At 37.7% G+C, this 105,190-nt stretch overlaps 12 protein-coding genes, 1 long non-coding RNA gene and 1 other non-coding gene across 15 annotated transcripts; 7 read left to right on the top strand and 7 right to left on the bottom strand.

Moving 5' to 3' along the window:
* Positions 1-29,822: 29,822 nt before the first annotated feature.
* On the bottom strand, positions 29,823-32,996 carry LOC110853263. The gene has a single exon (XM_022101516.1). It carries the CDS (start codon positions 32,994-32,996, stop codon positions 29,823-29,825), a length of 3,174 nt encoding a protein of 1,057 aa, XP_021957208.1.
* Positions 32,997-37,654: 4,658 nt separating this feature from the next.
* On the bottom strand, positions 37,655-41,746 carry LOC110852919 (protein artemis). The gene is made up of 7 exons (XM_022101092.2): positions 41,431-41,746; positions 41,162-41,360; positions 40,814-41,093; positions 40,440-40,741; positions 40,206-40,372; positions 39,766-40,098; positions 37,655-39,556 (listed from the first exon to the last, which is right to left on the bottom strand). The coding sequence occupies exons 2-7, from the start codon at positions 41,337-41,339 to the stop codon at positions 37,787-37,789; spliced, it is 3,030 nt and encodes a 1,009-aa protein (XP_021956784.1). The 5' UTR covers positions 41,340-41,360; positions 41,431-41,746; the 3' UTR covers positions 37,655-37,786.
* A 331-nt stretch (positions 41,747-42,077) lies between these two features.
* Positions 42,078-45,629, bottom strand: LOC110852920 (protein KRI1 homolog). Its single transcript, XM_022101093.2, has 8 exons — positions 45,249-45,629; positions 44,643-45,177; positions 44,261-44,564; positions 43,838-44,183; positions 43,626-43,747; positions 43,261-43,551; positions 42,903-43,072; positions 42,078-42,797 (listed from the first exon to the last, which is right to left on the bottom strand). The coding sequence occupies exons 1-8, from the start codon at positions 45,484-45,486 to the stop codon at positions 42,152-42,154; spliced, it is 2,652 nt and encodes an 883-aa protein (XP_021956785.1). The 5' UTR covers positions 45,487-45,629; the 3' UTR covers positions 42,078-42,151.
* A 29-nt stretch (positions 45,630-45,658) lies between these two features.
* LOC110853341 (isochorismatase domain-containing protein 2) lies at positions 45,659-46,734 on the top strand. The gene is made up of 4 exons (XM_022101605.2): positions 45,659-46,002; positions 46,078-46,184; positions 46,245-46,387; positions 46,460-46,734. The coding sequence occupies exons 1-4, from the start codon at positions 45,807-45,809 to the stop codon at positions 46,623-46,625; spliced, it is 612 nt and encodes a 203-aa protein (XP_021957297.1). The 5' UTR covers positions 45,659-45,806; the 3' UTR covers positions 46,626-46,734.
* Positions 46,735-46,816: 82 nt separating this feature from the next.
* On the bottom strand, positions 46,817-51,772 carry LOC118436391 (jouberin-like). The gene is made up of 11 exons (XM_035854393.1): positions 51,658-51,772; positions 51,101-51,585; positions 49,823-51,017; positions 49,609-49,757; positions 49,284-49,496; positions 48,891-49,112; positions 48,637-48,825; positions 48,364-48,576; positions 48,135-48,283; positions 47,913-48,074; positions 46,817-47,790 (listed from the first exon to the last, which is right to left on the bottom strand). Exons 1-11 carry the CDS (start codon positions 51,695-51,697, stop codon positions 46,842-46,844), a joined length of 3,966 nt encoding a protein of 1,321 aa, XP_035710286.1. The 5' UTR covers positions 51,698-51,772; the 3' UTR covers positions 46,817-46,841.
* A 2,292-nt stretch (positions 51,773-54,064) lies between these two features.
* Trnas-aga lies at positions 54,065-54,146 on the top strand. The gene has a single exon. It is a non-coding gene; the product is annotated as a tRNA-Ser (tRNA).
* A 348-nt stretch (positions 54,147-54,494) lies between these two features.
* LOC110853194 (peroxisome assembly protein 12) lies at positions 54,495-57,707 on the bottom strand. The gene is made up of 7 exons (XM_022101442.2): positions 57,570-57,707; positions 56,076-56,302; positions 55,893-56,007; positions 55,627-55,805; positions 55,153-55,403; positions 54,736-54,999; positions 54,495-54,660 (listed from the first exon to the last, which is right to left on the bottom strand). Exons 2-7 carry the CDS (start codon positions 56,202-56,204, stop codon positions 54,552-54,554), a joined length of 1,047 nt encoding a protein of 348 aa, XP_021957134.1. The 5' UTR covers positions 56,205-56,302; positions 57,570-57,707; the 3' UTR covers positions 54,495-54,551.
* A 784-nt stretch (positions 57,708-58,491) lies between these two features.
* Positions 58,492-59,450, top strand: LOC110853197 (HIG1 domain family member 1A, mitochondrial). Of its 2 annotated transcripts, none has more exons than XM_022101444.2 (4): positions 58,492-58,633; positions 58,734-58,827; positions 58,907-59,013; positions 59,088-59,450. In XM_022101444.2, the coding sequence occupies exons 1-4, from the start codon at positions 58,622-58,624 to the stop codon at positions 59,163-59,165; spliced, it is 291 nt and encodes a 96-aa protein (XP_021957136.1). In that variant the 5' UTR covers positions 58,492-58,621; the 3' UTR covers positions 59,166-59,450. The 2 variants fall into 2 exon arrangements, with proteins under 2 accessions (XP_021957136.1, XP_021957135.1); XM_022101443.2 differs by having other exon boundaries at positions 58,515-58,654.
* Positions 59,451-59,928: 478 nt separating this feature from the next.
* LOC110852837 (collagen alpha-1(IV) chain) lies at positions 59,929-86,743 on the bottom strand. Its single transcript, XM_022100961.2, has 62 exons — positions 86,221-86,743; positions 85,858-86,147; positions 84,542-84,650; positions 83,182-83,216; positions 83,050-83,103; positions 82,844-82,889; positions 82,663-82,708; positions 82,348-82,454; positions 80,983-81,113; positions 80,767-80,844; positions 80,326-80,389; positions 80,161-80,204; positions 79,932-80,004; positions 75,159-75,212; positions 74,785-74,873; positions 74,688-74,724; positions 74,363-74,464; positions 74,165-74,213; positions 74,009-74,082; positions 73,681-73,803; positions 73,453-73,516; positions 73,161-73,240; positions 73,019-73,081; positions 72,729-72,820; positions 72,519-72,593; positions 71,893-72,052; positions 71,672-71,716; positions 71,537-71,599; positions 71,308-71,392; positions 70,953-71,061; positions 70,743-70,823; positions 70,606-70,666; positions 70,208-70,279; positions 69,623-69,712; positions 69,470-69,531; positions 69,343-69,378; positions 69,167-69,191; positions 69,058-69,098; positions 68,865-68,907; positions 68,576-68,644; positions 68,352-68,405; positions 68,206-68,277; positions 67,891-67,988; positions 65,628-65,718; positions 65,368-65,421; positions 65,095-65,234; positions 64,906-65,011; positions 64,296-64,351; positions 63,733-63,896; positions 63,489-63,580; positions 63,268-63,378; positions 63,062-63,201; positions 62,952-62,986; positions 62,739-62,799; positions 62,332-62,386; positions 62,038-62,090; positions 61,898-61,967; positions 61,716-61,831; positions 61,549-61,621; positions 61,311-61,478; positions 60,857-61,164; positions 59,929-60,728 (listed from the first exon to the last, which is right to left on the bottom strand). The coding sequence occupies exons 2-62, from the start codon at positions 85,939-85,941 to the stop codon at positions 60,420-60,422; spliced, it is 5,241 nt and encodes a 1,746-aa protein (XP_021956653.1). The 5' UTR covers positions 85,942-86,147; positions 86,221-86,743; the 3' UTR covers positions 59,929-60,419.
* LOC110852838 (keratin-associated protein 21-1) lies at positions 66,678-67,293 on the top strand. The gene is made up of 2 exons (XM_022100962.2): positions 66,678-66,830; positions 66,900-67,293. Exons 1-2 carry the CDS (start codon positions 66,816-66,818, stop codon positions 67,188-67,190), a joined length of 306 nt encoding a protein of 101 aa, XP_021956654.1. The 5' UTR covers positions 66,678-66,815; the 3' UTR covers positions 67,191-67,293.
* Positions 76,844-80,721, top strand: LOC118436486. The gene is made up of 5 exons (XM_035854667.1): positions 76,844-77,291; positions 77,363-77,467; positions 77,553-77,734; positions 77,799-78,218; positions 78,314-80,721. Exons 2-5 carry the CDS (start codon positions 77,371-77,373, stop codon positions 79,451-79,453), a joined length of 1,839 nt encoding a protein of 612 aa, XP_035710560.1. The 5' UTR covers positions 76,844-77,291; positions 77,363-77,370; the 3' UTR covers positions 79,454-80,721.
* On the bottom strand, positions 81,440-81,925 carry LOC110852839. The gene is made up of 2 exons (XR_002548168.2): positions 81,765-81,925; positions 81,440-81,693 (listed from the first exon to the last, which is right to left on the bottom strand). It is a non-coding gene; the product is annotated as an uncharacterized LOC110852839 (long non-coding RNA).
* A 2,140-nt stretch (positions 86,744-88,883) lies between the features above and the next one.
* LOC118436349 lies at positions 88,884-92,190 on the top strand. The gene is made up of 8 exons (XM_035854185.1): positions 88,884-89,954; positions 90,135-90,161; positions 90,246-90,385; positions 90,530-90,571; positions 90,653-90,901; positions 91,210-91,360; positions 91,617-91,805; positions 91,868-92,190. The coding sequence occupies exons 1-8, from the start codon at positions 89,643-89,645 to the stop codon at positions 91,955-91,957; spliced, it is 1,200 nt and encodes a 399-aa protein (XP_035710078.1). The 5' UTR covers positions 88,884-89,642; the 3' UTR covers positions 91,958-92,190.
* A 1,269-nt stretch (positions 92,191-93,459) lies between these two features.
* On the top strand, positions 93,460-95,433 carry LOC118436498. The gene is made up of 3 exons (XM_035854709.1): positions 93,460-93,754; positions 93,845-93,951; positions 94,025-95,433. The coding sequence occupies exons 1-3, from the start codon at positions 93,642-93,644 to the stop codon at positions 94,516-94,518; spliced, it is 714 nt and encodes a 237-aa protein (XP_035710602.1). The 5' UTR covers positions 93,460-93,641; the 3' UTR covers positions 94,519-95,433.
* Positions 95,434-105,190: the final 9,757 nt, after the last annotated feature.

The raw sequence follows: 105,190 nt of genomic DNA on the forward strand, positions 1-105,190 counted from the left end.
ATTTAATCTATTTGCATTCGCTAATCCGCGATTATCTCGCAAATACAGTGAAAATTTGTACTCCCGTGCTCGTTTACATTCCATCATCCATGGTTATTAATCTGAATTTCAAATACGCCTGACATGATAAGAGAATATGGTAGGAAAATCTCGACTCATAATTCAGCTAGGCAAATATAATCTAACTGATTAAATTGATCCTGATAAATAATTACATATGTATCTACATAATTAAAATAAATGCGTTATATTTGTGAAATTGTGTTGATTTTCATGCATTTTTTTGTATCCTTCAATCTAATGAATGGGCATAATCACCTATGGTGTTCATAAAATATGATGTACAAAATTAGGCTACTGTTTTTTGCACTTTGAACATATTTTTTACAGTATGAAAGCAATTAGAAGACTTGTATTGTCTCATTCTAAAGCCCTTACATAAAACCTCCAGAGTGACGTCACGTCACTGACGTGTACATTTATCACTTCAGTCATGAACAGTGTCGGTTTCTAAATTTTTGTCCAACTCGACTGGAGAACAATTTCCTTCATTTTTATTTCAATATCACAATAACACTAGAAAAATATTCATATTACAGAAAAATCATTATTCGCAATTTTGCATATCTAGAGCTTGAATTGCTAATTTATGCTGCCAATTTTTCTAGCTCCACTTACTTGCAATGTGCCATTCTTAACAATTGTTCATAACAATTGTTTCATAATTTTGCATACCTTAAAAAATTCTACAGTTTCATACGCTTGATTTCTGGAAGGGCTTGTTTCACCCCTTTTCCATTGTTACGCGGTGTGAAATGCCACACAATGGAATGCATTACAGCATATAATATGCTATAAGTATGTTTACATGCAAAGTGCAATGTTGAAATGAAAACACCTTTTCTTCATAAAGTGAAGTTAGCCTATCCTATAGGATAGGATGATGGTTGAAAAAGCCTCCTAAATGGATGAAGTTACCCCAATCGCCGATTTTGTGCTATTTTGTGCTATACGCGTTAAAAATACATCGAAAACATGGGAATTCGTTTAAACTTGTTAAAATACAAGAATTAACATAAAAAAATCAATTTTTCGACCAATAAATACAAAAAAACACCAAAAATTTAATATATCTATCTCATCTTTTTGCCAGCATAATTAGGTACTTTTATGTTAAATTTTAAATTTATTAGTCTCACTCAGCACTATTATACTACATTAACATCAACATACGTGCTAAGCCATATTCTTGACGCTAAATTTCGACATTTCAATTTTTATAATTTGGCCGATCTTTAAGTCGATTTCCACGAAAACTAGTCCCGTTACCTGTCAAGTTAGTAATTTATATTCATTCTATTCTGACCTTAGAAGGTCACGGCACCACCCGTTAAGCATGCGCCAACAGAACAAGAAAGTATTTGGACTTTGAAACTTGCTAATCTGACTTGAAAATTTTCATTTTGGCCAATTTTGGAGTCGATTTGCTCGAAAACTAGTCCCGTTACCTGTCAAGTTAGTAATTTATATTCATTCTATTCTGACCTTAGAAGGTCACGGCACCACCCGTTAAGCATGCGCCAACAGAATAAGAAAGTATTTGGACTTTGAAACTTGCTAATCTGACTCGACAATTTTCATTTTCGCCGATTTTGGAGTCGATTTGCTCGAAAACTAGTCCCGTTACCTGTCAAGTTAGTAATTTATATTCATTCTATTCTGACCTTAGAAGGTCACGGCACCACCCGTTAAGCATGCGCCAACAGAACAAGAAAGTATTTGGACTTTGAAACTTGCTAATCTGACTTGAAAATTTTCATTTTGGCCAATTTTGGAGTCGATTTGCTCGAAAACTAGTCCCGTTACCTGTCAAGTTAGTAATTTATATTCATTCTATTCTGACCTTAGAAGGTCACGGCACCACCCGTTAAGCATGCGCCAACAGAATAAGAAAGTATTTGGACTTTGAAACTTGCTAATCTGACTCGACAATTTTCATTTTCGGCCAATTTTGGAGTCGATTTGCTCGAAAACTAGTCCCGTTACCTGTCAAGTTAGTAATTTATATTCATTCTATTCTGACCTTAGAAGGTCACGGCACCACCCGTTAAGCATGCGCCAACAGAACAAGAAAGTATTTGGACTTTGAAACTTGCTAATCTGACTTGAAAATTTTCATTTTGGCCAATTTTGGAGTCGATTTGCTCGAAAACTAGTCCCGTTACCTGTCAAGTTAGTAATTTATATTCATTCTATTCTGACCTTAGAAGGTCACGGCACCACCCGTTAAGCATGCGCCAACAGAACAAGAAAGTATTTGGACTTTGAAACTTGCTAATCTGACTTGAAAATTTTCATTTTGGCCAATTTTGGAGTCGATTTGCTCGAAAACTAGTCCCGTTACCTGTCAAGTTAGTAATTTATATTCATTCTATTCTGACCTTAGAAGGTCACGGCACCACCCGTTAAGCATGCGCCAACAGAACAAGAAAGTATTTGGACTTTGAAACTTGCTAATCTGACTCGAAAATTTTCATTTTGGCCAATTTTGGAGTCGATTTGCTCGAAAACTAGTCCCGTTACCTGTCAAGTTAGTAATTTATATTCATTCTATTCTGACCTTAGAAGGTCACGGCACCACCCGTTAAGCATGCGCCAACAGAACAAGAAAGTATTTGGACTTTGAAACTTGCTAATCTGACTTGAAAATTTTCATTTTGGCCAATTTTGGAGTCGATTTGCTCGAAAACTAGTCCCGTTACCTGTCAAGTTAGTAATTTATATTCATTCTATTCTGACCTTAGAAGGTCACGGCACCACCCGTTAAGCATGCGCCAACAGAACAAGAAAGTATTTGGACTTTGAAACTTGCTAATCTGACTTGACAATTTTCATTTTGGCCAATTTTGGAGTCGATTTGCTCGAAAACTAGTCCCGTTACCTGTCAAGTTAGTAATTTATATTCATTCTATTCTGACCTTAGAAGGTCACGGCACCACCCGTTAAGCATGCGCCAACAGAACAAGAAAGTATTTGGACTTTGAAACTTGCTAATCTGACTTGAAAATTTTCATTTTGGCCAATTTTGGAGTCGATTTGCTCGAAAACTAGTCCCGTTACCTGTCAAGTTAGTAATTTATATTCATTCTATTCTGACCTTAGAAGGTCACGGCACCACCCGTTAAGCATGCGCCAACAGAAAAGAAAGTATTTGGACTTTGAAACTTGCTAATCTGACTTGAAAATTTTCATTTTGGCCAATTTTGGAGTCGATTTGCTCGAAAACTAGTCCCGTTACCTGTCAAGTTAGTAATTTATATTCATTCTATTCTGACCTTAGAAGGTCACGGCACCACCCGTTAAGCATGCGCCAACAGAACAAGAAAGTATTTGGACTTTGAAACTTGCTAATCTGACTTGAAAATTTTCATTTTGGCCAATTTTGGAGTCGATTTGCTCGAAAACTAGTCCCGTTACCTGTCAAGTTAGTAATTTATATTCATTCTATTCTGACCTTAGAAGGTCACGGCACCACCCGTTAAGCATGCGCCAACAGAACAAGAAAGTATTTGGACTTTGAAACTTGCTAATCTGACTTGAAAATTTTCATTTTGGCCAATTTTGGAGTCGATTTGCTCGAAAACTAGTCCCGTTACCTGTCAAGTTAGTAATTTATATTCATTCTATTCTGACCTTAGAAGGTCACGGCACCACCCGTTAAGCATGCGCCAACAGAACAAGAAAGTATTTGGACTTTGAAACTTGCTAATCTGACTTGAAAATTTTCATTTTGGCCAATTTTGGAGTCGATTTGCTCGAAAACTAGTCCCGTTACCTGTCAAGTTAGTAATTTATATTCATTCTATTCTGACCTTAGAAGGTCACGGCACCACCCGTTAAGCATGCGCCAACAGAACAAGAAAGTATTTGGACTTTGAAACTTGCTAATCTGACTTGAAAATTTTCATTTTGGCCAATTTTGGAGTCGATTTGCTCGAAAACTAGTCCCGTTACCTGTCAAGTTAGTAATTTATATTCATTCTATTCTGACCTTAGAAGGTCACGGCACCACCCGTTAAGCATGCGCCAACAGAACAAGAAAGTATTTGGACTTTGAAACTTGCTAATCTGACTTGAAAATTTTCATTTTGGCCAATTTTGGAGTCGATTTGCTCGAAAACTAGTCCCGTTACCTGTCAAGTTAGTAATTTATATTCATTCTATTCTGACCTTAGAAGGTCACGGCACCACCCGTTAAGCATGCGCCAACAGAAAAGAAAGTATTTGGACTTTGAAACTTGCTAATCTGACTTGAAAATTTTCATTTTGGCCAATTTTGGAGTCGATTTGCTCGAAAACTAGTCCCGTTACCTGTCAAGTTAGTAATTTATATTCATTCTATTCTGACCTTAGAAGGTCACGGCACCACCCGTTAAGCATGCGCCAACAGAACAAGAAAGTATTTGGACTTTGAAACTTGCTAATCTGACTTGAAAATTTTCATTTTGGCCAATTTTGGAGTCGATTTGCTCGAAAACTAGTCCCGTTACCTGTCAAGTTAGTAATTTATATTCATTCTATTCTGACCTTAGAAGGTCACGGCACCACCCGTTAAGCATGCGCCAACAGAACAAGAAAGTATTTGGACTTTGAAACTTGCTAATCTGACTTGAAAATTTTCATTTTGGCCAATTTTGGAGTCGATTTGCTCGAAAACTAGTCCCGTTACCTGTCAAGTTAGTAATTTATATTCATTCTATTCTGACCTTAGAAGGTCACGGCACCACCCGTTAAGCATGCGCCAACAGAACAAGAAAGTATTTGGACTTTGAAACTTGCTAATCTGACTTGAAAATTTTCATTTTGGCCAATTTTGGAGTCGATTTGCTCGAAAACTAGTCCCGTTACCTGTCAAGTTAGTAATTTATATTCATTCTATTCTGACCTTAGAAGGTCACGGCACCACCCGTTAAGCATGCGCCAACAGAACAAGAAAGTATTTGGACTTTGAAACTTGCTAATCTGACTTGAAAATTTTCATTTTGGCCAATTTTGGAGTCGATTTGCTCGAAAACTAGTCCCGTTACCTGTCAAGTTAGTAATTTATATTCATTCTATTCTGACCTTAGAAGGTCACGGCACCACCCGTTAAGCATGCGCCAACAGAACAAGAAAGTATTTGGACTTTGAAACTTGCTAATCTGACTTGAAAATTTTCATTTTGGCCAATTTTGGAGTCGATTTGCTCGAAAACTAGTCCCGTTACCTGTCAAGTTAGTAATTTATATTCATTCTATTCTGACCTTAGAAGGTCACGGCACCACCCGTTAAGCATGCGCCAACAGAACAAGAAAGTATTTGGACTTTGAAACTTGCTAATCTGACTTGAAAATTTTCATTTTGGCCAATTTTGGAGTCGATTTGCTCGAAAACTAGTCCCGTTACCTGTCAAGTTAGTAATTTATATTCATTCTATTCTGACCTTAGAAGGTCACGGCACCACCCGTTAAGCATGCGCCAACAGAACAAGAAAGTATTTGGACTTTGAAACTTGCTAATCTGACTTGAAAATTTTCATTTTGGCCAATTTTGGAGTCGATTTGCTCGAAAACTAGTCCCGTTACCTGTCAAGTTAGTAATTTATATTCATTCTATTCTGACCTTAGAAGGTCACGGCACCACCCGTTAAGCATGCGCCAACAGAACAAGAAAGTATTTGGACTTTGAAACTTGCTAATCTGACTTGAAAATTTTCATTTTGGCCAATTTTGGAGTCGATTTGCTCGAAAACTAGTCCCGTTACCTGTCAAGTTAGTAATTTATATTCATTCTATTCTGACCTTAGAAGGTCACGGCACCACCCGTTAAGCATGCGCCAACAGAACAAGAAAGTATTTGGACTTTGAAACTTGCTAATCTGACTGAAAATTTTCATTTTGGCCAATTTTGGAGTCGATTTGCTCGAAAACTAGTCCCGTTACCTGTCAAGTTAGTAATTTATATTCATTCTATTCTGACCTTAGAAGGTCACGGCACCACCCGTTAAGCATGCGCCAACAGAACAAGAAAGTATTTGGACTTTGAAACTTGCTAATCTGACTTGAAAATTTTCATTTTGGCCAATTTTGGAGTCGATTTGCTCGAAAACTAGTCCCGTTACCTGTCAAGTTAGTAATTTATATTCATTCTATTCTGACCTTAGAAGGTCACGGCACCACCCGTTAAGCATGCGCCAACAGAACAAGAAAGTATTTGGACTTTGAAACTTGCTAATCTGACTTGAAAATTTTCATTTTGGCCAATTTTGGAGTCGATTTGCTCGAAAACTAGTCCCGTTACCTGTCAAGTTAGTAATTTATATTCATTCTATTCTGACCTTAGAAGGTCACGGCACCACCCGTTAAGCATGCGCCAACAGAACAAGAAAGTATTTGGACTTTGAAACTTGCTAATCTGACTCGAAATTTTCATTTTGGCCAATTTTGGAGTCGATTTGCTCGAAAACTAGTCCCGTTACCTGTCAAGTTAGTAATTTATATTCATTCTATTCTGACCTTAGAAGGTCACGGCACCACCCGTTAAGCATGCGCCAACAGAACAAGAAAGTATTTGGACTTTGAAACTTGCTAATCTGACTTGAAAATTTTCATTTTGGCCAATTTTGGAGTCGATTTGCTCGAAAACTAGTCCCGTTACCTGTCAAGTTAGTAATTTATATTCATTCTATTCTGACCTTAGAAGGTCACGGCACCACCCGTTAAGCATGCGCCAACAGAACAAGAAAGTATTTGGACTTTGAAACTTGCTAATCTGACTTGAAAATTTTCATTTTGGCCAATTTTGGAGTCGATTTGCTCGAAAACTAGTCCCGTTACCTGTCAAGTTAGTAATTTATATTCATTCTATTCTGACCTTAGAAGGTCACGGCACCACCCGTTAAGCATGCGCCAACAGAACAAGAAAGTATTTGGACTTTGAAACTTGCTAATCTGACTTGAAAATTTTCATTTTGGCCAATTTTGGAGTCGATTTGCTCGAAAACTAGTCCCGTTACCTGTCAAGTTAGTAATTTATATTCATTCTATTCTGACCTTAGAAGGTCACGGCACCACCCGTTAAGCATGCGCCAACAGAACAAGAAAGTATTTGGACTTTGAAACTTGCTAATCTGACTTGAAAATTTTCATTTTGGCCAATTTTGGAGTCGATTTGCTCGAAAACTAGTCCCGTTACCTGTCAAGTTAGTAATTTATATTCATTCTATTCTGACCTTAGAAGGTCACGGCACCACCCGTTAAGCATGCGCCAACAGAACAAGAAAGTATTTGGACTTTGAAACTTGCTAATCTGACTTGAAAATTTTCATTTTGGCCAATTTTGGAGTCGATTTGCTCGAAAACTAGTCCCGTTACCTGTCAAGTTAGTAATTTATATTCATTCTATTCTGACCTTAGAAGGTCACGGCACCACCCGTTAAGCATGCGCCAACAGAACAAGAAAGTATTTGGACTTTGAAACTTGCTAATCTGACTCGAAAATTTTCATTTTGGCCAATTTTGGAGTCGATTTGCTCGAAAACTAGTCCCGTTACCTGTCAAGTTAGTAATTTATATTCATTCTATTCTGACCTTAGAAGGTCACGGCACCACCCGTTAAGCATGCGCCAACAGAACAAGAAAGTATTTGGACTTTGAAACTTGCTAATCTGACTTGAAAATTTTCATTTTGGCCAATTTTGGAGTCGATTTGCTCGAAAACTAGTCCCGTTACCTGTCAAGTTAGTAATTTATATTCATTCTATTCTGACCTTAGAAGGTCACGGCACCACCCGTTAAGCATGCGCCAACAGAACAAGAAAGTATTTGGACTTTGAAACTTGCTAATCTGACTCGACAATTTTCATTTCGGCAGATTTTGGAGTCGATTTGCTCGAAAACTAGTCCCGTTACCTGTCAATTAGTAATTTATATTCATTCTATTCTGACCTTAGAAGGTCACGGCACCACCCGTTAAGCATGCGCCAACAGGACAAGAAAGTATTTGGACTTTGAAACTTGCTAATCTGACTTGAAAATTTTCATTTTGGCCAATTTTGGAGTCGATTTGCTCGAAAACTAGTCCCGTTACCTGTCAAGTTAGTAATTTATATTCATTCTATTCTGACCTTAGAAGGTCACGGCACCACCCGTTAAGCATGCGCCAACAGAACAAGAAAGTATTTGGACTTTGAAACTTGCTAATCTGACTTGAAAATTTTCATTTTGGCCAATTTTGGAGTCGATTTGCTCGAAAACTAGTCCCGTTACCTGTCAAGTTAGTAATTTATATTCATTCTATTCTGACCTTAGAAGGTCACGGCACCACCCGTTAAGCATGCGCCAACAGAACAAGAAAGTATTTGGACTTTGAAACTTGCTAATCTGACTTGAAAATTTTCATTTTGGCCAATTTTGGAGTCGATTTGCTCGAAAACTAGTCCCGTTACCTGTCAAGTTAGTAATTTATATTCATTCTATTCTGACCTTAGAAGGTCACGGCACCACCCGTTAAGCATGCGCCAACAGAACAAGAAAGTATTTGGACTTTGAAACTTGCTAATCTGACTTGAAAATTTTCATTTTGGCCAATTTTGGAGTCGATTTGCTCGAAAACTAGTCCCGTTACCTGTCAAGTTAGTAATTTATATTCATTCTATTCTGACCTTAGAAGGTCACGGCACCACCCGTTAAGCATGCGCCAACAGAACAAGAAAGTATTTGGACTTTGAAACTTGCTAATCTGACTTGAAAATTTTCATTTTGGCCAATTTTGGAGTCGATTTGCTCGAAAACTAGTCCCGTTACCTGTCAAGTTAGTAATTTATATTCATTCTATTCTGACCTTAGAAGGTCACGGCACCACCCGTTAAGCATGCGCCAACAGAACAAGAAAGTATTTGGACTTTGAAACTTGCTAATCTGACTTGAAAATTTTCATTTTGGCCAATTTTGGAGTCGATTTGCTCGAAAACTAGTCCCGTTACCTGTCAAGTTAGTAATTTATATTCATTCTATTCTGACCTTAGAAGGTCACGGCACCACCCGTTAAGCATGCGCCAACAGAACAAGAAAGTATTTGGACTTTGAAACTTGCTAATCTGACTTGAAAATTTTCATTTTGGCCAATTTTGGAGTCGATTTGCTCGAAAACTAGTCCCGTTACCTGTCAAGTTAGTAATTTATATTCATTCTATTCTGACCTTAGAAGGTCACGGCACCACCCGTTAAGCATGCGCCAACAGAACAAGAAAGTATTTGGACTTTGAAACTTGCTAATCTGACTTGAAAATTTTCATTTTGGCCAATTTTGGAGTCGATTTGCTCGAAAACTAGTCCCGTTACCTGTCAAGTTAGTAATTTATATTCATTCTATTCTGACCTTAGAAGGTCACGGCACCACCCGTTAAGCATGCGCCAACAGAACAAGAAAGTATTTGGACTTTGAAACTTGCTAATCTGACTTGAAATTTTCATTTTGGCCAATTTTGGAGTCGATTTGCTCGAAAACTAGTCCCGTTACCTGTCAAGTTAGTAATTTATATTCATTCTATTCTGACCTTAGAAGGTCACGGCACCACCCGTTAAGCATGCGCCAACAGAACAAGAAAGTATTTGGACTTTGAAACTTGCTAATCTGACTTGAAAATTTTCATTTTGGCCAATTTTGGAGTCGATTTGCTCGAAAACTAGTCCCGTTACCTGTCAATTAGTAATTTATATTCATTCTATTCTGACCTTAGAAGGTCACGGCACCACCCGTTAAGCATGCGCCAACAGACAAGAAAGTATTTGGACTTTGAAACTTGCTAATCTGACTTGAAATTTTCATTTTGGCCAATTTTGGAGTCGATTTGCTCGAAAACTAGTCCCGTTACCTGTCAAGTTAGTAATTTATATTCATTCTATTCTGACCTTAGAAGGTCACGGCACCACCCGTTAAGCATGCGCCAACAGAACAAGAAAGTATTTGGACTTTGAAACTTGCTAATCTGACTTGAAAATTTTCATTTTGGCCAATTTTGGAGTCGATTTGCTCGAAAACTAGTCCCGTTACCTGTCAAGTTAGTAATTTATATTCATTCTATTCTGACCTTAGAAGGTCACGGCACCACCCGTTAAGCATGCGCCAACAGAACAAGAAAGTATTTGGACTTTGAAACTTGCTAATCTGACTTGAAAATTTTCATTTTGGCCAATTTTGGAGTCGATTTGCTCGAAAACTAGTCCCGTTACCTGTCAAGTTAGTAATTTATATTCATTCTATTCTGACCTTAGAAGGTCACGGCACCACCCGTTAAGCATGCGCCAACAGAATAAGAAAGTATTTGGACTTTGAAACTTGCTAATCTGACTTGAAATTTTCATTTTGGCCAATTTTGGAGTCGATTTGCTCGAAAACTAGTCCCGTTACCTGTCAAGTTAGTAATTTATATTCATTCTATTCTGACCTTAGAAGGTCACGGCACCACCCGTTAAGCATGCGCCAACAGAACAAGAAAGTATTTGGACTTTGAAACTTGCTAATCTGACTTGAAAATTTTCATTTTGGCCAATTTTGGAGTCGATTTGCTCGAAAACTAGTCCCGTTACCTGTCAAGTTAGTAATTTATATTCATTCTATTCTGACCTTAGAAGGTCACGGCACCACCCGTTAAGCATGCGCCAACAGAACAAGAAAGTATTTGGACTTTGAAACTTGCTAATCTGACTTGAAAATTTTCATTTTGGCCAATTTTGGAGTCGATTTGCTCGAAAACTAGTCCCGTTACCTGTCAAGTTAGTAATTTATATTCATTCTATTCTGACCTTAGAAGGTCACGGCACCACCCGTTAAGCATGCGCCAACAGAACAAGAAAGTATTTGGACTTTGAAACTTGCTAATCTGACTTGAAAATTTTCATTTTGGCCAATTTTGGAGTCGATTTGCTCGAAAACTAGTCCCGTTACCTGTCAAGTTAGTAATTTATATTCATTCTATTCTGACCTTAGAAGGTCATGGCACCACCCGTTAAGCATGCGCCGTCCAAATAACAAAGTATTTTGAATTTAAAGTTGGTCAATCTGAGTCAAAAACATGCAGATTTTGACTTCCCCAGCGCGGCATTTGACTTACGGCATTTTTTGTAATCGAATTTAAACAAACCGTAGTAACGTTAGAAGTAGCTCACCCTGTCATAATTATTTAGACAGAAGTTAGCACTGAAGGTGCAAAATAAGCCGACAAAATAGATCATGACTCTTATACATTCTTGCACCGATGGTGCAATACAAACGGGAAAATATATAAAATGTCGGAATTACTTTCATTTAACTTTAGACCAAATGTTCTGAATAACCGCAAGTATAAAATTTATATATTTTAGCGTCAATGGTACAGAATAATGGAGCGAATAGATTAGAATAGAATTTTCAAATAATTTTGCATTAATGGTGCAGGATAATCGAACAAATAGAACAGAATTCTGACATGATTTTTGGGGGGAAATAGATGGCCCACTTGTTACGCATCATTGATTTTTGGGGGGAAACAGATGGCCCAATTGTTACGCATCATTTTTAATAACCAATTGCTCGGTACTAACGGTGCTACTTATTCCAAAATTATAGTCCTATCTCGATCTATTTGCTGAATTAACTTGCACCATTTGCGCTCGGATTGTTCAATATCAATGGTGGGACCAAACAAGTCTATAATGGACAAGGGGATTTTTAATCAGCATCAATTGATGCAAAAAACTCGTCAACGGACGGACAAGAGGAATTCAATAGCTCCCGTGCTATGCAGGGTGAGCTAATAATCATGGGTACAAAATTGTATCCAAATCGGTCAGAAATGGCCGGGATAACGAATTATGTAACTTTTTGGGGCGGAAAATGCGACGACACCAAAGTTCTCGCTCCGATTTTGACGAAACCACAACTATCGTGATTTCGTCGAAATCGGACCGCTAGCCTCATCGCATTGTTACTAAACTCTTATCGTTGTTAGGTATGGTTAGGTATCGTTGTTAGGTTGTTGGGTCGGCTGAGCATGTAATTGTAATTGTGCATTATTAGCTCACCCTGCGTAGCATGAGAGCTATTGAATTCCTCTTGTCCGTCTGTCCGTTGACGAGTTTTTTGCATCAATTGATGCTGATTAAAAATCCCCTTGTCCATTATAGACTTGTTTGGTCCCACCATTGATATTGAACAATCCGAGCGCAAATGGTGCAAGTTAATTCAGCAAATAGATCGAGATAGGACTATAATTTTGGAATAAGTAGCACCGTTAGTACCGAGCAATTGGTTATTAAAAATGATGCGTAACAATTGGGCCATCTGTTTCCCCCCAAAAATCAATGATGCGTAACAAGTGGGCCATCTATTTCCCCCCAAAAATCATGTCAGAATTCTGTTCTATTTGTTCGATTATCCTGCACCATTAATGCAAAATTATTTGAAAATTCTATTCTAATCTATTCGCTCCATTATTCTGTACCATTGACGCTAAAATATATAAATTTTATACTTGCGGTTATTCAGAACATTTGGTCTAAAGTTAAATGAAAGTAATTCCGACATTTTATATATTTTCCCGTTTGTATTGCACCATCGGTGCAAGAATGTATAAGAGTCATGATCTATTTTGTCGGCTTATTTTGCAACTTCAGTGCTAACTTCTGTCTAAATAATTATGACAGGGTGAGCTACTTCTAACGTTACTACGGTTTATTGCGGGATTTAATAAACTAATTCTTGAAAAAAAAACTTAGGCGAGGCTTGCTGAAAAGGATAAAACAAGGTGTTATCATCATGTACTAAAACAATGTGCTAAATCAATGTTCATCTCACGATTTCTAATTTTCAGTAAATAGCCCAGCATATGCGTCTGAGACCATTTGCCTCGCCGTGGGCCGTGTGGCGATTCATTAAATTAAAATAATTTCAGAATTTATTAATCCTCAGCAGGCATGTATTGTTGGTCGGGCAGAGCCATAGGCTTGCATAGACTCAGCATGGCTCTGCCCGACCAAGAATACATGCCTGATCCTCAGTACATTTGATACACATATGGAGTAATAATTCTGATGGAATGATAGCGCTGAGTTACTTGCCTGCATACACTGTACGGGGTATTGATAAATCTACACAGGGTAAAGTGACCAACCCTTCACCGAGTTTGCCCAAACTTTACTCTGTTTAGGCCACTTTACTTGCGTTTACCCCAGAAAGAGTTGGCAATGCATATCTTACCCGTGGCAGAGTTATCGAGTTGGGCGGGGAGATTGGCTGAAGCCACAAAGTAGCTCAGTTCCCACTCAACCGCCTTCCGCATACGCTGCGAGGGTAATTTTGGCAGTGGAATTTTATTTATTTTCTGACCCCCGTTTAATCCTAACCACCCCCACTTGAAAATTGCAACACAAGTAGTGCAAGGACTTCTACAGCAATTTGGATTACAGGAATACGTAAAAAATTGAGGGTAAATAAATAATTAAGAAATTCTTTCAAATCATACAATAAATTGTATTCTCATAAATTTGATTCAAATTTCCGTCTTATTTTCAGATCACTATATTGCAGATGACGAATTACTAGAGCCATCGAAAGGGGGGGGATGAAATTTTAAAATTGATAATTAATTAATAAAATCTTGTATTGAAATTATGTAAGGACAATTAAGTAGATTTCAAATTATTTGCATATACCGCTCTCACAGAAAGAACCCGGTACCGAGTAAGCAGTACCCCTATGAGGGTTACCAATGCGCAGTGCCCTGGCTGGAAGCGTTACTCCGCTGGTAGTAACGCTGTATTCAACCGGAGTAAAATGCGTAACTCTTTTGCTTTTAAGCTCCCACGTACACCATAGAGAGTGCATACACTATTAACTCTGGCATGGATAGAATTTTACTCCGTGTGGGGTTATTTATTCTTATAGTGTACCTTTGATGGCCTGTATGAATATATGTCAAGGGTATGATATAAGTTTTTAAAATTCAGTGTACTGAAATATATTTCATATTAAAAATTGGTACATTCGATCATCAATCCATTGTGGATAATGAAGTTATCTAACTAAATCCCGTATCATTCCATCAGAATTATTACTCCATATGTGTATCAAATGTACTGAGGATCAGGCATGTATTCTTGGTCGGGCAGAGCCATGCTGAGTCTATGCAAGCCTATGGCTCTGCCCGACCAACAATACATGCCTGCTGAGGATTAATAAATTCTGAAATTATTTTAATTTAATGAATCGCCACACGGCCCACGGCGAGGCAAATGGTCCCAGACGCATATGCTGGGCTATTTACTGAAAATTAGAAATCGTGAGATGAACATTGATTTAGCACATTGTTTTAGTACATGATGATAACACCTTGTTTTATCCTTTTCAGCAAGCCTCGCCTAAGTTTTTTTTTCAAGAATTAGTTTATTTTTATGTTTTAGGTTACAAGATATTAAGAATTAATGCATAAATGAGATGAGAAATGCTTTCAAATTAAAATCCATTACAAGTTCACATATTGCATCCAAGTACTAAAATTTTATTTAACAGTTAATAAGATAGAAATATGTAATACTAATTATATATAATTATGAATTACGCTGAATTAGATACTTAAAAAGCATTAAAATTGGAACAAAACGAATGAATTGCCAACGTAATTAACGAGACCCATTTAACTTGCTACTGCACTTTTCGTTAATTCCCGTTGCAAGTACCAACTTCCATTCAAATTACAATCACATTTTTTGGCTGGGTTTGAGATGGTTATTTATGCAGTATAAGGTGTTGGGTGCAATTGACCAAAAACTGTGACTGTATTATTAGTGGGTAAGGATGCATTATTATTTATAGCATTTGAGAGTTGTATTTTTTAAAGAACTCAATTTTCAAGTGTTGCCCTTAATCTTTCCAACTCATCCAGGGCGTCAGTATCTGCAGGGTTAAATTTCCCTGTCGTCAATAACTTTCTAGGATCTAACGTGATAATGCCTAACCCGGCAAGTGTAACCCTGGATATTGCGACATACGCTAATCCCTTGGTTTTGCATTTGCTGCCTAAATATACCACCGCCTGATTTAATGTGGAACCTTGGGTTTTATGCGTTGTAATTGCCCAGCACAAAATCAGAGGCAGCGTTCGACGAGTAACTCTTTCCTGCCCTCTTGCGAAGAATTCCACAGTTGTAGGTTCAATCCAGGTTTCTACAGACTCGTGATCAAAAAGAATAGAAACTCTTTTTGGCATGTCACCCTCAGAAATCTGTCGGTCTTTATCAATGGTCCATTCGATTTTACGAACCACCCCGGTGGTGCCATTACTTTTCCCACTCATAACATCAATATTTTTACGAAGCATGACTCTACTACCGACACCCAATTCTATCCCATTTGGAAATCCACCAGTTCTATCAATCTTTGTAGGCAAAGATTGTTCAGGGTATGGTCGCCCTTGCTTAGTTCCGTCCGCATACGTGTCTTGCGCCTTAATTTTAAAAATGCGCTGGGTTCGTCTGAGTTGTATAGTCCGTTTTTTATTATATTCGTCGCACATTTGGTTCTCTGGAAAAATTCGTACAGCATTCTCAAATTCTGTCTGGTCAAAATTCAGTCTGTCTTGCAGTAAACGTAAACTATCTTCTGACAAATTACCCACTCTAAGCTCAGAGCATATTTTAGATAGTGGGTCGGTCCCTTGGCGCATGTTAATTGTCAGCTCCGAAAATTGGAACTGGCGCCACAAATTAACTTCAGCAGAGAATGCAGAAGGTTGCATAAATATTCTTGTCGCTTTCGGAGGTGGAAGCTGAAGTAAGTCTCCCCAAACGACAACATTTTTATTAGCAAATGGGTCAACCCCTTCAGTGTTGAAAATTTCACATAAGCGCAAATGAATCGCGCGAAAATTTTCATACGAGACCATACTAATTTCGTCAATAAAAATCCACTTCACACTAGAATAAATTCTCCTAAATTCAGCCAGTTTTCGAGCGTTGAGTTTTTGATAGGTTTTTATGCAATCCAAAAATTCGATGGCAAGTGCCCCCACGAATTGGAAATGCAGCTTTACCAGTGGGGGCCGCAATAATGAGTCAATTCCCCGGCCAGTAGTTCCTAATTAATAGCGTGAGTGTCTTTAGACAATGGGTTTTACCAGTTCCACCTTCGGCTTGCACTAATAAGCGGAAGGTGTTGGTAGAAGATAGAGCAGCGTGAACTTTATGAAATATACTCTTTTGCTGCACGTTTAGTCCTCGATATAATTCATTAACAGTCTCCGTAATATTAATATTAGGAGCAACTTCTGGGAACACCTCTTGTTGTGAAGGTATGTCAAGAAGATTATCCTCGAATGGCGGATCGAAAGGACACTCAATATTAGCATCGTCGTTCTCATTTTCGGTTAATTCAGCTATTCGTAACATTGCCCTATCAATTTCTTCGCACAAATCACGCCTAATTACAGGACTGTGCACACTTGTTCTAAACTCAGGGTGCTTTTGCTGGAAAACGACGCTGGGCGCGCTTTCATCGCAGAAATCCTCCTTCCGAAATGGCAAATACATTAAGATGAGAGAGTAATAATAGGCATCTCGATCTGTCACTGGATGAAAATTAGGATACTTAACAACGGCTGGCATGCGGCGCCGAAAAATTTTTCCGAGAAACCTGTTTTCGCTGTCAATGCACTTATGTAAGAATCCACTTGTCTCGAGATGGAGGAGCTTCTGAGGAAATTCGATTAAATCCTCATCATCATTTCCCTCATTTTTTGATGCCGGCGCCAGAGCCCAAATAGATGCAAATTCATACAGACAAATTGGATCCAAGAACGGTGGCCGAGCCATATAACGATCTATAATATTCGTTCGAAATTTTGGAACAACTTCTTGCGCAAGATATTCTCTATCAACCATCCGTACCCGTTTGTCCTTCATGAACGTAGGAAGAAAGACGGCAGCTCGCGAAGAGTACCGAAGAAACAGATGACAGTTCCGAAAAGCCGCTTCTTGAGCCCCAACTTCACGATGTCGCATGATAGTCATAGCAACTCGAAACATTTTTTGCGCAGCAGGTAAATTTGAAGAATGAATTCTACTGATTGCTGCCTTCACATCTAGGCGAATCTCCAGTGGCTCCGCCTTTGACATGTATTTCGCAATATAGTATGCAATGGCCATAGCGTTTGTCACAGGTTGCAAATCCATATTACAACGCAGAATTGGAAAAAGAACAGGGTGATAATATCCTATCATTTCTTCCCCTTCCACACGTTTCAGAGCGAAAAATCTGCCTCGATTTCTAGCAATTTCGTCATCATTAAGAATTTTAGTTTCCGAAGAAGCCACCCTCGGAAATGCAAACCTACAAGAAGAGTTTCTATTTTTGAAGCACGTGCTCTTGTGACAATGCTTTTGGTACCGTAATACCAAATCCGAATATTGTCCAGAAACGCTGCATGAAATATTCCTTTCAAACAATGCAATTCCTTCTGAAGTATTCCAATCAGGTGCATTTTCGAGCCAAAATAAGCAGTGGGCATGCGGGCTTCCACGGGCTTGAAACTCAACTCGAATTGAATAATCCACCAAAGGGAGTCCAAAAATAGACGTGCCATTGGCCTTTATTAAGGCAATAAATTTTGTGAGACGCATAGAAAAATGCCGGGCGGCAGTCACTGGATCATCATTAAGCATCTGTTTCCTTTCGTCGTATGGAATGGAGGAAGGATCACATTCAGGTGTTTCTGCCCCGTTTTTCGCTTTCAGGAGAGCATTGACACTATCAAAAGAATTAAGGTCATCGTAACTAAATGTGAAGAAAAACGTAGGTACACCGAGTGACTTGACCATTGCAATCAAATCACCCGAGTGTCTTCTCCAGAACGAGCTCGTTCCTCTAATTGCGCTCATGTAAACATGAGGGTCACGAGCTGCAAGATTATCTTCTAGCTGTCCGTTCGGGTCGCCTTGCAATTTCTGGCGGCAGCATATAGCAATTTTTTGACGAGCCCGATATTTATCGGTTTCAGACAAAGCGTAGAACAGAAAATCTGTATTCCTCGAAAACCGTTTTTCGGAAGACATAATTCTTTGTTGGAAGTAATCCAAGTACGTTATTGGGATTTTCCTAAAGGCATGTAACCCGTTTACACCATGAGGGAATAATTTTGGGAATGCAAGTAGATCGAGGTTCTGCTAGTGATGTTCGTTGAGAGGACTTCCATAAATACGATTGAGCTCGTATCTACCGTCAATGACGGCATCCAAATCGGGCTCAATTATATCGTCCCTTTCAATGACGCAATCCATGTCTAAAACTCTACCAAACTCGGCGCTGGGAAAAGCAAGACCTTCTTGGTCTTCATCCTCGCTTTCGCTAACTTCCTCATCGGAATCTGGAGCGAAAATCTCAGGTCTCAGAATTTTGCGTGGTGGTGAATTTGTGGGAGACGGAATAGGAGTAGATAGATTGGAAGAAATTTGCTTCTCGCGTACCACATTAAAAACAGTTATGAGGAAGCGAAGATTAGCAAGATCAGTGCGAGGGATCGAAGTGGAGACGCAATTTCTATTAGCCAAGTTGGATATCTTAGCTGGGGCTAAGTCATTATCGATTTTTAGCACACAAGCTGCTCCCGCATCTTCCCCTCTTGTGGCTCCCCCTGCCTTTCCTCGACTATGGCTGTCAAAATAGTATGTGAAGTTTCCTTCTACATACATCGCCATGTCAGAATCGCCATGTCAGGCCGATAGTCAGAATCCCAAACTGACACCCTCGAGTGAGGAATTGTCGGATTTGGTAATCCAGTCGAGGTAGGTCAGCACTTCGCGCCCGGTTAACATAACCGTCGAATTGGACAGCATTTGACAAATCCCCAATACCAAGACTAACCTGACACCCACCAAAGACAATAATGTCCCCAGTAACTTCATCAGCTGTTAAGTAGTCGTGCTGCACATCCTCCTGTTTGAGGGAGTAGTACTCGTTTCCTGTCAGTAAAACTCCGTCCAGAGTTTCACGTGTCCAGGTTAAAGGGGATTCTATAGCAGCGTAAGCTGGCAGCCATTGCCGTGCATTGCTTGCCAGCATTATTGAGAAATATGTTATGGCTCTGACAAAATGAGCCCCTAAGTATAAACATTTGTCCTACTTGTATGTAGGTAATGTTTGCATTATTGTAGTTTATTATTGGGGAATGAGTTAAAGTTTCGTCCCTAGTAATGGATGGGAAATCATTAAATGTAACCTAATCATTAATAGTTACATTTGTATATAAAGGGTTGTTATCCTTTAACCATCTAAGTGCTTCGTACACTTTTTTCGGACGAAGTTGTTTTGTCAGGTCAGTCTTGTCATTTGTTTCATTAACAACTATGAAGTCAGAATTCTCAGTCGTCATGGGTAATTGGTTCACCACCTACTTAACCTGTTGTGGGAAATGAACCACCAACCCCTTCATGGCTCTTTGGCCTTGTCCTCTACAAGTATGAAATACTTTCATGTGGGGCTTGACTTGGCTTATAAGTCGTATTTCAGCCATGGATAAGCATTCAAGTTCTTTGGGAATGGGTAGCAATGCCATCCCATTAATTTTGGATTTCGGAGGAATTTTGAATTTTTGCAAGTTGTTCTTACAACGCTGACACACTTTCATTTGAGATGGACGTTGGTACTGTACATCAATCTCACTAAATAATGTGATAGGTTGTGGTGTTATGCTAATATTACGAGCTTGTGATTGATACATTAACAACATACAATTGTCACATGGTTGTGTAGCATATTGTTGGATGCTCTTTTTATATAATTTGTCTAATAATTCAATTAATGCTACTTGAGTAGTTTGTGATGGAACGATGAGATTATCCTCAATGGGCTGTGGTGGTGGTGAAATGGTCAGGTTATGTTGGTACCGATTCTGATCGTATATTTGCTTCTCTTTCCTCTTGTTCCTAATGCGTACCGTTTTGTGCAAAAGTACATCCAATGACTCGCCTTCGATTTTGTCCACCTATAATATAGCAATTGCATAGTTATAAAATTAGATAAAGATACGTCAGACTAAAGTTATCTGAGTTTGAATTCTTACTTCGTTTCCAATTGCCCATAATTGTGAAAGAAACCGACGGTCATCCAGGGTATTTGTTGTATAAATATTGGTTGATAAAAGTCCCCACGATGAGGAAGGTTGTGTATGGTTATTATTCAGCTGCGATTTTGATGCGAGATCCATCATAAATATTCTAATCATATTTACGCTAGTGTCATAGTATTTTTCCTGTATTAATAAGTACAATAAGCATACGTATGCAACACTCTTAATGAAATATGAAAATGAAATGCACTCACGGCATTTTGTAATGGAATGCATTTCTCAAAATTGTAGAGAAATTGTCTAACATTGGGGTCACTCGTGCCGATTAAAGATGATTCGACGAATCTCCAGATTGAGTTCTTGTGGGCTAGATTATTGTACCTCTTGTTCTTGCATCTCGTTTTGGTATTTTTGATCATAGAATAGGTTATGTCAGCAAAGTTGAACAGCTAATAATTACAATTACAATTGTATGGATAATTCTTTAACACCCGTATTTATTATGATTTTGCCATAAATATATGTACCTCTTGGCTGGGATTATCCATCTTGGGCCAAAATTTTGAACAGCACTGTTATGGCGACTTAATTATGTTAAAATAAATTTATAACGATTAAAAATATGTGGTGCGAAAATTATGAGCAGAAGTTAAATACGTGAGAAATGCATTCCATGAGTTTGTGTCGTGTTTTTGTATTCATTCCATGAATTGGCTAATTCATAACAATAAACATAAAATTCTTACATCGAATGCTTAAAAATTTGTTTGCACAAAAAGTGAAATATGATGCATATCTCTAATTCCATACATAATAACACCACAAGCATTGTATGTAATAAGACTTTGATTGGTGCTAGGGAACATGCATTAAGTATTTAACAAGTTGAAAGTGGTGTAGAGTCAATGCCACTTTCAGCATACGGTAGGGCAAAATCAATAAGTTAGTTCAACGGCACATGTACATACGTCAAAATTCAAAGAGAATTGATCACATTCTTTTCGTACGGACCGTTTACTATAACCATTGACTTATACATTTACATTGGTTGCTAATAGCAACCCCATAATCAATACATACTCCATCATTATATGTATCATGACTACTTGTAGATGCCACCAAGAAAAGTTTTTTATTTCTTATCCAATTTTACTCGGGTTTGTTTTAAATGACGCGTTATAGATTTGCGCACAATAAAGCATAGGTACGACACAACCGTTGCATGGTAAAACTTAATTTGCCAGTCGTTTGAAAGTTTAAAATCGATTTTCAATAGGTTAAAATAAGATTGTCATGTCTCTAGACCTGACGGGCATCATCTACCCAGCAAGGTCTGCACGATTGCCTTTTACACAATTTTGATACGATTAGCCGTTTTGCCACAAACTTGAGTGGAACTTTGGGAGGGGGGGTCTGTTCGCATACTTAGGCTTCGCCGTAACCATGCATTTTTCAAGAGGTCATGGTTACTATGCCTCACCTAAGAAAAACGATGCGCAAGTCAACTTGGCGAATTTTTGTTTTTTACCCGAGTTGTTATGCACGAAAGGCTTCAAAAATTGTCGCTTAAAAACTAATTTCTTTCCATACGTCGTTGGCAGTGAACTAAGCATGGAGCACATTTTAGGGAAAATCATTTCGAACATTTCAAGCGCAAATGACCTACATCGGTTCAGAAATGACGAGAGTCCTTCAGTTTGTGAAATCAAAAATTTGATAAAAATATTTAAAACGACATGTACCAGCGGTTTTGTAGTGCATATAATGTCATTAACAGCCAATTATAAGCTTTAAATAAAATACGTCTTAAAAAATTGGAGAACTTACAATGCGATAGTGTGAGGTGGTTATCGCCGATATCCATCGGGGTAATTTTAAATTGTTCACGCTCAGAAATAAGTGGACCCGTATTTTTACTTTTCCTGAATGGGCATGTTTTCGCCCGTGGAGGAATTTTCAAAAACAAATTCAGCCAATATTCTGATTTTTAAAAACGCTGTAACTTTTCGAATTTTAACCCGATTTCAAAAATTAAACCCAATTTGTGTTCAGAATTACAACTCTGAAAATATAAAAATTTATTTTTAAAAAACTTTTAATTTTCAATAAATTATCGTTTTATGGGTTTCTAAAAATTCAGAAATAGCATGAAAATATCAAATTTTTGAAATTTTAAAAAATTAATTTTTATATTTTCAGGAATGTAATTCTGAACACAAATTGCGTTTAATTTTTGAAATCAGGTTAAGGTTACGGCGTTATTAAAAATCAGAATTTTGGCTGAAATTTTTTTTGAAAATTCCTCCACGGGCGTAAACATGCCCATTCAGGAAAACGAAAAAATACGGGTCCACTTATTTCTGAGCATGAACAATATAAAATTAGTCCGGTGGATATCGGCGATAACCACCTCACACCTCCTCATTGTTAGTGAGGCGATGCAATCACAACTAATAAATGAAATTAGATTGCAGCATTCTTTTCACCGGACTGGGTACTGTTTCTGGGTACCATTATGAATTTTTCTTGGCATTCAGGTGCATTCTTAATTTTATTGAACACATTGAGAATTAAAGAAGATGAGAAGAAGTTTCACTAGTGATCAAGAAGTGTACTAATCAAATATATAGGTTTAGTAATTGTGAACTACATATTTGTTTTAAAAAGTTGCAAATCTACGGGATATTAATTTAAATAACAAATTGTTTACTCAAGATTAATAATAATTGCATCCGTTCATTATTTTGTTATACTCTTGTCTCCGTATTAAGTCACGTAGTTGCAGCTCCGAATAACAAAGTGAATCACTTATGTAATTTTGGCAAATTTTGAAATTGATTAAATTAAAAAATGATGTACAGCGAGGTGTCGGAATGGGAAGCAGAGGGAGAAAGTGCTTCTGAAACCGAGAGTGTGACTCATTCTGACGCCGAACAACTCGTTGACAATTCAGATAAAGTGACGGACCTGACGCAGGAGTTACTAAATGAATCTGAAGAGTAACATGCCAAAGAATCACGTGAACAAAGTCACGAAAGACAGGCAGAAGAAATTCCTGAGCAAATACGGTAAGTTATTCGTGATTTCAACTCGTAGTTTGTGGGCAAAATTTTAGCTTCATACATATATATTCATGCATGGCATCAATTTCTGTGTGGCGAAAGAGAGAGAGGGAGAGAAAAAAGATCATCGCGTAAACTTTACTAATAAATCGAGCAGGTTTGAGTTTTTCCCCTGGTCCAATGTACACCGCATATGCAAAACCATAGATCTATACATTCAAAGATGCCGTCCAATTTAGTGATTCCTATTTATTTGTCCATGATACAGCGTTCCCTTTTGTGTATTTCACAACTTATTCGTTGAGCTCCAACCCATTGGTAAAAACCCTTCTCTTTCGACTTTTATGCATAAGTCTCAAACTGCCTCTGACTTTATTATGCAACCATGTTTGCATGTACATACGTGTGCTTGCAGTCTCTAAACAATATTTTATTAAATCTTACAATGGAGGCGCAAACCATGTTCAGCCCAGATTATTTTTTGACCATGTTAGTTTGGAAGAGCAAGTCTTTACAAACAACATTTGGTTCACCACTTGCGCAGATGCGCAAAATTCAGCACGTTATGGGCGCCACAAGTTCGCAAAAACGCATGATTTTTGATGCAAGGTCCAGCGCGACACTCACTCACTCACTCTCGACCACTTTTTGCGAACTTGTGGCGCCCATAACTTGCTGAATTTTGCATCTGCGCAAGTGGTGAACCAAATGTTGTTTGTACAGACTTGCTCTTCCAAACTAACATGGTCAAAAAATAATCTGGGCTGAACATGGTTTGCGCCTCCATTGTTAGTTTAATTTAATTTTGGTACCCAAATTGGATTAGACAAATTCTTATAATTAATGAAAAACGTATTATACAGGAATGAACAGCTTCCACATTGTGCGGAATTTGACTACGATAAGGATGTGGAGAAGATCAGAAAGGCGGAGAGTGAAAAAATAACGAAAGAACAAGAAATGCGAAAAAAACAGCGAGGAACTAATTCAACGCTGCTTCCATTTCCGAGTGGCGAAATGGGACAGCTTGTATGTAGATTTTAAATTGTTTGACCAATAAAACGTTGGTATTATGTTCGCTTAACCGATGGAAATTAATCTTACAGCACTTCCAGGGGGCTGGACAGTGTCTAACCCACTCTTGCAAACCTCAAAGCCATTAAAACAACCATTTGCCGAATACAATGCAAATTATGCTCCGCATTCGAAACCCAACAAATCAAGGCTAAAGGCCACTAATCCGAAATCGGATGATAATTCTTTCAGCGGACCTTCTCTGTACCATTAAACACCAATGCCTAAGCCAAAAATTACGCATGACCTGTTCCATTAATTGGGGAAGGTTCTTCACGATAAGTTGATCGCCTGTAATACAGAAGAGAAGAATGCAGCGCTTTTCTCAATACTTGAAACCAGTGGGTTCGCGCAAATATTTGGAGAAACGGATCAGCAAAAATCTGCAAAGAAGAAAATTACGAAGACAGAGAAAAATTCAGCGCAATCTAAATATGTATCGTTCGATAACAAGCATTATTGGGCGAGTTTCGTCAAAGATGAGGACTTCAGTCAAGAAGTCCGCAAGTCATTTTTTTGTAAAATGGCGGAATTCCAACAGAAGAAAAATGCACCTCATCGGCGTCGCAACCCCGAGGAAATTGTATTATCAGAGCATCCAAATTTGATGAAACCGGAAGGTGCTGCTTCCCAAAGCGCGCCTTCCTCAGAGAAAGCGTCTCGTAAAAATACTCACATACAACGTGAACCAACGACTAGCACCAGGGAACTTACGAGACGGTATCCAGCGAAGGATTTCTACCTACTTCCAAAAAGCAAGAAGAAAAATGAAACTTGGTGCAACTGGGGCGTCACTGGTGATGACCACTTACCAGCCGTTCAGTGCGACGGCTGCGGTACGTGGTACCATTACGAGAAGAATGGGGAGGGAATGCAGCATTGTGACTACACAGAAGGAGAAGAAACCGAAGAATGGTACTGCGTGACATGTCGTGAAGAACATCAAATATTTGGCGAATTTGACTCCACTCAACTTGACGATGGTCACGACAAAGACAAGCACCATCATCCGGACAATGTGCATGATAATGCTGACGGCGGATTTGAAAATTTAACACACACCGGGTACGATGATCCCAGTTTGGCACAAATAGGATCATCAGATAATTTGGAGGCCAATTTTACGACAACGGTCGGTTCATCCTGTTTACTTGAAATGACTGAACCGGAAATTGATCATAAATCCGATTGAGAGACTGTCTCATTACCCCTATGAGAACGAGAGAAAAGGAGACTCGTATTTTGGAAAACGTCCAACTTGGATGCAATTGGTTCAGTCCTAAATGTCACCGAGGAGGAACTGAATTATATCCCCCCCAAACAAAGCGATGTTACCTTCTCGGCTGAAAGCATTTCGAAGATTTACAATTATGACACAGAAAAATTTGTTCAAGAGAAAAAAGCTCGTGGTGATGAGTTGGCACAACGGCTTCGCGAATCTGGAATTCTGTGCGCATTTAAAAACTGCCGAGCGCCTTATTACTACGCCACGAAAAAGCAAGACCAATCATTCGCCAAGAAAGAAGGTTACTGTAGCTGCGGAATGAAATTCAACCTAATTTTTCTTTCTAAACCCGTACAAGGCTTTCCAGTTAAAGCAAAATGTGAGTCGTATGGCGTATTCAATTTGGTGCAATCCAAGCGGACATCACGCCCTATCATTTGAGATCAGAGGGAGAAAGTGGCCAAAACCTTAGCCACCACATCAACCGTTAAAGTATTTTTAACTGAAATGAATCCCGTTGCTGGATTATGTAGGTGTGACGGGAGCACCCGCACCATCTTAGTAACGAGACGAGAGTTACATGCGCAACTTCGCATCCTATGGAGCACGGTGTGCTCACACACATATAAATTGTATTCTAGTTGAGTCTTCGATATCAGTGTGAATAAAGCCTCCTGGAACAACACATCTTGACCTTGTCCCCAGAACTCATTTATGTGAATCCAGTTCTCCTCCAGCAGCATTATCACGGTCACATCAGCATTATCACGGTCACATCAGCATTACAGTCCCATCAGCATCTCGGTCAGCATCCAGGTCTCATCATCACTTGGGGAGTGAACTGCTGCACAGAAATGTACCACCGACCAATGACGTATTACGAACTGCACGAGCTGAAGAAAAGCTAAGGAACGATTCGACTGCAACGGGTTTGAAGATTTGAAACAACTCGACCAACACAACAAAATCACACACAATCCCAATGGAGTTATAAAAGGGTATATACAAGATTATAACCTTGACCCAAAACTATTTCGGGTTGATCTGTTTGACCAGCAGTCTCTGAAGCTTTTGGCCGACAAGATTGCCAAAGAACACGTGACACTCGGAATTGATGCAACTGGTGGAATTCTTAAACCACTATCAAACGCAGGAAGATCTGCCGAATCATCAAGTCAACAAAATTCAAAAAATCAACCGAGATCAGCAAGACCGCGGAATTCGCTACTACTGTACAGTTTCGTGGCTCAAACTGGGAGTGGTAATTTCGTTGTTGCTGACAGTATCCTAATGAGAGGACAATATGGATTTTGGGTGCTAATTTTTATGTCAGCTATGATGGCCATTAATCTATTGATTGTAATTATGATAAATGTGAAAGGTGGAGATAACAACCGTCAAAATGTAAATATTAATAGGGTAAATGGGTAGTTATTGTGGGCTGCCCAGAGAAATTAGATTATCGTTATTGGATATAATTAATGTAGTAGATATATCGGGTCAAGTGTACTGTACTGTACTTTAGTTTAATTTAATAATTTAGGGTTATGAAAGAGAAAGTATAATTTAGTCTATTTTTCGAACAACATATTGTTTCCACGTAAAATTTAATCACTACTGAGTTATACAAACACCACTGATTTATCTATATACACATATTAGTTTATTTAAATAAGATTTAAAAATTCTTGTACTCTATGGGCCGGAGGCCTAAAAGGGTGGTCAAATAAATAAATCTATCTATCTATCTATCTAATGAGAGGACAATCGAATGATATTGGGGGACCTCTGACCAGTGTAAAACGAGGATTAAAAAAATTACGCCCATACCAGCCTAAAAGTGCAGCTGATATGATCTGCACTGACTTGAACTTTGCAATGCTACATGCTGTGTCAGAGTCATTGAACGTCATGAAACTTGAAGAATATTTGAGAAGAAGCTATGACGCACTCCAAGATAAAGCAACCTTTTTGGGAGATATTGCATGTATTCAACTATGTGCGTCTCATCTGACAAAGTCGTTTCTGGATAATGTAAGAAGGGAAACAGCAACAAGCAAATATGCAAAGAAAATAGTTGATGCGAGTGTTAGAGGCTTGGCGAAGCTTCAAGAGCGTACATGCCTTGATGAAGTAAACCTAGCTATGCAAGATGTTTGTACGTTGTTTGGAATGGAAAGAATGACGTCCGAGGAAATACAATACAGTCGGACAATACAGTCTGAACGATTAGCTCCATAGCTCTTGATGGTTACGTTGAGCCAGATGACGGAAATTCCCCAGATTTTGACGAGGAGGATGTGGTCGCCACCAAGCTTCTACGTGAAAAGTCGCCCTACTACCATCTATTTCGTAAAATACGTAAGAACTTGGTGCAAGATGTGGAAGTCGAGGCCGGAACCAATCCATATTACTCGCCATCCGTGCTGAACATTTATGAAGATACAGACGCTCCATTTATCGGAATTTTTGCTCGAGGAGTGGTGCAGAAAACAAAGTACCCAAGCTTTGTGCGAGTTACAAATAGGGGCACCGAGTTTGAGTTTAGATTGATCAAGAATAATCTAATTGCAAATTCAGAGAACGTGGCCGATTTTATCCGTAATAGATTTATTATTACAAATGGAAAAATAAAACATTCGTCCTAGATAACCTACCGAAGTCCAAAACAAGAAAGCACCCCCCAACTTCTTCAGAAAATCTTCAAAATGATGTTACCTGTTATGCAGAAGAGAGGAATGCTGAATTTTCACAACATGTTGAAGAATGTTGTGAGACTTAGAGTAAGAGGGGGAAGCGTGTGCGAACTAACAAGTACATGCATAACAGAAGAGATATTCGCCTGAAAGATCTTAAAAGGGGGAAGAGTGACGCAGAGGAAAGTAGGTCGCAACCTGCCCAAACAATTTCACCAATTGGAACAAGTGAGATAACTCAAATTCCAGACACTACAGTGTTCCGGACGCAAAGCATTCCTCGAAGTACAATTTATCCAGAGATCATATTTTGTGCAACTTTGGATTTATTTTATGTTGAAAATAGTTTTTAGGATAAAAAATGCTTTGTCTAATTTTATGACATTCTAAAAAGTTCTATTTAGGTCATGGAAATTTGTTAAGTCTTAACGATTTTCCAGCAATAACTTTTCTTTGAATTTGATGTTTTGAATTTTGACTGGACAAGATTTTATTACTTAAATTGAGGCGATTTCCTGCTCATGCGTTTTTCCAGGTAGGTTGCCCAGACATTAGTTTTCAGGTAGAAACCTTTAGCACTAAGTACATGTATGTATAAAAGCAAAAACCTCTGCGTAATAAATTGACACTCTTATTTTTACTCTGTAACAAAGTCGTCGTCACTCTGTCTTTCCTTACAACGATCCGTAAATACTGACATTTTATCCAACCGTTAGACTCAGTATGTAACTTATTTAATGCTAAGCTTTTTAATTCAAAATTCAAATTCAATTTTCCCAACGACCGGTAGATATTTTTAAATTATTTGTATACCAATTATTAACACTATATCGGACTACAAGGCATTGAGATAAAAATTTTTAATCCACAACCATTTTAATATTAAAGTATGGCTAACTGCATGTTACATAATTCATGCTACGGGGATTTCAAGCCCGATACACAACCTTTACTTTGTTGCCCGCGAGTCATTCTAAAACAGGTTTTGCAATATTTGTAATATAGTTCCCGCTATATAGGAAGATAACTCCCAGACCAAAGTCCGCTTTTGTTCCTAATTGACCAAGATTAATTTTTAACAAATCGAGATTGGCCATGATGCCATCGACTGCCATACGTCAGTTCTACTACCCTGATGCAATATATTTTGCTACAAAATATTACCTCCATGCAGAATTTTGAAAGCTTTACACTATTGTGACACATAGCCCCAAAAAATTTGTGGATTCAACAGTTCTATCATAATTCCTTTGAAAATTGGTTACAATGCAGTCTGATATATTGTCACTAAATGCCATGAAATCAATTTTGGAATACCTATTGTATTGGGCGACGACTTATGTCTCCCAAGATATACTTACTTTTGAACAACGACTTAACGATGTTGATCAACTTAGAATGTGAACTTTATTTATGCAATGACGATTACTTTGACATTACATACAATTGACCATGATAACTCTACTTATCGATCGTGAACTAGAGAGACGGAGACACAAGGACACTAAATACTCTGATATTCTGACACTAATCTTGATAATACTTTTCAGACATGTCTCACTTTCGAGCACGATTACTAATTATATTGATATAACAACACTTAAATTTAATATGTAATTATTTGAGCACTTTCATCCCACGACATTCTTCCCCTCGATGATCGCAGATTCATCCACATCGAGTACTGCCAACTTGGAAACTGGGCGACGATACAACCCCTTCGATGTTCTTATGTCGGCGACACGAACTTTATGATCTTTTCCAGGGTAGACAGCTTCAACTCGTACTCGTTCCCACGTGTTTCTTTTGGCTTGGTCGTCCACGATGAGCACTAGGTCCCCAACTTTGATAGGTTTAGCAGGTTGATGCCATTTCTCACGTCTTGTTAATGTTGGGAGATATGACCTGACCCACTTCTTCCAAAACTCGTCAGCTAATCTCTGAGCAGTTCTCCAATTGTGTCGCCCAATCTTATCGGCATTCTCGAACTCTCCACATGTATCATCTTGTGGTACGAATTTGTGACTTGACCCCGAACTCCATCCCATCAGAAAGTGATTTGGTGTGAGTGGCGTTGGATCTTGTGGGTCCAATGATAACTCCACCAAAGGTCGCTTATTCAGAATTGCTTCTGCTTCAAGTAGAAAGGTGTGGAGTGTGTCGTCGTTATACACTTCACTTTCCACTATTCCAGAAAGCACTTTCTTGACGCATCCAATGAGTCGCTCCCAGACTCCACCCATATGTTTTGCTGCTGGTGGTTGGAAATGCCACTGGATGTTATTACTTGATAACTGTTGTTCGATGTCAACTTGTTTTATTTCTGATAATGCTTTTTTCAATTCTGTACTTGCTCCATGGAAGTTGGTTCCATTGTCACTGAAGATGTGACACGGTTGACCACGACGGCTGGTAAATCTTCTGATTGCGTTGATTGCTGAAGTTGTGTCCAAATTCCGTGCGACTTCCAAATGGACTGCTCGTGTTGAGAGACAAGTAAATATGACTCCCCATCTTTTCTCGTGTCGACGGCCAACTACTACTTCAATTGGTCCGAAATAGTCCATTCCGGTGTTGGTGAAAGGTCGCACATGACTTTGAAGTCGAAAGTCTGGTAGATTTCCTATCTCAGGAACTTGGGGCTGAATTTTTCTATTCTTGCAAAACTGGCACTTTGCAAATGCTTCCTTTACAGCAGCTGTTAATCCGATAATCCAAAACTGCTGACGAAGATCACTTGCCACTGTAGCTCGACCTTGATGACCATTTTGCTGGTGATACTTTTTAACAATTAACTTTACCACGGGATGCTTCCAGTTAAAAATGATTGGATTTCTTGTCTCGAATGGTAAATAACTTGCATAACTTAATCTTCCTCTCATCCGAATAATTCCATTATGCAATTCGGGACTCAGTTTATATAGTACACTTCTTTTGGTTAACTGCTTCCCCTCATTTAACGACTTTATCTCCTCTGGGAAGGATTCTTGCTGGATAACTTTAATCCAGTATAACTCGGCCTTATTCAGCTCCACCACTGTCAAATCACTTCCGGTGAACGTCTTCTTCTTTAATTTATTAATGAAACGTGAAATCCATGCTGTAACTCTGATTAACTTGCAGAAACTACTGTATTTTTCTGGTGAGAGTAAATTCTTGTGTAGTTCACGAGTCACATTCACTACTGCACACTTCAGTTCCATTGAATCATCTGCTTCTTGTTTACTTCTAAAGTCCTCCTTCGGCCACATTTCTTCACTCTTGTACAGGAAACTAGCTCCTTTGAACCAACGACTCGATTGACCCAGATCGCTCTCCAAGTTGTCTCTCGTGGCGTCGTCAGCAACGTTTAACTTGGTGGGGATCCAATTCCAATCCTCAACATCGGTTGACTCCAAGATTTCGCCAATTCGGTGCGAAACAAACTGCTTATAGTTTCTTGCGTCGCTACGTATCCACTTCAGCACCGTGGATGAATCACTCCAGAATACAGTGTTAGTGATTTTTATTTCCAGTTCTTCTTTCATCATATTTGCGGCTCGAACTCCCATAACTGCTGCTTGCAACTCCAACCTCGGAATGGGAAGTACTTTCAGTGGCGCAACTCTTGTTTTTGAGATGATGATGTTGACATCGACTTGTTCCTCATCTTCGACTCGGAGAAAGGCTACACATGCGAAAGCCTTCTCGCTGGCATCGCAGAACACGTGGAGTTGAACTGCTGCACTCTTCGGGATGCGGTACGAGTAACATCTTGGAATGATTACCCCAGTGATTCCTTTCAACTCCTGCAACCAACTTGACCATTTGAGATCCAGGGTGGTGGGCAACTCATCATCCCAGGTGATATCACTCCTCCATATATCCTGCATCAATATCTTCGCTTTTACAATCAAATGTCCTAAGATTCCCAATGGGTCGAATACAGATATGACAACTTTGAGAACTTGTCTTTTAGTGGGTCGCTTTGTCCCTTCAGTAATTTCTTGTGGTACTTTGTTGAAGTTAAACTTGAATCGGAATGTATCGTCATCTTGGTTCCACCACATTCCCAAAATTCTTCCCTCCGGTAAACAATCTTTAATGTTCAATTGTTTTGACTCTGGTGCTCTCAGTTCCTCAGGAATAGAATTCAATATCTCTTGAGAGTTAGCAACCCAATTACAAACTTGAAAACCGGCCCTGGCTTGAACTTCGATAACTTCTCGCACCAACTTAACTGCTTGTTCCAAACTGGGCGTCGAATCCAAGTAGTCATCCACGTAATGTTTCTTGGTGATGGCGTGACATGCTTCAGGATACTGGTCAATATGAAGGTTCGCATTCTTATTTTTTGTGAATTGAGCCGATGTTGGAGAGGAGGCAGCTCCAAAAATCATGACCTTCATTTCATACACTTCAGGTTCGCTCCATCGATCCCTTCCCCTCCAAAGGAATCTTTGCGAAATTCTATCTTGTTCTTGAATGTACACACGATGAAACATTTCTTTTATGTCTCCAGCAAACGCGTACTTGTACTGCCGGAACTTCATCAACACGCTAACCAGAGAATTGTTGAGATCTGGACTTTGACACAAGTTATCATTCAAACTTGTCCCGTGTGATTTTGCAGCTGCATCAAACACGAGGCGTAGTTTTCCAGGCTTGTTGGGGTTGAAGACGCCAAAATGTGGTAAGTACCACAGTCGTGGATGATGATAATGATTTATAACTTCTTCTTTTGACACTTTTACAATGTAATCTTTGTCCAGATATTCTTGGATTTTGCTGCAGTATGCATCTGCAAATCCGGGATCTCTGTCCATTTTTCTTTCTTGGCACCGTAGACGATGGAACGCCATTATCTTGCTCTCGGGAAGCTTCACTTCGTCGTGTTTCTAAAGAAGACCTGTCTGGAAACAGATGCCATCTTCTGATTTCACGGTCGTCGCTTCCATGATGTCGAGTGCTCGAACATCCTCTTTCGACCGCAAATTTTCCCCCACGATTTTGACTCCAAAATCTTCCGTGGAGAAACTGTTCTTGATCATCTGGTGCAAGTTTTCATCTCGTTCTCTACTGCACAAATGATACGATGAGTGGCTGTGACTTCTTCTCATCTCCTCCTCTCCCATGATGACTGCCCATCCAAGTCTTGATTTGACCGCTATCGGCTCACCAGGTCCTCCTTTGACCACTCTGAGGTGCTGGATAAGGTCGAAGTGTGAACTCCCAATCAGCAATTTTGGTTTCACATTTTGGAATTGTGTCAACGGGATATTTTTCAGGTATGGAAATACTTCCTTCAACATCTTGACATCAAGACTGACTGCTTGCAAATTCAAATTTGAAATTGTTTTAACATTACTTGAGATTCCGGGTGGTGCTTCTCGCCGCTCATTGTCGAGATGCAGAATGAACTTTTCTGTCCGGTTACTCCTATTCTCCTTCTGACGTCATCATCAAGAATGGTGACGTTGGATCCATCATCTTGTAAGGCGTAGATTAGATGACTTCACTCCCTCCTGGTCCAGAAACTTCAACAGGAACGTATCGAAGTGAAGTAGCGTTGATCACGTGGACTTGTGATTCGCTGCGGTGCTGATCTGCCTGACGATAAGCTGCTTGGACTGGCTGCGCCCCATGGAGAAGTCTGTTATGGAAGAAATTGCATCCGTCAATGCCACACTTCAATTTCCTTTTGCATTGCTTAGATGAGTGTCCAGGGGTTAAGCAGGAAAAGCACAATTTCTTAGCAGCAATCATTTGCATGCCGTCATTTGGTGCTGCATCTCGAACGACTTGACAACTGTGGGTTGGATGGTTCTTGTCACAAAAGTTACATTTTCTATCTGGCTTCTCACTAGCTGTGTGAACTTGACTCTTCTTTCGCCAGTCATTGTTGGTCTTATCTTGCTGATTTCTATCTTTAGTTGAGGGTGGTACATGTTCGCATGCACAATCCATCATCATTTCCATCCAAACTGCAAAGTCTTCTAAATTTCCCTGCTTCCCATTTTGTCATTTCGTCCATAGAGAGAACTGCATCTTGTACGCCGCAGGAAGTTTGTTTCTCAGCTCCAGCAGAAGAGTAGGATTTTGTAAGTGGTGGTCACAATTCAAAGACTTAACTGTTGCGATTAAGTTTACCACTGCTGTTCCCATCTCGATCACAGTCTCCAGCTTGTCCTCTCGGATTGGCGGCGTAGACCTCACTGCGTCAATCATCGAAGTGATAATGTGTTCCTCATTACCAAATCTCCGCTTCAAAGTTTCCATAATCTTTGGCAAGTTTTCCGGTGTCAACATCAAGCACTGTACCGCTTTGGCTGCTTCCCCCCGTAAGCACTTTCGAAGGCGCTGGAGATTCTCGTCCGGTGAGAACTCGCATAACTGAGTGGTCCTCGAGTAGTCCGCTATGAAGATGGGCCACTCATCAGGCGCTCCAGAAAATGTGGGTAAGTCTTTTCCTGTGGTTTGTCTTGCAAAAAATTTTCCATAATCTTGAGACTTCTGATTGTTGGACAGGTTGATGGCTGCCCCCAAAGCTGATCCAAGTACTTGTGCAAACTCGGTAGAGAGAGTTGGATTGACTGGTGGTGTGACGCTGACGTGATCATCCTTATTGACATCGTCCTGATGAGAATAGAATTCGAAAGCCCCATCATCTTTGACCCCATCAAGGTCGCCATCCAATTCATGATGTCGACAGGACTCCATCTCAGCTTCTTCGTCAATGATGTGAAGATTGGTATAGAATCTTGCTCTGAGAAGATCCACTTGTCTCTCGAGCTCCTTCACTTTGCAGTCTTTCTACAGTCTGAGAATAGTCAGATCCCTCTTTTTCTTTTTTAGTTGGTCAATTGCTGACTGTTTTTCTTGAATTTCTTGAAGTTGTTGTGCTGGATCAAGTTTCGATAAGATTTCCTTATTCTTTTCCAATTCTTCTTTCACGTCAGATAGATCCTCACCAGCCAAATTGATGTCACGGACAGCGTCATCAATTTTCCTTTGCAACTTCGACAATTCGATGAGAAAATTTTCCTTCTCCTTCCCCTTGGCGACAGCGACGGAACTTGCTGACGAACAGGAAGAGACGCTTCCAGCAACGCTGCATGGCGCACCGACTGCTGTTGTCCTCGATTCATGATCAACTCCGGCTCCGCTCCTTGTGTTGACCATCTTGACTTGATGTCCTTAGGTCTAGTTCACTTGCTTCGCGAGACCAATGTATTGGGCGACGACTTATGTCTCCCAAGATATACTTACTTTTGAACAACGACTTAACGATGTTGATCAACTTAGAATGTGAACTTTATTTATGCAATGACGATTACTTTGACATTACATACAATTGACCATGATAACTCTACTTATCGATCGTGAACTAGAGAGACGGAGACACAAGGACACTAAATACTCTGATATTCTGACACTAATCTTGATAATACTTTTCAGACATGTCTCACTTTCGAGCACGATTACTAATTATATTGATATAACAACACTTAAATTTAATATGTAATTATTTGAGCACTTTCATCCCACGACACCTATCTACCTTTCCTATGAAAATTGAATTTGAATTTGAAATTAAAAATCGTAGCATTAAATAAGTTACATACTGTAACATTTATTTAATTGTTGTGCCATCCTCTCATTTACTCATTACTCAGTCGTACCTCGCTCTAATTTAATTAGAAGGTTGTCCGACAACATAATAAATGGACGACTCCACAAACTGATGGACGACGCCGAAGGAGAACAGAAAACAAAAGTCATTCCGGCACCATCTACCACCATCCCGAACTATTCTTTGTGGCCGAAGCGTGGAGGCAGCATGATGGCAGTCCACAATGGCCACATTCCAATTGTGATATAACTTCACTAGAGATTGACAAGTGCGGGGCGGGAAATTTTTTGTCAGGATGCTGGTCGGCGAAGTCTTATGAAGCATGTAATTGTGCATTATTTATTTTCGATTACAAAGAATGCCGATAGAATGAAGAAAAATTACTACCTTGGGGGATATCGGAGTTCATTTTCGAGCAAATCGACTCCAAAATCGGTCAAAACGCAAGTTTTTGACTCAGATTGACCAACTTTAAATTCAAAATACTTTGTTATTTGGACGGTGCATGCTTAACGGGTGGTGCCATGACCTTCTAAGGTCAGTGTAGATTGAAGAAAAATTACTACCCTGGGGGGTATCGGAGTTCATTTTCGAGCAAATCGACTCCAAAATTGGCCAAAATGAAAATTTTCGAGTCAGATTAGCAAGTTTCAAAGTCCAAATACTTTCTTATTCTGTTGGCGCATGCTTAACGGGTGGTGCCGTGACCTTCTAAGGTCAGAATAGAATGAATAAAAATTACTACCTTGACAGGTATCGGGACTAGTTTTCGAGCAAATCGACTCCAAAATTGGCCAAAATGAAAATTTTCAAGTCAGATTAGCCAGTTTCAAAGTCCAAATACTTTCTTATTCTGTTGGCGCATGCTTAACGGGTGGTGCCATGACCTTCTAAGGTCAGAATAGAATGAATATAAATTACTAACTTGACAGGTATCGGGACTAGTTTTCGTGGAAATCGACTTAAAAGTCGGCCAAATTATAAAAATTGAAATGTCGAAATTTGGCGTCAAGAATATGGCTTAGCACGTATGTTGATGTTAATGTAGTATAATGGTGCTGAGTGAGACTAATAAATTTAAAATTTAACATAAAAGTACCTAATTATGCTGGCAAAAAGATGAGATAGATATATTAAATTTTTGGTGTTTTTTTGTATTTATTGGTCGTTGATTTTTTATGTTAATTCTTGTATTTTAACAAGTTTAAACGAATTCCCATGTTTTCGATGTATTTTTAACGCGTATAGCACAAAATAGCACAAAATCGGCGATTGGGGTAACTTCATCCATTTAGGAGGCTTTTTCAACCATCATCCTATCCTATAGGATAGGCTAACTTCACACTAATTTTTAGCAGGTGTTTGTTTTGCCTGATTCTTTAACTGTCAACCTTCTTTATCGGATTAATTATTCATAAAATTTTGAGATTAATACAGAAGGAAAAAATTGTACTTGAATATGGGTATTGCATCCGATTTATCTAAGGACAGGTAAGTATGCTAATTAAACTTACTAACAAATAGTTGGTTAATTAATTCTACTATAAATATTTCCAGTTTTTTATACTTCATGGGAATATGTAATTGAATAGAGAGTTCCTTGACCGAATTTGTAATGTGGAGAAGCGTTTACAAATTGTGGAACAAATGGCCAGATCGCAATCAAAAACTATCCGACAGGGAAGCATGATGCTTTTAATTATGGTAAATAATTTGCATTAGTAATTAATTTAAGATGACTTTTGTATAATTCGTATCTCTTAATTAAAGGTGATCCTGCTGGCAATTGTGATCGCGTTGTTCTTATCAATCAGACAAGACATTCAAAAACACATTCCGGACGAGTTGTAATTATTTTATAAATATTTTTATTTTTATTTTCTTTCGAAAACATGCATTCCAAAAATAAATAAAGTTTTTATAACATGATATATATATCTGAATGATTCTGTCATGATAAAATGTGAACAATTCTTAATATTGCTATTCTATAACCTGGGTTTGCGAATTAGAAGAGTTTGACTCGACTTCAAAGTCAGTTTCACTTCCAGGATCGTCATCGTCAATCGTGATAAGTTCAAAGTTTTTAGAGGATGACTTAGCAAGCGTAGTTTTTGTGGGTGATGTCGTCGGCGAGGTCAGAGGTGACTGTGATGATGAGAAGAGAATGTCTAGTCTTGATCGAGTTGTGTTCCGTGTGGAAGTTGAAGGTAGATTTTCGATGGGTCTTTTATTGGGTGAAGTCGTAGGACAAGTGAAAACTGACTTTTCTGGACTTTCGAAGAGAAAGTCGAGTTTTTTGCAGGCCGAGGGAGAAGCTGGTTTTGTGCTTGTGGGAGTTTCTGAGACGGTTTTTGTGGGGGAAGGACTCATAGTTGAACAGGTCGAGGTAGACAGACCGGGAAGAGGAGGAGGAGTTTGGGAGGATGAAAGATCAATCACATCCAAAACTTTTGTTTCCGCAACGGTCACAGTGGGTGAGACGGTTTTTATGGGGGGAGAATCAGGCGAGGCCGTAGTGGACGGAGAAGGGGCTTCCGGAGGAGTCTGGGATAATACGTTGATTACAACATCTGCTCCTACTTTTGGCGTGGATGCAGGTTTTTCAGACGGGACGACGACAACTTGGGTGGGTAGCGAAGAGATCAGGGCAGCGTCAGGTTCAGTTTGGGAGAAGAGTACGTCGAGTCTTGTACAAGGTGGTGTTTTTTCACCAGGAGTTTGGCACCATACCGATTTAGACTTGGTCGGCGAGACGAGAGGAGTAGTTTTGATGGGTGAGGTGGTCGGAGAGGACAAAGGCGACTGGGAGAATAGCACGTCGAGTCTTGCAAAGGGTGAAGATGTCGAAGTTGTTTTTGCAGGAAGAGGAGTTTTAGTTGTAGGAGTAGTGGATGGAGTGGGAGTCAGAATTGACGGCCCGCTCGGACTTTGAAATGATGTCACGACAGTTTTACTGGTGGAAGAAATTGAAGTTGATGGTTCAGGGGTGAGAATTTTGGTAGTTGGTGTTGTTGGTGGGGTCACAGGTGTTACAGTTGTCTCTTGTGGTGGTCGTGCATGTGACCGTGACGATGGTCCAGGGAGGGGAATCCCTTCAAATTCCAGTTTTCTTACTACACTCGAACTAATACATCTTGTCCGTGGATCGCCCACTTTCATCTTCCTTCTCTTAATTTTGACTGGACTACCGTCATCATTGGATGACTGACTGCTAAAATTGTTTTTATTCCGTTTGGTCTCCTTTCGCTTCCTTCTTCTCAACCTCCTCTCTGCCATGGTCTCATTTTTTTTCCTCGGCGTTGGTGAGGGCGACGAAAGTGACGATGACGAGGAATCCATCAGGATTAGTTTACGTTGCTGCAAGCCAGTCCCACTCGTGCTTGGTTTTTCCTCTTCTGGAGAAGAAGAGTCATCGTCTTTAGCAAAAGTTTCGAATTTGTAGGCGGGGTCTATCTTGTCGCTGTCTTCAATAGGGTCACGATTAAATTGGATGACGATCGTCTTTTTAGGAGTGTGTCCTGGAACTTGGATTTCTTGTTCGTCACCGGAAGACTCGGAGGCGTCGGGGTCAATATCTTCTGCCCACTTTTTGATCGGGACCATCCCCAAAAGGGCAGGGTTGAGTCGGGCTTTTAAATGGGGAGATTTTTTGGTGAGTCGATTAGCCGGATCATTAATCTGTTCACTTGATGTTCGATAGTCTTCGTAGAGGAAGGAGTGGCAACAGTGAGCTCGGAAGGCCTCTTTTATCTGATGATATAAGATAAAGTAATTTAGTTAATTTTGTGCTTAACTTATTTGTTGATCTAGATTAACTTATAAAATTTGAAGATTTGTTTTTTTTTTAATTTTTGCAGTTGAAAAAATTAAAATTACGGCATTGTTGCCTCGTTTCGTCTCGCAAAACTCTTGAAATCTATGTATTATATGAAAACTGTTCGAAAAACATGTGCATTCACCTCGTGCAACGTCGAAGCGAATGGCATCACTAATGGTGTGACAATCTTCGGCTTCAGATATTCTATGACATGGACAATTTCTTCCAACGATGGGTGCATCGCATAACAGACACTTAATCGTTTCGGCGTTCGAATCACTGTAGCCATCTTTTTTTCCATGAGCAAATTTCCCTCTGGGCCAACGCCACGACTTCTCCCACGGCCACGACCCCGACCACGGAGAGCGCGTAAAACAGCAAGCGGAGAGACAGCGGTAACGTTAGTAATCTGTGGACGGATGGAGTACCACATCGAGGACAACTTCATTTCCAGACGATTCCCACCAATGCAGGCCTGCAATTAAAGATAATTAATTAATCGCATCACTTGTAGAATTGGTGACAATCGAATCGGCTTCTGATTTCAATTTTTAAAAATGAGATTCTTGATGTATTTCTTACACGATCGTCACAAAAGTGTAGTAATGTGCTGTATCTGTCCAATGTGACCGCGTTAAGCAGTGTGTGATGTATATACTTGTAAACATCGTAACGTTTCTGTGTCACGTGGATTTTCATATTTAAATGTTTGTGCATTTCAATCAGCGTGAATTCGTGGGCGAATTTGGCTACAAACAAAAATACACATAATTAATTCACAAAAATTTGGACATTTTTCTTGTAAAAGCAAAATACCAGCAAACTTGATAAAAATCCAATTCTCATTGGACTGCTTGGACTCTTTAAAATACTTTGTGATTTCATCGACAGCAGTTTTGATAACCTCTCTCCGACAGGGGAACATCTTGGCGTAGTCGGTGGTACAAAAGGTGGTGTCGATGTAGAGGTGGTCGATTGGTTTAAGGGGGCCCAATTCGGTCGGTTTGGCAGCGTTTAATGGTGGCAGGTGTAACGCTGGCAATGCCATTAACGAGCTGACGGGTGTACGAAAATCACCAGTGTGAAGGATTCGAAGATTTTCCGTTTCAAATAAGAACCTGAAAAAGGTGAGAGGTTATAACCTTCGACGGGTTTATTTAGTGTTATGGAAAATCTACGAATTAACTTACATGACGGAACCTGGACAATGTTCTGCGGGAAGAAGGGTGACCTGTACGGTGACATAGACATCTTTATCGGCGATGGATGGAATCCGGATAATTTTAGGGGTGTGTGTACCCATTGGGATGATTTTATGCGCCCTGATAAGCCCAGCTTGACCTTCTTTGCCGCCCAGGTAGTTGTCAAACGAGGTTAGCAAAATAGGCGTGATTGAGTTTGTATAAAGGGTAACGTTAGGCTCGCGGAGGCGGGTGAGGAAGTCGATCCCTTCCAGGCCAACCATGTGATCTGAAAAAGGATAAATAATAAATTTACAATATTATAAATATTTAATAAATCAGTAATTAGTTAATCACCCGTGTGAGCATGGGACAGGAAGAAGGCCGTGGATTTTAACGAATTTCCGTGAAAGTGGTCGACACAAACTTCCGGGAGTTCTTTAAGAGGGCCGGCGTTGATGTTGTTTTCGCCATAATGGGTTCTCACCGTGATCGGGGGTGTAACCGTGGCGGTGGGTTTTGACAACGTAGTCATTTTGTGTAATATCTACTATTGCTGAAATTTTACCAATTTTATAATTTCGTTCGTAATAATTAATAGTTTTATGTTTTAGTGTTTTACTTACCAAGTCAGGTCATATCAATCTCAACATGGTCACGATTTGGGGGTCGTCGTTAGTTATCTTTAAATAATAATCTACCTATGGTTCTACTCAAATTGTAATTTGTAATTTATCTACATACTAAAGTCCTAAAACTATAAAAATACAGTGAAATGATTCATGATAAGTTTAAAATTTATTTTTAGATCATGATAAGGAATAATTTGTCACGATTACAAACTAATTACTACATGCTAAAAAATTAACTAATTAAGTTTAGAAAGACTTTGATTGACATGATAAATTTCCTCTTCCCAATCCCAAGTGGAAGAAGAGCAAGACAAGACTGGACACGTTTTGTAGAAAAATATCATCTGACTGGTACGATTTAAGTCACGTGGGGCAGGTAAAAGAAATCTTTGTTCATGAAATGCAAATATTGCATGCGTATCATGACCATAATTTTAAACTTTAATGTAAGCAAAAGGGCGAGATTTTAATATAATGTCATGATTGCGAGAAGCCGGGATTTTGTATTTATGCTTCGTAATTACTTAGTTAAATAATTTTGAAAAGTCTCATTGCAACGGTGATTTAGGTTATTTTGGAGATGACAACTTTGGCATAACTTTATGATAAACTGAATAATTTCAAGATAAAAGTGTATCTGCTAGAGTTTAAGAATTTTGAATTGTTTTTTATTTCATAAATTTGTAATAGTTGTTATAAAGCGACTTATTTAGTTCTATTTTCCTCCGGAAGTACCATATTTCACCCACTTTTTATGCTTCTTGGGATTTATTCCGTACGCTTTTAACCTCTCGTCTTCCAAACCCTGGTCCGCTTTTCGCTTCAAAGACTTACTAGATTGTTGATGGGACTCAGAATTTGGACCCTTTTTGGAGTTGGCGTGCTTCTTTTTATTTGTGGGAGCATGACCATTTGGTGGCGTCACTTTTTTCGGAGAAGTGGATGAATCTACAGTAGAGGGCTGTTTTTGTCCGTTGTTCTGTTTGTTTCGATTCTTTCTCTGCCGTTTAGACAGTTTTGGTGGATCAGCAGATTGTTGTTCCTCTTCTTTGGTAGGTGATAGTGAAGATTCGTCATTATGCTCATCGTCATTCTCGAGTTTTGTGGGAGGAGGTACAGATAATTTTTTAGATTTAGTCTTTTTGCTGGATTTGGCTTCAACTAAAGAATCTGGAATGAGTTGGGATGAGTCTGCTTCAATTTTAATTGGAATTTCTGTTTCTGTTTGTGAAACTTCCGCTTTAGGTTTCGACTTGTTATTTTTCTTCTTCTTTTTAGATTTAGACTTTTTAGTGGTATCAGCGTTGTTCTCGCCGTCGTCATTATTACCAATTTCTTGTTCGTCCTCTTCCTCATCAGGGCTAAAGAGATAAAATTATAATGTCAAAATTGGCACAAAATATTTTAGGTTATTACGAGAAAAAATTAACAATAATCTTGCAAATTCATAACGAGGTTCTGCATACCCGATTATTGGTTGATAAACCGAAAGAAGTACCCTCTTTTTTAACGCGTCATTCTCCCCTTTTTTCTTGTAAGCCTGCGCCTCGTAAGTCTCCTCTGTGTCGGGACGATACTGATAAGTTTTCTTTAAGGAAGCCCACTGATTGAGTTCGCGATCTTCTGCTTTCAAAATCTAGCAAAACATACATGAAAATAAGAACATAAGTACATTTAATTTTAGTAAACTGGTAATGTAAAAATTGAAATGGTTTTTGAAACGGTATGCCAAATACATATTTCACTTTGTAAAGTTACAAAGTAGACAAAGATTGGCCTGAATTGTATTAATATTTCTGAAATAACTATTCACTGCGGATTTACCTCGTCCGTCGACAAGCCAAAGTCATTTGGGCGCACATTCCTATATTTGAAACGACAGGGTAGATCACCAATTAAGTCTTCAAAATCGAGAGCGTAATATTCCTTGAAATATTGGTCGAATGACTTGTGCTGGGCGGGGTTGAATTTTGGCTTCTTCTTTTCCAACGCGTTGAGAAAAAGGGAGGTTGATTTTTTTTCGGAAGCGGATTTTCTCCCACGAGATGAATCGATAAGTTCTTGTTGTCTTGCAGACTTTGTAGAAGTCGTAGGTTTTGTGACAACCTTATCATCCTGTGGTCAAAATAGTTACGGGTCAAGTTAATATCTTCAAAATCAAAATGATAAGAAAGTTTTGAAAATAGAACCTCGTCGTCGTGAGCCAGCTTATTTTTCGGTTTCTTAACTGGCGATGGCCCAGGTACTTCATCATCATTGTCGTCATTGTCATCGTCATCCTCCCTAGTGGGAACCCATTCTTCAAAGTTGGCTAGTTCAAAATAAAGAATAAAGAACATTCGCAATCATTCTTAATGTTCATCAATATCAGCAAGATCTAATAACTTATGTATCTGCTCACCTTCATCATCAATTTCGGGGTCATAAGGAAATTCTGGTTTCTTGGCGTCATCGTCACCCTCCGTGTAATATTCCTCGTTGAAAGCAATCCTCATTTTTTCGTCATACTCGGCTGGATCAAAATCGCCGTCAAGGTCAATATCGAGGTCAGGATTGCCACTTATTTCCTGCAGTTGGGCCAACTTGTCGAGAATCTCTTTCCTCTTGTAGGCCTTCAGTCGCTGGACTTGTTCTCGTTTGCGGTCCTTTGCCTCAGTTTTGCGATCTTTAGCAGTGTCACGTTGTTTTTTTCGACGTTCGTCTTCACGCCTGAGGGAGTCATCGATCGTACGGGGAAAGCGTTTGATCTAGAAATATTAAATAGCTTGTTTGAAATGAAAGTGTTGTATTTTTTGCTGTCTAAAATAGTTTTGGTTTCACTCACAAATTCGGGATCGGGTTCCTCAAACCGGAAATTATATTTATGTTCAAACTCTTCTCGTTGTTCCTCAAATTGTTCGTCATTTGATAATCCTCCCTCGTCAGAATCATGCGCGATTTGGTTGTAATTTCTAGTTTCGTCGTCGTCGTCATTCTTGGTATTGGAATCTTTGCCCTCAACATACTTTCGGTTGAGGATGTAATCCCTTAAAAACTGTTCGCCCTCATCGAGTTTCTCATCCGTCCAATACGAGCGGAGGAATGACAATTCTTTGACTTCGTCCTTGGACAATTTTCCGCCATCAAGTCTGCAAAAAATAAAGATAAATCAAGTTGCTGAAATTGCAACCATTATCATGAAACTAAATTGTTCAAATTGCTTTCACCTTTTCAACTCCCCTTTCAACCAGAGGCGATAATCTTCATCTTCCTGTTTCGACTCCTGCTCTGTTTTAGGTTTCCCCTTCTTTAACAAGACATTATCATCGTCGTTATCATCATCCGACTCAATTGAATTTAAAGCCGCATTAAAACCCTTTTTGATGGAGTCGAGTTCCTGATAGTAAGAAAGGGTAGATTTTTGCTTGCTTTTATCTTCTTCTTGGTCATCATCGTCCGAGTCTGAGATGAGGGCACCCTTTTCGAGAATCATGGTACGTTCGTGGTCCTTGAGCAGGAATGGTTTATCAGTCTTTTTCTTGACCTTGTCCTTATTCTTTGAAGCGGATAATGAAGGTGTGACTTCCGGTGTGAAAAAATTAACGGTTGGATCATAAATTTTGGGATCTTTTTTCTTTAGATTGGATAACGTTTTAAAGAATGCTTTCTCCTTGTCGTCTGTCCATTCTTCCTCTTCCTCCGAGGAGGACGACGAATTAGAGTCGATGTCGTCAATGTTGTCCGTGCCGTAGCGGGCTTTCACTATAACAGTAGATGATGAATAGTTAAAAATGTTAATTATTAAATCCACAAAAATTAATTACTGCACGTACTTTTCATCAACTCTTCCTTATTTCTCCACGAGTCGTATCGTTCAGCATAATTTTTATTAATTTGGAACCCACTACTGTCTCCCTGTACACGATTTCCGGATAAGGGCCTATCCTCGTCGCCATCACCACTCCCACCGCTTTTTGGAAATGATTTATCCCCAACAAAATTTGATTCGTCCTCATCTGACGAAGAATCGGGGAATAAATTTCCACACTTTTTCTTCTTCAAGGCAGCCATACTAATTTGTAATTCCAAGAGTTTTTAACAAATATTGAAGAATTATTCACTTTTTGATGGAATTTTTAACACAATTTTTAGTTTATATTAAAATGTTGACAAAAACAGCATGCCTTTTCGCTGCTTGCTTTCAACTCAGCGGCCACGAGAATTGCACGTGTGGGAAACCGAGAATGTTTTTGATGAGACGAGTTTATTACATAACAAGTGTGAAAGATTAGTAATTGTTTTCTGGTCAACAAATTTTCCGGATAAATAAACTTTAAACTATTGACATTAAATTGTTTGTTAAAGTTTAGTTGTTGTAACCCTTATTAATTATGGCTGCCGGAATGGTGGGTCGCCTGAGTGGGAAATTAATCCCAAAAAATAGCTCTCTTTTCCTTTGCGATATGCAGGACAAATTTCGACCTTCAATAAAATATTTTGACGCAATTGTTTCAAATTCGGGGCGATTGTTGAGGGCAGCCTCAATTCTGGATATGCCAGTCGTTTGTACGGAACAGTATCCGCAAGGTAAAGTTAATTGTAGAACAATTATAATTTTGTAGAAACGCTTACATGTTCTGTTTTTTTTTAAATTGTCCATAGGACTTGGGAAAACCGTTCCAGAGCTGGGAATTGAAGCTTACGGGATCAAGGCGCTGGATAAGACGCTATTTTCCATGTGTCTTTCCCCCGTTGTTGAACAATTAAAGGTATTTTTATAATAGTCAAAGAAGATAAGGAAACTTTAGTTATGATATCTTTGCTTTCAGAAAACGCCGGACGTCAACTCCATCATTTTGTGTGGGATCGAAGCGCATGTGTGTATCCAGCAGACCGCTCTGGACCTAAAGAATTTGGGTTATGAGGTTTTCGTCGTGGCGGATGCGTGCAGTTCTCGAGGTCACGTGGAAAGGTGAATAATTAAGGATAATTGATAATCGACAGTTGAAAATAAATTATTAAATTGGTGATTTGTGTATTATAGAAAGTACGCTTTCAGCCTTTTGAAACAAGCCGGATGTTGGTTGACGACGACGGAGAGTGCAATCCTCGCCTTGGCTGGGGGCTCGGCACATCCACGATTTAAAGAGTTGCAAGCCCTAATTAAACAAGAGGGACCAGATACGGGCTTGATGGACTTGAACATTTAATTTACATAATTTATGATTATAATTATGTAATATTAAGACAAAAGTTATATTTTTTGTGATTTAAAACGAAAAACCAAAGATTATAATTTTATTTAGTAATAATTCCAAATTTTGAGAGATCTCGTCATTTTTTTGGTTAAATTGCACAAAATGTATTCATTCTAACAAAAACGGTAATATTATACGTCAAAAATTATTGAAAATGTTTAGACATTTTTAGTCTGATTTTGAAATCGTGTTATTCTGAAGTTCTTTTAAAAAACGTGTGTCATCGGGATTCATATGTCCTCTTGTGCGACTTGAGGGGGAGGACGGTACCGAATTTGAGGTTTGACTCCGTTCTTCAGACGACCTTACGCGTGTCGGAATCTTGGAACTTTGTTCGACAGGTGTTTTTGGTAGTTTTTTAGGCGATAAGAAATCTTGGTCATGGTCAATTTGTATGATTTTGGTTGGAACCTTTTCCGTGTCATCATCTTGTTGACCACCATTTTCGGAATGAATGTCAACCGTTGTTGTGGTGGATTTTTGACTTGGTAGAATCAGTTCCTCTAAACGATCTTCAATATACGTTCGTGGCGATTTGGTCGGTTTTTCATGCCCTGAATTTGTCCCACTATTTACGCGTGACCTTAATGAAATCGTATGTGGACTCTTTTCCCTTGGTCTTTTGGCTTGTAGTTGGTCAGTCGCCTTCAAATCGTCCACGCTACTTGACCTTATTGTCTTCCTCATTTTTTGACTGTCCTTTAACGCAGAGTCTAATTTATCAATGATGCTGGCAAATTTTTCTGAACTGTCGCCACGTTTCGCGCCCTTGGCGAATGTTACACTGTGACCTGGCTTGACATCTCTCCTATGCTGCAAATTTGACTTGAACTTTGCCACTCCGGCCTGAACCATTGCGATTTGGGAGAACTTTGGCGAGTCGTAACCGTACAAGAGGACAGGGCTGGGTTCACTTATCGCGGATGATAAGCCCACCGCCACATAAAAGTCGCGTGGGTGGTAATCGACACAGGTGATGACGGAAGAGGGGTGACCTTTTGGTGTTATAAAATCGGCAATCGTGTACGTATCAGCATCCCAAATACAAAAAGAAGTGGACTCGTTTCCTGAAAGGATGAGATTTCCACAGGGAGAGAAAGTACTCCGGATTTGTAGGCTGCAAAATTATTTCATAAAAAAATATTAAAAGAAGTTTACGCAAGAATGATAACTTTTTCTTGTGACTTATTTTTGATATGAAATTTTTGCATTTTTGCAGCATTGAAAATTTATACGTACCGATCATTGCTCAATCCTCGAACCGTCTTTAACACAATTAAACTATTTGCATCCAATATTTTGAGACAGTTATCTCTCAAATGGACCAAGAGTCGGATACCATTTGGATGCAGGGATAGCGAATTGATGGGAATTTTTCCCGTTTCGGTCAGTTTCACTTCTCTGCAATTTCCACATTCCGTTTTAATCACTTGAAATCTTGAGGTGGTGTAACCTGACTACCTGTCAATCGTCCAGGATTTTCGTCTCGTCAAAGACTTTTCAGATTTTATACTCCACTTGAAGAGGAGGCTGTCCCCATCACCGGAAAAGAGGTAAGATCCCGTGGGGTCAAAGGTCAAGCAGTTTACAAAACTAGAGTGGCGATCCAACTGAGGGATATATTTTTAAATTTCGATTTTGTAACTTTTTTATTAAAATTAAAAAATTGTATTTAATTTTTTCTTCTTACAATAAATAGTGGCGACGCTGTTTGTACGCTCCATCGATCCCTTGTCGTGTTATTGCGACGACTATTAATCTTATCGCCGGTAGGGACAACACTTTCCGTGGGACGGGCAATGTCCCAAATTCTAATGATAAAATCGAAACAGCCCGTGACGACGAGAGAGTCGTGGGTAGGATGGAATTGGACCGTGTACACGAAAGAGGGATGATGTAGGGTCTAGGGGAAGATGTAGATCAGGAATAATTTGACCTTGACCAAATACTAAAATTCACTTACTTTCACCATGCGTAAAGTGGTCTCGTTATTGTTCTTCATGCTCCAAATGCAAACGGTCGAATCGGCCGACGCAGAAGCCAAATACTGATAATACGACGACCCCTCGACACCACTGACTTCTTTCCAGGCCAAGTCATAAATCAGGCCGTGATGATTTTTCAAGCTCTTGAGCAGATTTCCGGTCGGGATCTTTAAATAAGAGGGTAGGATTAATAAATATGATTCAATGTCTATGATTTTAGTGACACACATACATCAAAGAGCAAGACGGCGTGGAGGTCTTCGGTGTCCAGCCCAACGGCGAGTTTCAACCCGCAGGGAGAGAACTTGACGGCGTGGACGTTCCCAGATATGGTTAAATTGAGGGACTCGATAGGCGACGAGGGAAGGGCGGCGACCAATTTGTTTGGCACTTTACAACTCTGACCTTCCAGACGGGTCCAGGCTGTTGATTTGCGGGGGTCGGTCTTTTTAGGCTAAAATTATAATTTAAATAGAAGTAATATTTTAGAAAGGACAAAAACACTTAATCTGTAAATCAATTTGTCAAGAAAATCACGAGTTTTTGTTACAAATTGTACGGTAGGTTGTATTAATTATTTTTCATAATTTTGTGAAAATTTGGCAAAAATCGCGTCTCGGTATACCTTTCTTCCACTGCGTTTTCGTTCCCCGTCCTTTTTGGACAACTGTGCCTCGATGATGGCGTCGGTAAGGTTTTCTTTCCGCATGGAGAGGAGTTGACGTAGAGAGGTGGCCGAGTTTGTGGTCGGGACTGGAGGGCAGATTCCCTTCACGGTCACGTAGAGCGTCGTGTTTTTCAACTTTTCTCGTCGGCCGCATTTCCACCAGGAGTAGACCTGGTCAGTAAAAAAAGCCACAATTTAAATTGCCACAGTGCAAAACTTGCGCAGATTTAAATAAAGTGAATGTCAATCCATGTGAAGGTCAAATTTTGTCCGCTATAGTTACCTCCGGTCCATCTAACACCTCCTTCTTCCTCAGTTTCGCCAACGGTTTAAACAACTGGAGTCTCAACATCTTATCCGTGTTGGATATCCCGTTTGCGCCCACCGGCTTTAGAAACCCCCACGCGACCTTGTACCATCCTACGTCATGCCCTATGTACGTACATAAATATTAGTGTAAGTTTTCAAATATTAGATAAATATATATATGATCTCACCATGCACGCCATCATGCCACGTTGGACCGGTGACCTTGCTCATGGGAAGGAAGTCCATAATTTCGAAAAAGACGATAAGGTCATGCCCAACTTGGGAGAGGAATTTATGATAAGGCTCCTCAAAAAGGAGAAGCTCTTCCCAGGCGGGAATGACCTTGGGGTCAGCAGAAGCAAAGGAAAATGGGAACGGTTGGGTCATGACGGGAAGGACGTTCTCTTCATGCACGTGACCTCTGTAGTGCTTCGGCTTTTTGGGAACGGAAACTGGAGATGACGACGACGATTTTTGGACGGTATAAGGGTCACATTTCTTTACCGGTTTACCATCCTGCGTTAACAGGGTGACCTTGACGAGTGGGTGAAGAACGTTGGCGTCAAGTGGGAGCAGGTCGGAGGAGTGGATCATGATTCCGAAAAAGAGGGCTGGGTCATACTCCGCGGGTGGTGGTGATTTATTCCGTTGAGGAGGACTAGATTCTTGGGGACGTGCTTTTGTCCTCACCACGGATTTTTTAGCGGATGACGATGTTGGTCGTGTTTTGTCGCGTATTGTCATGATTTCATCATCGTCGTCAGTGTTGGTACTGTCGGAGTCCCTTTTTACATTTATATTTGGGCTGCGTTTTAATTGAACGGGAGGAGAATGACGACTCCGTTGGGGGTGATAGTCGGAATCTGGTTTAGAAATGTTTATTTTGTCCTTGTTCTTTTGGAATAATGATTTCGGGCTCCTTGTTATTGGAGGTTTCTTACGGGATGATAAAGGCGTGGGGTTATCATCGTCTTGTTCCGATGATGATGACTCGATATCAATTTTGCTCACTTTTTCCAGCTTTTCCTTGTTCTTATTTTCGCTCTTATCCTTATCGTTGGGGTTGGTTATCGGAGGATCCGCCTCAGCGATATCAATGGATTGTTCTTGTTTCGATTGTTTTTTGGACCCTCCTCTGGACAACAATTTCTGCCAAATTCGACCCAGAGGCTTACTTTTTGTGGGAGGAGGCTCCACAACATCCGGTTGTTTATCAACCTCTTTTTCAATCTCAACCGTGACATGCCCACCTTGGCCTTGTTTCACATTTTGTGAAGAAATACTTCCTCGCCTGGAATCGGATGGGGGCTTATGTTTATTGCGTTTTCTAGATGATGGTGACGCTTTTTTCGGATTACGGTCCTTTTCTGGTTCGTCACCTTCCTGAAAATGGCCATAAAATATTTGATGTCACTCGATTTTAATTTATATACATCTGTTTAATACTTTTCGCTTTTGTTTGATACCATATTTGCTTCAGAATCCGTCGTAATTTCTTTAAATCGGTTACCACGATGGTGACCTTCATCTCTTCCCGGAGGAGTTTGAAAACTAGATTTACAGTGACCTCGATGACCTTCGTCGTCCCCCTGATCGCGATAGAATGTGGGATTGTCGTACGCCGATTTGGAGACATGTCCATCCCCACGACCTGGACTGGAGAGTGAGGCACTGGAGGAATTCTTACTTGGCAAAATAACGCGTGACCTCGTTGTGACCTCGGTATCCTCAATATCGCGATGGTGATGTGACCTCGGTTTCGGTCGTGGTTTTGCCTTTGGCGTCGTTTCATCCAAAATGGAAGCAATAGCGGAATCTGAATCTCCTTCATCATCGCCGCCGTATTTTTGTTGGCGTCGAGAAGACGTTGCAGTTTGAAGGGGGGAGGATTGAGGGATGCGTCGTGACTTTATGGGTGGCATGGGTGGGAGTCGAGTCTTCGGACGGCGGTCTATGTGGACATTAATTGGTTAATAAATACTAGTCCTACCAGTTGTAAATTGTACCTGAGATTTATGAATACCTGTAATTTCGTCCAACTCGAGCAAATTCTGACGACTCATGATTACCGTTAATTATGCAAATTAAGGAAAAAAATCAACTTTTTGCTAAAGTTTTGAACTTTCTACTAATCTCAATACTATTATGAAAGTGAGTGTGTTCGGGTATAGAATCACGATTGCTTGACATTTAGTATCTAGGTAACTCTTGTGTCTTTTAACGGTTGCGACTAATGGTGGAGTTACAAATAAAATAATTATTTTTTAAATCGTTGGTACACGTCCCATGGTCGTGTGTACCAACGACTTTGACCTTTAATAACTTTTGAATGGGCAGACATAGAGATTTAATTCGTTATTCGTTAAGATGAAATCATCGTAATTTTTAGCTTGATTTTTTAAGATCAAAATCTCGAGGGTACTATTTCGAAAATTAAATTTGAAATCCCAGTGTGCAGCGTTTGTTTAGCCCGAGTCAGGGTCAGTGTCAGCTTCTAAACTTTAGTCAGACGACCTGCACCAACTACTATTCGTAATCGGCAAAAATGTTCCCACAATCCAGCATGCAAAATTTCAGCTCCTTGACCAATTTTAAAACCAGTACGGGTCTCAGTCTTCTGGGCTGGGCCCACAAAAATATTCATATTCGATGAATATGAACATTATTCATATTCTTTAGTCTGATGTGCCCTTACCCATGATACCGAATTTTATTTTTATTCTACCAATATAAAAAGCAGCGTGGGTCACCTTGTTAAATCTCTGTGGAAAAAATCTTAATATTTAGTTCATATTTTTCAATCTGGTCTACCCCCACGGGGTCGTGCCAAATTTCAGTCTTCTACGAGTGTCTAATTTCATCTTTTTAATACAATTTTTGAAAATCGATATGGGTCACCCCCTTAAAGGTCCCTCCACATAAAAATGTTTTAATTCATATTCTTTCATCAGGGGTCATTAGCAATCTCTGCACTAATTTCAGCTCGATGGATAATTTTCAAAAATCGGTATGGTATCGGGTCCCTCCAGTCGGAAATTTTCCCAATTTAAATTCATATTCTTCAATTAGACACCATTAGCAATCTCAATGCCAGTTTACAGCTTTCAACGAGGATTTTGAAATACTCCACCCACCCAGATGACCACCACAGGTCAACCACTTAATTGATTTCGCCCATCTTCAAACTTAACTCCTCATTTGTCACATACTACATGTATACCAAATTTAAAGTCGCTAGGCCGAGTTTAACGAAAGTTATCGTAAAATGATCGGACGGACAGACAGACGGACAGACAGACGGACATGACGGTTACAAAATTACATTTCCAAAACTGTAACCAATGGCATATTTTCAACAATTTTTAGTTTTCTAAAAATGAAAATTTATTTTGTAACTCGGCCATTTGTCGTAACCTTATAGATTGATAAAGTGTCAAATAATCTTGGTATAGAATGGATGGGGAAATGTTTGGTGAAAGTTGCTGGGTTACCTTTCTCGGTGCAATTAGGAAAGCATGAAAGTGGATTGCACGCTAAAAATATGAACGAATGTGTATGGTATAGTTGAGACGGATATGGAAAAGTAAATGAAAATAGAGATTTTTTGCATCTTGATGAGATATTTAGATGCAAATGAATATTATGTTATGTTGTATGATCAATGATCGGTAGTTACATAAATATGTACAGGGTGGTTAAAATGTCACGCCACAATGGAAAATTTTTCAATGGGAAAAGTCCCTAAATCTCCATTAGTTACAAGATTTGGGATTGAGATTTTTATAAATTATTATCAAAACTGATGACAAAATTCTTAAAATGTTGCATTTTAGAGACAAAATTTCGGTAACTAATGGAAATTTATGGATTTTTCCCATCGAAAAATTTTCCATTGTGGCGTGACATTTTAACCACCCTGTACATATGAGAACTATTGAGAACTAAACTCCATTTCACATTATTTAATTATTATATTTCGCATGATTTTTACCAAAATAAAAATTATTTTGTATGATTATTACGCCAAAATAAAAATTATTTTGTAAGATTTTTACGCCAAAATAAAAATAACTGGTGTCAAATAATAAAATAATTCGGATCCTCTGGTCAATGTGAAACGGAGTTTAATACTGAAATTAAAATAAAATGCATTGTCTAATTGGCATTATAATCTTTAATTATAAAAATATTAGTACTCGAGTAATTACATTTTATGGAACACCCAAATGACACGCGTATGTCACATATTATAATGAAATACAAACATTTCCGCACAATAAAGCGATCCAACAACTTTTCCCTTTTTGGTATAAATTTAGCCCATTTAAACGCCGTTATTTACTTTAAAATGTTTAATAACCCCAATCGTCATAAAATGTAAACTCGTAGTGTGAGACTTTAAGGAGTAACAAGGATCATTTTCTCCATAAGCAGTCTTGGCCGAGTGGTTAAGGCGACAGACTAGAAATCTGTTGGGGTCTCCCCGCATAGGTTCGAATCCTGTAGACTGCGAATTATTTTTGCAACTTTTTGCTCAGGCTGATTTATTTTGGACATGGATAAGTGCAGATTGTAACATTGATCGTTTATGCGATGTGGTTAGCAGGTTAGCAGGTTTCGTTTATGCGATGAGATGGGTTGTATTATATGTTGTTGTTATGAGAAGAGTGCAAATTGCAAGTTTGAGGAAGATTGATCATTTAAGTAGGATTTTTTTCTCTAAATTGTATGTATTTAAGTTACTTATTATATGAATATTTTAAATGTATGTCTAATTTAAAAAAATAAATGTTTAGCAAATGATATTCATAGTATGTACTACATACATATCGGAAATTAGTGAAACAGTAAATGCACAAGTTTTGTTAAATTGGCAGTATTAATATCATTAGTTTATGTTTTGGTTGAGTAAATTGACTAGTTAAATATCCTAATTAAATGGTGCATATTCGATGTGATGGATGTAAGGGGACATTTTCCATGAGTCTTGAGATATGGCGTGATGCATCCGTAGCAGAAAACGAGTCTAGAAATAAGAACAATTAAGTACATAAGTAAGCATGATGATAAATGCAATCTTCATAAAATATGATAATCTCACCCGCTAGTTGATAAGGCTGTCGCATTCTTGAACCTCCTCCTGCACAAGGGACACAAGTTTTTCTCCTGTGGTGTAATAGCGACGAAATTCTGGTCCGCTTCACTTAAAGCTGGTGGGACCGGAAGTGAAGTCAGGGTAACGCGTTCTCTTCTCCGATCGTTGTACCACCAGTCGAGAAATTGGACGAAAAATGAGCCCATTTCGACCCCGAAGAGAACACTTTCGCCCAATGAGCGGAGTAGGAGGGTTGGAAATCGGGAGAAGCTGGAAAGTATAGCAAATAAATTAGGTACATTTAGCACATTTGATAATTACCACAAATAGTATTTTCTAGGTGACAATTTTTGGAAGTAATTATTTGTAGAATTAATGCAATGTTTGTTCAATTTTTTAAAAAGCTGGTTTCAAGTAATATACCTCCACGATTTAGGGGAGAAAAGTTCCGATTGTTTCTCTTGGATAAATTTCGCCCTCGATGGAGATGCATAAGTTAAGCGGAGGCCGAGACTGAGGAAAAGCAAGTGGTGTGATTTCGAATAGCCGAACGCATATCGGAGCAGACAGATAAGGTTGATAAGGTCGAGGAATGCTTTGACGAATGGATAGGCTTTGATGAAGACGAGAACAAGTTTAGGATTTCTTCCTCTACAAGATGTAGGGTCTTGTTCCTGAAAAACAAATTGCATGTAATGTCCACAGCTGTAAGATTTTTTTATATAAATCGAGGGCATTTCATACTTCAATGCAATGCTACTTGCTAATAACCGAGTAAACTTTGTAAAATCCGTCAACTTACAAATACTTACACAGTTTACAAAGACTATGATACAACAAAAAATTAACCCACAAATCTAAAAGACTGAAATGCCAAACAAAAGATTAGGTCCGTACCGAATTTGTAACTGCGCCACTGAGCTTATCACTTTCGGTTTTATGCACCTTATCCAACTTGGTCGTAAGGTAGGGAAGGATCACGGATAGGATAAATGACACTTTAACCCTGTTAGTGTTTATCTTTCCGTTTTTGGTGACTCGTTCTAAACCGTAAAACGCTTCGCTGAGAGTGGCTCCTACAAAGAAGGGACAGTCGTTCATTGGCTATTTAACTTACAATTAGTTTAATAATTAATGGAAATGTTTATGAAAATATTTAATACCTCGGGTTAACATGTAATGCCACTGCACTAAGGAGTCAAATGCGAGGTATACTTCGTCAAAGTTTCGGTACATAAATGGAGGTAGCCATCTGGCCGGGTATCCTTCGGCCAAGGTCTGCAAATAAGATGAAATTTTTATTTTTATAGATATTAGCAGGTATATTAGCGTAGTTCCGAATTTACCTTAACAATGTGGAAAAATGCGGGTCGCAATGCATGGGCGAAACCTTGTTGGGAGACAAGTTCGAAAATGGAAGGCCGTCCTTCGTCGTCGGAAACGGTACCGGTCACGTTATTTGCAGCGGCAGCCATTACTTCTTGGCTTATCGTTAAAGAATTGTGTTGTGATTCTTCATGTCATATTTTTTAGTATTGATTGACTCCGTAGAAAAATCCGTTCACATCCGACCCTGTGCAAATAAGTTAAACACGTTTATCGCAAAATCTTTGACAAATAAGGGGTGATCCATAAATTATGTCACGCTGAAGATGGGGGGGAGGGGGTCCAAGGATCCGTGACAAAGTGTGACATATGGGGAGGGGGGGTTCGGCCGATCTGTGACATAACGTTTTGGAGGCCTAACTTAATGCAAACTTTAACTCACATTTTAATTCTTCGACTACGACCAAACTACAGTTTCGCAATTATTTAGATATATACCCGAATATCAAACAGACCTTTGATCCAAAGCATCCAAACTTTCAACCAAGTTTCAGATTTTGAGATTTTAAACCAGGTTTCTACATTTTGTTCAAGCCTTCAAATAATTTGCACAATATCCAATTGTTTGCAAATTAAAAAAATTCATAATGCCATAAAATGTTAAAATGTTAAAATGTTAAAATGTGACAGTTTTACATCGTCAGGACTCAGATTTCTCTGCTTTTCAGCCTCAGATGGCGACTTCTTGCCATAATTTCGTAGCAAGTTGTCTCATCCCCACAGAGAACGGACTCTGCTAGGGGCTGTACACAGTGACATTGCCATTCCGTATGGCTGGGCTCACCCTGTCACGAGACAGCACCTACCCCGTACTAACACCGAGCCGAGTAGGATTAGCAATAGCTTCCCCGCCAGAGGAATCGAACGTGTGACTGCGTGGTGACAATCCTACCCTCGTACCTCTGAGCCATAGGGCCTTGCTTGTAAAGTTTGCATAATTTCAAAAAATCGTCATAAGTTTGCAACAATTTAAAACATTACAAAATCTCCAACAATTTGCACAATTTAAAAAATTCCTCCGAACCCTATTTTTCATGGTTTCAACAACGTAAACTGATTGAAGACAACTTTCTGCATGATTCAAAAATGTATAACAACATTTTCAGGCGTGACGTGACAAGAGGGGGGAGGGGTCACGACTAGCGTGACAAAGGCGTGACAACAGGGGTGGGGGGGTCTTAAAAAAGGGCTTTCTTGCGTGACATAATTTATGGATCTCCCCTAAATTCTAGAAAAACAATAACGTAAATGTCGCATTAAATAAATTAGGTTAGGGCAATTAATAACAAAAATCGACTACAAAAACTTTTCAATTTATTATTTGTAAAAAAACGAAACTTAAAGTGTAGCTAAAATATAGTCCTGATTCCTTCTACGTGTTTTATATTTTTTGTCATCATATTGAATAATTAATTAGTCACAGTTTTTCAGAAAACTGCAAACTGATAACTTACCCGATTTTTTGCACATTTTCCAGTTGTTATTTTGCCGGTGAGAACTGCAGCTGATTTTTGTCTGTCTGGTGTCTGGAAAGCCATGCTCTGCATGTCCAAACGCACGTCCACATAATTTTTGCAAGGAAAACATCCTCGTGCTCTATAAATTTATTTCGTCATCTTGCGAAAACTGGTCACGCAGACAAGTCATAAGTTGATTAAAAAGGTTAATTTTGTGAGAGTCTTCAAGCTTTTAAACAATTTTTGTCTAGTGAAGTAAAATATCTTGTGAAGGAAACAGGTAAAAGTCGGTGGCTTTATTTTTAACGAGAAATTGCTGCTTTAATTAAGAAGTTACGAATTGTGAGTTTTGAAGCTAATGGGTCAAGACAAAAAGACAATCTTAGCAAAATCCACTATTAAATTAATTATACAAATATTGGTAACTTCTGCATAAAAATCTGAAATGGAAATTCCATTATGGAATTAACATCTGGCAAATTTCCAGATTTTTTATGTAACTTTTTTGCATTTGAAAATTTGAAAATTATGCAAAAAGATATACTTATACTTAGTTTACATATTTATTAGCAAAACAAAACAAGAGATTATCTAACTTTAAGTTTTTAAACAAGTCGCAATTTCTCACAAATGCTTTAACTTCAGCTACTTTCCAATGCAAGTTTGCATTTACTTTAAAATTAAAGATGTATATTACATATGCTAAGTATATGTAAAGAAGATTTACCGTCAACAAAGCTTTGAACTTTTATTTTCTTTTGCCCTTCAGAATATTATACAACCAGGACAAACTCTCGGGACAAGAACAGAGTTCCCGTACAATCACCTTGGTTCGACCCTGTACCAAAGTTACGACGAAGATTGGAATCCAGTAGAACTGTGGAACTTTCTCTCACAAGTAAACAACATCCAAGGCCAATTTTGTTTTGTTGTTTTGTCCAACTTTGGAACAGGATCACATCGCAGATTCAGTTTACAAAGAGACTCGGAGAGGAAAACAGCTTTAAAATAAAAATCATAAAAAACAGTTTTAATTAAACTAGTTCGATATGAGTAAGCAGGTACTAATTGGAGCGCCACAGGTATTGTGGGTGTTGAATTTATAGTCTGTTTTGTGTGTATAAATTTTTATATTTCATTCCTGTTTCGATTTTTTTACAGGGCGACGAACGTCTCGACTTCCGTTCGAGTTACGATGACACGGAAAAGAGCAAGTTTATCTCAAAGGCGAAAGAAAATCCCTTTGTTCCTGCCGGTGAGTTTTGCAGGAATGCATGAGTTTTGATACATTTGCGAATTGTGCTAACAAGTGCTAATTGAATGTAATTGTCCAGGTATCGGTGGTGCTTTGTTCGCTTTGGCATATGCTGCATTCAAATTCAAGAACCGTGGAGATCAGAAAGTTTCCGTGTTTTTGATTCATACCCGAGTTGCTGCCCAGGTTAGAGATGCATACATTTTTTATTATTTTTTTTTACAAACATTGGTTATATTCGCTATGTAAATTTTTGTTAGGGTGCTGTGGTGGGGGCATTGACGGTGGGATGTATTTACCAAATTTTCCAAGAATTTATTTGGAACAAGAAGAAGTAGAGGGGAGACGAATACGATTAAGTAAAAAAAAGAAATACACAAATTGAGAGATCTTGTCCCATGAAACCTCCAACCAAATGTGGTAAATTTAGTGAAAAAGTAATGTATTAAAATTAGTCAAGTGTTTTTTTTTCAATAGAAATTGTATCGTGTAGATATATGTTTATTTTGTAAGAGTGACGCTTTTGTTAGACTTAAACCCGTTGTTGAATTATTATGCCGGTCAAAAAATGTCATCAAAATTAAAAATTCAAATTTCAAAATTAATAAAAACTTTATAAAATACACGACAAGGGTGTTGATTATTTGCATGTTTTACTCATAAGTATGTACCTTATGCATGCTTTTTAAAAAAAAATCTGCATTTGAATTTTCATAGATTTGTTAAATACATGGGTTAACTGGTTAACACGCTTACTTTTTAAGTTAATTCATGGCGTAACGCCATGAATTTCATTAAAAAGTAAACGTTTTACTGTTGACACAAAACATCTAAATTCTATTTTATATTGCACATAATAATTAGTTAATGTAAATGGTATGCAGATGTAACAAGATATTCAACATTTGCTGTAAATTTTGAAATTCTTTATAGAAATTAATTTCAATTTGCTCAATACGCACATTTTTCATTACAATAAAATTAGCAGCAATTTTTTTCACATTCGTAATGTAGCAGAGAGTGAAATAGTTTTAGAACTGTGACACTTTTTGTTCGAAGACGTTATGAAATGCAAGTAACGCCCTTGTAAATATATGCCGATTAAAAATGTCATCCAAATTCCAATTTTTAATTAAATATAAACTTTACTCTTTACAATATACTAATTAAAATATAGTTATTACATATAGTTAATTACTATAAGATGGCAGTGTAATTATTATTGGCAGTGTTATTACGGGTGACGGGTTACATCTCCGTGAACATAAAAAATAATTCCGTACAATTAGTTAAGTACATCAATTCCTATTCTGTTAATTAAGTATTTATAATTCTGGTAACAAAAATTCAAAATTGGTTTGAACGAAACGCACATAAATATTTTAAATTTTAAATTTTTGGCAAAATTGTATAGTTTTGGCACACGTTGTTTATGCTATCATAATTATTTGACTACACGTGCTTCTGTAATTAAGATACATCGACATTTACACAATTATGATTAGAAATTGGATTAATTTCGTGCAAAAAAATAGCACAATTCCCTTGCGAATTTCGCCCCACTATATGAAAATTACAAATCTACCCGAAATCTACCCGAAGTTGGATACCCTCCTACCCTGCTGCGATCCTGGTTGAGCTGACCCCGCAGTCAATTCATCAGGTCGCCTCCTGCCGCACACAGAACATCTCGATATCCTGTTCTCGTGGCTGCCTGATTTTGTGGTTTCGTGTTCTGGGCGCATGAACTGCTTTGACTCGGGAATAGTAGCCAACCAGTACGAGAAAGCGGACGAGAAGAGGTTGCACTTCCCTTGACCGATGCACTCGATGAAGGGCAACGGCTTGAAAAATTCAAGACATGAACCCGGCGATGCTAAAGGCTGACCACCTCCTTCCGCCTGCAGAACAAAATTTTGAAGAATTATTTTCGAAGTCAGTTTTTTTGGAAATTGTGGCGAAATTTGTAAAGAGATGTTTGTATAGAATGTTAGTACTTGATAAGCCCAAACAAACTTATAATGCTTACCCCAGCGTCTGTGTGCATGAGGAAAGAGTAGCCATTCCACATTTGGTACCACCCATTTGGACAGTCTGGAACATCCGTGGTTTGTGAGTGGACGGCAATAACGGTCGACGGTGCTTCGCAAACGGCACAACGCGACACATACTTTTTAATTTCCAGTCCAGTAATGGGCATCATCATCATGGGGAGTGGTTCGAATGACGAGAGCCAGTACGAGTAGTCATTTCTCGACGCGTAATTGCACACATTGTTCAAATTACAGAAGAGGAACGGCATCGTCGAAAATTTGGCGAGACATGAACCCGGTGCCCCTGAAAAATAAAAGAAGTCCAAAATTAATCTCATCGATCGATGACTGACATTTCACACAAAATACTTTGCAAGCCATGGATTCATTTATTACAGGGAATGTATGCATTTGTCGGTGAATTAACTTAAAGGTTAGATAAGATCTTACCCAAATCTTGCCCACGCGCTTTCCCGTCTCCGGTGAGATGTAAAAGTGAGTATCCAGCCCAGAGAAGTGTACTTCCCGTAGGGCAAATAGGGTCCCGAACTGTTTGAGAGTGTCGAGTGAAAAAATAACCTCGTGACTTTGGTGGTGGTCCGGGTGGGGCAGGGTCACCTTGAGGGGGTGGTCAAAGGTTAAGATAAATATATTGATGCACAAGTTAGTATTAAATTAATGCACTAACCTTTTGCTCCGAATTGACCGACGCGACCTTCATTTCCTTCTCTACCAGCTATCCCACCATCGCCTCTGACTCCCTTTGAGATGGAACGTTTAAATTATTCGATTAATGGTGTTTGTGTGCATGTTATGAAAATGATTATTCGAGCTTTGTTTATAATTGTAAAATACCTTAGGCCCGCTTAAGCCAGGTAAACCGGGTCGTCCATCTCGGCCGAGTTCGCCAGACGGACCGGGTAATCCAGATAAGCCCGGAGTTCCAATTGCGCCTTGTCGACCAGGGTTACCTTTAAAAAGAATCTATTAGATACACCACATAAACATAGAATTACGTTGAAGTATTTATTAATCACCTGGTCTTCCTGGTAAACCCTTCGAATAAGCTGTGACAAATCCCGGTACTCCAGCCTCTCCTTTTTCTCCCTGTGTTGAAAAAATTTTATAAGCTAATTTTTACTACGCTAAGCTAAGCTTGTGTTATGTGACACTATACCTTCTCGCCAAAGGCGCCAGGTCTTCCAGAAAATCCAGGATCGCCGTGCATTCCTACGAATTAAGTGATAATTGCTGATTAATCGATAAATATAACTGCATCACCAATTCAGCATATGCACATTATCAATTAATTGTTTACGAATGACCTTCAAATCAGCTCTTCTTTGCATACTTTTTACCATTTTTTACCCACATTAAAATCCATCTTCCAATTTCACATTAGCTATGCATTTTTTTTATATACTTCAATCGATATAAATAATCACTCCTATATGAATAATTAATTAATCACCTTTGAGACCATCCAATCCTGGTAGCCCGTCAAATCCAGAGTCACCGGGAGGGCCCTGCAAAATTTAAGTAATAATTAAATAGTAGTCAAGATTCTAGGAGGTTGGTCATAATCCAGACAAACGCAACACGCCTAATTAAAAAATGGGGCATGATAAATATATATTTATAGAAATAGCATCACACGGCTTTTTTGTAATTGCACAAAAATTGAACAATTACATAGAATCTCAGAAAGTGTGATGTCATTGGATTTGTCTAAATCTGTACTCGTACAAAATATGTAACATCAAATTAAATCTAATTTCGATATTCAGCCAAAAACTAATAACACCTTCTATCCGTGTAATGAATACAATTACTGTAAATTAAGCTCAATCGTCGCACATGTTTAACAAGTTTTAATACCTTGAACCCTCGACCTCCAGGGATTCCACTGACGCCTGGTTCGCCAGTAAATGAAGTAGCCCTAAAAATTTAGAGTATTATATATTGGTAAATATTTATAAATTGATTTAAAATGTGGTATATTTATATATTTTCAAGTTTAAACGAACTCTCAAACTAGTATGTACATAAATATATTCAACATGTGCAAATTCTTTTTCTAGCACCACTTACGGTGATCCCGCAAATCCAGGGTCGCCAATGCTTCCCTAAAATTGCGTAAAAATATTTTACAATTAAAATAAAAGTTGTTTGTCAGGAAAAAACAAGTATATTTGCTCAACCTTTCTTCCGATTAAACCCGGTCTTCCCTGCAACCCATCTTTTCCCCTGAATCCCTGACCTCCCGGTAATCCATCCTCTCCAGGCAAACCCTTTTGTCCTACTCTCACCGGTCCGACCATTCGCAATCCAGGCAGCCCATCTGATTATTCGTTGAGTAATTATTGTTAAATGTTTAATCTCCTGATTATTGTTAATGTGAACTTACTTCTCCCGTAATCTCCAGGTTTTCCTTTTTGTCCGTGAAAGCCAGGTCTGCCAACTTTTCCAGGCGATCCAGGTTCTCCTATATCCCCAGCAAGGGCGAGCGCTTCAGGGGCTAAATATTTGCATAAATACATATGTACGGAGACAGCAGAAAATAAAAATTTCAAACAATGTTTGGAAATTTATTACTTTGATTGGATTCAGTAGTTCTCCAATACTAACCTTTTAAACCGATGGGTCCAGTAGTACCCCTTTGACCTTTGGCCCCAGGAGATCCCTCCAGACCAGGGGGTCCTACTCGGCCAGGATCTCCCCTAAAGTGGAAAATGAGACATTATTTCCTACTTTCACAAGGAAAAGTTTGATATTTGAGACTATATGTGCAAATTTGGAATATGATTATGCATACCACTTGCACTATCCTTATCAATTAATTTTCGAGCGAAAACCAATACATGTTACATACCTGCGTCCCTTGACTCCAGAAAATCCGGGTGTTCCATTATCCCCACGGACACCTTTGGGTCCCCAATCTCCAGGAGGTCCTCCAAACCCAGATTGCATATAACCAGGATCTCCTACGGATCCTTTGATGCCAGCTAATCCGAAGAGACCTGATTTTCCCATTGGCTGTGTAAAAATGAAGAAAATTAGTATTACTTATATCCCTTATGACTGACCATACTTGGAATCATTGTGAAATACAACAAAAAATTCAAATTTGTTGATCGATTATTTCAAATTAAGACACAATTCGTTAGGATCTTTGTAATCAGCAAACTTGAAGTTGGATCGAAAATGGCATTGCCCTTAGTTTTAGTTGTGTATCTCTAATTTTGATATGTAATTTTAATTTAATTGTGACATGTGGAGGTCGATATTAAAATTTGAGTATTGAGTGCAATTGAATATGATATTGAAAGATAACTGAATGGTTTTCAATCATTGAATCAAGCTACTTTCCAACCGTGTAATTTTGGTAACACGAAGAGATACTTTTGATTGACCTTTGTCAACTTGATAACTTACCCCAGGATCTCCAGGAAGACCATTTCGGCCAAAAAGGCCAGGATCGCCGTCCATTCCTATTAAAAGTGAAACAATTAACGTAGTACATATACATAGCTAATAAACCGTCGCAAACGCGCATACGGAAGTAGCTTCAGACTACTTCACCCCAACCACTCCCATGACATCGCGAAAACACTCAATTTCACTCCATTTCACCTATAGATTCAATTTTTTTAAATCTCATTTTGCCCCGACCACACCCCCTGGCGCGGAGGGGGTGTGGCACAACTCGGGATCACTTCATTTCACTCTATTTCATCCATAGATCAAATTGCACTATAAATCTCATTTTGCCCCGACCACACCCCCTGGCGCCAAGGGGGGTGGTCCGGTTGCCCCCAAAAGTTGATAGAATCCTCCCCCTAGGGTCATATGTATAATGGCGAAAACCGATTTCGATTATCTCAATCCGTTCTTCCGTTATCCTGCTGACAGACGGACTGACAGACAGACAGACAGACAGACAGACAGACAAAGTCTTCGCATAAAGTAGCTGAAGCTACTTAATAATTTTTATTAAATTAACCAAGAGCGAGATAATATGTAAATATTAGTTTCAATTAGATACCTTTTAGTCCCTGTGGTCCCGGTCCTGGACTCCCTGCGAAACCCTGCGTCCCTTTGAATCCTTTTCGGCCATTTAATGCGGCAAAACCAGCTCTTCCGATGTCGCCCTGTTTTTTACACAGTTAATCCCATAAAAATCACACTTATTGATCTAAAGAATCAACCAAACCGTAATTAGTTAAAGCCTTACCGGCTCGCCAGCGGGTCCAGCAACACCAGGTAAACCAATTTCTCCCATGAAGCCCTTCATTCCCGGCCAGCCAACATCTCCTCTCGATCCCACACCTCCAATTGGGCCAGGAACTGACTCCCCGTAAGATCCACGCTCTCCTGCAATTATTATTAAACAGTTCGTAAATGCATTAGTTTACCATGTTAATTTAAGGTCAGCTATATTCCCAAAACAATATGTGGCAAACGATTGGCACATGAAAAGAAAAAAAAAACATTTTTGCTCGCTAACCTTTTAGTCCGTCATAACCGTTCCGACCAGGGTAGCCTTTTTCTCCAACGGATCCTAATTAAGTTACAGAAAAATTTAGAAAATGCACAAATGTAACTTTATAATCACCCGGTGGTGACAGTAAGTGACGCAACACGATTGGCAAAGGTCACCGCACGTATAGAAATAACTGACCACGCCAGCGCATGCTTTCACCGTCCAGTGATAATAGGTGCATATTTCTTAGAGTGTGAAATCTTAGGGATGTAATTAATTTATACCCGAATCTCCTATATCGCCAGCATTTCCGAAGGTAGCATCATCTCCAGGCTGACCTCGATACCCGGGGAAGCCTCTGTCTCCGGGAGCACCCTGCAAAAACAGATAAGTTAGTGCTTTCACGAATTTGGAGAAATTGTTACTTATTTTCCCGAATGCAAATACAACATTCATGTTTACAAAGAGTCCTTAAAAATCTGATGTCAATTTCACTAACGTGTAATTACCTACATATATCACACAGAAACTGGTCATACGTATGTACATATACACACTTCTTGACAAATAATGACAATAAGTGATCTGTCTCCGTGCCACTATTTTTCTGAACTGAAGAGTTGTATTCACACAAATAATTTTGAATTGTTGTATTAATTTTGTATTGGCCTTATTTGAATTTCTGGATAATATTCAATTCAATTAAATTCCAGTACTCAATTTCAACTTTAAATTAAGTGAAGTAATTATCTGTAATTGATTATTAATAATTAGTTCAAACATTATGCAAACTATAACATGAATCTTAATTAAGTAAATATGGCTTAATATTTCTAATTCTCATTAACGGAATTACAACATTACATGTAATTTAAGTAACAACCTGATCCCAACCTTCACAATGACAATAGCTTCGTCTAGTCATTTTGTTCTTCTAATTTTGCTTGTATTTACAATTAACTTTTAATTGTTTTGGCATGATTTGCAGAAAATCTCACTTCTGTCATAGTTCCTATTTACGTATTTAGTGTATCACTAACGCCGAGTTCATTGTTTTTGGGATATAATGCAGTTCAAACTATGCAGTAATAGTTAAATACGATTTGATTCCCTTTTATTTTCTGCCTAAAAAATCTTCTTCAACTTGAACTCCAAATTAAACCAAAATTGGTACCATGACGGGAATCGTGCCTGCCTAAAAACACGTGCATAATTTGACAATAAAATGGACCAAACAGTATGAGGAAATCAATCCCATGTGCCATTTAGTGCTAATTTTATGGCGATAACTTCATTCAAATTCAATTGTTTTTTGTGCTGAAATAACTGGAGTCGTGTCGGCAAGAATGTCACCAACTGGAGACCACGTTTTGGTATAAAATGCCACAATTTTTCCCCAAAAAGGTACAAACCGTTATTCAACCCAAGTTAATTAACAACTTCTTCGCAACTCATCTCATCTAAACAGAAAAATGGCCAGAATTGTTGTAAGATTTGACTCGAAAATTTCTGAACAAACGGTCAAAATTTTAACCTTTTCTAAATATAATTTGCAGGCAGCAGTCGCTTTCATCGTCGCCGCCTTGGTGGTCGTCGCTTGTGCGGCAGAGGAAAAGAAAAATGACCTTTCGACAGCTTCTAGCGTAGGATTTGGTTACGGAGCTGGTCTTTACGGGGCTGGGCTTTACGGTCACGGTTTGTACGGAGGGTACGGGGGACTTGGTCTGGGCTACGCCAAGGGACTCGGACTTGGATATGGTCTTGGCTACGGGTACGGAAAAGGGTTCGGATTCGGACACGGATTAGGCCTTGGATATGGCTACGGATTGGGAGGGTTCTACGGTTAAGACGAAGTTCCGAATAATCTGGGGGAAGAATTTTGTATAAATTTTGTATAAAAATGAGAATTGGAATAAAATATAATTGGAATTTTTTGAGTGGAATTTTAAATGTATAATTACATTTAAGTACATTTAATTGTGCATTTTTCGTATGCATACGAAAGAATTTTTTATGTAAAAGATATTGTTTTATTCTGATATTGATATACTCTGCATAAAAAGCTTCTTTCCATGTTCACTGGCTTAATTCAAAATATGAAGTTTAGTTTTACAAAAGAATTGCTAAATTAAGAAACCGTTCATTAAATAATTTGTATGTTTATATACCATATGCATATATCTCAGATGACATTTGGGGATGTGTAATATGATTGACATAAATAAAATCATACATTGTGCAACAATTTCAAGGTTAATGAAACTTTAGAAATTTTGGGTTTTTTTTTTACAGATTTTGTTAAGAAAATGGATAATTGAATTTTTTTGTGCGTGAAATTTTTGCAAGCATTTTTCATATGTAAGGTTCGTGCGTAAAGTACTTCAATGATGGAAATTTTTGGTTAACTCAGTTAAGCAAATGTAATAGAAAAAATTAAAATGCTCAGCTTTACATATACAGTTTCTAGATCTTTTATATAGTTTATGAATTTCATACGAAAGTAAGCTTATTGTTTTGACTTATCAAATATCAATAATATTTACTTACGGTAATTCCTTGAGCTCCCTGCAACCCATCCAACCCAACAGGTCCCCACTCTCCAATTTCACCTTTTCTTCCCAAATATCCAAGATTTCCAGGCAAACCTTTAAAAGAGTTAAATATGAAAATGTCTGATATTATTCTGTAATCAGATATCAAAGCAGACTTTCATTGTCAAAAATATATTTTTAGCTCTAGATGGACAGAATTGATCGGAAAATATTTCAAAGCAGATCAGATCAAGATTTATCAGAAATCTCATTCAAACCATAATTACTTGTGAATATGCACCAACAAATTATTATGATTTGATGACCCTACCTTTAAAGCCAACATAACCAGGTGTCCCAGTGTCGCCTTGATCTCCTTTTTCTGCGAATGGACCCGGATTTCCTGTAATCAAATTTAACTTTATATATTTTTTTAAACTGGTGTCACATCGAAATAAACTAAATATCTACAAATACCTGTCCTGCCAACTCTTCCATCTGGTCCGTCAGGTCCAACGTCTCCTTCGATACCTAGATAAAACAAAGAACAGTCATTGGTAGATGGTGATCTTTGCTGAAGAATTAACGACTCTGTTTTTTAATTTTTGACCGAGTAAAGTGGGGATCATGTAGGTCAGGTTACGATATCAATTGAGTTATGATTCCGTATCTCGTGAAAAAATGAGTTGATAATTGCTTACCTCGAACTCCAGGCCTTCCACGATCTCCCCTCGGGCCAGGAAATCCATCTTGTCCGTTTCGTCCTTGACCTTATTTTATAATACGGATTTTTGTACCGAATTTGGAATTTATTGGTAAGGTCAGTACAATAATAAACTTTAGAGGTTTTCATGAAAAATTGATATGTGACAGAGCTTTATGTATTTATAAAACTCATGAGATCATGCTACGTAATTTCCCGTCTACGTTATTTAAGATAGGCACATGAAAACCTTCATAAAAACCTGATATTATTAGTATCATTATTACCACCCATGGGTCCAGATGGACCAAAAATTCCAGGCAATCCAACCTGCAAAAGTTAATGATGATTACAGATAGGTTTGCATAATTTCGATTCGGTTGCGCTTGCAGAATCAAATATGTATATGCATACTACATAGAAGAATAAGATAAGATTTTTAATTTTCTAAAATTAATGTAGTTAATCTTTCAAACACACCGGTCCAGGTAATCCTGGTAATCCGACAAGTCCAGGAAGACCTAAAATTTATAATCAAATCAATTAGTTAACTTAAACACGCTTTTCAAATGCATTGATAATAAATTACCGGGTAAAGGTTCGCCACGTTCTCCCTAAATTAAACAATTGAATCACGTTATAGAAAGTATGCTTTTAAACCGAATTTAATGATTATCCAAATTGCATTTTATCTTAATTTTAAACATGGTGGGTAGTTGACTAGCTAAATGAGTTTTCAAGTTATCAGTTAACTTTTGCACTTACTTTAATTCCTGGGAATCCATTTTGGCCTGGGGCACCCTATAAAAATGTTTTTTAATGTCAAGCTCGGTCGGATCATAATTTATTTTTCAAGAGATGTGGTCGGAAAATTTTTCTAGCATTTACATACCTTCATTCCCTGTAACCCATCTAACCCCGTTGGACCGTCTCTTCCATCCAAGCCTGGAGGACCTGCAGAATGAAATATATAAACCGATTTAAGTTTTTAACTGAAATAATGCGCTAATTTCAATTAACCGGGTTTGTAATATATTGTAATTACCTTCCATTCCACGCTCTCCCTTTTGGCCTCGATATCCGGGTAATCCAGGATCTCCGGATAACACACCACTTCCAGGGTCACCTCTTTCACCTAAGTTATGTACGTAATATAAAACTTGTAATAATTTTACATGATGTTGTGTCTATTGATTATCTTTGGTTAATGACTGATCGACATGATTATATTTTTTATTCATCGTATTTATTAAGTTGTGCGTGCAAAATTAATAAAAGATGTGAAATTCAAAAATTTGCGATAGTTGTGTAACCACTGCAAATCACTTCAGTATAAGTAAAAAGTCTGGATGAAGCTAGCTTTTGCTTTCACTTTTATTTTATTGTAAGTTATAATTTGTAACCTTCCCAAAATAATTTTACCCATGCCGATTGTTAACCTTTATTCTGCACTATTCTGTTCGAGTTAAAATTTATCAATCTATTTACTAACGTAAATATTTAGTTCTTAACATTTACACCGTGGCGTTAAAGTTTCTCAAGTTTTTCCAATAAAGTCAAATAAAAATTTGTTGACATTTTTAACGAGTTAACTAATCTATGTACATTAGAGATTCTGCGTGATTATTACCTTTTCCACCGTGACGGCCAGGGGTTCCATCAAAGCCATCTCCTCCTGCGCGTCCTTTTAATCCACGTGGCCCTAAATGTAAAGATGTTTAAAAGTGAATTAAGGGATCACATTTTATTTAGTCATTTCAGCATTTTTTGTGAAGTGAGAACGCTCTGTTTCTTGCTTCGTATTTAGCATTGTTTGAATACTTAATACTAAATATGTCAAGTGAAAGTTGAGTGAAAAATTTTGCCTAATGTATGTATGTACATATTCCACTTAGGATTAGCTTTAGTCTCAAGGCGACAGCGAACATTGTGCTTAAATTAGGCTTTAACAAATTTGTCAACATCGGTAAAATAACCCTGATTTAGATAGACTGATGTACATTTTATAGTCTAACATATTCAGCTCACCTGCATCTCCAGGTATTCCGGCGTAACCTTTGCTTCCCATTTCTCCAAAAATACCAGGACGCTGAGATAAGTAGACATGAATGAGTTAAATAAATGGTACTACATTAATACAGTAAATGCAATTTTAAAACGCTTACCTGATCTCCAGCTTCTCCTTTGTCACCAAATTGCCCATCAAAACCTGGATTTCCATCAAGGCCACGATCTCCTTGTAGACCCTTTACACAGCATTTACCATTTTAGAATTTATTAATCTCGTTTGCTCCTCAATTCGTTTTTTACTGCTCAATATACATGTACTGTTTGGGAAATAAAGATTAATTGATTACTACATTGTATATAATTACCTTCTGACCAGGGAAGCCTGGATCTCCGTGTTCTCCCATCACGAGGAAGCCTAAACTGTCCCCAGGTTCGCCTTGAAATCCAACCTCGCCTAATTCTCCTGGTGGTCCACTGAACAAAAATTTAAGCAAATTTTATCCATCATACTTTTACTTGAGACAAAAAGAAGCAGAAGAATGTATTCTAATTTTGACACAAGTATTCCCAAATTTTAAATCATCAAAATTAGTAACAACCTGTCATCATTATTTTGGAAAATTTCTTAATCATATTTTTAATTTCATATCCTTATCACTTTTCGTGGTAGATAAGCTGAAAAAATATTTATTAACGGGAACCAAAAATTTTGTAAATTACCGTCTGCCATCATAGCCTGGATCTCCTCGTAGAACTTCTTTGTCGATAAAGAAATCAGCGGGTTCTCCTTTCTGTCCAGGTATTCCTAATGTGGATCAAAATTAGTTAAACCTTGAATTATCTTTATACAGTTTAAATAAACTTTCTCTCTTTTGCCCACGAAAACATGGATGATAAATAAGTTAGAAAATGGTTAGTATATAGAAATTATCTGTTATTTTATAAATACCCGGTATTCCTGGACGGGAATCAAATCCGGGTAGCCCAGCATCTCCCATTAAGCCTTTCGTTCCTATAAAACGGCAAAATGTGTAGTTTAATTTTGTTCAAAATGTCAAACCTGAATTTTATGTTTGTAACAAACCCTTTGTTCCAACGGGTCCCGGATCTCCTGGTCGGCCAGGGGGCCCTAGAAAGTTATTAAGAGCATTTATTAATTAGGTGAATATATACTTATGCTATGAAACAGATCTTTAAATTGAAAATTGCAATACAAATCACAGGGCTCAGGATATTTTCATATTACATATTTTTGCAAAGTCTATACAACAGCATGCAAATTCCTAGTTGAAAGGAATATTTTACCTGGCAATGCACGTACACCATCTAGGCCTGGATATCCCTTATCGCCAATTTGTCCAGGTGGTCCTATAATTAGTTCCGTCTCGGGCATTATTACTTCACCTGGGACACCTTTTTCTCCAGGAAAACCAGCTAAACCGAACGATCCAGGTCGTCCAGGTATCTGAACATGGAGAAATTAAGGTTCTTAGATTTTGAGTTTGGTCTTTGAATAGATATTTACATAAAGGCAATTACTCTGGAAAAATCAATCTTAACCACTGCAGGAAATTCACCGATTCTTGTGACACATTAAGGGGTTTAATGAAAAAAATGATTACCACCAAAACATCATATAAAAATATTACAGGAGAAAATTCGCAAATCGCAACAGGTGACGTGAGTTATGCAGTTTTGCTACTTTAGGTATAATTTAAAATAAAAATTGTTTAATTTAAACACGAAATTGGGAAACATATCCCTCTAAAATTAGCCGTATGTGTACTATACTAGTTCAAAATAAGCATTAATTTTTGAGTCGGAAATAAATATGTAAACTCGATTAAGGACTTCAGATTGGTCTCTTCCTTGCAACTTTCACTTTCATAGTTTCATGATATTGATAAATAAAATTGAAATGGTTAACTTACTCCTCTAAAGCCTGGTAGTCCGTCTTTTCCACGGGGTCCAGGAAAGCCACGTTCACCTGTTAAACCTCGAAGACCCTAACAAAATAATAGCTATTAAACAATAGATTAGATTTCTATTAATTTTGCGATATTTTCGAATGCGTGTAATTTCAGAAGTTAATTTTAATCGGGTTTCGAAATCTTGTAAATCACGTAGTATTTGGGACATACCACAGTGCCAGGAATTCCAGGAAAGCCAATTTCTCCTTTCTCTCCAGCGAGGCCCGGAAATCCATCGAAACAAGGGCCGCAATTTTCCCCACCTGAACATAAATGATCCAATCAATTATTTCCGATTTATGTATCTACTTCTCAATAAAATTAGAATGCAGTATAATCACAATGAGAAGATGTTTAAATGCTTTGACAATTTTGGAATCATTCCCGAAACTATAAGAGATCTTGCACAAAAAATCTTTCTTTGATCAGACCAATAATCTTAGGATTAGTTTTCAGCTCACCTTTTCCCTTCAAACCAGGAAAACCAGGAACTCCGTCTAAACCAGGTAACCCCACATCGCCATCTAATAATAATAATTAATGCATTCATTTAGTATATTTAAACTGATAGAAAAAATGATGTACACAAGTTACAAAAAATACCTAATCCCGGTGTCCCCATAGGTCCAGGGGGTCCAATTATGTCGAATCCTGCGCCTGGATAACCTTTGGCTCCTTGATATCTATACCATCAAAAATGGTAGAATTGATACTTACACTGAGATTTTTTACTATTAATAACAATGCTGATGTGTTATTCATTTTCATGCGAGATGAAATGCAATGCGATGCTAACGTTAAAGTTCAAGTTGCTGCTTAATTAATGACCAGCAACAGGGTTTGTCTTGCCTTTATTAGCTATAGTTTTAAATTTGGAAAAATGACGTTAGATTACCCGTTATCTCCTCTTTCTCCTGGTAAACCGTCCAATCCATCTCGCCCAGGAATTCCATCCAATCCTAAGATAGGTCATTGTAAAATTTAAAGTAGCAACCCTTTAAATCAAAGTTACAGATGTACATGATGAACCCCAAGAACTTGATCATACAAACTCATACAAATCTGGTATTCAAAAATAGACTGTCTTCCCTGATCATGTTCTTTAATCAATAAGTTTACCTACCTGGTGGGCCTATAATTGTTAATCCAGGAAAGCCTTTTGCTCCCTGAGTTCCATACACTCCAGGGACGCCATCAAATCCAGCAGGGCCCCGAAGACCTGGAAAACCTGAATCCCCAACTTCACCTACATAATAGGGGGAAAACAAAGTAGTCATTATCATTATATTTCTAATATCTATGTATGATCTGAGGGACGAACTTATTTTATTTATGTATAAAGCATGCAAGTGTTCAAATTTATTGTATTAGCCTCCATTCTACAAGTGACATGTTGCAAGGACGACCCTGCAGTTTGGTATCAAACCAATTATACAACGCTTGTATCGTACCTTTCATCGTAAAACCAGGCCTTCCTGGATTTCCAGCTATTCCCTCTGGTCCTGGGGGTCCTGCTGGGCCACGACTGCAATAGAAATTGATGGTATAAGACTTGCATGATTTATTCGGAGATACCGGTGCTTTCAGAACGCGTATAATGAACTTACTTTCCCATGAAGCCATTTTCTCCACGTCGACCAAATTCACCCTTGGGACCTATGTAAACATGTGAAAAAATGATATGCTAGCTAAGCCATTAAATTTGTAATTGATTACAAAGTTTATTTTTTACATAATAGTTTTATCTGCAAAAACTGAACTATGAATTTATTATTTTAAGGTATATACGCATTAATTGGTCTCACCTGAATAGCCAATTGGTCCCTGTGCGCCGACTGGACCTGGAGACCCGACACCATCTTCGCCTTCTTTGTACTCTCCTGGTAGACCTAGAGGGCCTTGATCACCTATGATATGACATAAAGTGTTAAATGTGTTGAAATATTAAATTATTTCAACAAAAAATTATGACGTTGCGTATTAAAATATATCACTGAATTAAATTAAGGATTAGTTAATTGAGCTCAAGGTACACTTTAATTCGTTATGAAAGATTTATATAAACGTTACACTTGCTGTGTTAGTAAATTCATATGACCATTTTAATGTGTAAAGATGATAACTTCTTACCAATCTGACCACGTCTCCCAGGATCTCCAAAATCTCCCTATGGTACAGCTTATAATGAATTGAAACCGAAATTAGGGTTTTTAAATGGTTTTCGTACCTTTCCTCCTTCGAATCCCGGAACTCCTTCGTAACCTGGAGCGCCCTTGGCTCCCTTTATACCTGCAGGGCCTTCAGGACCTTCCCGACCTTGATAACAAAATGAAAGATATAAAATTGCTCCAGAAATATTCATTGAAAATTTTAAAGAAATCTGATATGAATTAATTTTTTAACGAATCGGAAACTTTGTCGCAATTTATTTGCATATGAGTTGTTCATGTGCTTTCTAACTCTGGCCAATAACTGAATAACTTATCTTTTCTAAGTAAAAATTATTTAATAAAATGGAAGCTTTTCATTTTCTGAAAGTCAGAATCTAAAATCATATGCAATTTGTAAAAAGCAATGGGACAGCTATTAAAAATATTTTACCTTGTTTTCCTCTCGCACCATCATCACCGCGATCACCGCTGACACCATTGTCACCTACATGAAAATATGAATTAGTTAATTATTGTCATTCATTTCTATCAAATGAACGAACGTTTGAGCAAAACATGGCTTGCTGAAACTCAATATTTTGTCATACCCCCTGAGTCACAAGGTAAATTTTTAATTTTTATCGAATTAGGTTTCGATAAGAAATGCAGAGTTTTGTACCCGAACAAGAAATCTATTATACGTTTATTCGCCAAATTGACTCAATTAGTGAGAGTCCATGCGAAGTTGATCATAGTCAGAGCACGGCGGATATCATGGAAGGGCAAGATTTTGGAGGTTTTCACCCGATATCCGCCGAGCTCTGCTTCAATCACATTCTGGAAGGATACATTCAGGTAGGTTAGGTACTGTGGATGAAGTTCTAACCCTGCAGACTTATTACACCGCTTTGTAGCATTAATTTCACGACGTCACCGGTCAAAAAAATTTTTTCCTCCAAACTGGTCCAAAATAAAAGTCTAGCATGGGAATAGTATAGAAAAATTATTTTTAGCGTTCTATGACCCCTGGGTCATGAATTAAGGGCCCCTGAAGGGTCAAATAGCGTTCCCTGATAACCCCATGCAAATGGGGTATCAAATTAATCCCCTGGACCAGGGGAACCAGAAAAATATTTTTATAAATTTTTATGACCCTTGAGTCGTGAACTAGGAGCCCTTGAAGGGTTAAATATCATTCCCTCACAACTAAAGGCAAGTGGGGTATCAAATTAATCCCCTGGACAAGGGGAACCCAAAAAATATTTTTCTGGATTTTTTTGACCCTCAGGTCAAGAGTTAAGGGCCCCCGAAGGGTCAAAATAGTAACCATGGTAACCCCATGCAAGTGGGGTATCAAATTAATCCCCTGGCAAAGGGCAAGCATAAAAATATTTTCCTGATTCCCCTGGTCCAGGGGATTAATTTGATACCCCATTCACCTTAGTTACCATGGTTACTATGTTGACCCTTCAGGGACCCTTAACTCTTGACCTATAGGTCAAAAAAATTCAGGAAAATATTTTTATGCTTGCCCTTTGCCAGGGGATTAATTTGATACCCCACTTGCATGGGGTTACCATGGTTACTATTTTGACCCTTCGGGGGCCCTTAACTCTTGACCTGAGGGTCAAAAAAATCCAGAAAAATATTTTTTGGGTTCCCCTTGTCCAGGGGATTAATTTGATACCCCACTTGCCTTTAGTTGTGAGGGAATGATATTTAACCCTTCAAGGGCTCCTAGTTCACGACTCAAGGGTCATAAAAATTTATAAAAATATTTTTCTGGTTCCCCTGGTCCAGGGGATTAATTTGATACCCCATTTGCATGGGGTTATCAGGGAACGCTATTTGACCCTTCAGGGGCCCTTAATTCATGACCCAGGGGTCATAGAACGCTAAAAATAATTTTTCTATACTATTCCCATGCTAGACTTTTATTTTGGACCAGTTTGGAGGAAAAAATTTTTTTGACCGGTGACGTCGTGAAATTAATGCTACAAAGCGGTGTAATAAGTCTGCAGGGTTAGAACTTCATCCACAGTATCTAAGGATAAGTACTATAAGTACTATATTTTAGTGATAGGCATAATCCACACGGTGTCCGGTTGCACATTCCAGACATGGTGAGACCAGAATTCCATTTCTTATGCGAATGAGTCTGCATGTATCGTCCATTCAATTAGATAAATATTGTAATGGAATTTCCATGCATTTTCACCCCAGTTGTTTTTAGAGAGTTCATTCACTGCTTAATAAATAGTAACCGAATTCAATTCTTATACCAGAAGCTGCAACCATTTGCAGTTCAATGACCTGTCCCCAACCATGCATTTTCGTGATAAAAAACTTTTCCAGTTTTCTTGGGCAAATCTGAGTCTGCATCTCAATTTCTCGACAGTCGGTGACCCGAATATTTTTTGGGAGCTACATAATTATTCGAAATAGCATAAAAATTGAAGTTTCGAGTTATCCCCTGGCCCCCGCAGCTTTCACCAATCAGGAAAATACATTTGCTAAAAGTTTAGTCAAGATCGGACTTTTTTGCTGGATTTTGGACACGGATCGACTTGGTGGAAAGTCTAAGGTGAGTGATTTTTTGAAGTTTGAAATTTTCTTGAAATTGTTAATAACTTGATCAAATTACGCCATATTCAGAATTAACGATGCAACAAGAAGGTCTCAATACGGACGTGATGAGTAGTCGAAAAAGCAGGTGCTTGTCTCCGACACCCACGGTACTCGCAAAGCAAAAAAATCCCCGTAAGTTAGTCATGAATTAATTAGGTCAATATGTCAAGATTTATGCTTGGTAAAATTAAAATGGTAAATGTATATTGTGCATTAGAAAAAGTTGTGTACCGCAAGTATCAACAACCTACACTGCGCGCAGTATATTTCAAAAATGGTGAAATAGTGGATGAAGCTGCAGATGTCGTATTTTTATGTGGAGATGGAGGTCGGGTCAAAGGTCACAAAGTCATATTGGCGACGCAATATGAATTATTGGCGACGGTGTTTAACGATCAGGTAACATATTTGCAATTACAATACTCTTCTTGATTGGTATTAATTTTAATTCTTCGATTTTCAGCCCGTTGGAGAAATTAGTATGATTTCCGTTCCCGATATTACCTCCGATACGATGAAGCTCATCCTTTTTTTGGCGTACAAAAGTTATGTTCTCATCAACTCAAATCAGTTTGAAAAAATGAAGGACTTTTTCAAAATGTTTCGAGCCGATTTTGGAAATCTTATTGTCGAAAGGAATGGAATTTTGAAGAAGGGCATGCAGCCGAGACCGGTGACTGAAGATATTGTGCGAAACTGCGCTGGTGCTGAAGGAGGAAATAATTTGGTAATAAATTCATCTATTGGACATCTGGACGTGCGTGAAGATCCTGCTGATCAGGTTATGGATCCAGAAGAAAGGGACGAATCATTCTCATCGGATTCTGATGATGGGCGATCTGGTAAACTTCCAGAACATAATCCTAACTCCACTCAAAACCATGTAAGTAGATTTTGATTGTGTATGTATGTATATATATAAGGTTCATATTATGCTTAAAATTACTTAATTAAATGAATATATAACTCGATTTTCAGGAAGGTCAATATTTGGAATCAATTCCTATCCCCATAGTGGAAACGGAAATGGCTGATGGCCTAGATGATGATTTGTCAGAAATTGGAAGCCTCGTTTTGAAAGAATGGATGGATAAGGTTGGAAACCCTGCACCAGATTCAGAACCTTCGACCACTTCATCTCGACTACCGCCACCACAAGCAAGACCTGCACTAGTACAATTGAAAAAAACTAACGCTACGGGTGTCAAAGTGGATAAACTGGCACTGTCCGGTAGAAGTCTCTCGATCATCAACGTTGCAGGCTCAAACTCTAGAAACGTGGAAAAGGACGGGCGAATCAACTGTCCCCTTTGCCCACAGCGATACTTTTCAAACAGAGATTGGACCACTCATGTCGCTCAACACCACCCCAATTACAAAGCTTTATTTTCCCACATTGGAAACGAAGAGGATAAGGTGATTTGTGCCACTTGCCACCAGAAGTTTTCACTCCCTGAGGATTTCCACATTCATCTGAACAACAACGACCAAGGTTGGGAGTGCCTTATTTCTCCCGTAGATGAAGAATCAAACCCTTCTCTTGCTGGCAGCAGAAGCATATCACGCTACTCATTGTTCTCGATGTCAGGGATTGGTTACCCAAGACATAAGAAAGCTGCTAAAAAACGGGCTCCTGCTGCTAAATCGACTAACCTACAGTCTACCCATTCACGACCTGACCAAGTGAAAGTTCCAGGAAAAGCAAAATCTAGGAAGAAATCTAAAATCCTAATTCCCACAGGGGTAGGTTCTTCCCCAATTGACCAGATGCACTACACTCGGAAGGAGCTGAAGACGTTATCGGTACTCAGGAAAGAGTTGAGATGTTCCGTTTGCTTCAAGGTGGGTAAACGTGTATCCACATGTCTTAAGCGCCACGGAATATGGAGATGTCCGCTTTGTTTCAATACGTACTCTCAAGAGGAAAATCTTGAAGAACATATAAAGAAGTGCCACTACACGAGCGGAGGACGAGTAAAATGCGTCTTCTGTCAGGACAAGGCATTTGCTAATGTTGCAAGTTGTGTCGGACATCAACGCCGTTGTCACTGGGACAAAGTTCTGCATCCAAAAGTAGATGAAAGCGAGCAGTGCGGAAGCTTTAATAATTATGATTGATTATGTAATAATTACATACCAACAAGATTAATTGCCTGAAATGGTTACGATTTATGATGTTGTTTAACTAATTATTTCTGTATTTAATTTTATACAATTATTTTGAAAATGTGCCATTAACAAGCTGTGATTATTGGCTATTCTATTTTATTTTGTGTATTATACAAATTTCTAATAATTGGAATATGTTCTGCGTAAATATTTGTTTATGTGTAAAATTTTAAAATGCAATAATAATTGTTGGTGTTTGGAATATTATCATAAAAATCAAGCTTATTAACCGATTTGTGATTACGATTTGCCATGTTATCTTGAATTTCATGCTATTTCATGAATTTTAGCAACTTTTGTATATATTACTTTTGTACTTTTAAACATATGTATAACTTGTGAATGTTATATTGTGCAGATGCTATTTACCAGATAACTCATAGAAAGTATTTAACTCTTGCTACGTAATAATAAATAAATAACTCACCCGGGTTTCCTGGAACGCCACTCAATCCCATTGGTCCAAATGGTCCCCTGTGCCCACTACTTCCTTTCTCGCCCTTTCAAATAAATTTACACGTAAAATAGGATACCTACTTTCATTAACTAATGTGATTAATATCAGTCAATATTCAATTTTTTCAGATCACAGAGTTGCAAATTGTAACAACTTTAAGTATGTTATTTAAAAAATTAGATATTAATTGAAAAGTTACCTTAATCCCAACTTCTCCTTTGGGTCCTCGTAAGAAAGTGATTTCTAATCATAAATAGTAGATAAATATAAATGACTTTGTAATGAAAAATAGACAGTAAGTAGCTTATCTTCACATTCTGGAGACAAAGTAAATAAAATTTTAATTGGGTGGACTTTTTCTTACCCGGTGGGACGACAGAGCTACCAGGACCAGGCGGCCCTGGATCACCGGTATCTCCCCAGTCACCCTTGATAATTAGACAAATTAATTAATTAATACAAGATATTTTACATAAATATTGAGCCATCAGCAACATTGACCCTGATGGATTTCCGTTGTAAAGCTCATGTTTTCCTTCAAACTCGAGGAATAAACCCATAAATTTTAAATTGGAAAACTTTAACATTTTTCTAAATTCAAGAATATTCCAATTTGTAAAGCTTAAAAATGTGTAAAGAAATGAGATCTGCAGTAGTTTGACATCATTTTTAGTATTTTAATATGGGAAACAAAAGCATATGTACAAATTTGATCCGGTTAAAATAAATATGGTTTACTTTGTGCGTGATATTTCTACTAGTGAAAGTCTGAAGAATTACTTATGCTAACGTATGTAAAGCGTACCTTTGGCCCAGGTGGAATTATGTTCATCTCTCCTTTTGCTCCTTTCTGTCCAAAGTCTCCAAAATTTCCAGGAAGTCCCTGTTTCGTAAGATATCAAAAACTTAAAGACGCCATTCATACGTATTTCTTAAACATTTTAGAATTTAAAGAAGCAAAGCAACCTTGTAATTAGATAACACTTAAACATGTAAATGGCTAAAAGGTGTATGGACTCACGCTGTCACCAGGATCTCCTCGTGGTCCGATTAGTCCATGCATTCCTGGATGTCCTTGCAAGCCCGGGCTACCTGGACGACCAGACTCCCCCCAATCGCCCTTATACCCGGGAGAATTGATGCCCCCCTCGCCTAAAATTATTATGAATGACGATATTAAATACCCGTCATTTCATATTGAGAATGTATGCATACATAGATCTGTAATTAAATGTGGGATACGGAGAAAAATTTATTGGCGAGTTATTTCGATATGCAAGTCAAAAATGCAATAATTGATGTAGATGAAAAGCTACAATCGAGTAAGAAATTTTACGTTTCGTTTATGCTAAGGGTAAGTAGGGTAAAATAATTGTTTATGAAATGTGAGAATAAATTATGCAGAAAAATTCTTGTTCATACACCCTCTACTGAAGATTCATCATTTACTTCATATCAGTGAGAATAAATGAATGAACGTATGAAAACATATTGTTGTTTATTATTATTTGATAAATTTTGAATGATTCGAAATGTTCACGGATAGGCAGACAGCAAAATTTCTATTCATCCAATCAAAAATTTATTAATTTGTATTTAAACAATTTCAAGGGTCCGCCCAGGTCAGTTGAAATGTTAGATCAGCGTCCAACACATGTCCACCGTCCCCTTGACCAACGACAACTTGCTGGAGTGTTACAACCGTAACAACCGGATTGGTCACATCGGCATGCTAAATTTTACAATTGTTTGAAAATTCTGCATATTTTTTTGTTTTCAGGAATATTTAACTAATTGATTCACCTTCAGCAACCCAGACTTGTTGCACGATAAGGAAAAACAGGACAAGTAAATAGAATAAGGTTCCAATGTCGAAACGGATCAACGCCATGATTTTACTCGCTTTCGGTTCTACTTTAAAACGTTTTCTTTGATGATGTTTGAGTTAATGAAAAATAATGAAAAATTAGCCCCGATTTTTATAGAAAAGAAGAGGAAATTGGCTAACCGCTTAATTTTGTTTGATTTATTAGCGAATAAATTAATTAAATTAATGGTGGCTTTCCTGTAAACTAATTCAGCAGTAATTACATACTCATAATCGCTTCTATTTCATAATCCCTTCCGTTTAATAGGTATTTCAACTGAATGTCACAAAACAGTTCCAAAATTTAATTGTGATAATTTCGGAAATTTGGCAGGTTTATACAATTCAAAACATTTAAAACCGCTTATTGTGATTTAACAATGTATCACTCACTTATATGGTTTTGGCATAAATATGAATTATTATGAGTTATGCTATATATATCGTATTCGTATGCTGTGCAACGTGTCAATGGTACATATTCTTAAAAGTATGATGGCTTATTAAGTAAATGCTGACCTGCATCACCAGGAGGACCCCGATTACCCTGAGGTCCGATCATTCCACGCCCCCCAATTCCACCAGGTCGACCAGGGAAGCCTGACCCACCATCAGTTCCATTACACCTGTAATAACAAGCAAGTAATATGCATATCCAGTCATTTGCATAATCAGACTGCAATCATAAATTGTGCAGTATTCCATGTTCAACTATGCTGAAAATAAGTTGGTAACCGAATTGTCACCAATTTATGTTGGGTGCAGTATTTAAACCTTTTCCACTTAATATTTTGTTCTATAATTATTAAGAATGTTTCAAAATAAATTATGTACCCATCTGTTCCATCGTCCCCTGCGAGGCCATCGGTTCCAGGGAGCCCTGTAAATTATTTTAGAATTTAGGGGTACTGCCTTATTTTTATGTAATAAATAAACACTTTTGCTGATGGATAATTACGGGATTTCATGTACATTAATTCATTCAAAAACACATTTTGTGTGCAGTTTAAATTACCTGGACGTCCTGCGACTCCTACGAAGCCAGGAACGCCACCGTCGCCCTGAAGTAAGAACAACATTTAGCATATGTACATACATTCTTCAATAGGTGAAAATTGCCGGGTGCATCAATTAATTAAATTATAAGTTTGTAAAATTTGTCAAATCGGTTGGGACCAAAATAATGAAATAAGTAGTATTAAATAAAAATACTTGCATTACCCGATAACCTTTCTCCCCCATTGATCCAGAATTACCAAGGTCGCCCTTTTGTCCCTATAAAAACGCGTAACATCTTCAGTTATAATTTTATTAAGTGAATTTATTTTTCGTAAGAAAACTTGTGAAAACTACCTTGGGTCCAAAAGGTCCGTCTGGTCCTATGTCGCCTATATTAATGAGCATGCAAAAAATTGGGCTTTATTTCTCACATGAAATTTTGTAATTCATTTTTGATAATCGGCATCATGGGGTAACCGTTTTAGAACAAATTTAACAAGAACTTTCGTCATAAATATGCAGTATTCAACAGACTTTCAAAATTTAAATTCTTCTCGACTGATTTGGAAATCAAGTGGAAGGGAATCATCTACATATTTCATAAAATTTCGTTGAATTACATGGCGTATTTGGCATATATTAACTATCGAATTGTTTGAAAAATTTGAGTTGATCTATTAATAAACAAGTCCATTCACATCTTGTCACACGGATCATGATTAGATTTCAATGCCTTCATAATTTTGACCTGATCTTTGTGAGGTGGTAAATTACTTGGTCATGATGGTCACTATGTTCACGCCGACTAACGCCGGACGGACATGATAATTCAAAGTGTGTACGTTATAAATTTCTGATTTTTTTATGGCAGCGGAGTTTTACGGATCGAGTAGCCCATTGGGTTGGAAAAATTTTGTTTGAAAAATTCTAACTATTTGCAGGTTTATAAATGAAATTTTTAAATCACCCATTTCCTTTTTTGTTGCATAATTATTGTCCGCACTTAATTTATTTGCCCAGTACTTTAAGGTGCGTTTATGCTTCACGTCATCGTCACGTCCTCCTCCAAATCCAATTTTTTGATTGGCTGAGCGAAATTATTACTACGACAATTAAAAATTTTAACCAGTCAACAAATCCGGTTTGGAGGAGGACGTGACGATGACGTGAAGCATAAACACAACTTTACAATCTGAATCTTTTATGCTAGATAATATATTTTTTCAAGATTTTACCCAATGGACGTTACAATCTGCCAGTTTCTAATCAATTGGTCTCTGCTGTTGACAATTGAATAATGGATTAACAAACAAAGAAGCAGAATCTATCAGGGTCACAGAGAAAGCTTATCGAAGATTTCTTCCGTCGATTCTTGATCTAAAGAACTTGATTGTTAGCAGATTTCGCGTGTAATTAAGATATGCACATACAGAATGTATATATTTAAGACAATTCAGATATTGGTAACCTAATTTAACTCCCCAAACTTACAAACTTAACCAAAATTAATCTGATAAAAATTACAAGCTTTTCTGGGTTTGTAAATATCCGAGTGAATGAATCGTTTCATTTTAAAATATACCAAGAGTTTGGTTTTGGAACAAAAAATCAAAAAATGACTCACGAATTATCTACGTTTCTAGTAAAAATTCGCAATTTTGCTCGAAGATTGCCCCAAAAGAGATAACCTCATCCGATAAGGTTTTAAACGTACCTGGAAAACCTTCTGCTCCACTTTGACCACGAATTCCACGCTCGCCCGTAAGACCTTTTTCGCCTTCACAGAAACATGGCTGAACCGTGCAGCCGATGCAACCTCCTTGCTGTTGAACAGATAAAATTGTGCAAATTAAGATTGTTTTGCAAATAAGTATGCGCAGAATGTGCAATGTTACTTCTAAAAATTCCGATGGAATTTGTTCCTCGTAAAAATTGGTGTCTAATTATGCTCACGTAGCATTATTTATTTAGCATAACGTTAATATAAATATGTAGTAAAAGCAAAATGCGGCTAAATTTGCAAAGGTTTGTAACCGCTTGAATTTAATGGAGATTTGCTGAGAGCATAATATTCAGAGATTTATGTTCTGGTCTATAGTACGATTTTTAATGTACTCATTTGTAATAAGTTTGAAATTTTCAGAGTTTTTTCAAAATTGCAACTCATAGATTTAAACACATTGGGCAAATAATATCCTTTGAAATTTAAGAACATTTTGCATGATTTACAGATAATTTATTAGTCATTAAACTTTCCGTCAAAAGAACAAATAAATAAATTACATTGATCAAGCCAAAAACTATGAAAGTAATTTAATCTGCATTTGACAAAATTCCAGGGTTTTGTATTGCAATTTCATCATCTATAATGACGGTTACAATTGAATTGAATGTCTTTAAATTTTTCAATAAATGATAAAATAACTTATCTCGTTAAACAATGTGAGTGAATACTTTTACACACGCTTAATTAAATCTCAAACAACTTGTGAGTAAGTAAACAGATTGTCGGGCATGTAAGAAATTGAAAGTTGAATTTATCACGATTATGTTTATGTGATTTCGCGTTAGCAAAACTGCAGCAATTATTTATCAAAATACTCTTTAAAATGAACCTGATTTTGTGAACATAGTAGAAACATATCTATTTACATAAATACATTTTATTTCATGCATGTGGAAAATTGTACTGGCAAATATTTTTGAAAAAATTAAAAAAATACTTTGTCAAATTCATAGAAAACAAAAATTTGACAAACTATTTTTTAATACGTTCAACATTGACAACCTTAAAGTTCCTTAAAAACTCTGATGCCAATAAAGTCTAGACATCCCCGTCGAAAAACAATTTAAGATTAAATACCAATCAAATAAGGATGACCTATGCAATATTGAGACATTAACACAAAACAAGCAACCCTGTAATTTTGCATGCCCACATGAACATTTTACTCTGTCACGTTTTCCATTAATACTTGCTCATAATTTTCATGCAAAAAAAGAAACTTATTCCAGTAGATACATACATACCTCGTTTATTCGCGTCCATCCCGACGGTACCACAAACAAGAGGAGCAATAGAACCCTTCCACCCACCACTTTTAACCGAATCATTTCACCACAATTTCCTTAATACTTTCTCAATTTGTAGAAATAAATATCGTTATAAAATTAATTCCAGTTTATTTCTCCATTATTTAAAGTTAAGTGTAGACACGCTCATCTTCTTTTATCACAACCGGAAGCCGGCTTATTTATTTTTCATGCACCCACAGACACAAACTTTTCTTCCTCCTTACATTTTCAGAAAAACTGACACCCTAAAAATTTCCACGTTATTATTCTTCTCCTTAAAAATGAATGCAAATAATTATGCAATTATCTATTTTTCACCCTGAAATGAATAAGGTTTTGTGTGCCAGATTCGCACTCAAAATGGCAAACTCACTCACTTCCAGCAGTCGTCCAGTTTAACAAACTGATTCATTTCTTATACATACAAATTTTATTGTGGCATCGTCACACATATTTTATAACGAATGACGACTTATCAAAAACTTGCACGAATGAATGAACCAGAGGAAATACGAGACTCTTATTTTTTTAATCTGTAAGTAAAAGTCTCCGTTATAATAAGCAGAGTATGCGAATTGGTGAATTTCTTCGTCCCCTGCAGAAATAGGCGACCAGCGTCATGCGATGATAATTATTGAAGACGTTGACAGAATTAAATGGAGAGAACAGTAGTGGTGGTAAAAATATAGGAAAAATGTTACGCTATGCACTTCCACTTCCTTTCTATGAATATCTACTTATATGAGAAAGAAGTCTTCGTATCCAGAATCCAGCATGTTTTATTATTACACAAGACTCGAATGCCAGACTGGAATGGAGTTTAGTTAGGTTTAGGTTTAGGGTGAAGATTTTTATAAATAAAATATCCCATCCAAGTTGAGAAGATGAAGAGGAAGGAGAGATGATGAAGAAGACGAAGACGACGATAAGAAGGGTCTCAAGAAAGAGACGTAAAAGTCTATGGTTTAAGGATGAATACGGGATATGAAGGGAAGGGTGTCGTGTAAGTGTAAACAATGTTTGAGATTTTGTGGGGTGTTTTACGTGTTTTTTAGTGCACGTGGGAAGAATTATAATAAATAAAAATAGATGTTTAATAGGAAATATGGTGGAATATAAACATACCTAATAATATAAACAATATAAACATTGACAAATCTTTTATAATATGGTCTATTTAATATTGAAATCTATATAATTTCAAAATTGGATTTCAACTTATCATATTTAACAAAAACCTACTTCAAGCAACTTTGCGGGGCCTTTTAAGACGGCGTTATTACCTAAAAGCCAGACTATAATGAACGATTTGCATATAATTTTTAGCCCAAACCAGGGCTTATGTAATCGACCTTTTTTGACCCAAAATTTGGTACATACCTGTATCTGGGCAATCCAACGACCAAGTTCGAAGATGGGTTCTATCAGAAAAGATTTAGACCAGTGTGGGTTATATGAGTGGGTGGGGTATTATGCACCAAAATTTCAAAATTGTGATAGAAAGCTGAAATTTGACATGTAGCGTGATAATGGCTTATACAGAATGGAAGTAATGGAAGAATGTAATGGAAGAATATGAAGTGAAATTGGAAAATTTTTCAACCGAGAGGGTGACCCATACCGATTTTCAGAAATTGCCGTAAGAATCCAAATTTCGGCACGGTGATACTTAATGACTTCTCATTGTAGCATGAAATTTTATCGTAAATTAACGTAAAACAATTTAAACCTACAGGGCAGACTTGATATAGCCCAAGGCAGGCCAAGTTATGGATATTCTTCTAATTAGTATCAATTAGCAGCATATGTAGCAAATTTCAACTTGATACGACGCTTCTAAAAATCCGTATGGATCACCCAATAGGTCGTCCAGATGAAAATTGTTCGTATTTTAATTCATATTGTTCCATTAGGATCCATTACCAACTACACGAACTATCTCTACAAATTTTCGGCTTGATTTAATGAATTTCAAAAATTGGCATGGGTTACCCCATTGGGTCACTCCAGATAAAAATTTGTCAAATTTCAATTCATATTCTTCAATTTGGACCAATAAGTAACTTCCATGCCAAATTTCAGCTTTATATGACGATTTTAAAAAATAGGTATGGGTCGCCCCAGAGGGTCTGTCCAGATGAAAATGTGTCTAATTTCAATTCATACTCTTCCGTTAGTAGCCATTAGCCACCCCCAAACCAAATTTCAGCTTGATGGGGTAAGTTTTAAAAATCGGTATGGGCCACCCCCTAGGATTCCTCCAGATGAAATTTTTGAAATTTTACTTTCAATTCTTTCATTAGAAACCATTGTCAACCTCTGTACCAAATTTCAGCTTTCTACGACAATTTTGAAATTTTGGTGCACAATACCCCACGCACTCCAATGACCCCCACCGGTCAACCACTTGACCGATCATGCCCATCTCCGAACTCAACCTTACTTTTTGCCCGAAGAAGAAGTATGCAAAATTTTAAGTCAGTAGCTTTTGTTTAAAGAGAGTTATCGTGCCTACAGACGGACAGACGGACGGACAGACAGACATCTTGACAAGTCTATAAGGCCATCTTAAAAGGCCTAAAACTGTCATATATACATTTGTTTTGCTCAAATTTTCTCATCAGTCATTTCGTAATCCAATTTTATACTTCACGCGGATGTTTGTAACCCGTAAAATTCGTACAGAAACTTATTACAACAACTTGCAAACTTAATACACTTTGAACATGCTTACAAAATCCAATCAACTTACAAATCTATTATAAAAACTTAAGAACAAGCACGCTTTAATTAGTAAAAAGTGTCTAAAATCGTTTTACCAACTTTACAAACACCCGAGTGAGTAGGCGTAAAGAAAATTAATAAAATTACTGCATCTTCAGAACCCTGGGTCCCCAAGCAGCGTAATAATGGAAATGCATAACCCAACCAACCAGCCAAACTGTATAACCTTATTTGATTTCTGCATCTGCCCACGCATTAGAAAATGCATTTCATCTCAATTTCTCAATAATGCAATGCCTGTTCTTCAACTTGAGAAACGATCTCTCTCTCCAACTTCAAATCAAGTCTCAGTTTACTTTTACTCACCGGTGAATGCATGCCATTGCTTACCTTACATATAATTTTGTACGTGTGTAGTACTTTGTTTATTTAGTAAAGTCAAGAAAAGGGTGGGCTTCACATGTCAACTTAACTCGTGTACAGGTTCATTTTATGGGTTCAGATACATGTGTATATATTCACATGAAAATTTTCATGCTTGAATTTTTCATGAACAAAATCGTGGGTTGGATTTTTTATTTAAACGTGATTTTTTATAGAACAGCTCAGAAGATTTTTTTAGAACAGGTAAATTTTCTTGATAGCAAAATCCTAGTTTTATGTACAGTATCTTTTCATATGTATTTAGTTGTATTTCATATGTTTTTAATAAATTGGTAAAATCCAGTTAAAATAGACATATTTTTTTTACAAAATCATATTTTTGTGCCTACATCTGTGCGGTTTGCAGAAACAAAATGTATTTATAAAGAAAATCCATACCTATATATAATGGAAATGCAAAAAATGCATTTATTACAATGCTAGCGTGCCTAAGATACCATTGTTAACAAAATTGTTAAATCAAACAAAATAAGCAAAGTTAATAAAAAAGATACCGGAAGTAAACCAATTAAAAAAAACATTTGTGTTTTGCTACAATTTCTTTTTTGCATTAAACCAATTCGAAAATAATAATGCCTCGTCGTAAAGAGAAAGATTCCAAGATTCGTGCGACTTGGGTGGATGGGGCTGCCTCGTCGTACCGTAGTTTATTGCAACATGCCCCACCACTCCCCCCAGAACCACCTCAACTGGACGGTGAAGTCCTGCCGGGTGTGCCCCTCTTTTCACCGGTCCTTCGCCCAGGTCATTATGACCACATCGCGTCCTCACTCGTCCCACAGAGCGCGGAGAAGGACACCATTCCCCGACACGCGCTGGAAAAGAGCTCCTCTTCCTTTCTTAATGACATCGAAACCCCACCGTCAACTCCGTCGGAAGAAGAGGTGAGAATTTTTGGGAATTTTCGATGTCGAGATTTTGTTTTGAAATTAATTTTGGAAAGAAATTTTTCATTTCTGGGAAATACTCACTAATATGGAAGAATTTTGAACAATTCAAATTTTATTGACGTTAGAGTATTTCAAATTTTATAATTTTAACACGTGCTCTATTTTCTCCTTCAGGCTGGAACGCTGGGAATCCATATTTTGGTTGGTGTCACAAAATGCTATCCTTTACCATTTATACCACAAAACTGGTCACTTCAATTTATGCCACTCATTATCTGCTAATAGTGCATCGGTAAAAAGAAGCATCACGTCGACGGAAGACTGCGCCATAGAAGGCTGGCAAAAATCTTTGCAAATAAAATGCTAGTGTTGGTCATTTGGATGAATATTCCTTGTCTCGTGCTCCAGTTGATGTACGCATTTTAGTAAGTTGGTCCAAAATTCATCAAGCTACGCAAAAATTTAATACAAAATTAGTCAAACAAGCCGAAATCTAACTTTCCACACTTTCTCCGTCATTATGTCAATTCCTTTGCAAATTTAATGCCTATTTTTTGACAAAATTTCAGCCACAAATTACGAATCGCGATCCTGCTCGACTACACTGCCAGGTAATTTTATTCATTCTTCATTTTACAGAGAAAATACATATTGAATTATTGTCAAAATTTGTATACAATTTAAATTATTAGCGGCATCGTGTTCCTCTCGTTGATAGTGTTTTCCCTGATTTTGAACTATTTTACCGGCCTGGCCCGCAACACTCCGTACCACTTTTTCCTCATCCTGGTCAAGTCGGTCGTGTGGGGCTGGAACTACCTCCTCGCCGGCGCCCTCGTCGAATACCTCTACATCCAGAAAAAGATTAGCGACCACTTCGATTCGGAGCATGAACACACTGGAGAAACACCGGAACAGGAAGAACGTGTCAAGAGCCAATTGTACGTATGTTGGAAACTTGTGGATTTTCAAGCAAAAATTTGTAAAAAAAATGGTTTTTGATATATTGGAAAACTGGGCACGAAATGTTGCGACTGTGACGTTGCGACGCCAATTTTCCTTGTGGAGGGACTTAACCAAGTTGATATAATACAGATGGAAAAGTTGAAACTGAAAATTCCCGAAATTTTGAAGAATTTGAGTTCTATTATTTGCCATTATTTGCCACTTTTACGCAATTTATTCTAACAATTAATACATTTCTTTGGTTTGGTAAAGATTGATTGATTAAATGTTTTTGTTTCGCCAGATATCACGAATTCGTCACGAAAGAATTTTTTGATGATGATGGCGAAGAACATGACGAGGAACTCAAGGCCCAAAATATGTTCTTCATGTTTGGCATTGCGTATTTTATCTGTCTCATGATTTCTATCCGGATTTTAGGAAGGTTTGCGAAGGTGAATATTTGCATATGTACAAGTATACATTAATCACACTATGTAACAATTTACTCGGATATTTGCAACCCTCCCGTAAAACTTGCACACTTGAAATTTCCACAAATTTCCAAAGGAAATTCAGGCCACGAATGTATTGTAAATTTGGGAAAATCGTCTCCTCTTTATTTTGCGAAAAAACTTGCAAATTTACTGGATATTATAAGATAAGACTTTAGGCGATAAGCACTGGATAATCATTTGTTAATAACGACAGCTCAACTACTTCGGTCCCATCGTCCCCTTTATCACGTACACGACAACCTTCCTCATCATTCTGGTCGCAACGATAGCGATTTTGGCGACTGGTCGCGTGTTTGGCGAAGGTGAGGGCGAAGATGAAAATAAGCTGTGGATGGTGATTCAAGCGACATGCGGACCTTTGATAGGCTGCGTTATGGCGGAGGTGAGAAAAAAAGATGCATATTTTTACACAAGTTTCTAATTATTGCCAATTTTTGCACATAGTTATTCACCATCTATTTGCAAGCATTACTGGGAGGAAAGTTATGTCCATTGAAGAGGGAGGAATATCTGTATGCGGCGGCGCATTATTAAATTTTGAAGTGATTTTATTGTGACAGAATTTTGCAGAAATTAGGTAAATAGGATAAGAAATAAAATGTAATTTCAAACAGTTTATTGTCTTCTCTATTTGTAAACTTATGCAACAAAAAATTTGAATCTTGCAAACTAATTATCTATTATTGGATTATTTTTTGGTTTACCATCGGTGAGGTGAAGCAAGTAAATAAGTTTGCAAAAGAAATAAACGCATTTCGCTAAAATCAGACGCACCTTGAAATCTAACCAATAATTTAAATAAATATAGCAATTCTCAAATCATATTCGTACTTTAAATGCCTAAATAAAGTAGTTAATTTAGTCATCATTCTCAAGGAAATAATTTTCACAGGATGCAATTTGTCTAAAAATGTAATTAATTTTATTTTGCAAATTTTTGCGCTACTGACAAATTCATTAAATGCAAATAGAGAAGGTTGTGCACATATACAGATATTCCCAGTATCTGCACATTTAACAAAACTCACATGGTTTTGGTGACGCATTTTTACAGAAATTATAATCAATCGCGACTTTTCTACATAAAATTGCAAATTGCTCTTTCCATCGAGAGTGACGCACATGAAAATAAAGAAATGATTCTGTTGTGTTTGCCAAGTAAAAAAAAACTTGTAATTCTTGTCTCGAGTGAGTGAGTGATGGGACACTAAATTCGATAAGGTTCACCTTTATCTTCTCCTTTTACTGTGAGACCGGGCATAAAAAATGTGACCGCTTTTTTGACAATTTCTTCAGATGCCGCCCTTTTGTGACCCGTATAAGTAATCCATGATAAATTATCTAACTAATGATAGTACGCCTTGACCCCTGTGCCCCCTTAAAATCGAGCACATGATGCTCTTTGCATGGTCCCAAAATCTGTGTGATAAGCATCTCACCCAAAACAAATCAAGACCACACGACTTTTTACTACAGATTTATTTTTAGAAGATTTTCTCTCAAGCTTTGTCTTTTTGCATAGATTTCGGATCGGGTTTCTTATAGAGTTGTAAATAGTGTATATTCGTAGTAGTTATCTTTCGGGGTTGGGCTGATATGTTGATATGCGTTGGACAACTCGGGTAAAAATTATTGGAGGAAAAAATGCTAAATGTTTGTAAACGTTAAACGTAGTAGTGTTTCGTTCAGTCAGGATCAAGTGTGCAAAAGTGGGATGTATTGCAAAATTTTGGCAATAACCAACTGGATTTTGCGCATCTGTATGTACAACTTGTGGATAAGTTAGGTTTTGCATATTTTATGAAATGGGGTGCACTGTTGGTCAATTGAATGTTGAACGATCTTAAATATTTCGAAAAATTCTGAAAAAAATTGCATGAAATCCATAATTTTGCCCATTTCATGCATTTCTTTGCAACCCTTGCTAACACCGTTATAGGAGCAGTTTAACCAGTCAGTAGTAATAGTTTATCTCCTCTTTTCGACATCTTCTTCCTGCGTCACCGATGGCAATGGCAGCAGCAATGAAAATGTAATGGATTGTGGGATACGATGCGAAATCCGTAATATTATTCGCGTGGCGTGGGTTAGCCTCTGATCTGACGAGTTCGAGCTTGAATAATAATTTGAAGGTTTTACGATAACAATTTTGTACACGCAGAAAAATGAAGAATTTTATTAGTAAATCGAATAATTAAGTTCCCTGAAAGTTTCTGAAATGGTGAAAGCCGCCACAATGGCTGGAAATCGGGGAGGTCTTCACAAAAATAAGGAAGTTGACGTTGACGAAGTCGATGTCGGCGGAGATTATGGGATGCCTTTGTCCTCCAAGTAAGGAATTCTTAAATTAGGAAATTTTGAAAGGAAATTTTTCAGAAACTTTGACATATTTTTGAACTCGTACTTTTCATGTGTTTGTAGAGAAGTGATCATTCCACTAGTTGGTATCGTCCTGTTGGCCCTGATTGGGTTGCTGATTTGTTGTTGTAAAGCGTTTTGTGGGAGAAAATCTGGACGAGATGCAGATTGTGAGCACAATGTTTCCCAAAATTTTTAATTATGTACATTTTTGAAAATTTTACGAAATTTTGATTTAATTAGTGGAGCTGCAACTTGGCCGAAAAAGCAGAGCGTCATTCCGTCGAAAAAGTGAATCGTTTAAGAGTTCGTCCAGTGGGGGTGTGGGTAATGATGATGGGGTCAGAAGGTCATCATCCTACAGGGCAGGAGGTCAGGGGTCAAACAGGTTGGAGCTGGAAAATCACCACAAAGATCATCATCAACCATCTCCTCGTTCGAAACGACAGAAATCCAGTTCATTTTCGAAAACCGTGCAAAAAAATAGTCATTCCAATTCACTAAATATTAATCGAAGCAATTCGAATCCAGTAAATTCCAAGATTTTAATCTCTCTGAGCAAACCTCACCATTCTTCTGAGACAGAAGATCACGTCGTACCGGATCTTGACAATGTGGGTCAAGAGGACGATTTAAGAAATCAGAGCAGAAATTTTACGTTCTTAGTAGAAAAGAAGAAAAATATGACAAAGTCGTCCAGAGAGGATGTTGGAACAGAAACAGAAACGATCGATTAAAAATATTATGCATGATTTTAACTTATTTTTATGGTAAATTTTGAAATGCGAATTTGTTAAATTTTAATCAAACGATATGAGTATTTGTATAATAAGTCTTTTATAAATTTTGGAAAATTAGATTTTCAAACTGGTGAATGATCACGTCTTGCTCAAAATATTCAAGCCGAGATTAATCTGGGAAGAAAGTTTTATAGCCATAATTTTCAGCTTATCATAATTAATGGTTACTTAACGCAATCAAATAATCTACCACCACCACCACCGAAAACACTCCATAAAATAATCACCCTGATGATAATGATGCCAAAAAACTAAAATATAAGTTTTGTCCACCTCTAATTGTAAATATTTGTTTTTTTTTATAAAAAACTAAGAATATATTGTAATTTTTACATGAAACCCTTTTGATAAATAATTATTTGTAATAAAAGGTTAATATTGAAATTGGGGCGGTTTTGAAGTTTCCAGCTAATGTAAATATGCATGTTGAGGATGACGGCTGGAGATTTCCAGTAATGGTTTTATATTTGATAAATATAGATAAATTGGATTTAAGAGTAATTCAGTGATTCATATTTTTATGCGACTCATGAGCATTTTGAGAAATTCTGCGTTTTTGTACACAAATTTCATTTAAATCTTAATTTCCCTTCTTCTTTCCTCCCATTTGTTTTCAACCGAATTAAAATCTAATTCATTTATAATATACGTTAATCATTGGAAATTTTTACCTCCGACTTTTTGCTGTTACAGTCAGCAAAATCTCAAATTTTATGAATTTGTCCGTATCCTTTGAATGAAATCACCTTCATTACCAATAGACTGACTCAATTGGTCAAAATTCGTAAAGAAATTCTCCAGTGATGGCCAAACCTAAAATTTTATAATAAAAGCTCTTTACTTTTATACACGTCGAAACCTTGTGTGATCAACATCATTGATTTAACATGGCTTGCAAGGATTCCCATCCCCATAATAATTCTGCCATACTTGGTTTGTTGGTCACCCCATAACCTCCAAACTACATAAAATGGATCGAACAATAATACGGAATAAATGCATACATAAATCCTAATTCTTCTTCTCCCCACAAAACTGGGGTACGGGTGCGTGTAGTAAAAGCAAAAGTGTAAGCTGCAAGCTTTGCAAATGTGTAAAATCCATGTTTGGGACTGTACATGAAAAATGTGGCGGATTTTTGCGAATTTGACCCTTCACCCACTTACCCACGTTGACATAGGACGCCTTAAGGTGCCATTGTATACGGGTTTAGAATTCGAATTTTTGTGATTCAATTTTCCCTTCTTCCATGCATTAAAATGACGACTTTGAAACCTAATTAAAGGAAAATCTAAATTATAACCTCATAACTTTGTAAACCTCAGAATTTTCGATTTTTATATGCGATAAAATCTTCATTTTTATAAAACGCACGGGGATGAACATGTTTCGAAATTTAATATGAACATGAAAATGTTTTGTCAAACAAGTAAAAATTTAATATGTTTCAAAATTTAGTTTTCCATTTAAACACATTAAAGGGAAAGTTAAGACACAAAAATTCAAATCCTAACCCTCATACAATGCCACCTTAATGTCTCATAAGTCTCCCCAAATCGACCAAATTCCTCGTGCAGGGTCCCTATTAGAAGGGATAAAATGCACGATGGAATAATAACCGGCACAAATTGTCTCCGTCGGAGAGAGGGGAAAATGAAATGAAAGTGCGTCGCAATATTATTTTCCATCCATGATCACAGTTTGGTTTACTATTGAGCAGAAGAAGTGAATAGAAATGGAAAAGCGGCGACCCTTCTGCATTTTAATCAGATTGATTTGTAAGGATCCTACGCGACCCCTTTTTCATCCAGCTACCGGAATATGCGAAGGGAGGGAACCAGCATCGACGACGACGACGACCTAGTTTAGTGATGCCTTACAAAATATGCTGGTAACAAAATTGTCACCGAACAGAATGATCATGAACTACATGTTTATGAAATTCTTTTACCGCTTTGGTAACGATTTTCTACTTGATGATATGTACAACATATGATTTTCGTAGACAATTGGATAAGAAATCGTTTACGAGTAGTAGAGCCTAGTTTAGTCCCGATTTTTAGTTCTATGTATCTAAAAATAATTTTACAGCAATGTGTATGTATGTATGTGTTTAGTTAAAAATATTTTGAAATTTTTGGCTGGAAAAGTTGGAAAATTTAATGGAATTTGAGCGCTTAGATACCATATTGTGGCCTAATCCTCAAGAAACCTGAGGAAAGTTTAATTTATCAAATCTCCGAATTTATTGGAATGTAAATCGTACAATTTGTTAATAAATATATTAATTCATTGTAGTTGATCTACTAGTCTAGAGTAGTCGTTGTCGTATAATTATATAAAGGTGCAAATTTTTGTGCTAAAATTAATTAAATTGAAAAATAAAGTATTCTACTGAGATTGCTGCTACATAATAAGAATTAACAGTGTAATTTCTCTCATTCATTTCTGACTTCATTGCTTCTTATGCTAATCCAACTATCCAAGATTTTCAGGTTGTGTTGGAAAGTTGTAAATATGGATCAAATCAGTAAAATAAAAATCCAGCGGATAGAATGAACGTGTAAGAAGACTTGACATGACATGACACACGGCTAGAAATTCACTTTTACTCGGTGTAGATACATACATACAGATGTGATGTACAACATAGAGTGCCGCTGTACATGTATGTATCGTTTCCCGAATAAAATATACACTCCAAAACCTACCCCACTGTTATAGAGTAAGGCTCGATTGCTAAAAAGTGGTAGGGTTTCGTTATTTGAAATACTTTTAGCTACGAATGTAACAAAATCGAGAAAGGAAAAATGTTACGCCGCACTTTCTCCAACTCGTGGACTAAATTGGGAATGTTCTACGCCGATGTTAATGTATGAATAATTTAATTTAATTTGTTAAACTAAACTTTAGGTAAACATTCTCCGATCAGAAATCACGACGAATTTGTAAAGTTCATTATCTACTTTTCTAGTAATAACAAATTATTCACACTGAATAAAGAGGAACCTATATTTGTAAATCTATTTAATTTGTAACTTGTGAGTTAAGTACAAAATTTAAAAACTATGAAATAAATGTAGAAATCATGCAAGTAAATATAATTTCAATTGTTTTTTAGACAAAATAAAAATACAGAATTCAATATTCCGTATTACTTATTTATATTCATGCATAGCTGAAAATTACAAATCATATTTGTAATTTTTGAAAAGTTATTCACAAGTAAGCGACTATAGAAGAGTTAAGACACCTCAAAACTTTAAAATTTGATATTTGAATTATTATTAAAAAAACTGACGTCCAAGTCGTTCAAAAACCACAATTGCATAAAACTTAATTTCCTGTATATCGTGGAAACCCTGCACAAATAAATTGGTCCCCCTTCAATCTCTCTTTTATTCCTGGATGGATGGAGTGTCTGTCTCCTCGATTTAGTCTACCCACCGACCCGACAAGTCCATACATCCAGGCAGGAGAGTAGAGTGAGTAGCATGATATTTGTGCCGCTGGGGAATTTTATCGTGATTCATTCACGTACTTTCCCATCGAGAAAATGAAAATACACAACAAGCAAGTGGTTGCTCACCACCCTTCCTTCTTTCCCCGGGTGTTTTGTTCCCGGGTACTAGGGTGGATTTCGGGATGACTCACCGAAAGGAAAAAGTCGGGTAGGGGGACCAGACCAACCCCACCAAAACAAAGCGAAATGTAATGTTGGGCAAATATGGGAGTAAGTACGTGGCGAAAGTAGCTGACTGCTGTAGAATGCCCGGGTATTTCCCGTGATTCGGATATATTTACAAGTTTTGGAATGTAATTCGGTACAGTTGATGACAAGAATGGGAAATTGTTGGGACTGGAAAGGTTAAATTTTTGGAGAATTTACAAAATCAAAATTTTACTAAACGTTTTTATTTTGGATGAAAATCATAGATGGAAATAATCCGATTATGAATTCTTCGTTAGATAATTATTTGGCATTTTTGTATGTCGTTGAAATAAATTGAATAATAAATGATAATACGTAAAAAGAATTTATGCAATTATTGAAATGATGTTTGCTGTGTTTTGACTCTCTAAATGCCGTTAACGATTTTTAAAAGTGTATTTCTAATTTTGAAAGTTCATTTAAGATTGGAAGTCGAGACTGGTTAATTTGAAATTTTTTACCACTTGAATATCGTATTTCACCGAAAAAGTTTGAGCATTGATAGTTATAGAAGTTACCAGATTGCTGAATTTATGTGGAAAATTTCTGAAATTTCGTTGTATCATGTAAAATTTATGAAAATTAATTTTGGGTAAATTTTTACTTCTAAATCGACCACGGTATCCTGTAACTAATGACATGACATTCTCTACCAGACTATAAGATCATTTTTATATTTCTTAAAAAATTTTAAGTATCCGATTCATTAGAGGCCTGTTTTCAGAAGCAGCAGAAGAAGGTGCCTTATTTCACTTGTTTATTGTCCTGGAGAGTGAATATTGGCCTTGAGTTGGTTGGTGGCTGGCGAGCCCTTAAAGTTCACTTTGCTTTGGAGATCTCATCTTTACAGGCTTTTTTTCCAAGAGGACCTGAACAAATACGGAGAGGAAAATGAAATAGGAAATGTGAAGGAAGAGCAAAGTGAGGCAGGCATCCAACTTGTTTACGGATGGTGTTGGTAATATCGTGTGAGAAATATAACGAGAATAAGTGCATTTCACTCTTTAAAATGTGGTAATAAAATTTTATGATCAGTTTGCTACCAAATTGGTAATAACTATTTATGTACTTGTGATCATCAAATTAGTAAAACGAGAGCATTACCAAATTGGTAAGACTAATTGATCCCACCGTCTTAGAGAGTTATCATTCACCAGTAAAATATTACCAAATTGGTAAAAACAAAACAATTGCTAACAAAGCACATGAAAATTTAGAACAAAGTATTACCAAATTTATACCAATCTTGTATTTTTTGGTAAAATATTACCAAATCCATGGTCGTTACACAATTCCTCGGTACAAATCTATTCCAAAATTTTTAAGCGTGCAAATCTGAAAATCTCATCTTCATCCTGGAAAACCTGACCTGTTACAAAGTCCAAGATTGCCAGCTACCACATCCAAACGGACCATATTTCTTCCCTGAAGGTTCAATTTCAAGGGTTCCTACTATTCTTTCTTTATTTGCCTCCTTCTGTTTTCCTCTCCGTCTTCTTATATGAAATGCAACGCGGTGCCACGCTACTTTTGTGACTGGACTGGATTATTGGGCAGGAGGCACCGATGAAGATTTCATGACATGAAATAGCGTGCTTTTCAGCGGCGTGGTCTGGTCGGTTATTGAGAATTCTTACAGATTTCCCTCCTTTCAGGGAGCCATTCTTTCTTCGAAAAATGCACTGGTTGAAGAGAACAACAAGAGTTCAAGGTCTCGAGATTTCCATCATTTCCTGGAATTATGAACGTGAAGAGGAAACGAGAATACGAGGAATCTTATAGTTAATGATGGGTCTGTCGGATCAAGAAAAGATCAAACCGTGCTAAAATAATGATAAAACAGTGATTGACACGTGCAGACTTTTATTCACTGCTAAAATTCAATTAAAACTCAAATTCCAATAACTTTACACACATTTTTCACATTGATTTAGCAAGAATTTTATTAACTTATGCATTTCATAATCAAGAAACAAGTTTGTAATCAAACCTTACAAAAAATTGAGACATACATATGAGTCATAAAAATTAAACAGAATTTATTGCAAACTGTAATAGAGCCAGCCAACCATGCAAAAACGAAAACAGTCATTTCCGGGGAGTCAAGATTTTCAGTTCTTTTAATCCTGCAAAAAAATTCATGGAATCCAGTTCATCATTGTCAATCATACTTAAAATTCACGTACATAAATAGTTTAGTCAACCCGACAAATAAATATTGATACAAAAAAACGTAAAAAACCGTAATTGTCTAAAAAATCAGGGTGAAATGACATCATATTTTGAATCCAGTCCATGTTCATCTCGTTCCCTGAATTGAAATGAAATGCGTCGTTCGTTCGTTCGCTAGAAGTGAAATTGGATCACTTTCTTCCTTTGTTCCACACACCATGAATCGCACCAGAGAACACAGAATGTTGTTATGCTCGTTATCTGCTAAACTAACGGTTTTGTTATTTTATGAAGTGAGTGAAGTGAATGAGTCATTTTATTCCGTGTCATGTTCCCTACTTCGTACTTACTTTTGTCTGTTTGTGAATGTAAGTAATCTGGCGTAATCGTGTCTTTGATATTGGAAACGAAGTAGGTATGCAAGCTAATTATTTTATTTATGTTTAGGTAGAAGGTTGGTTGTGTAAGTTGTCGATAATTAAAATAATTTGTTACGTGAAATCGTTAAGTTTCAGTTTAATTGGTGAAAAATGAGATGGAGGAGAGAAGAAATGATAAACTAAATATTGGCGACGTGATGACGAGGAAAATATTTAATTATCAAACATTAAATAAAATTGTTACTTGGAATTTCAACTTGGGTTTTTAACGATGTGTAAATTTTCCAGGGATTTTTTATATGGGTTAAATAAATAAATAAATATTTGAAAAGGAATTGGAATTTGGAAAATGATATAGAATTCTTGACAGTGATGCAATAATTGTCTCAAGTTGCCTCGAATAAAATTATGAATGTTTGTGTACCTTTTTCAGGAATAGGACAAACAAAATTTTGAGCAGGAATTCACTGCTATCCGAATTTCTGTCTTACCCAATCAAAATTTTTAGAAAAAGTATCTTCAATCCTCACCAAAATTCCCAATTTCCTGAAACTTGCTTCTCCACCGTCGAACTTTTACTGGGCCAAGCACTGATTTCATTTGGTGCTAGACTACTTATCGTAAAAATCTACCCACACAAAGAAATCAGCGGATTGCCGCAGCGGTATCGAAAAATCTTGTTCTTCTTCACCTTATCTTGATCCTTATCTTATCCCCCTTGAGAAGAAAAAAAAACACACTTGTCTCAACTTACCTCACCTCACCTTCCTCCTGCTTGGCCTTTGTTTGCCGGAAAACTACCAAGTTCCGGGATCTCGCGAACCCTTTTATAACTCGAGATTAGTTCCAAATCTTGAAAAGTGAGAGTTTACTTGAGCCCTTTGAGAAGGGGATTTATTTATAAAAATGTATTTTGAGCCACCAGCCAAGGTCTGTCCTGTTAGTTTATAACGGGAGAGGCCTTGAAGTCGTGGTCTGATCGGGGGAAAGGTTCAAACTCGAGTGAAGCGTCGAGGGACACGAAATCCCAACCGACGCTACGACCACGACACAAAGGAGAGTGAAAGGGGTCGGTTGTTGTTTAACAGCTAAAAGTTGCTGGGTAGGTTCGCCTCGTTTCGTAATACGCAATAATATCTCTCTCATGTCATGTATTTACACTTTTGGAGGGATGAGAGACGTACAAGTTAGTAGTTGCTTAGCTGGCTGGCATTGTGTGGATGTTGGTTGGGAATGCATATGCCGGCATTTTATAGGTGTCCGTGTATGTAGTTTAAGGTTGGGTTCGGTTTAGGGGGGTTCAAATTTTTTTGGAAATTTTGAAAGAGGGTTTTGATCGCGTAGATATTTTGGGGTATGTTTGCGATGAATTTTGGTACGGGTTTTGTACCAGAAAGTAGAGCTAAATTGGAAATGTTGTCTTAAAATGTAGTAAAAGTTGGGGGATTATTTTTAGCTAGATAAATTTTTGAGGAGAAATTTGACACAAAATTTGATCGAATTTTCCATCTAAATTTTGACACGTTTAATGCACGCCGTCCTGGTGTAAAGTTCCCCTTGGAAAATGAAAACGTGGTCTTCTTTGTCTCGAATTCTACCCTCGTTACTAGTTTTCCTCTGCTGCCTGCCTTTCTTCTCCTCTCTGGCTGTACATATTTTGCTAACGTACTCGTATCCACAAAACAACAACGGTTAACGTGGTCAAGTTCTGTACGCGAGTACGTAAAAAGAGGAACCCCTGTCCAAATTGGGCCCTTATACGCCCGTCCGTATAATGCAATAGTTTGTAATGTAATGTGCAACCTACTTTTGAAAAAAAATAGAAGAACAAGGCATATTTTTCCGACGAAATAAGTACTGCTCATACGTATTTTGTGGATGGAACAGTTGGCCAAGAGCGTGAAATGGAATGGAATGAAATGAAATGTGTGCTGTGTGTGCTTTGGAAAACTTGAGGAAGGAATGGAAACGGTATTTTATTTTGTTTACTATTGCAGGAAGAGGATTACAAAAGGCGAATTATGACGCTTTAAACGAATTCCCGCTTGAATATCTCTGGTGCAAATTCGAATTTTGAGCTGATTTTCGTAGGCAAGCAAGATAATATCCTCATAAACAAGTCTGCAAAGTTTTATTTGGATAGCTTACAAAATGTCCCCTCCAGGGCCCTCAGAGTTGGGGGTGCTGTAAAATAACTTTCCAAACTGCTGTTCTAATAAAATGGTGTCGAACGAAAGATTTTTTTCTGAGGTCCTAGTGCAGAAATTATTTTTGTGACTATTACCAAACGACTTAGCATGCTTTTCACTATATAAAATCACTTTTGGCTCATGCTTATCTTTTAAGTCCGTTTAGTAGTCTAACTTCATAATTGTCCTAATGGAATGCGCTCGCTACTCGCGCACGCTACTCGTTCACTTTTAAGGCCCCCACATTTTACGACTTAGATGCTAGAAATCCCAAACGATGTTTTTGTCCAAGATACAAATTGTATGTTGCACTGTAAGTACTTTTGACAAAATTTTGATAAGTGGTTACACCCCTAGAAATCAGTTCTTACCAAATCCCGTCAGTTTTGTAAAAAGGTTCTCCTCAAAATCTAAGCGGAACTTTAATTTTTTTAACTAATCAAAATGCAGTGATTTTATTAGTTTGCCACTTGTACCTTGTAGATAAAATAGTTCTGCGACAGAGGACACAAAAAAGTTATCAAAATTTATTTTCAACAAAATTTGACCATTCATTTTCCAAACAAGTTCACGATTTTTTTCAGATTCCGCGTCAGCTGATTAGCTCGGGTCCTTCTCCAAAACTGTTTACCCAAAATGTTCACTGCTTAATTTAATATTTCTTAGGACACTTCCAGCTTTACCCTCATTCTTCATTTGACCCAGTGGGTCCGTTTTCAAGGTCAGCAGGTCAATTTTCCCAAGCAAGCTCGGATTGCTCGCTTTTGGGGGCAAAATATCAGCGATGTTGGAGGGCCCACATTATTTGATTCAGTGCAGATTCTTTCATTATTAGATACAATAATTATCTGGGGTTATAATAACAACAATTTTTCACCTCTGACCTCTTTGGTTATTATGCCACATGAATAATTAAGTTTGGAAAGTGTTTTTACAGCACCCTCCAACTCTGAGGGCCCTGGAGGGGACATTTTGTAAGCTATCCAAATAAAACTTTGCAGACTTGTTTATGAGGATATTATCTTGCTTGCCTACGAAAATCAGCTCAAAATTCGAATTTGCACCAGAGATATTCAAGCGGGAATTCGTTTAAAGCGTCATAATTCGCCTTTTGTATATGAGAACGGAGAATATGTGGGTAACGGACAACGAATTTTATGTCTTATTTGTATGCAAGGATGAGTTTATTTACGTTATTTCCTTGATGCAATGTGTCGGTGGGTGGGTGCTTAAGAAGATTTTGAAGGGTGAGAATTTTAGGATTAAGTGTGATTAGAGGAGTGTAATTAAAAATAAAATGGGGTGTGCAAGGAATGAAATGAAGGGCAAGGAAGTAAGTAATTTGATTTTTGGAAAGATGAGAATTTTCAGGGAAATTAGGAGAGAAAGCTTGAATAGAAATATTATTGCGTTAGGAGTCAAATTTATGAGGAAAAAATTGTGTAAATGAAAAATTGTAAGTTGGAGAAAGTACAGAAGATACGTAGAAAAGTTGAAGGAAGTTTTGATTTTTCTGTTTAGATTTGACGTCGATTCGTGTAAGTTCCAAAATTTGAGGTTAACTTTTACAAATAGAAATCATATATCTGTGCCAAAATTGGGGAAAATTACCAAAATGCAAATCATATAAATAAATCCGCATTACGAAAATAAAAATTGATTAAATATTCGCAAAGCAAATATGTAATATGATCCAAGTTTTTAATTTCATAATTATTTATCATGCGAGTGCTGACCAGTAGTCGGGTAGCATTTATACGGTAGCTTCATGCTTCCGAATAAAATCCTATCTACCTGTAAAAAAATATACTAATATTTACCAATATTTACGTACATATAACAATCTTTCCTGCAAGATTTTCATATCCATTTCATCCTCCATCCCGAGCGAGATGCGACAAGTTAACAAATAATATTTGTTTCGAGAGATGAGATGAAAAATGGATTTGAAAGGTTTCCAATTGTGCCAGGAGTTGATCAGCTCGACTGAAATGTAAAATCTCATCCCTCATCAGGAAAGAACCCTTGAAGGCTTCTTCTTCTCCGTTTTTTTGTGTCATCGTCAAACACGAGGAAGGAAACTAAGCCATCGTTAAGTTATATGTACACATGGATGGTTGATAAAGTGAAGAATATTGTGTTGTTGAGCTGCTGGA

The sequence above is a fragment of the Folsomia candida genome, unplaced genomic scaffold (genome assembly GCF_002217175.1).
Source record: "Folsomia candida strain VU population unplaced genomic scaffold, ASM221717v1 Fcan01_Sc008, whole genome shotgun sequence".
Taxonomy (NCBI): Eukaryota; Metazoa; Arthropoda; class Collembola; order Entomobryomorpha; family Isotomidae; genus Folsomia; species Folsomia candida.

What these genes read in the sequence shown, in the direction of transcription:
- LOC110853263 (XM_022101516.1), bottom strand. Translation starts at nt 32,996, where the DNA reads ATGGACAGAGATCCCGGATTTGCAGATGCATACTGCAGCAAAATCCAA.
- LOC110852919 (XM_022101092.2), bottom strand. Translation starts at nt 41,339, where the DNA reads ATGACTACGTTGTCAAAACCCACCGCCACGGTTACACCCCCGATCACG. An exon ending in CCTGTCCCATGCTCACACGG is followed by an intron (nt 41,094 to 41,161) that starts GTGATTAACTAA and finishes ATCCTTTTTCAG; the next exon opens with ATCACATGGTTGGCCTGGAA. An exon ending in TACACTTTTGTGACGATCGT is followed by an intron (nt 40,099 to 40,205) that starts GTAAGAAATACA and finishes CTTTAATTGCAG; the next exon opens with GCCTGCATTGGTGGGAATCG.
- LOC110852920 (XM_022101093.2), bottom strand. Translation starts at nt 45,486, where the DNA reads ATGGCTGCCTTGAAGAAGAAAAAGTGTGGAAATTTATTCCCCGATTCT. An exon ending in TAAGGAAGAGTTGATGAAAA is followed by an intron (nt 45,178 to 45,248) that starts GTACGTGCAGTA and finishes CTACTGTTATAG; the next exon opens with TGAAAGCCCGCTACGGCACG. An exon ending in TTGAAAGGGGAGTTGAAAAG is followed by an intron (nt 44,565 to 44,642) that starts GTGAAAGCAATT and finishes TATTTTTTGCAG; the next exon opens with ACTTGATGGCGGAAAATTGT.
- LOC110853341 (XM_022101605.2), top strand. Translation starts at nt 45,807, where the DNA reads ATGGCTGCCGGAATGGTGGGTCGCCTGAGTGGGAAATTAATCCCAAAA. An exon ending in TACGGAACAGTATCCGCAAG is followed by an intron (nt 46,003 to 46,077) that starts GTAAAGTTAATT and finishes AATTGTCCATAG; the next exon opens with GACTTGGGAAAACCGTTCCA. An exon ending in CCGTTGTTGAACAATTAAAG is followed by an intron (nt 46,185 to 46,244) that starts GTATTTTTATAA and finishes CTTTGCTTTCAG; the next exon opens with AAAACGCCGGACGTCAACTC.
- LOC118436391 (XM_035854393.1), bottom strand. Translation starts at nt 51,697, where the DNA reads ATGAGTCGTCAGAATTTGCTCGAGTTGGACGAAATTACAG. An exon ending in CAGCGTCGCCACTATTTATT is followed by an intron (nt 48,284 to 48,363) that starts GTAAGAAGAAAA and finishes TATATCCCTCAG; the next exon opens with TTGGATCGCCACTCTAGTTT. An exon ending in CGAGGATTGAGCAATGATCG is followed by an intron (nt 47,791 to 47,912) that starts GTACGTATAAAT and finishes ATAATTTTGCAG; the next exon opens with CCTACAAATCCGGAGTACTT.
- LOC110853194 (XM_022101442.2), bottom strand. Translation starts at nt 56,204, where the DNA reads ATGGCTGCCGCTGCAAATAACGTGACCGGTACCGTTTCCGACGACGAA. An exon ending in TTCTCCCCTAAATCGTGGAG is followed by an intron (nt 55,000 to 55,152) that starts GTATATTACTTG and finishes TATACTTTCCAG; the next exon opens with CTTCTCCCGATTTCCAACCC. An exon ending in ACAGCCTTATCAACTAGCGG is followed by an intron (nt 54,661 to 54,735) that starts GTGAGATTATCA and finishes TCTTATTTCTAG; the next exon opens with ACTCGTTTTCTGCTACGGAT.
- LOC110853197 (XM_022101443.2), top strand. Translation starts at nt 58,622, where the DNA reads ATGAGTAAGCAGGTACTAATTGGAGCGCCACAG. An exon ending in AAATCCCTTTGTTCCTGCCG is followed by an intron (nt 58,828 to 58,906) that starts GTGAGTTTTGCA and finishes GTAATTGTCCAG; the next exon opens with GTATCGGTGGTGCTTTGTTC. An exon ending in ATACCCGAGTTGCTGCCCAG is followed by an intron (nt 59,014 to 59,087) that starts GTTAGAGATGCA and finishes AATTTTTGTTAG; the next exon opens with GGTGCTGTGGTGGGGGCATT.
- LOC118436486 (XM_035854667.1), top strand. Translation starts at nt 77,371, where the DNA reads ATGCAACAAGAAGGTCTCAATACGGACGTGATGAGTAGTCGAAAAAGC. An exon ending in CGACGGTGTTTAACGATCAG is followed by an intron (nt 77,735 to 77,798) that starts GTAACATATTTG and finishes TTCGATTTTCAG; the next exon opens with CCCGTTGGAGAAATTAGTAT. An exon ending in CTAACTCCACTCAAAACCAT is followed by an intron (nt 78,219 to 78,313) that starts GTAAGTAGATTT and finishes CTCGATTTTCAG; the next exon opens with GAAGGTCAATATTTGGAATC.
- LOC110852837 (XM_022100961.2), bottom strand. Translation starts at nt 85,941, where the DNA reads ATGATTCGGTTAAAAGTGGTGGGTGGAAGGGTTCTATTGCTCCTCTTG. An exon ending in AGGAGTCGCAGGACGTCCAG is followed by an intron (nt 82,709 to 82,843) that starts GTAATTTAAACT and finishes AATAATTTACAG; the next exon opens with GGCTCCCTGGAACCGATGGC. An exon ending in GGGAGAGCGTGGAATGGAAG is followed by an intron (nt 69,532 to 69,622) that starts GTAATTACAATA and finishes TTCATTCTGCAG; the next exon opens with GTCCTCCAGGCTTGGATGGA.
- LOC118436349 (XM_035854185.1), top strand. Translation starts at nt 89,643, where the DNA reads ATGCCTCGTCGTAAAGAGAAAGATTCCAAGATTCGTGCGACTTGGGTG. An exon ending in CTGCTCGACTACACTGCCAG is followed by an intron (nt 90,572 to 90,652) that starts GTAATTTTATTC and finishes TTAAATTATTAG; the next exon opens with CGGCATCGTGTTCCTCTCGT. An exon ending in GAACGTGTCAAGAGCCAATT is followed by an intron (nt 90,902 to 91,209) that starts GTACGTATGTTG and finishes TTGTTTCGCCAG; the next exon opens with ATATCACGAATTCGTCACGA.
- LOC118436498 (XM_035854709.1), top strand. Translation starts at nt 93,642, where the DNA reads ATGGTGAAAGCCGCCACAATGGCTGGAAATCGGGGAGGTCTTCACAAA. An exon ending in GGGATGCCTTTGTCCTCCAA is followed by an intron (nt 93,755 to 93,844) that starts GTAAGGAATTCT and finishes ATGTGTTTGTAG; the next exon opens with AGAAGTGATCATTCCACTAG. An exon ending in ATCTGGACGAGATGCAGATT is followed by an intron (nt 93,952 to 94,024) that starts GTGAGCACAATG and finishes TGATTTAATTAG; the next exon opens with TGGAGCTGCAACTTGGCCGA.